Source organism: Geotrypetes seraphini, chromosome 2 (assembly GCF_902459505.1).
Source record: "Geotrypetes seraphini chromosome 2, aGeoSer1.1, whole genome shotgun sequence".
In the NCBI taxonomy this organism is placed as follows: domain Eukaryota; kingdom Metazoa; phylum Chordata; class Amphibia; order Gymnophiona; family Dermophiidae; genus Geotrypetes; species Geotrypetes seraphini.
The window spans coordinates 78,225,150-78,369,328 of NC_047085.1; the positions used below are offsets into that span (position 1 = coordinate 78,225,150).

At 42.5% G+C, this 144,179-nt stretch overlaps 1 pseudogene; it reads left to right on the forward strand.

Moving 5' to 3' along the window:
* Positions 1-1,469: 1,469 nt before the first annotated feature.
* On the forward strand, positions 1,470-81,109 carry LOC117354808 (annotated as a pseudogene).
* Positions 81,110-144,179: the final 63,070 nt, after the last annotated feature.

Sequence of the window (144,179 nt, forward strand, 5' to 3'; positions counted from 1 at the left end):
TCCCCCCCACAAGAACCGGCATTGCTCCCCCAGAAGGCCCCCCCATGTGACCGGCATCCTCCCCCCCCCACGATTCGGCCTTGAGCATCTGCTTATGCTCAAGGCCTGCGAGTTCACATTCTCTCCATGAACTCGCAGGCCTTGAGCATGCGCAGATGCTCAAGGTCCAGCAAGAAGAGGAGGCCGATCTTCGGGCACCGGCACCAACGCACAAGACATGCCGGTGCCGGTGCCCAGATGACAGTAAGCAGAGGCAGGGGGGGAGTGCCCTATCGCGGTGGGGGGGTGCCGGATCACAGGGGGTAGGGTGCAGGATTGCGGGGGGAGGGTGCCGGATAGCGGGGGGAGGGTGCCAGATCGCGGGGGGGGAAGGGCGCTCGTAAATCAAGCCATGCTCGATTTCCGAGGCGCCGATTTTGCGAATGTTTTGCTCATCTTGCAAACCACTCACAAACCAGTGCACTCGTAAACCGAAGTACCACTGTACTTAAAAAAGATTTTACTGTGTTTTTGCTTCCAGCACAATCTTCTTTTCAAGATCTCTCTTTGTATACCTACAAGGACTTGTTGTCTGGTGCTCATACGTGTTCTAATCTTGGATGTCAGGGCACTGAGTAGTGTTTAAGTGCTATAGTGTTTTCTGAACCCTGATTATGTGGTATCTAATAGTTTATGCTGTTCCAGGTATTTTGTGATTTGATTTGTTACCACACTTTCTAATATCATGATATGAAGTGGGATTGAAGCTACTGGTCTGCAAATCTTGACATCAATCATTTTTCCATTTTGACCTTTTGGGATGCGTGTTAGAATGATTTTTCCTAGGGTTTGGGGAATATTCCATTTTCTAGTGAGTCATTCAGCCAGTCCAATAGATAATTATTGTATATTTTTGAAGGATATTTTTGTAGGAAAATTGGGCAGACATGAGCACTGAGATTTGGTTTACAAGCAGCCTTGGGGCTTTCACTAGGCTGTGCCCTACTTCTTTGATGCAACTTTCTGTTTTCTTGGGGGTGGAGTGTGGCCTTGCGAAGGCCTTGTGTCTGCTTGTATGGATCACTGGACTACTGCTACCAGTAGTGATTCAGGTAAATAAGGACTGAGGGAGAACATAGAAGGGGATAAGGGAGCAAGGTGAAGGAAGAATGATGGAAGAGGTGCAGCAATACATTCCGTTGTTTTGCCGGCTACTGCATACCCCCCACAAACAGTTTACCTATCCCCTGAGTTACACGTACCGCATCTTGGGACCCTCTAGTATAGATGGCATCATTAATCCGCTGTATTATTTCTGTATGAAGTAATGAAAAATTCTCAAGTGCTGTGCTGACCCCTCTCTTGAGTAAAGCTGGTATATAAAGTATTAATAAACAAAAATTTAGGCCTGGCCCTCCTTTACTGAGCTGTGGTAGCGGTTTCTACCGCAGCCTGGGGTGCTAAATGATCCGATGTGCATAGGCAACGAAATGGTCATGATTGAAGAGGGAAAGCAAACCCTGCTTCAACCCACTGAATGTCCTGAGGGATTAGAAGCAATGGACACTTCTGAATTGACTGTTGGGCCAGGTGAGCCTGAAGAAACCATGGAGGTAGACTCCATAGTGATATTGGAGATTGAGCCTAGTTTCTTTTTGTCCTACACTGAAGAGAAAGTTTGCTAAAGCCAGTGTGGCAGTTTTCTTGTTGCTAATTGAAAGACTTATAAACTGCTGTTTGGAGCAGCCTGGAACTTTATGAAAAAGAAAGAAAAGAACTCTGTGTGTATGTGTGTGTGTGTGTTGTCTGTGTTTGCTCCATGCTCATTTTGACTGAGGTTTGGTTTTTGCCAGCAAAGCAAATATATTTCTGGCAAATGTCTGTTGGAACTTTAAATGCTATAAAAGTTTAGTGAAACTGCTTATTTATATTGTGGGGAAAGAAGCCTGTATGTTTGATAACCAGGGTGGGATTGTTATTCAGAGGGACTTTGCTATCCAAGCAAGAAATGCACAAGTTCCACAGTTTCCCTAACTCAGAGCTTTAAAGAGCTCAGTGGCACCTGCATTGCAGGCAGCAGGCACCACGTGTGGCTAGAATTATGGATTTCTGTTTTGGTTTCTTTGAGAAGTTTGTGGACTTTAAAACCAAAGTTTCTATTTGTTGCACTGCCCTGGTGAAGATGACTTAAACCGTAGGGCCTGAAAGCCCAAGTGTGGTGAGAGATGTATGGACTTTAAACAAATATTGAGAAGACTGTTTTTTTCTTTCATGTGATTTAATATTCTGAACTGTGGCCAGATAGTCTCATAACCATAACATAACATAACATAATATCAGATTTCTAGACCGCATAGAGATGAGTTCAATGTGGTTAACAAAAGATTATGCTATGAAAAAATACAGGAATAATAAGATATACGGAAATCTAATTGATCAGAAAGTTAGAAAAAAGAAAAGTTTTCAACAGTTTTCAAAAATGTTCATAAGATGTGAATCTAATTAATAATGAATGTAAATCTTTGTCATAGTAAGCTGCTTGGTAGGAAAGACAATGCCCATGATGTTTCTTACTTTTACAGTCCTTGGCTGAAGGGAACGTAAATGGGGCATGAGATTTTCTACTATTCTTATGCACCACAATAACAAATCTATCGGCAAGAATCATGGGCCAACACCAAAAGCAACTTTATAATATAAACATCCTAATTTAAAGATCACCCGGGCCTCGACCAGAAGCCAATGCAACTCACAGTAATAGAGGGTTACATGGTCATACTTCCTTAGACCATAAATCATTCTTACTGCTGTATTCTGAACCAGGGTCAATCTAGCCAAATTTTTCTTAGTACTTGTCAAATATACAATATTGCAATAGTCCAGTATATTCAGAAGTAGTGTCTGAACTAGAATTGTGAAAGCTGCGGCATCAAATTAGTATCTGATAGTACATAGTTTCCATAAGGTATAGTATCCCTCTTGAACCACTGCGTCAATCTGATTTTTCATGGTCAAGCACTGATCAAGAACAACTCCCAAGATTTTAATTGTATGGCTTGAAGTTGCACTGGTGGATCACACTTGAGACAATTGAACTTAAAAAGTGGACTAGTGAGCTAGGCGCTTGCCTAGATGGAGATTTCCTGAAGAGTTGCCCCTTTCCCGGTGAACACGCCCAGATCGAGGAAGTCTGTCACTGCTAGTGCTAACTATCGACTTGTGCAGACACCTAGCGTGTGACAACGTATACATGTAAATTAAAGAATTCTCAAAATTGCAGAGGTAACTGCTGCACTTAAATGCTTTCATTTACATCAATTTATGGCTGCCATTAGTGATTGTGCATAAATGCTAGGTTACACTAGTATTCTATTCAAAAAAGCGAGGGATCAAAAATAGAGGAACTCTAATTAAAAAACGAAGGATGTAAATTAAAGAACTAAGGCCGGTATTGGACAGACTTGTATCCCATGATTTGGTGTAGGATGGGCTGGGGTGGGAATTCCACTAACTTGGAACATGAGGATGTTACTGGCCAGACTTTACGGTAGATATCCTGTAAACAACGGGATGGTTGGATAGGTAGGAGTGAGCTTGGATGGCAACTTCAGCATTTGGAACCTAGGACAATACCAGACTTTACAGTCTATGGCCCGGAAATATCAAAGCAGAGACAAGTTAATTTAATCATGTTTTTTTAATGGGTATAACTTATGGGCAGACTGGGTGGACCGTTCAGGTCTTTATCTGCCATCATTTACTATGTTACTATAAAGGAGCATAAGCATCTAAGTTCCTTTTCGTAAGTAGGCTCCTCTTGCCCCATTAGATTTTATGTCTTTGGGGCTCATTTTCAAGAGAAAAAAAAAAAATCCCAAAATGGCATAACCTGGCATTTTAACATTTTGTTTGATAAAATGTTCAAATTGTCATTTTCAAAACATATTTTTTAGATGTGTTTCCTTGCTGTTTGTCTGCAGTGTGTCTAAATCTCAACAGGGCATGTTGGTGATGGGATTAGGGCAAACTTATGATTTTAGACATTTTTCTACAATAATAGAACACTGCAGAAAATGTCCAGTGCAAAACTTGGACGACTGAGACTAGACCTGTTTCAATAACAAATAAATGCCCAAAAGAAACATAGCAACATGAAGGCAGATAAAGGCCAAATGGCCCATCCAGTCTGCCCTTCCGCAGTAACCATTATCTCTTCCTCTTTCTAAGAGATCCCATGTGCCTATCCCATGCTTTCTTGAATTCAGACACAGTCTCTGTCTCCACCACTTCTTCTGGGAGACTTTTCCATGCATCTACCACCCTTTCTGTCACCTCTTAACTTCATCCTATGCCCTCTCATTCCAGAGCTTCCTTTCAAATGATTCGTCAACACTATTCAGACTCTTGAGATAGGCCCTTCTAGGCTGAAACACGATCGTGTCGAGTCATATTTAACAATAAAGGAAATTGAACACTGACTAGTCACCTTCGTTGTTTGTTCTCTGATGAACTACAAACTACATAGAAAACCGCCTAGATGGTAGGTTTTGATAATACTGAATTGGAAGTGTTTGAGGAGAAAAATGTTCATCTGCCCCTTTTTGCCATGTTTTAGATGTTTTTCTCTTTTGAACATGATCCCCAGAGTCTAGCTCAGGGGTAGGGAACTCCAGTCCTTGAGAGCCGTATTCCAGTCGGGTTTTCAGGATTTCCCCAATGAATATGCATGAGATCTATTTGCATGCACTGCTTTCAATGCATATTCATTGGGGAAATCCTGAAAACCCGACTGGAATACGGCTCTCGAGGACCGGAGTTCCCTACCCCTGGTCTAGCTAAAGTTTGGCACCTACTGTGCATCAGCATGTAACCAATGTAGCACCTAACTTAATTGTTTAATAGACTTAATTGGTGCTGATAATTGACTATTAGCGCCCTGTAATCGACGTAAATTGCATTTAATTGGATGCTAGGCACCTACCTTGGTAGGCTCCTACCACTTTGAGGTAGATGTCAGCTCCAAGAAACCTACCAGAAAATAGGCATGGTTAGGGATAGATTGTGGGTGGGCTTTGGGTATGTTTTGACTTAGGTACCAGTAGGCACCTAACTTAGGAACACTCTTTTAGGCCAAGAAAACCCTGGCATAAAATGAGGGTGCCTAAGGTTTCAGTGCCTACTGGTGCCTAAGACTGCTTTATGTGCCGCTAGGGGTGGTTCTATTAACAGTGTTTAGCTTATGATTGACACTTGCACTCATCAGCGCTTACCTGAGTTTGCACATTATAGACCGGTGAGTCTCACATCAATAGTGTGCAAACACTAATTAAAAGCAAATTGGACACGATCTTGAATGAAGGGAATCTTCGGGATCCCAGTCAGCATGGATTCACCAAGGGTAGGTCCTGCCAATCCAATATCATCAGCTTCTTTGACTGGGTAACAAGAAAGTTGGACTTGGGAGAGTCTTTGGACGTCGTGTTCCTGGACTTCAGTAAAGCTTTTGACAGTGTCCCACACCGCAGGCTGCTAAGCAAAATGGAATCGATGGGGTTAGGAGAGACACTAACTGCATGGATCAATGATTGGCTGAGTGGCAGACTTCAGAGGGTGGTGGTTAATGGTACCCTCTCTAAAACATCGGAGGTGACCAGTGGAGTGCCGCAGGGCTCGGCCCTGGGTCCACTCCTTTTCAACATATTCATAGGGGATCTGACTCAAGGGCTTCAAGGTAAAATAACACTATTCGCCGATGACACCAAACTATATAATATAGTAAGTGAATGCAGTTTACAGAATTATATGGCGCAGGACCTGCTTACATTGGAAAGTTGGTCCTCAACCTGGCAGCTAGGCTTCAATGCTAAGAAATGTAAGGTCATGCACCTTGGAAGCGGAAATCCATGTAGGACGTACTTCTTGAATGGAGAAACTTTAACTAGGACTTCAGCAGAACGAGATTTAGGAGTAATCATAAGTGCAGATCTGAAAACTGCCAATCAAGTGGAGAAGGCTTCATCTAAGGCAAGGCAGATATTGGGTTGTATCAATAGAAGTTTCGTCAGCCGAAAGCCTGAAGTCATAATGCCGTTGTACAGGGCCATGGTGAGACCTCATCTGGAGTACTGTGTGCAATTCTGGAGGCCACATTACAGTAAAGATGTGCGCAAAATTGAATTGGTTCAGCGGACGGCCACCAGGATGATCTCGGGGCTCAAGGGTCTCTCGTACAAAGAAAGACTGAACAAATTGCAGCTCTACACTCTTGAGGAACGTAGGGAGAGGGGAGACATGATCGAAACATTTAAGTACCTCACGGGACGTGTCGAAGTGGAAGATGATATTTTCTTTCACAAGGGACCCTCGGTCACAAGAGGGCACCCGCTCAAACTCAGGGGCGGAAAATTTCATGGCGACACCAGAAAGTATTTCTTCACAGAGAGAGTGGTTGATCATTGGAACAAGCTTCCAGTGCAGGTGATCGAGGCAGACAGCATGCCAGACTTTAAGAATAAATGGGATACCCATGTGGGATCCCTACGAGGGTCAAGATAAGGAAATTGGGTCATTAGGGCATAGACAGGGGGTGGGTAAGCAGAGTGGGCAGACTTGATGGGCTGTAGCCCTTTTCTGCTGTCATCTTCTATGTTTCTATTACCTGTTAGGCACCGTTTATAGAATCAGGACCATAGTTCATAAACATTGGCATAAGAACATAAGAAGTGCCTCTGCTGGGTCAGACCAGAGGTCCATCGTGCCCAGCAGTCCAGGACCTATGTAGTAGTCTTCTATCTATACCCCTCTATCCCCTTTTCCTTCAGAAAATTATCCAATTCCTTCTTAAATCCTAATACCGTACTCTGTCCTATCACACCCTCTGGAAGCTCATTCCAGGTGTCCACCACCCGCTTGGTGAAGAAAAACTTCCCAGCATTGGTTTTGAATCTGTCCCCTTTCAGCTTTTCTGAATGCCCTCTCGTTCTTATAGTTTTCGAAAGTTTGAAGAATCTGTCCCTCTCCACTTTCTCTATACCGTTCATGATCTTGTAAGTCTCTATCTATCTTATAAGAAGTGTTACAGTCAGAATATGGGAGTGTGTTCTCATCACAAATGAGTAACTAACTGGCTTCTTTATTGTAATCTGCAAAGAATCAGAAGTTTGGAAATCATGGAATAAGAAGTGCACTGTAATGTATTTTTAGAATAGCACCTAAGCATAGGCATCTACCTCTAGGCACCTAAATATAAACATACAACCATATGTGAATTTAGCCATCTTACAATGGCAATACATGTGAAGGATAATTCTGTAATCTGGCTCTTGAAATGATGTAGCACTTATGAGTGCAAATATACAGTACAGATCTCCAGCACTTTAATGGATGAGAGTACACTTGGCAATGTTGTTTCAATCTATGAATTTATAGTGACTACTATTGGGCAGACTGGATGGATCATGCAAGTCTTTGTCTGCAGTCATTTATATGCTAATATCCCATCACTCATGGCATTAGCTTACTTCCTCTATAAGCAGTGTCTTTATACATAAAAGTCAATATTCCTTTGGTGTCTGCTTGCACCTTTCTTGGTGCACTGGATCTTCATTTCATTGTTGCCAGGCTGCTTTGCTCTTTTTGTTCCAATTTTGTGCACATAAGATTTAAAAGACCTTCTGTGTTGATGCCTTGGAGTCTTCTAACATTGTTTTTTTATTTACTGATTTTAAATGTTGCTTCCTATTTCCAGAAACTGTATTTGGGACACAATGCTGGAGAATAGTACAGATAATGGTTGGATGTGTTTCATTCTTCTATTCAAAGATGGGGCTCTAAGTCTTTTCATGTGATCTGTCTGGCAGTGTGATACAAATTATGATTTTACAGTAAAATTCTCCTAGGCACTCAGATTTGGAGGCACTCAGATTTATCTTCATGCACACCTTAATTGAGCTCATTTTCCTACTCTGACCCCATTGTAAATTTCTTTATACTTCTTTGCTGCAGAACCAGAGAATTTGGAGTACAGTACTCCCCCAATATTTGCAGGGGTTCCGTTCCAGGAACCCCCCAAATCTTGAAAAACTACGGATACAGTTTTTAGCGGGGGAGACAGGAGAAGGCAGCCGGAGAGGCAAGAGAGAGCAGCCAGAGCGCCAGCGAGTGAAGGAAATCACTCGCGGTATGCCCCGACCGCCTCTTCCTGCACTAAAGTCGGGCCTCACCAATCAGTTGCTTTGACACTCAGCTCCTGATTGGTGAGGCCCAACTTTAGTGCAGGAAGAGGTGGTCGGAGCATACCGCGAGTGATTTCCTTCACTCGCTGGCGCTCCAGCTGCTCTCTCCTGCCTCTCCGGCTGCCTTCTCCTGCCTGGTCATTCGTAGTAGGAAAATACCGCGAATGACTGGTACCGTGAATCGCCGACTGTGAATGAGCGGGGGAGCACTGTATTGATTCCAATATTAATGTCACTTAACCCCTTATCCCATACCTTTGCCTCTTCATTCCACAGTGTATGCCACTTTGCCCCTATCATGGTAGTTTGCAATCTTCGTGCCCCATTTGATTCCTTTGAATTCCATTGCTTCTGTGCAGATTCCTGTGCAAGTTTGATAAATGGATGGAAAATCCCACTTTTAGAAAGCACTTTTATGAACCCTTTTCTTGCTTTAACATAAAGGTACTCTTGTAAAATTAGCTTGCCTAAAGATGTTCATGGTGCAAACCAGCATGTAATTGCACAGAAGGCATGTTCAGGGGCCAGAGACTGTCAAAGCATGGCTAAGTCATAATTTACCCAATTATTTTATAAAATATGCAGGACCACACAAATTATACATATGCACATTTATCCCTTCTCTTCAGCAAGCAGAATGTGCAGGTTATCAATCTCTGTGCACAATTGGTGCAGGATTTGTGCTAGTATTTTATGGTGCATTGCTGCAGGATTTGATTTAGTATTTTATGTCTTTACAAAACAGGTAAAATAGGCACCTTATTAACCTAATGGCCTTGTTATAAAATTACCCCTTAGAGTGCAAAATTGCTTACTCCATTTATTTTAATGGAGTTGAATGATCTGAATAATTTGGAATTTGAAAATCAAATAAATGGGAGATTGAACCAAACATGAACCATACTAAAGATTGTTGCAGTGAATATACCTATTGCCTATGGCAGTCATTTTAGAAGGACTATTCATGTCTGAGATACGCATATACACATATATAGAGAGATATGTTTGAGATATGAATATACCAAGACAGGGAGCCAACTCGGAAGTAACTGAAATGGTAATTATGAAAGCCCATTTCTAAACTATCCAATGCAATTCATGGGACATAATGATGAGCCAACAATGACTTACTTGAATTTGTAATTATATATTTGTAACTATGACCTAACTGTATTAGTACTTGTACTGATCTACCTGTACTAACAAATCTATTGAATGTCTGCGTCGAATTGTCCATTGTATCTTTCTGGGTAACTGACAAAATATTTTGTAATATAATCTGACTTTGAACTGAATAGGTAAAGGTGGAATAGAAAACCTGATTAATATAACATAACATAACCTGGCAATTAAATATTTATTTTGTATAAATGTCTAAGGGAGAAGTTATTAATGTTGGGTTATTTTATTTGAGTGGATATTTTTCAGTTGTCTATTGCTATTAAAAAAATTAGGGGGGATGCAATTTAAGAGAGGTGATGAATGGATGAGGAAGATGCTGCTGAGGTTGGGGGTGAGTTAAAAAGAAAAGGTGTTTCTGGAGCTGAGGAGAAAGAGAGCAGTTTTCTTGGCATGATGGGTTAGAACAGGGGTAGGGCACTCCGGTCCTCGAGAGCCGTATTCCAGTCGGGTTTTCAGGATTTCCCCAATGAATATGCATGAGATCTATTTGCATGCACTGCTTTCAATGCATATTCATTGAGGAAATCCTGAAAACCCGACTGGAATACGGCTTTCGAGGACCGGAGTTCCATACCCCTGGGTTAGAAAGAGAGGTCAGCACAGATTATATTCAAATACAAAACAGAAAAGAATGGAAATGTAAACAATTATACCCAGAGGCATGCACTTATTTATGTAAATGCTAGTATTTGCTAAACATTGATGTGTGTAAATGTTAGCATATGTGGCTTTTTAAAATAGCACTTAAATAGGTGACTACTTGTGATCTTAAACTAGGCGCCCCATTATAAAATTATCCTTATTAACCACATGTCCTAAAAATTGGTTCACTGATAAGTAGTAGCAGTAGTACACAATAAAACATAAAATGTGATTGTTCATAAAATATAAAAACATACACATAAACCTTTATAAAACCCCTTTTAAACATATGCTTGTTTAAGTAATAGCCTTGAGCCCCTTTTTAGAGGTTATAGTCCATCTCCTGCTAAAATCTTTTAGAAAAAAATGACTAGCATTCAGTTCTTTTCCATTACTTGGTCTCCAATGCCAAAAAAGAACCTGCATAAATTGGCACTATTTATATGAAATTGTGTGATATTTTATTCAAGCACAATGATTTATAACTCAAATATACTATATAAAAACAGAGGAATAGACTTAATATAAGCAGAAGTTTGGTAGAAATGAGCAGAGGGCATTAATTGCTTCAAATTAATCAGTGTCAGCAGCCAGGAGTACAAGATCATTCATTTGGAACAGTCCCTTCATCAATATGTGGCAGTACGGATTTTACATACATATTTAGTAGTGGAGAAATAACTACTGTTAATAAATAAGGTTTAGATTATCCTTTTGTACGGCAACAGTTCTCAAACCTAGTCAATCAGGATTTCATGACATTTATGATAAATATGTATCAGCTAGATTTGCATAGAATGCAGGCATATATGTTGTGCATAACATCAGAACCAAACTAATTGGACGAAGAACTCGTGGTGTAGAGTCCTGGAAAGTGCTTGCCACCAGAAACAAGTTGCTTGTAGGTTAATCCCCTTCCTATTTCATGAAAATGACTAACTTAACAGTGAGGTACTGTGGACAAATCCCATTTGCAATTTAAGTGAATAATAAACCAATTGGCACCCATAATTGGGTGCTCATAATCAATTATTGGCATTAATTGGCAACAATTAGAATTCCTGGGTGCATCTTGCTAGGTATATTCTATAAAGATGAGCGTGTTAATTCAAGTGCTTGCATCTGAAAATGGGGCGTGGCCTTGAGAGAGGCATGGATCGGTCATGTGCATTCCAACAATGTGTGTACACTGGTATAGAATATACCTGATCCATACCTAATTTAGGCATGAGGATTTATACCAGGTCTAAGGTGATGTAAATGCACACACCTAAAAGTTAAGCACAGATTCTAGCGCTAGATGAGAGTGAGAGGTGCCCGTGGCAGCGACGCCCCTCCCCTGCTGTCTTCTCTGCCCACCTCCATGTTCTCCTTCCCTGCCCCCTCCTGCCACATACACCACTTCCTTCCCCCATACCTCTGTAATGTTCCTGCCACAAGCACCAACCCCCAAGCTGCTGTCCCGCTAGCATCGGCTCTTCCTCTGATGTCATTTCTTAAGCGAGGGTCCAGGAAGTGACATCAGAGGAAGCATCTATGCTAGTGTGACAGCAGGTTGGGGGGTGCTGCTCGCACCAGGAATGGCACAGAGGTACAGGGGAAAGAAAGTGGCTCGCACACGTGGCAGTAAGGGGGGGGGCAGGAAAGGAGAGGGGGCAGAGAGGAGGACAGATATCTGCTCCCTCATCAAGATGGCACCCGGGGCAAACCATCCCCCTGCCCCCCCTTACCATGCTACTGCTCCCCAGCATGGTCTCATCTCTTCCACTTCCAGGGCTGCATACAGGTTCTTCATAAGAATATATGAACATAAGAACATAAGAAGTCGCCTCCACTGGGTCAGACCAGAGGTCCATCGTGCCCAGCGGTCCGCTCCCGCGACGGCCTATCAGGCCCATGACCTGTGAAGTGGTTTCTGACTATTTCTATAACCTACCTCTACTTCTATCTGTACCCCTCAATCCCCTTATCCTTTAGGAACCTATCTAGACCCTCCTTGAACCCCTGTAGTATGCTCTGGCCTATCACAACCTCCTGGAGCGCGTTCCATGTGTCCACCACCCTCTGAGTAAAAAAGAACTTCTTGGCATTTGTTCTAAACCTGTCTTTTTTCAATTTCTCCGAGTGCCCCCTTGTACTTGTGGTTCCCCACAGTCTGAAGAATCTGTCCCTGTCTACTTTCTCTATGCCCTTCAGGATTTTGAAGGTTTCTATCATGTCTCCTCTAAGTCTCCGCTTTTCCAGGGAGAATAGCCCCAGCATTTCCAACCTGTCAGTGTATGAGAAGTTTTCCATACCTTTTATCAGTTTTGTCGCTCTTCTCTGGACTCCCTCAAGTACTGCCATGTCCTTCTTGAGGTATGGCGACCAGTATTGGACACAGTACTCCAGATGTGGGCGCACCATTGCCCGATACAGCGGCAAGATGACTTCCTTCGTCCTGGTCGTGATACCCTTTTTAATGATGCCCAACATTCTGTTCGCTTTCTTGGCGGCTGTCGCACACTGTGCTGTTGCTTTCAATGTTGTGTCCACCAAGACCCCCGGGTCTCTTTCAAGGTTGCTCACTCCTAGCAATGATCCCCCCATTTTATAGTTGAACATCGGGTTCTTTTTCCCTACATGCATGACCTTGCATTTCTCAATGTTAAAACTCATTTGCCATTTTCTTGCCCACTCTTCCAATCTCGTTAGGTCCCTTTGCAGATCTTCACAGTCTTCCGTGGTTCTAACCCTGCTGCAGAGTTTGGTGTCGTCTGCAAATTTAATAACCTCACAGTTCGTCCCCATCTCCAAGTCGTTAATAAATATATTGAACAGGAGTGGTCCCTGCACCGACCCCTGTGGAACTCCGCTCGTTACCCATTGCCATTCTTTTAAACTTGATGGTGAATATTTTAAACAAACACATGGGGCCCATTACTCAGCCAGGGGCAATCAACATTTTGCTGATTGCTGCTAGTATTATCTCCAGAAATTCAATGCCAGACCATGCCCAGAAGCCAGCATTGAATTTTCAGGTTTACAGGGCCAGTGAAAACATAGCCGGTTATATGTGATATTCAGCACATAAACTGCTATGGTAAACTGCTAAAAGACAGAACTGACTTTTATGTGGCTTTATTTATGTGGTTACCATGGCCAGTTAAGTACTTAATATTGGCACTTAGTTGGTCAAGTACCATAGTAAATGACAGCAGATAAAGATCTGAACAGTCCATCCAGTCTGCCCAATAATTGCACTCATAAATTCATGATTAAATTAAGCAACCTTTTTTCTTTGATATTTCTGGGCCATAAACCATAGAAGTTCACCCGGTACTATCTTTAGGTTCAGTGGCATACCTAGCCTATGTGAAATCCGGGGCCCATCATTTTTTTGACCCCACCCCCATCTGTATGAAAAACATGATTTTTAGTAACAATCCACACATCACACAAGAGTGTACCTAGGAAAAGGCAGCATCTTACATACTGCAGTGAGCAGTACAACATCAATACACCATTGTAAAACTAAACAAGCCAGACTAGTACAGATCAATCCTTCACAGTCAAACCTTACAGAAAACTGTGTCTTTTGAACACACAGTACATAAAAAACACCTTTGCCTAGTATGGAATATGTAATCACAAATTAACCTCTCCCCCTTTTACAAAACTGTAGTATGGTTTTTAGCCATGGTGGTAACAGCTCAGACTTTCATAGAATTCTGAGCATCAGAGCTGTTACCACCATGGCCAGTGCTAAAAAACGCTCTACAGTTTTATAAAAGGGGGGATAAAATAAAAATACGTAGACAAAAGTTAAATTGAACCATCAAGAAGCTGGACTCTGCATACAATGCAACACCATAGAAACAGCGATGCATCTCCCCTATAGCAAAAAAAATAAAAATAAATAAATATAATTTTTTTCTATCTTGTCTTCTCTGGTTTCTGCTTTCCTCATTTTCTTCTCACTCTCTTCCTTTCATCCACTGTCTATCCTCTCTCTGCCCCTTCTATATGGCTTCTTCTCTCCTTCTTTTCCCCTTCCAGAAACTTTATGTCTCCCCCTTCCATCTCTCCCTTTACCCCCATTAGTCTGGCATCCATCGTCTTCCCTTCCCTCCTCCAATGGCCTGGCATCTCTCTCCTCTTTTTCCCTTCCTTTTCCCACACCCCATGATCTGGCATTTCACTCTCTCCTCTCCCTTCCCTCCACTTCCATCAGCATTTGCCCCCTTAGTCTCCATACCACCCTGACCCCCTTTCTCTCCCTCTACCATCCTTCTATGTTCCTCTCTCCCTCCAAACCAGCAAGGTTCCATGATGACTACTTATGCTGCCTCTGCTCCGGAAGAGGTAAGTGGCACCGGAGGGGGTGGGCCAGCAGATGCAGGGAGTTGTGTGCCGGTCCACCCCCTCTGACATCACTTACCTCTTATGGAGTAGAGGAGGCAGACGGCAGTCATCGCAGGACCTTCCTGCACTTCAGTGCGGCTGCCGACTCTGCTTCGGAATAAGTATGACAGCCGCGCTGAGGTGCAGGTGTCATTTAGGAGCAGCGGGGGAGGTTCAGGACCCGGCCGGTTGGCTGTGCACCCCCCTAGGGCTGGCACCCGGGGCGGTCCGCACTCCCGGCCCCATCCTTGGTACACCACTGCTTAGGTTCCAACTGTTGGAACTGCCGTCGAAGCTCACTCCAGCCTATCTGAATTATCTCATCATTTGCTGGATACAAACCGTAAAAGTCTGCCCAGTACCATCCTCATGTTCCAAATTATTGGAGTTCCTTGCAAAGCACTTCCAAGCCCACCCTAAACTAAACTGCCATATACACAACAGACTGTGCAAGTGAAAACAGATTTAAAAACTTACCTGTTCAGGGGGAATGGTGGACTATCTTGAGCCTGTTGTTTTTAAATTTTTATTTTGTGTGTTGGTTTGCGCATGTGAGAAGCAGCAGAGGGGGAAGTCCGAATGGCACACCAATAATGTATGCCAATAATGAGGCATGCCGGCGTGCTGAAGACTAGGCCGCAGGCCTGAAAACGAGCTGGGAAGAGCAGAATTAGACCAAAGCCAGCACTGGAGAGCCATTGGGGACCTGGTTCAGATTAAGGTGGGCTAGTTAGGGCCTTAGCCAGTCAGGAGGGGCATTCTACAGGCACAAGAGTGCGCCAGGTGGCATGGGAGTACGTCGGGGGATGCAGCGGTGCCCGAGTTAGCTGGGGTGTCCCTGTTAAGGGGTAGTGTTGTTTTTGAGGTTGCAATGGTGGCGGGAATTGATTGGGATCCTGACTGTCAGAGGCCAGGAGTCCCAGAAAAGATTTTATGGCTTAAATAAAATATAAATGATGTGCATGACTAGCGTGCACGTTGTGACCAGCCAGGTATTCTCCCTGCTCAGGTCCCAGTTAGGACAGAGGAAAAAGCAGAAAGAAAGAAATCCCGGGGAGGAATCGGGAAGGTACAGGCAGTTCCTGACAATGATAATAACTCTGTCCACCGGGGGAGCCCAAGAGGTCCTTGGAACACTGCCAGGGCTGACACAGCAGGGCGTTGCCCCAAGGTACTTAAACCTGTAACTGAGAACAGGAAGGGAAGCCAACTAGGGAGGAGATTTAAGTCCTTTCTCCCTAGAGAGTCTCTGGAGCCAAACAGGTGCAACAAGCCTATTCCAATGGAGCTGGTTGAGGCTGGTCAGGCAGAGGAGCCACAGTTGCCAGAAGATCAGTCCATGGAAGTTGAGGAAAGCCTGGCAGAATATGACCCTGAGTTGGTGGAAACTATGCAGGTAGATTTGGCTTCTACCCACAAGCAGTGAGTGAAATTTGTTTGTTTTGTACTGCTTGAGGAACTATTTTTGATTGCAAGCTAGAGAGTGATTTTTCTTGGAGAGAGGTTTTGTGTACATCCTGGGAGGGAATTGGCAAGTCACGTTAAAGACTTCATTTTGCAAAACCTATCACTCTCCTGACCTGGCAGTGAGTGGAACTGGCCAGAGGCTTGTGTGGACTTTGGGCACCAGTGTGGAGTGAGTGCTATGAACTGTATTATGTTTGTATTTTGAAACTGCCTGCGTGGGAGCAGACAGGGCTGCGACTGAGGGGAAACTCTCTGCCACAGCTGAAGTTGAAGCACTGCTGAGAGCAAGTTAAAGACTTTATTTTGTGCTGTTATTTGCTTTCCTTGTTTGCTACTTTTTGTGTTGCTTTCATTAAGAACATTCTGACAAGTTTGGCGATTATTTTGAAAGACTACTCTCCTTGAGACAATAAGGAAATAAATTTAATATTATTTCTCTACGAAAGGAAAATTGTAGTGACTTTTGTTGATTGATTTTCTTTTCCTTTTTATTCCTGTGTGGAGTTCGGTCCTGCAGGGTGGCTCCAGTCCGGGCCACACGACTGGGTGTTATTTTGGGTGGCTTACCACTGAGAGTACTATTGAAGCCCTGACCTGGGCTACAGTGGGCCACAACTTGCATGGTGTAAGCATGGAGGAGGAAATTCCCCAGATGTCAGGAGTGCAAATTTGGCGTCTCCTGATTGGTGGCCTCACACAGCACAGGTGGGTGGAAGGAGCAGAGAGTGAGCTTGAGCTGCTTATTATACTGGCATTAGAGCGGAGAGAGAAGAAGCAGAATACTAAACTAAACTAAACCTTAAGTTTATATACCGCATCCTCTCCACGGAAGTGGAGCTCGGCACGGTTTACAAGAACTTAAAATATAAAAAGAGAAAGAATAGCTGTATGCACAACCATCTTTAAGGTATTGCAGCTAAGATTTATGCTTTAAATTTAAAGAAACTCTAGGCTTAGAACAGAGTTACCCATTGGAGCAGATAAGCTATTATGGAAGTGCATAAGTGTTGTATGAGTGTTGGTATGCATGAGAGTGTGCATGTGATAGTTCTAAATGGTTTTCAGTGATAGGATTTCAGGGAGTCAGGACCTGTTTTGGTTGAGTGAGTCAAAAGGAGGTTCTTTTGGCTAAATTTGAGTTTTAAGAGTAACTAAATCTAGTGAATCTGACAGTTGAAAAGTGTAAGAATACATTTCCAGTTGATTGAAGAGATTGTAAAGCAATTTCTGGATATTTAGCAAAACGTTTTGAGAAGGGTCATTTTAAGAAGACTAAAAAGGTACATAGAAAGTTTAAGGAAAATTCCTTATATTGGAAAACTTCTCTGAGTTAAGTTCAGCAGGAGTTTGAGCACTTTGAACAGAATTTATTTTAAAATTCCTGTTTAAATAGGGAGATAAGTAGCCCCAGTGAGTAATTTAAACTTGAACTGGAAATTTTGTGGTTTAAAAGTCAAATAAGCTATGGTAAGAGTCAGAATTAAAGTAATCTGAATTTTCTGTGGCTGATGACTGAAGGGTCAGCTATTGAATGTGAAAGAATGCAGTACATTGATTTCAGCTGCTACAGAATTCTGACTAGTGCTGCTGCACTGTTTTGATTTTGCGCTGCACTGCTTCATGAGAGAGTTTTGTTTGGCTAGACATTGTGAGGAAGGGACAAGTCTTGAAAAGTAAATAGAGAATAGATTTTCTGAACATAATTTTATTTTACACAAGCAGTCTAGTAATACAATAGGAACCAGAGGGAGACGAAAATATTTTTATTTGATTAAACGCAATTGCAAAAAAACCACAAACAACTTCCTGCATTGGTCCTGGTTCCAGATTATCCTGGTTTCTTGGTGGCGTCTGGAGTTCAAGTCTGCAGTTTAGTTCCAGTTGTTTCAAGAGTCCAGTTTCATGATGGTGTTCATCCTCATCTAATGCTAGTCACCGCAAGAAAGTCTGAAAGCAAAGGAGAGGTTTTCTTTTCTTTTTATTTTCCTGTGTGCACACAAAGGTATTACATTTGTTTAGTAGTTCACTTACCTGAAAAGTTTTCAGTATGTTCCTGCAAAGTAAATAAGCAGTAATTAAAATATGGCTGAGCCTCAAGGAGAGACACACTAGACTTACAGGGGTGTCCAACCTGCGGCCTGAGGGCCGCATGCGGCCCCGTGAAGTATTTTGTGTGGCCCCGGTCGAGGGCGATGCAGTGTTTTCCTCTGTTGCCTCCGAGTGTTTACCATCTTGCCAGCTCCCTCCTCTGTCTTGCTGCCAATGAGGCCCAGGGAAGTCAAAAGGTTGGACACCCCTAGAGAAAAGAGTGAAGATAACTCAAAGGTGTATAAGAAGGGAAGAAAGGGGTTCTTACCTGCAACACTTCTTAATGATTACCTGTGGGAGTAAAAATAAAGTTTCATTTGGGAGATAAGTTAATTAAAAGGGTAGAAAACGTTTTGTAAAAGCATACTTACCTGGAAAGTTCCTGGGTTTGCTTAAGTTAAAACTGCAGGAGACAAAAACAAGATATTTAAGAGAGTTGTTATTGAGAATTTCAAAGGAAATTATTTTAATTAGAATATTTAACATTGCACTTTAAATAAGGAAGTTTTTAATGCTGTTCTTACCTGATATTTTAATCTGATAAAGCACTTTAGTGTTTTGCAATGCATTTTTATCTTCTTTCTGCGCAATAAAATCTAATTCATTCTGAGATGGTGTTTGTGAAGTTGTAATCCTTTACCAGGTGAACATTAAGACTTACGTTAAACAGGCCATTGCAATGTTTTATTGTTGCAATGTGTTTAGGAGGAAATGTGCTTTGACCTGGGGGAAATTCCACTTGCTACCCGGTGCTGTGACCTCAACTAACAAGATGTTGTATTGGGTCGAGGTAGTGCTGAACCCAAGAGGGAGCTGCAGGGGTTTTCACAATTCTGCCCAGCACTGGCCCTAGGTTTTCAATTTATACCATTCATTTTCTAATTAAACATCCTCTTTGTTTATCCCATGCTTTTTATGAATTCTGTCAACATTTTCATCTCCACCACCTCTCCTGGCATTCCTTACATCAACCACTTTCTCTGTGAAAAATAATTTCCTAACATTACTCCTAAGTCTACCACCCTGCAACCTCAATGTATGCCCTCTGGTTTTACCATTTTCCCATCTCTGGAAAAGATTTGGTTCTATATTAATACCTTTCAAGTATTTAAACGTCTTTATCATATCACCCCTATCCTTCTTCTCCTCTAGAATACACATTAGAGAATGACACGGTGGCAGCTACCTGCGGCTATCCATCCGTGGAGCGGTGAATGGCCTTGTTCCTGCAGTTAAGGGAGGGAAGGCGTGCAGTCACCAATCGTGCGCGGCCCCCCTCCCTCCCTCCTTCCCTACCTACGGCCATATATATCTCCCTCCCTCCCCCTTACCTTCACAGCGCTTTAGTAAAGAAACTTACTGAAGCCGATGAAGCCTGCCTGCCTGCAGTCACGTGTGTGTGGTTGGAAGCTTCTCCTCTGATGCAACTTCCGGTTGCGTCAGAGGAGAAGCTTCCACCCACAGACACGCGACTGCAGGCACAGGCAGACAGTCTCCGCCGGCTTCAGTAAGTTTCTTTACTAATGCGCTGCAAAGGTAAGGGGGAGGGAGGGAGATTCTCAGGCCGCTGAAGCGCGGTGAAGTGGCAAGAGGGAAGGGTGGATGCTTTGGGGATGGGGACGGGGCGGTGAAGGGAACGGCAGGGACGGGAATGGGCGGTAAAGGGGATAGAGGGGATGGGGCAGTGAAGGAGACGGTGGGGAAGGGGCAGTGAAGGGGACGGTGGTCTGGTGACGGGGTAGTGACGGGAACAGATTTTTTTTCCCATGTCATTCTATAGTACACATATTCAGGTCTTCAAGTCTCTTCTCATATGTCTTTTGGTGCAAACCCCCTACCATTTTTATCACCTTCTTCTAGACTGCTTCAAGTCTTCTTATATCCATAGCCAGACACGGCTTCCAAAACTGAACACAGTACTCTTTCTTAGACTATCCAGTGCAGACATGGGACGGAAACATGGAATGCTGCTACTATTTGTGTTTTTGCCAGGTACTTATGACTGGGATTGGCCTCTGTGAAGACAGGATACTGGGCTAAATGGATCATTGGTCTGACCCAGTAAGGTTATTCTTATGTTCTTAAATACATGTAAATGTAAAATGTAGTCCAAGTGAGGCCTAATCAATGACTTCTATAGGGACATTAATACCACCTTTCTTCTACTGTTTACGCATATCTCTACATAGCCTAATGTCCTTCTGGCTACAGTCACCACCTTGTCACACTGTTTTGTCACCCTCAGATCCTCAGCCACTATCACCCCAAGGTCCCTTTCCCCATCTGTAGATATCAGCCTCTTATCTCCCAGCACATATGGCTTCCTCGGATTTCTACTCCTCAAATGCATTACTCTGCACTTCTTTGCATTGAATTTTAGTTGCCAAACATTAGCCTCCACTCCCAGAATACCCCCCCCCCCAAAAAAAAAAAAAAAAAAAGCCAGTTTCATGTCAGGCACTAACCAGATATTTATTTATTCATTCATTCATTCATTCAATTTTTAGCCAGTCCTCCCAAAGGAGCTCAGAATGGGTTACAAATTAGGTATTCCAGCATTTTCCCTATAGGCTATCCAGTTAAATGCTGCTGAATATGACTGGTTAGCCCCAAACGAGCAGTTTAACCAGCCCGGAGTCATTTCTGGTCAATTAAATCATTTTGAATATTGACCTAATAGTATTTAAAACATTTTTGTATGTCTCTAAGTGGACTAATATGGTAATCACACTACTTCAAACTAAATATCACATTTTCAACCTGTTCTACTATTACAGGACATCTGAAATATTTGACATTTCATATAGTTGCCTATTATTTCAGTTAAATAATGCTAAACTCCTTTCTATAAAGTCTTTCCTGCTATTTTTTTTAAGCTTTCTACTATTCTAGAGTCCATTATCAGATTATTCCTGCACTGAACTATGCTGTTGAAGGATTAATGCCTTGTGGATCTGGAAAGAGTTGGATTATGTCGTACTGGAAGAGAGCAGGTGTTGTGGTGGAATGTGCAAAATGATAAAACAGACAGGGCTATTTTATTCATTCCTGTGTCCTATTGGGAATAGCTGATCTTTTTCTCCTTTCTAGTTCAACTCATTTTCATTCTTCAGTCTCTTTGTGCCTATTTTCAAAAGTGTTTTTCTTATTCTGTGCCTACAGCAATGTCTTTTGAAACCAGGGCTCTTTAAACTTTGTCTAGATTTTTTTTCTTCATTTTCTTTGTATTTCTTATTTAACACTACATATTACTGCCTTTATACCATATTTTGATGAAATAGTTAGGGCTCCTTTTACAAAGGTGCGCTAGCGTTTTTAGCGCATGCACCAAATTAGCACACGCTAATTAGCGTGCACTAGCTGAAAAACTACCGCCTGTTCAAGAGGAGGCGGTAGCAGCTAGCGCACGTGGCATTTTAGTGGGCGCTATTCCGCGAGTTAAGGCCCTAACGCACCTTTGTAAAAGGAGCCCTAAGAGTTTTGGTATGCAGAGTATAAAATGATTTTTCCATGCTTTGTATATTTATATCAACATTGAAAGTATATATTTCATTTCATTTATTAAAAATTTATAAACTGTGAATAGAGAAATGATAAAGACTTGTTATAAATGGAATATTGGAATTTGAATTAACAAGATTGGTAAAGGTCAGGCACATGATCCTGATAGATGTGAGCCATAGCTTGGAGTGATGTTTGAAAAGGAAATTAGAAAGGAAAAGGCTGCAGTGCAGATGGATCAAAATATTAAAGTTTGAAAACAAATCTGACTTGAAAAGCTGTTTGAGTTGAAGCGAAGTTTGAATCAAATTTACTGAAAAGAATATGGAATGCGAAAGTGCTGTGAAGTCGTTGGTTTGATATATTGTATTTTGAAGAAGATTTGTATGAAAACAGACATCATATATGGGAAAATATATCTACAAAGAAGAAGGATTGAATTATATGGCTTACATGGAGTTTGTTTAATCCAAAAGATGGTTTGGCAATCTTTATTATACAAATGGTTCATTAAATATTATATGATGATAGTTAATATGCTGAGAAATATTAATTTGATATTTATTTATTCTATGGTAGATTGAATAATATTAATTAAAACATTTCTTATTGTATTTTACATTCTATTATAGAAGTCTTATATATTGATCATTAATTGTTTGGATAAGACTTAATATAGATTGATATAATGAAAAGGATTATTAGTTAATAAGAATCTTAGTAGATTAATTCATTATAATATTTGTAAGAAAAAGAATGATTCTTTACAAATTTAAAGGTCTAATTAGTTCAATATATGTATTTGATTTTGGGCTGTTATGAAATGTATGGTTTTATTATAAGGATATGTATTATATTAATTTATTAAAGTTATTTCATTAGCTTAATTTTGGATTTATAAGATAACAATGATGAAATATAATTGAAATATTTTTAGTCTTTAAGATAAATTAGATTTTTGGAGTAAATAAATGAGTGATTATATTTTGATTAAACTATTTAATTAAGGACAATTTTTTGATTAAAGAGATGTTCTAAAAGGTTTTAAAGTTATTATATGGGGTATATATTATAGTTGTGCCTACTTAATTCAGTTTTATTATAGACAGGCAGATTAATAGTTTTATTCGGGATCTTTTTTGAAAGTAAATGTTATTTTATATGAAATGTATAGTGAATGATCTTTAAAATGAAAATTATTTTAATGGGTTAATCAAACATGGGTATAATTTAAGTTGTTATTATGGAAGTTTTTGGTTTGGGTGTTTCATCAACTATTAAGGCCCTCATATAATATACTTGATTGATTAATTTAACTTATGTAAGCATCCAAACTAGACAACCAAATCGCCAATCTACTGACGGAATCCCTCGACTACAAGACTTTTAGAAAAGAAATAAAGACCATACTCTTCAAGAAAACTCTGAAAAAAGAAATAATACTGCAAGTCTCAAACTTCACCTCTCACTAAAGCCAACTACCCCAAACAAATAACCTTACCCATTTCTTACTCTTTCTGAAAATGACCAATTTTTTTTTTTTTTTTTAAATAAGTTCTTGTTGTAATATATCTTGGATAATTCTTTTGTAATCCGCCTTGAACTGCAAGGTAATGGCGGAATAGAAATCCCTAATGTAATGTAATGTATAGTTGTTATGAGATTCTATTAAGATTAGGGTATAACTTTATCTCAGTCAATATGAATTGAGAGTGTATTTAGATTAAGGCATATCTTCCAAAATTGAGCTAGTATAAAAGTATTAGTATTATTATTAGAATGTATATTGTATAGTATAAAATAGATTAATTGTATTGATATATTTCAGTTGGTTAATTATACAAGTTGATATACAAATAGAATCTCTTCCTTATGAATGATGAATTGTATGCTAATATGTATTTATTATATTTTATAAATTTAAGTAAATCAATTGGAATTAGTATGCTTAATGATAGATTTTATTTATAAAAAAATAATAATAATAAGACATCAGGCTGCCCAATGGTATTGATATTGTTTATTAGAAGAAATTAATAGGGTGTTAATAAGATAAATTATTTGGGAGAGCTTGAATAGATGTGATATAATATCTCTTATTGATTCAGGATGATTTATTGTTTATTTATAAACATATTAAAGATTTCATATGCTTAATGATAATATTATAAAACAAAGGATGATTGTGTTGATATTAGTATTATGATTATTTTAACACTATTAAGGGAAATTAAAAGATAATATGATTAAATTCCTGAGAGAGCTTCTGATTGCAGGTCATAATATGCATTTTCAAGCAATTGCATTGCATAGGGGATGGGGGATGGGTGGGGGTTGGGATTTATAAATGGGTGAAAATGGATGTGTATTAGGTATATTAATTTGGGGTGTATATGGTTTAATTTAAGTTTCTTATGTTGATACCTTATAACTAACATATTGTAATGTCTTTCAAAATATATTCATTAAATGTCAATGGGCTCAATCACCCTATAAAGAGAAAGAAAACATTATCTTTCCTGAAACGGCAAGAGACCCATTTATCTGCGATAGAATCCAGAAAATTAGAAGGTGATTGGGTTGGGAAAAAAGGTGGGTGGCTGTAGGGAAAAAAGCTGGAGTTGCAATTTTGGTACATAAAAAGTGTTTAGCGACATTCAACATGCTATCTATGGATCCTCTGGGAAGGTGGATTCAAGTGGAAATGAGCTCAGGGAAAGATACCTTGTTAGTGAGGCACATGGGCCCAACCCGACCACGTGCCCAAGGCCCCGCCCCCAGGAGGGACCTAAGGCTCCCGGGCCTATTCTGATTGGCCCAGGCGCCTTAGGCCCCACCAGTAGGCGGAGCTTTGGGACGGATGGGCCAATCCGGCCTCATTCCGTCGTTGGCTGCCTGCCGGACAGGCGGGTTTGGCTCCCGTCTGTCCGGCCAACTACACAAAGGTACGGGGAAGGGGGGTGGGGGTGTCGTGGGGGTCGCGGGTCGGCTGGGGAGGCGGTCGGAGGTTCTTGGGGGGCGGTCGTTGGGAGGGGGGTTTGCGTCGAGGGCAGGAGGGCCTGGGATCCCTCCTGCCCGTAATGTAGTGCGGGGTGGGGGTAGGGGGTCACGTGGCCAGGAGGGTTTGGGCTCCCTCCTGGCCCGAACAACTAGCGGGGGGGGGGGGTCGCCAGGTCCAGGAGGACTTGGGCTCCCTCCTGGCCCGATATTGTCGGGGAGTTGGGGAGTCGGCGGGGCAAGAGGGCTTGGGCTCCCTTTTGCCCTGATCGTGTCGGGGAGTCGGGGGGGCAAGAGGGCTTGAGCTCCCTCTTGCCCCGATCGTGTCGGGGGTGCCGCGGTTGGCTGGGGCAAGAGGGCTTGAGCTTCCTCTTGCCCCGATCGTGTCGGGTGTGCCGCGGTTGGCTGGGGCAAGAGGGCTTGAGCTCCCTCTTGCCCCGATCGTGTCGGGGAGTTGGGGGGGCAAGAGGGCTTGAGCTCCCTCTTGCCCCGATTGTGTCGGGGGTGCCGCGGTTGGCTGGGGCAAGAGGGCTTGAGCTCCCTCTTGCCCCGATCGTGTCGGGGAGTCGGGACCGCCAAGAGGAAGCAGCAGGACACTGGTAGGAGCTTCTACATGATGGGGGGGGTCGGGAGCCTGTGGGGGTGCGAGCGGTCCTTCAGGGTGGGGGTGCAGGTGGGAGTGCAGGTGGGAGTGCATGCGAGCAGTCCTTCGGGGTGCGGGTGCGTGCGAGCGGTCCTTCGTGGTGGGGGTGCGAGCGGTCCTGCAGGGGGGGTGAATCGGACGTCGGGGGGGCATCAGGCTTTCAGGGTGGGGACAGGACTTCAAGGGGGAGAGGAGAGTCGGGAGGGGCGAAAGGAGAGTCGGGGTGGCCAGAGGAGAGTCGGGGCAGGCGAAAGGAGAGTCGGGCAGCGACGGGAGAGTCGGGCAGCATGCGCGGTATACGGGTGTGCGCGGTATATAAAAATTTCTGTACATAGATTTGTGTTTTTCACGCGCTATACCCGTGTACGCGTTTTACACGGGTGCGCGTTATCTACGTGAAAATACGGTAGTTGAAGCAGGCTATTCAGAGTGGGTTCCTTGAATGGAAAAATTTTAAAAATTATTTAAGCTTGCAGATCCTTTGCTACCAAACTGATCTAGTAGGACATCAGGCTTCTCAGTGGTACAAATTGATTTCTGGATTTTTGAATAAGAAGCCAAAAAATAGTCTTAGAGATATTTGGAGCATCGAAATAAAACAGTATATTTCTGTGTCTCGTTAGCCACAAATTTGGACTTGGAGATTGAAATGTACAATGTCAGCATCTATGAGACAAACATGGTTATTTCTGTTGCATAGGATTTTTTGGACCCCAGTTTGATTAAATAAAATAGATAGTTCTAAGTCTAATAGATGCTGGCATTGTCATATTGATATAGGGACTTTGGATCATCTGCTATATTTTTGTCCTTTTATATTTATACTAGTCGTTAAGCCCATTACATTAATGGATGCTAGAATATATGTGTGTCTGTCTGTCTGTGTTTCTTTATCTCTCTCTTCTTGGCTGCTGTCTGTGTCCTTCTGTCTTCCCCCCAAGAGCAAAGCTGTTTGCTCTAAGCACACCCCTACCCCCAAAAGCAGCTGCCTTTCCCTCTCCCTAACTGTCTCTCCATGGCCCCTTCTGTCTTCCCCCAGTGCAAAACTGTCTGTCCAGAGCACACCTCCCCCCCCAAAGCAGCCCCCTTTCCCTCTCCCTATCTCTCCATGGCCCCTTCTTTCTTCCCCCAGCACACCCCTCCCCCAAAGCAGCCCCCTTTCCCTCTCCCTGTCTCTCCATGGCCCCTTCTGTCTCCACTCAGCACACCCCTCCCCCCAAAGCAGCCTCCTTTCCCTCTCCCTCAGGCCCCCCTGTATTGATTCCCCTGCTTACCCTCCCTGCATCCCGGCATCTTCTGGCCTGCTCCAGGCCGCGATCATGGTGGCCGGCCCCAGCGAACCTCACAGGCCGCTCTCCAACCCGGAAGCACGTTCCCTCCTGATGCGATCCCGTGCGTCAGAGGGAACGTGCCACCAAGGCCGGAAAGTGGCCCGCGAGGCCCGCCAAAGCCAGCCACGATCGCAGGCTGCCCTGAAGAGAAGGATCAGCGGTGAGCGAGGGCGGGAGGTGAGGTGCTTGCTTCTGGTTGGTGAGGAGCTTGCTTCGGATTGGTGAGTGAGGAGGGGAGTGGCCAGAGTGATCCCTGGCCGCGTTCTAAAATGGAACGCGGCCACGGATCAAAAAACACGGCGCAAGGGATCACGATTTTTCAAGAGCACATGCGCGCTCTAGGGTTTTATTATATAGGATTTTGGAAGTCAATATGGGGACAAATAAATCTTGTTCTGGACTCAAATGTTCCATTGTCATATGAAGCTTTAATATGTGGAACGATACTATATGTGAAACCCACTTTAGATAAATATAAGAGCTGTCTTTTTATGATCATGATGGGCATAGCCATGCAATTGATCATGAGTAATTGGAAAAACCATGACAGATTAACTTACACTTTTTGGTGGGTGAATGTATGCACTACATACAAATATGAAAGAATTAACGCAGAATGTAGGGGATTTAGTGGTGAAATTAATAAAATTTGGAGCCCATTGACTAAATTTATGGAGATATGATAATATTTCTTTTATTCATTACCTATACACATCCATGGGGGAGGGGGGGAAGGGAGGGAAATAAATAAATACTGATGGTGACATTTAGGTAACTTTAAGAATTATTTAAATTATATTAAATTGTATTATTATTTAATATATAAAATTGAAAATCTCAAATGATTTATAAGTTGCCTTTACAGATAATGGTGCATTGTATGTAATACCTACTGTTATTTATTTGTTTGGCACTGTTTTTAGTTTAAAAATCAATAAAGATTTTTTTAAAAAATTATAAACTGCTTTATTCCAAGACAGTGAATATACATACATACATACATAATTTTAAAACAGAACCCTCCCTCCAATAAACAGTGGAGAGTTCAGATCCCAAGATCTCTACATCATATATGCAAGCTTCTCACTGAATAAACTACGTAATATATGGAGGCAGGTTTGCAACCAATATTGTTTATTGAAAACAGTGACTTCATATTTTTCTTGAAGCATCTTTCATTCTGCACTGCTGTTTTTAAAAATTGCATCATTTGAATGAAGTCAGTGGTCAATGGTAGGAAAACCCATAACAATGTACTGCTTGATCTTAACCATTATTTGGCATGAAAATGTGAGTTGGGGCTTATTTTGCTTGATCTTTCCTTGACTTTTTGATTTGGTCAGTCATGTGTTACTCTTGAGTTTTAGGGTAAGGTAATTGACTGGATCTCTTTTTCTTTTTTTCTTTTTTGTAAGATAAACAGTTTCAGGTATGGATGAACAGGGAGCTTTATGGAACCCAGAAGACAGGGACTGGAATACTGCAGGCTGAACCCTGTCTCCTTTGACATTTTCCTTTAGCATTTGGTGGCTCTGATTAGGAGCTTTGGTCATCTTTATACAGATGATATGTAAGTGGTGGTCCTTTTGGTAGGGGACAGAGGACAGGTTATATAGAAACTGGATCAATATTTGGGATCAGTATCTGATTGGTTTTATAAGAATGGGTTGAAATTCAATGGTAATAGGATAGAAATACTACAGGTGAGAGGGTAGGGATAGAAGTTTCAGAACCTGTCACTAAATACAGCAGGCTCAAATTTTTCTCTCAAAAGCAAGATTAAGATCTCTTGAAGTGGAGTTTGTTGGGGACTTTAACTTGAAAGACCATATTTTGGGGGTAATGCTTAAACTGATATTGGTACAGGGTATGATAAGCAGTTAGGATATGCTCCTTATGTAGGAACATAAGAATAGCCTTGCTGGGTCAGACCAAAGGTCCATCTAGCCCATTAGACCAGTGTTTCCCAACCCTGTCCTGGAGGAACACCAGGCCAAACGGGTTTTTAGGCTAGCCCTAATGAATATGCATGAGAGAGATTTGCATATAATGGAAGTGAGAGGCATGCAAATCTGCTCCATACATATTCATTAGGGCTAGCCTGAAAACCCGTTTGGCCTGGTGTTTCTCCAGGACAGGGTTGGGAACCACTGCATTAGACCATTCTCACTGTGGCCAATCCAGGTCACTAGTACCTGGTCAAAACCCAAAGAGTAGCAACATTTCATGCTACCGATCCAGGGCAAGCAGTGTCCTCCAGGAAATTGTCCAAACCTTTCTTAAAACCAGCTGCTATCCGCTCTTACCACAACCTCTGGCAACCTTGGTTAAGATTTTACACTAGGGTTATTCAAGTAAGTGCCTGAGATATTTAGGAGGTAAAAATCCTATGTAATTTTCTTTAAAAATTGCCTTGTAATGTAGTAACATCCTTCTCTCATATTTGTGGGCTAGAAGGAATGTATTTTTCTTGACATATGACTATTTGTTGTTTTTCCTTTATCTTTTGTAAAATTATTTATCTTTAATCTTTGAATTTAAAAAGTGTGGAAAATTTTCAAAGGTGCATTCAAGTCATTGGCCCTGATGCAGCTTTTCAGCGAAACGCCAGCTAGCCTTTATCTGCAGTGGACTGGAGGCACAGCAAAGATCGAGCAACAAGGAACAATTTAAGCAAGATAAGTTCATGCTTCAATTCTATGCATGTAAAATTGCCATATTCATTACTATCTGGCAGATTTGAGTTTGGGTGCAAAGCTATTGCTCAAGCAGGTGGTATTTTGAGGCCGATGAAGTGGTTTCTCTTTCCAGTAGAACCTGCAAAGTTAAACACTGGTGGCATATGGGGATCTGAGGCTTTTTCCTCCTTCATTGGGCCACTGTGACTTCAAACTTGCAAGTGGCCTTTCAACCGATTTTGAAACTTCACAACTGAAACTTTTTAAGTGATGTCAGTGGAGAGAAGGGCTTATTTGCAACATTTTTATTTGTTAACATTTTTAAGAAATATTATCTAATGAGAGGTATTTATTGAAAGATTAAATAGTGGGGTTCCCCAGGGGTTTATGCTGGGACCTTTGCTTTTTAACGTATTTATCAATGATCTAGAGATGAGAATAACTAGTGAGCTAATTAAATTTACTGATGACACAAAGTTGTTCAAAGTTGTTAAATTGCAAGAGGATTGTGAAAAATTGCAAGAGGACCTTGTGAGACTGGAAGACTGGGTATCAAAATGGCAGATGACATTTAATGTGAGCAAGTGGGAAAGAGGATGTGTGATAGCTGTGTGATGCTGGGCTCTATGATAGGAGTCACTGCCCAGGAAAAGAATCTAGGTGTCATTGTTGAGGATACGTTGAAGCCCATTGGTCATTATTGAGATGGCTTGGGGAAATTCACTGCTTATTCTTAGGATAAACAGCATAAAATCAGTTTTACTACTTGGGATCTATACTTGGGACCTGGGTTGAATCAGGATATTGGCTTGATGGACCTTAAGTCTGTCCCAGTATGGCAATTCTTATGTTCATTTTCTGGATTACATATAATTAGTGGCTCTTTCTCTTTATTCAAATTTACCAATGTGTGAGAGTGGCCAAAAAAGCAAACAAGATGCTAGGAATTATTTTAAAAGGGATGGTTAACAAGACTAAATATATTATAATGGCCTCTGTATCGCTCCATGGGGCAACTTCCTCTGGAGTATTGCATTTAATTCTGGTCCCTTATCTCAAGAAGGATAAAGTGGCACTAGAAAAGATTCAAAGAAGTTTCTACCACAATCCAGAGCTCTAAATGCTCCAGCACTGCTCCAACGCTCAAAGAATTCCTATGAGCGTCGAAGCAGTATTGGAGCATTTAGCGCACTAGGACACGCTAGAGACTTCTACCACAGCTTAGTAAAAGAGGGCCTACGTTTGTTTGTTTTTATTAGAAGATTTTTATACTAGTCAGCTTCTTGATATTATATTGTTACCAATACCAAAAGCAAACTAATGTAGATCTTAGTAAAGTTGAATATTATCGTCCAGTGGCAAGTATTCCATGGCAAGCTAAATTGTTGGAGTTTGTAGTTACCAACAATTTTCTGATGATATATTTTCCAAGAGCTGTCTGTTTACTTACAACTCAGCATGGTTTCTGTCCACTTCACAGCATGAAAAGGCTATTATTAATTTTGGTTTCTGAAATTAGAAAGACTGAGTTCTGGAAAATGTACACTGCTGCTTCAGTTTGATATAAATGCAGCTTTTGATTCAATGGATCACAATGTAATGTTGAATAGACTAAGGGACAGTTTCTGTAACTGGGTGCCTAAAAAGATAGGTGCCTAATGTCAATCACAATTAGGTACCCATTATAGAACTGTGCCTAACTGAAACTGCCATGCTTTAAAAAGCCTACATTATAGGTGCCTAGGTACTTTAGAGAATCACGCCTAATGGTGCATGTCTTTCTCTACCCCTAAACACGCCTACTTTGGAGTTAGGTGCCTATCACCCAATTAATTATTATTTTTTTCCAATTATGAACTTATTAAAGCTCATAATTGAAGCTAATATACTAATAGGTGCCTAACTTAGGTGCTTATTTGGTACCTATCTTTAGATTTTTTTCTCTCTAAGGCAGGGGTGTCAAAGTCCCTCCTCGAGGGCCGCAATCCAGTCGGGTTTTCAGGATTTCCCCAATGAATATGAAGGAGATCTATTAGCATACAATGAAAGCAGCGCATGCAAACAGATCTCATGCCTATTCATTGGGGAAATCCTGAAAACCCGACTGGATTGCGGCCCTCGAGGAGGGACTTTGACACCCCTGCTCTAAGGGCTCCTTTTACTAAGGTGTGCTAGTGGTTTTAGCGCACGCTTAGCGTGCGCTACAATGCCGTGCATGCTAAATGCTAACGCCTCCATAGAGCTTGTGTTAGTATTTTTCATTTAGCGTGTGGCTAGCGCGCGCTAAAAATGCTAGCGCACCTTAGTAAAAGGAGCCCTAAATGCTGTGGGAATGGGGGGAGGGTAAGTGCTGAGTTGGTTTACTGATTTTTTGACTAAAAGAAAATATTGTGCAAGTGGTGTTAATTTAAATTCTTTTTTTTGGAAGGCAAACTGTGGGGTTCCACAAAATTCACCATTATCACCTTTACTTTTTAATTTGCCTATGGGTGAATGGTTGACTATTTTAGGAATATTTGTATTATCGTATGATGATGCCATTTTTATCTTAAGTCCGGCACTGGAAAATTTTGAAGAGACATGTGGCTTTGTACAAAAGACAATTACTTTTGTTGTTAATTGGACACTCAATAATTTTCTGAAATTGAATAAGCAAAAAACACCCTTCCTCCTCCTTTTATGAAGCTAATTTAGACGTTTTTTATCGCTGTTTGCAGCAATATTAGCGCCGACGCTCATAGGAATTCTATGAGCATTGGAACTAATACCACTACAACCGGTAATAAAAAAGCCTAATGCAGCTTCTTAAAAGGGGGAGGGGTAACATTAATTTGCTTTGGTAATCTGGGTGGGTTTATTGGAAAAAGGATATTATTGTATGAAGGAATATTACTTATAGCAGAAGAGAGATCCAGGGTTTTAGGTATTATATTAGATTGTGGTTTAACTTTTGAGAAAAAAGTAAAAAAATTGGTCAAAAGAATTTTATTTTCAGATTACATTAGTTGCGAGCAGTTTGTTCTGTATTTACATTAAATAGCTTTAGAGTAGTAGTGAAAGCAATTATTTTACCGCAGTTGGATTATTGCAACTCATTATACTGTAGTGTTACACCGAATTTGAGAAATAAGTTGCAGATGCTTCATAATACAGTTACCTGTTTGATATTTAAAGCAAAGAAATAAGAGGGTTCTTCAAAAAATTTCTGCACTTTCATATTTTTGCACTCAACCAAAATACTCTTTTCTGATAGAATTAAGAAGTTAGTAGGATGCTGGGAAAAATGTATTAGAAAACAGGTGATTATATGGAAAAGAGATGTAATTTGCTTTTGACATCATTTAGGGCAGTATTTCTTAACTCGGTCCTGGAGTACCCCTTGCCAATCAGGTTTTCAGGATATCCAGCTTGAATTTGCATAAAATTGATTTGCATACACTGCCTCCATTGTATGCAAATGTCTTTCATACCTATTCATTGTGAATATCTTGAAAACCTGACTGGCAAGGGGGCACTCCATGACCGAGTTGAGAACCACTGATTTAGGTCTCCTTTTACTAAAAGGCGGTAGAGGTTTTTGTCGGCGAGTTAAATGCTCTGATGCTCATAGGAATTCTATGAGCATCAGAGCATTTAACTTGCTGGCCCGAGGTAGAAACCTTCACTGCTGTGTAGTAAAATGCATCAATAATAAGTGGAGGGGAATAATCAAAACAAGTCTGATTTGGATATAGGGCGCTAGTTGCCCAAAGTCAGCAGCGTGAAAATGTCTATTCTTGAAAAGTATGTCTAAAAATTATTTTTTAAAAAAATGTCTATCTGGATGTCCAGGCATTTGAACGTTCAGACTGCCACTACATCTATCTTTATACAACATTCTCCAAGTCCCAAATGCCCAGAACAAGACCTTTGGAACCTGGGAGGGGCCAGCATTATGATGGACTGGTCACACAGACATGACAACAGAGAAGTGGGGCACCTTACAAGGGCATTGCTATGAACTTCACAAAAGGGAGCCACATAAACAACTCACCAGAACTTCCTTATAGGTTATGATGAGCCTCCCCTCCCCCAAACCTGCTATACCTGCCTGTCTTCAACCCCAATAGTCCTTATAGCTTCAGGTGGCACCTATATGGCAGTAGAGTAGGGTTTGGGTGGGCACACATGTTCCACCATAAATGTAAAGGTTAGAGTGGGCCTGGGTCCTCCTTTCTATGGTTCACTAGCCCCCCCCCCAGGCTATTTAAGATAACTGTGTACAGCTCTACTAGGCTTTCCTATACTAGATGCCAATGTTCTAGAGACAGGTATATATGTTTTTATTCTGATCTGTGTGAGGGTGTGAGGGAGTCAGTGAACACTGGAGGAGTGTGTGGGGTCTTTGCTTAGGGCCCCTTTTACAAAGCCGCACTAGCGGGTTTAGCGTGCGTGACTTTTAATCATCCGCTAACCCCCGCACTGGCTGAAAAACTACTGCCTGCTCAAGAGGAGGCGGTAGCGGCTAGTGTGGCTGCCGGTTTAGCATGCGCTATTACGCGCATTAAACCGCTAGTGCGGCTTTGTAAAAGGAGCCCTTAGTTTCTGCAGTGGTTTTCTGCTCACTTTGGATACTTTTTGGGCACTTATACCTGTTTTTACATCGTCTAAGTCACTGTTCTTCAACTGCCGGTCCGCAGGAAATTTTTGCCGGTCTGCACAGGGCCTACGATATTGACTCAATTCAATTTCCTGCCGGTCCACGCAGGACCGGCAAGATCAACAGCTGAAGTCTGCGCTGGGCCGGAGAGATCTTGGGGAGCCTCCGACAGTGGCTTTCTCCCCTCTCTGCAGCTCTCCTTTACTTCCCAGCGCAGCAAGTCATGAAGGCAGCCTCGTGGCTTTTGCTGAGTCGTGGCTGCCTCTGATGATGCAACTTCCTCTTGCCTCAGAGGCGGCGCGACCCAACAAAGGACCCGAGGCTGCCTTCCTGAATCGCTGCGCTGGGAAGTAAAGGAGAGCTGCAGAGGGGAGAAAGCCACTATTGGAGTCTGGGAAGTTGCTGGGCAAGAGAAAAAAAGGGACAGCTGCTACTGAAGAGGGAGAAGAGGAGATGCTGCTGGGAGGGGAGGAGGAAAAGGAGTCTGGGAAGCTGCTGGGCAAGGGAAAAAAAGGGACAGCTGCTACTGGACCTGAAGGAAAGCTGCTGGGCAAGGGAAAAAAAGGGACAGCTGCTACTGGACCTGAAGGGAAGCTGCTGGGCAAGGGAAAATGGGACAGCTGCTACTCCAGAGGGAGAAGGAGAGATGCTGCTGGGAGGGGAGGAAGGGAAGAGAGTTACTGCTGGACAGGAGGAGGAGGGAAGGGAGAATGAAAAAAGGAGGGAAACAGCTGGCAGGGAGATTAGAGGAGGGGAAGGGGAGAGACAGGCATGAGAAAGTAGAGAGATTGATGATAGGAAGGGGTCAGCAAAAAAATAAGCAGAGGGACAACGATGGTAGATCTGATGTAGGAGAGATAAAAATGAAGAGAGCACTGAAGCTGGAATGAATCATGTAAAAAGGAGAGAGGGAGCACAGGCTGGATGGAAGGGGGAGAGAGCAGACAGTGGTTGGAAGGGGCAGACGCTGGAAGGAAGAGAGTGAAAAGAAGATGAAAGCAGAAACCAGAGACGACAAAAGCTAGAAAAAAATAATTTTATTTCTATTATGTGATTAGAATATATCTGATTTGAAATATATATCCTGCTAGAGCTGGTATTAGACATAACTGGGGACTGCAAAGCCCAGGCAGTGCTTCTTTAGCTTCCAGCTGGCTTAGGGCGCTCTCTGACCAGGGGGCAGTAGCCCTAGTTGCACTCCCCTAAAACTATTCCTGTTATGTGTGACTGCAGTATTCTGTTAACATGATATTTCTGTGTAGCATTCTGTAATAATTTGGCTTGTTCCATTTTCTTGATAGTAGAGGGGATATATGTGAAGGGGAGGGGAGACGAGGTTTTGTTTATCATTGCTCTGTATTATTTGTATTTATAAAATGACAATTGTACAGAATATTGTTTCTTTTTATACTTTAATAAAATACATTCAATATAAAATCATAACTGAGGCTTGTGCGGATGGGATCAGATGGTTTGCGGGGACCGAGCTCGCGGAGATGGGGTGAATATGGGGTTTTTAAATTTTAGTTCTAGTAGTTTGCCGGTCCACAAAATAATTATTTTATTTCTGCCGGTACACAGTCTAAGTCACACTGGTCTAAGTCTGGTCTAACACCGGTCTAACACTGGTCTAAGTCACAACGTATAAGTTTCGTCCAGGAAGTCTCGTAAAACCTTTGATTATCCCTGCAGGTCGAATAAGTCTAGGCTGACCCATACCCTACTCTAACCACTCCTTCAGATATGCCCCTTTTAGCTCTGGGCGCGCAGCAGCATTCAGAGGTCTAAAAAGTCCAAAAAATAGGTTTGATATCGGCTCTTGGATGACCTGACCTGTTTTTTAGGTCGTCTTAAGTGCCGACTTGGGCAGGTTTTTAGATGTGTTTATGTTTCGATTATGAGCCCCATAGTGTTTAAAAAAATAAAAGTGTAGAAACTTTTTGAAGATCCCTTTAATGATCAGGTCACTCTATTGTTGGTTCAATTACATCAGCTGACAACTAAGAAAAGAATAAAAAATAAATTTTAAACTGGTTATACTGATATATAAATTATTACATGGTATGAATTTTGGTGGGAAAGTTTGTGGACCCAATTATTATTTTTTTAATTCTGGAGAGAGAGTCAAACACATTCCTGCCAAAATTCAAATTCATGACCAACAAACTTCCCTATTCTCAATCAGGTCAGCCCACCAAACTTTCTTGCCAAAAATTCAAATTTCTTGACTCATAGACTGTCCTATTCTCAATCAAGTCCATGGACCCACTATATATAAAGACACACTGCAGACCTCACAGCATACCCTGTAGAAAGCCATAGCATGATGGCTGAAATGTAGATGGGGCAAGACCTACAATCAAGCCCTAAGGGGAAAGAATTGGTTCTTTTCCAGGTTTTTTAAATAAATCTTTTCCTATATTCTGAGTGTCATAATGCATTTATTTCACACTTTCATGTTAATAATATAAGTACCCAGAGCTGTTAAAGGCATTCCAATTGTTTGCATGTGTTTTTGGTTATTTATTTATTTTTTAATATAGTTGACATTCTCAGTTGGAGTTCAAGGCAAGTTACAGTCAGGTGCAGTTTTCCTGTCCCCAAATGACTTACAATCATGTGTCAAATTAATTTTCCATGTATAATATTTTTAAGGCAGGCTATCAAATGTGCAACTCCATACCTCAGAATGAAGTGTATTTAAGAACCTTATTGCTAAAGGGGCGAATCATTAGTTAGGTGACTGAGAAACATTTTATACCCAGATGCTGTTTGTGCTGTCCCTCTGTCATAAGCGTTTGTTTTTGGAGACAACGCAAAATAAAAGATGTGAGCTTGTCAACAGAAGCCTAAGAGCAGAGTGCCTGCTTTAATGTGAGTCACAGCACGCAGCCGGTGGAAAAAGCTGCAGGTTGGATTGTGCACCGAGTCTGATGACATTTGGAGTGACTGTGACTGCTATGGGCCCACAATGCAGTTAACTTATGACAGTGATGCGCCACTGAAATTGGAGATATGACAGTGAGTAGAAAGTAGGCAAGGTGATTTTATTTTTTCTTGTGTGGTTGAGTGACTGTCATTGTGATTACAATGTCCAAAGTAACCTATTGTGTACTAAGAGCAGCCCTATTGAAGGCAACTGCAGTGCATGCTGCCTGAAATTTTAGCAGAACTAATTATAATTAGTTGAAGTAGCTTTTGCACTCTTACCACAAATCACAGTACTTCATATCTTTTTTACTGCATGCCAGAATTTATATTTGCTACAATATATTCAGTATGTTAAAGGTTTAACTAGATTGTAAGCTCCAAGGTGTAGGGATTGTTCATCATGGCCTTTATTTTAGAACCCCTATTTACAATTTACATATGTAAATATTGTATTTTACATGAGCATGTCGAATAAATGATGACACCCCAGTTTTCGAAAGTTGGGATTTATATTTGTAAATCTGCAATACATGCTCATCAATTGTCCTTACTTTCAGTCCATTTAGTTAGGTTAATGTCGACCCGCAATTCTGCCTTTTTTGCTTCAATTCCCACTTTATGGAATTCACTTCCAATTGAGATACGATGTGAGCTTTCTTAGCCCAGATTTAGGACTCTGTTGAAGACCTATCTTTTTGGTTTGACTTTTCTATCATTAGTTTAGGGTGGATAATGTTCTCACAGTAACTATTGGACTTGTATTTTAATTTTAATTTTTATCTGTTTTTACGAAAATGGTGTTTATTTCTCTATTAATTTTTTGTAAACCGCATTGATGTTAAAGCAAAGAGCTGTCTATAAATACTAATAAATGGTCTCCTATTAAATGTCCATTAACCTAGAGCAGGGGTAGGCAATTCCAGTCCTCGAGAGCCGGAGCAAGGTCAGGTTTTCAGGCTACCCACAATAAATAAGTATGAGATGGATTTGCATGCACTGCCTCCTTGAGATACAAATCTATCTCATGCATATTTATTGTGGATATCCTGAAAACCTGACCTGGCTCCAGCTCTCGAGGACCGGAATTCCTACCCTGACCTAGAGGTTAAATTTAGCTTTAAATTATCATCTCATACACTCAGAATTGTGTAATTCAGCCTAGGATCAAAGTCCCAACAGCCGAATCCAAGTGGATTTGACTGTTGGGACTTCGGTCCTAGGCCTGTAATCAGTGCATAAGAACATAAGAATAGCCTTACTGGGCCAGACCAATGGTCCATCAAGCCCAGTAGCCCGTTCTCACGGTGGCCAATCCAGGTCTCTAGTACCTTTCCAAAACCCAAGGAGTAGCAACATTCCATGCTACCGATCCAGGGCTTCCCCCATGTCTTTCTCAATAACAGACTATGGACTTTTCGTCCAGGAAATTGTCCAAACCTTTCTTAAAACCAGTTATGCTATTCGCTCTTACCACAACCTTAATTATTCTCTGAGTGAAAAAAAATGTCCTCGTTTTGGTTTTAAAAATATTTTCCTGTAACTTCATCGAGTATTCCCTAGTCTTTGTAATTTTTGACATGCATGCCTTCTTGTATTTATGTACTGATTGGGTGCATGTGTATTTTATAAAATATATATCTCTAGCTCTGCCTCTACTCCATCTCAGCTACTGCCCCAGCAAAGTCTATTCATTATCCACATAAAAATATGTGTGTCCTTGTTGGCACTAGTACTTATACCTATGCAATTTGATAACAGCTTAGAAAATGCTTTAAGATATGCTAATGCTGCCTTATATACTGCTATATCTCCTACTGGATTAAAAGTGGTTTACTAAAGATTACAAAAATTTACAAAGGGTGATTAAGAACAAAAATACTGAAAATGATAAATAATATTGCTAAACATCATGGAAAATGCTTAATGAAATTATCCCCATAGTCATATAAAATTATCCCTAATGTAGCTCACAAAGGTTTGAATCCAAGGTAATTGATTCCTTGGTTAGTTTACACTAAGTGACAGTCATGCATGAAACTGAATCAGCTTCCTTAGCTAGAGATTATACATTATCCATTGGCAGCTTTCCTCCCATTCATGTTGACAATTGGAAGTCCTCTACATGAGATCTAGGCAAATGTTCTACTAATTCTATGGCATTCAAACCTTTTGGTGAATATTTTACAGGGCTTTGTCTAGGTCAGATGGGTGGTTTATGAATCAATGCCATTCATACTGGTTTCCTTTCTAAAATGGGGTGTGCTATTAAAATATTACCAATTGGTTATTAAGAATTTCTATGGCAGCAACTTAAAAATAATTTGGATATCAGTTTTTGCTTACTGTTGTGTTGTGATTCTTTGCACTGTTGCCACAAGAAGGAATACCAGGTAATGGGTACCATTAGTTTTTGTAGTTAGTAGTTTTCCTGGGGTGTCGGTGACAGGAGAAATGTATGCATTAAAACAAGCATGATGAAAAGCAGCTCTGTTTATAATTTCAGCCCAGCTGCTGTATTGATGGATACAATCTCTACCACATGCTCCAGGTGGCTTCTAATGCCTGACTCCCTGCAGAAACCTCTATTTGCACATCTTAAACCACTTATTGGATTTGAACGGGATTTTTCAGCCTGAATGCAGTAACAGCGTTCATTTGTGTGATGTTGTAAATCCCGACCTTACATTTAACTCACAAAACTATGCTCAGAAGGCCTTTCTTTTTTCCCTCTCTGATACTTGTCTTTTTGTTAGATCATGTCAACTCTGGGCTCAAAGTGTACCAATAAATGTACTTTGCATCATTGTTGTAATGTGGAATGAAGAGCAATTCAGTTATTCAGCTCTGAGTGAATGGTGCTTTTCTTTGTCACCAGAATTCAGAGAAGATGTATTTAAGAATTTTTTGTATTCAAAAGTTTGTAACGGTTAACCTTTATTCAGGACATTTATTTCAAAAGGTCCTAATCAACTTGTGTGCTGTTTAAAATTTCACTTACCGCTTGCTTTTGAATTGTTTCTTAGATCTTTATTCAGCATCAAAAAGACCTCTGTTTGACATTCTGTAGGCTGTACAATGCTGGGCTTTGAAAAATGATGGACATAGAAGATGACTTGAGCGCAAGCATTCTTTCTTTCCAAATATAATGCACACATCTAGAATCTAGACAATAATGGTCCACTCCGTAGAGAAAAATTGCAATGGCATTTCAAACAATGCTCATTCCTTTGCTGTTCTGTAGCTCACTCAGATATCACACTGTGCAGGTGTTTAATAAGTTAACATGCTAATTAGAGAAGGACTATAACAGCCCATGATTTATTGCAAATTTTCACCTTGTCTGTTATAAAGAAAATCTATTTAGCAGTGAGTCATTATGATTCTTTACATTGTTCCTTATATCAATAATATACAGGATTTTTTCTTTACAAGCTTCCTTATCCATATTTATCTGCTATAAAAAAAGCTATCACTGCAGAATTAGACTCTTGTCAAATATGCCATTTCAGATTTCTTTAAGAGAAATGATTTCTGTTCAAGGTAATCAAGGTCTGATAGACAGACGGTCTGGGTCTCTTTATAGGATCTAGCTCAGTGTTCTTCAGCTGCCGGTCCGCAGAAAATTCCTGCCAGTCCGCGCAGGGTCGGCGAGATCATGGGGATCCTCCGACAGTGGCTTTCTCCCCTCCCAGCAGCTCTCCGTACTTGCCAGTGTAGCGATTCACTAAGACAGCCTTGGGGCTTTTGCTGAGTCGCGGCCACCTCTGATGATGCCTAGCCTATTCTCTGCTCCTAACCATGCCTACTTTTCAGGTAGGAATCATTAGGCATTGCTAGGCACATTGACCTAGGCATTACGTGGCATTCCATGTGCAGCTTTAATTGTTTTTAATTGTTTTAATCTGTTTTTAACGTCATGATCAATTACCATACCAATTAAACCAATTAAAAACAAGTTGTGCATGGAATTCAGTTAGCATTGCACAATCAGGATAGAAACATAGAAAAATGACGGCAGATAAGGGCTATAGCCCATCAAGTCTGCCCACTCCACAGACCCACCCCCTAAGTCTGCTCTAGAGCCCCTGCTCCAAATGACCCATCCTTACATTCACCCTCTTAGGGATCCCACTGGGCATCCCATTTACCCTTAAAATCTGGCACGCTGTTGGCCTCGATCACCTGTATCGGAAGCTTGTTCCAATGTTCAACTACTCTTTCAGTGAAGAAATACTTTCTGGTGTCACCATGAAATTTCCCTGAGTTTAAGTGGATGCCCTCTTGTGGCTGAGGGTCCTTGGAGAAGGAAAATATCTTCTTCCACTTCGAAACGTCCAGTGATATATTTGAACGTCTCAATCTTGTCTCCCCTCTCTCTGCGTTCCTCGAGAGAGTAGAGCCACAATTTGTTCAGCCTCTCTTCGTATGAGAGATCCTTGAGCCCCGAGACCATCCTGGTGGCCATCCGCTGAACCGACTCTGCTCTTAGCACATCTTTTCGGTAATGTGGCCTCCAGAATTGCACACAGTATTCCAGATGTGGTCTCACCATGGTTCTGTACAATGGCATGATGACCTCAGACCTGAACCCTAATGAAATAATGTAAATCCTGGACATGGCCAGGCTCTTCTAAATTGTAAATCACATTGAGCTGTGGTGTATTGGCAATCCATAAATACTAACTTAGGCACCATTCATAGAATTTTTCCCTTATTGCCTACTTCAGTGTGCAATTCTATATGCCCAAGTAATTTATAAAATTACCCTTATTTTGTATGTTCATTTTTTAAAATTCATTGAAATTTCAAATTACATTTCAAACAAACTTAGGGCTCCTTTTGCTAAGGTGCGCTAGCTTTTTAGCGCACGCACAAGATTAGCGCACGCTGTAGCGCATGCTAGCTGAAAAATTACCGCCTTCTTAAAAGGAGGCGGTAGTGGCTAGCGCGCGCTATTCCGCGCGTTAAGGCCCTAACACACCTTTGTAAAAGGAGCCCTTAATTTAGCTTGAGCAGAAAACAGAAAATGAGAAATAGGTAATAGGTAATTCAGATTCTGAAAACATATTTCTGCCATTCAGAAGTGGCGTGCGCCCACACAGCAGCGCGCTTGTGCGTCGCTGGCCCTGATCTACTGGTAATCAGCAGGCAGCCGTCCAGCGAAGCACAAGTGACCAGCACAATTAGAACATAAGAATTGCCGCTGCTGGGTCAGACCAGTGGTCCATTGTGCCCAGCAGTCTGCTCCCACGGTGGCCCCCAGGTCAAAGACCAGTGCCCTAACTGAGTCTAGTCTTACCTGTGTACATTCTGGTTCAGCAGGAACTTGTCTAATTTTGTCTTGAATCCTTGGAGGGTGTTTTCCCCTATAACAGCCTCCAGGAGAGCGTTAGGAAGTGTTGCAGGCCTGGGCATTAGCGCACTTGTGCACTGCGGGCCCCAACATAATCAGCAGGCAGTTGTCCACATATCACCACAATTTAAAGTTACCGCCAGGGGGCTGGGACAGAATTTAAAGGTCCCAGGTGGGGGGGGGGGGGGATATGTAAAAGTGATGATTGATTGGGGGGGGGGGTGCTGAGATGGAATTTAAAGATGCTGGGGGGTATGTAAAAGTGATGATTGATTGAGGGGGCTGGGATAGAATTTAAACGTGCCAGGTATATATCAGTATACAATTTGGTTCAGAATGGTCTTTTTTCTTGTTTTTCTCCTCTAAATCTGGGGTGCATCTTATAGTGAGGTGCGTCTTATGGTGTGAAAAATACGGTAATGCATTAAACATAATTCAGATAATGATAACTGGACATGCATCCATGAAACCAGCACCACTTTTATCAGTGATTCACTTTGACTTGGTGAACAATCTCCTATAAGGGTGGAAATTTTAAATCTAAGAGGGACTGCAAATGCTTAGGGTCATAGAAATATGTTTTATATTTTCAAATCACACAAAACATATACCCCTTCCCCCTTTTACTAAACCATGGTAGAGGTTTCTACTGTGGCCCAGAATGCTAAATGATCTTTCACTCATAGAATTCTATGCGCATCGGAACGGTGTCAGAGCATTTAGTGCCCTGGGTCACTGTAGAAACCTCTACTGTGTCTTAGTAAAAGTGGGTTTTAATTGGAAATCATAAAGAGAAAATTCTGCCATTCTGTAACATCTGGGAAACACCGAACATTTTGCCCATATAAGAGTTCAGTCCTGTGTTGAAAAATAAAAGTGCCAAAAAGTTGTAAGTGTCCACAAATTCCTGTGATGTTTCCAGCAATTTTGTTACATTTAAACTCTCTGAGGAAACAGACAGCTGATTTCCTCTCAATTGATGTTTCTTATGAACCTGCTTCCTAGTTAGTAAATAATAGGCTTTACTGACCGGTGGAATAGTTTCCTTTATCTAGTATCTTAATAATGTCAGTCAAGTATTTTTCCACAATTAAATAGGTGACCAAGCTATGACACCTAAGTCTGCTTAGGCTTCATAAGAACATAAGAATTGCTGCTGCTGGGTCAGACCAGTGGTCCATCGTGCCCAGCAGTCCAATCATGCGGCGGCTCTCTGGTCAAAGACCAGCGCCCTAACTGAGACTACCCCTATCTGCGTACGTTCCGGTTCAGCAGGAACTTGTCTAACTTTGTCTTGAATCCCTGGAAAGTGTTTTCCCCTATGACAGACTCCGGAAGAGCGTTCCAGTTTTCCACCACTCTCTGGGTGAAGAAGAACTTCCTTACATTCGTACGGAATCTATCCCCTTTCAACTTTAGAGAGTGCCCCCTCGTTCTCCCCACCTTGGAGAGGGTGAAAAACCTGTCCTTATCTACTAAGTCTATACCCTTTAGTACCTTGAATGTTTCGATCATGTCCCCTCTCAATCTCCTCTGCTCAAGGGAGAAGAGGCCCAGTTTCTCTAATCTTTCACTGTACGGCAGCTCCTCCAGCCCCTTAATCATCTTATTTGCTCTTTTCTGGACCCTTTCGAGTAGTACTGTGTCCTTCTTCATATACGATGACCAGTGCTGGATGTCCAGGTGAGGACACATCATGGCCCAGTATAACGGCATGATGACCTTCTCCGATCTGTTCCTGATCCCTTACTTTATCATTCCTAGCATTCTGTTCGCCCTTTTCGCTGCCGCCACACATTGCATGATTCTATAAATGGTGCTATGCGGTTGATTGCCAACTGTGCTATAAGCGGCACTTATAGAATCGGGCCCCCTCATGTCTCTTTTAGGCTCTTTTTAACACTATGTGAGCTCTGCTTCCCTATTTTTTGAGTCTTTTTTCAATGGGATGACAGATCTGCCTCTGCTTTCCTCAGATTCTTGCTTATATTTGCATCCAGCCAAAATATTGCTTGTCATATTGATTCTAGCATTACTGGCACCACTGGTAAGGCTAAACAAAAAGAAACCAACAGGAACTGCAGTGAAAGTACAGTGCAAAAACAAAACAAAACTGCAGGAAATGTACAAGGTGCAGGAGTTTTTATGAAAAAAAATATATGTCAAAATCATAAAATCAACATTGATAACAATCAACATTAAAAATAATAAAATTAATCCAAAGATAGGTTCTTGATGTAAAACATATTGGACCCGACATGGTCCGTGTTTCAAAAAACACTTTTTGCTCAGGGATCCCGGATATGCATTACATAAATATGCAAGAACCATATGGATCAAAACAAATAGCGAAAAGCCTATGGGACTCATAAACAAAACAGAAAAACGTCTAAAATCCGGCCTAAATCGGCACTTGGACAATCTAAAAGACAAGTCGTCCAAGTGCCGATTATCGAACCGGGTTTTAGATGTATTTAAAAATGACTTAGGCCTTCACAGTGCTGCTGAACGATCAGAACTAAAAGGGGTGTGTCAGGAGGAGCATCTCAGGCGGGATTTGGGAGGAACGTGGGCCATCCTAGACTTAGTCGTACTGCATGTATAACCGAATGTTTTACAACACTGCCTAGACAGAACGTTGATGTTGTGACTTAGGCCATCTAAAACCAGGTCTAAGTCATAAGAAGGTATCCAAAGTGACAAGGTAAGCACTGCAGACACAAAGTACAGACCCCCACACACTGCCCGTGATCAATGACCCCCTCATAAAAATCATAATTACAACTTTACATATCTGCCTCCAGAACATCAGCACCTGGCAGCCTGGCATAGGAAAGCCTAGTAGAGCTGCACAGAGGTGGCTTAAGTGGTCTTGGGGCTGGGTTAGTGAACCATGGAGAGGAGGACCCAGGCCCATAAGCCACTCTAATCACTGCATTCATGGTGAAAAATGTGAACCCTCCAAAACCCCCCTAACCCTTTTGTACTGCCATATAAGTGGTTCCTGCAGCCATAAGGGCTATTTGGGTGGTAGATAGGTGGGCCTAGTATATTCTGGGGGTGTTTTTTTTGGGGGGCTCACCATGACCTATAAGGGAGCTGTAGTGAGATGTTTATGTGGGACCCTTTTTGTGAAGTTTACAGCAGTGCCCTGTAAGATACCTCAATACTCTGGTGTCATGTGTGGGTGTCCAGCCCATCACTTTTCTGGCCCCTCCTGCGCCCAAAAGGTATTTTTATAGGCATTTGTGACTTGGATGAATTTTTGGTTGAAAATGGGGTATAAAGATGGATGACTTAGCGGTCTGGGCGATCAGACGGCTGGACATACAGTTGGATGATTTCGGAAAAAAAAAAAAGAAATGTTGGACGTATTTTTTGAAAATGAGCCTTTTCCCGTGTCCGACTTTGGGCGACTTGTGACTTAGGCCCAAGACAGACTTAGACGTTCCTTTTGATTATACCCCTCTAAGGGCATTGGCAAAATATCTCCTTGAGATAATGCTGCTCAGAGAAATGCTGGTAAGGCTTGTACTTCTTCCATACCAAGAAAGCCAGTGGTAACAATTTTGCCACCCACACTCCTGGCTTGATGTCAGCTCTGTTGTTTGAGATTACAAGCAGCTTGCACTACTATTTTAAATTGGGTAAAATTATTGAAAGATTCTATGTATTTGTTTTTCTTGATTATTTATTAGGTGGGTGGGAGGGTTAAAATGATTGCTCATATATATCTGTAAGTTCAATGTGCTTTTATTGTACTATTATATGTATATATATATATATATATATATATATATATATATTTGTTTTGCATAGTTGTTTGAAAATCAATAAAGATTATAAAAAAAAGAGAAAATATAGAACATGATTTTATATTCTAACATAAAACATAATAGGGAAGGGAATTGGACTTATATACTGCCTTTTTGTGGTTACACATTCAAAGCAGTAGGCAATAGTGGCTTAAGTGACTTGCCCATGGTCACAGGGAGCAGCGCTGGGATTTGATCATACAACCTCTGGGTGCAGAAGCAGCAGTTCTACCACTAGGCCACTCCTCACCAACTAGTATGAAATATTTATCAAGAAATAAAGAAAAATTAACCCCATCATCCAAAAGCTTGCTGAAGCATAAACTTTCTATTATTTCCTAAAAGAAAACAGGGATGTCATCTACCTTTATTCCAAAGGAAGATTATTCCAAAGAGTGGACCATGCAATAAAATGCATGAGACCAGTCTTCTTCAAAATGGACTTGATGAATAAATGGAACATAAAGCAAACACTTCTCCAGAGATCTCAAAGCCTGTGTTGAGCAATACACTTTCAAACTTATCACCCCTTTTACTAAGCCACGGTAGAGGTTTCTATCACAGCCCAGAGTACTAAATGATCTGACGCTCATAGAATTCCTTTGAGCATCAGAACAGCATTGGAGTATATAGTGCTCTGGGCTGTGGTAGAAACCTGTACCACGGCTTAGTAAAATAGGGCCTTAATGCAATACTTAATGGTGCAGAGCCTGAAGAACCAAAACCAAAGTTTTAAACTGAATATATAAAATAGCCAGCAACCAGTGATGTTCTTGCAGACTAGGAGTAATGTGACTTGATCTAGAAACACTTAAGGGGCCTGCAATAATGCTTGAGGTAAACCGTAATATATAACGCATTGTAATAATCTAGACATTAAAAAAAAAAGAGATGGACAGCATAGTTATAAGATCGCAATCATGTATTGTAAGCTAGATCTTTACATTTTGATTAATTCAATAAGCAACAGTGTTCAAGTGAGTAGAACTGTCTAGTAAATCTAGATCAGGGGTGCCCAACGCGTCGATCGCGATCGACCAGTAGCTCAGGAAGGCAACTCGAGTCGATCGCACTCGTGTTGCCGTCCTGATCTACGATTTCAGCCCCTAGCGAACTTATGCTCCGGGCTCTAACGTGTGCGTGCAGGCTTCTCTTCTCTTCCCTCCGAAACCGGAAGTTATGCCCGGGGAGGGGGAGGGGGGGAGAAGGGAAGCCTGCACGCACATGTTGAGAGCCCTGAAGCAAGCGTTCGCTACGGGCTAAGGCGGGAGACATGTTAGTGAAGCATTTCCTCTTCTTGCTGCCGGGTCCTGCCTACTTTCTGTTTCCGCGAAGGCAGGACCCGGCAGCATTTCCCCCAACAGTTCCTCGCGATGCTGGTCGGCCGAAGCAGGGAGAGGTTGGGGCGGCGTCGGCTTTTGGGCGTGTTATTGGCGTCGGCTTTCGGGCCTGTTATTGGTGGCGGTTTGGGTCCTGGTCCCCGATGGCAGTTTGGGTCCCCGATGGCAGTGGCAGTGTCTTGGGGGAGGGCAGGGAGAAAGAAAGAAAGAAAGAAAAAGGGCAGGCAGGGAGACAGAAGGAAAGAAGAGAAACAGAAAAAAAGGAAAGGGAGGCAGAGAGAAAGAAAGGGCAGGGAGAGAGGAAGGAAAAGTTGGGGGAGGGAATGAGGTGTGGAGGAGAGGAAGCATACAGGCTGAAAGAAGGGAAGAAAGACTGGATGCACAGTCAGAAGAAGAAAGTGCAACCAGAGACTCATGAAATCACCAGACAAGGTAGGAAAAATGATTTTATTTTAAATTTAGTGATCGAAATGTGTCTCAATTTATATCTGCTGTCTATATTTTACACTAAGGTCCCCTTTTACTAAACCGCAATAGAGTTTTTTAGCGCAGGGAGCCTATGAGTGTCGAGAGCAGCGCTGGGCATTCAGCGAAGCTCCCTGCGCTCTAAAAACTGCTATCGTGGTTTAGTAAAAAGGGAAGGGGGTATATTTGTCTATTTTTGTATGGTTGTTACTGAGGTGATAGTGCATAGAGTCATCTGCTTTGACCTCTTTGAAAAACCCTGGAATAGGAATGATAATTAACATTTTCTATGCGTACAGTGTGCGTTGTGTTTTTTTAAAATTTTATTGTTGGTAGATCATTTTGACTTGGTCATTTTAAAAGTAGCTCGCAAGCCCAAAAAGTGTGGGCACCCCTGATCTAGATCATATATGTAACAATGAAGAGAAGGGCCTCAGGCACTCAAACAAGGGAACACACCCCAAGTCTTACTGGGGTCTTGAATATTATCACTGATCCATAAACTCTTCATATTATTTTATGTGCATTTTACCGTATTTTCGCGGATATAACGCGCGCGTTATACGCGTTTTTACCTACCGCGCATACCCCTCGCGCGTTATATGCCTGAGCGCGGTATACAAAAGTTTTTAAACATAGTTCCCACCCCGCCCGACGCCCGATTCACGCCCCCAGCAGGACCGCTCGCACCCCCACCCCGAACGACCGCTCGCACGCGCTCCCACCCGCACCCGCATCCACGATCGGAGCAAGAGGGAGCCCAAGCCCTCTTGCCCGGCCGACTCCCCGACGTCCGATACATCCCCCCCCCGGCAGGACCACTCGCACCCCCACCCCGAAGGACCGCCGACTTCCCGACAATATCGGGCCAGAAGGGAGCCCAAACCCTCCTGGCCACGGCGACCCCCTAACTCCACCCCGCACTACATTACGGGCAGGAGGGATCCCAGGCCCTCCTGCCCTCGACGCAAACCCCCCTCCCCCCCCAACGACCGCCCCCCCCCCAAGAACCTCCGACCGCCCCCCCAGCCGACCCGCGACCCCCCTGGCCGACCCCCACGACCCCCCCTTCCCTGTACCTTTGGTAGTTGGCCGGACAGACGGGAGCCAAACCCGCCTGTCCGGCAGGCAGCCAACGAAGGAATGAGGCCGGATTGGCCCATCCGTCCTAAAGCTCCGCCTACTGGTGGGGCCTAAGGCGCGTGGGCCAATCAGAATAGGCCCTGGAGCCTTAGGTCCCACTGGGGGCGCGGCCTGAGGCACATGGGCCCAACCCGACCATGGGCCTCAGGCCGCGCCCCCAGGTGGGACCTAAGGCTCCAGGGCCTATTCTGATTGGCCCACGCGCCTTAGGCCCCACCAATAGGCGGAGCTTTAGGACGGATGGGCCAATCCGGCCTCATTCCTTCGTTGGCTGCCTGCCGGACAGGCGGGTTTGGCTCCCGTCTGTCCGGCCAACTACCAAAGGTACGGGGAAGGGGGGTGGGGGGTCGTGGGGGTCGCGGGTCGGCTGGGGGGGCGGTCGGAGGTTCTTGGGGGGGGCGGTCGTTGGGGGGGAGGGGGGTTTGCGTCGAGGGCAGGAGGGCCTGGGATCCCTCCTGCCCGTAATGTAGTGCGGGGTGGGGTTAGGGGGTCGCCGTGGCCAGGAGGGTTTGGGCTCCCTTCTGGCCCAACTACACAAAGGTACGGGGAAGGGGGTGGGGGTGTCGTGGGGGTCGGCCAGGGGGGTCGCGGGTCGGCTGGGGGACGGGCGGAGGTTCTTGGGGGGGGACGGTCGTTGGGGGGAGGGGGTTTGCGTCGAGGGCAGGAGGGCCTGGGATCCCTCCTGCCCGTAATGTAGTGCGGGGTGGGGTTAGGGGGTAGCCGTGGCCAGGAGGGTTTGGGCTCCCTCCTGGCCCGATATTGTTGGGGAGTCGGCGGTCCTTCGGGGTGGGGGTGCGAGTGGTCCTGCCGGGGGGGGGGAGGTATCGGACGTCGGGGGGGGGGGCATCAGGCTTTCAGGATGGGGACAGACCTTCAAGGGGGGACAGGACTTCAAGGGGGGACAGTGCACGGAAAGTCAGGGGGGGTGAACGGAGAGTCGGGACAGCGCACGGAAAGTCAGGGCAATGCACGGAAGTCAGGGGGGGTGAACGGAGAGTCGGGACAGCGCACGGAAAGTCAGGGCAGTGCACGGAAGTCAGGGGGGGTGAACGGAGAGTCGGGACAGCGCACGGAAAGTCAGGGCGGGCGAAAGGAGCGTCGGGCATCATGCGCGGTATACCCGTGTGCGCGGTATACAAAAGGTTTTGTACATATCATCGTGATTTCTGCGCGCTATACCCGTGTGCGCGTTTTACACGGGTGCGCGTTATATCCGCGAAAATACGGTAATTTATATATATTTTTTAACTTTTCTAGGATGGTGTAAATTGGATAGTACCTGTGTATTCAGGATTAAGAAACACCAACCCCTGAACAAGCCACGAGTGAAACGGCAGATTCTCCACTGGGAGTCTAAAGCTAAAGGCCCCTTCTTTCAAACTGCGCTAGCAGTTTTTAGCGCAGAGAGCCACGCTGAATGGCCCACGCTGCTCCCGACGCTCATAGGAACTCTATGAATGTCAGGAGCATCGCGGGCCATTCAACGTGGCTCACCGCGCTACAAACTGCTAGCGCAGTTTGATAGAAGAGGCCTTAAGTGTTTCTTTTAATAGCTTCATTGTTGCACTACCTAGCCACTATTTTTGGTGTAGATTAAACACAAAAATACACTTCTCCCTCCGTATTCACTGTGGATGCAGGTGGAACATAGCCGTGAATATGGAAAAACTGCAAATAACTTTTTATATGTTATTCGTGGGTTTTTTTTAAAAGTCAGTGTTTTTACTATTGAAACCGCGAATAACGTTTCAACAGTTATTCACGGTTTTGGGAAACTTATAGCAGGCAAGCAGCGATTCCCAGTGATTTTCAGGGTAATAGTGATTTTCTCCATGCATTCTGGGAAGCAGCGTTTCTCTCTATGGATGCTGGTAAGCAGCATTTTTCTCTTTGCACACTGGGAAACTGGGAAGCAGCGATTTTCAAGGTGAAAGATTTGAAGCAGCGATTTTGTGGGAGAAAGCATGGAAGCAGCGATTTTCAGAGTGAATGTTGGTAAGTGCTAAACTTTTATATCGGTACAGTAAAATAAAAGGAACTTTTCTCATGACATAATTTTTGGGGGCGGAGTCAGCATGTGAAAAATTGTGAATAAGCGAAACAACGAGTGCTGAAACTGCAAATATGGAGGGAGAAGTGTATTAAAAATATAAATAAAAATGCACATAAAATAACATGAAGAGTTTATGGACCAGTGATAATATTCAGGACCCCAGTAAGACTTGGGGTGTGTTGCCTTGTTTGGGTGTTTGAGGTCCTTCTCTTTATTGTTACATATATGATCTAAATTTACTAGACAGTTCTATTCACATGAACACTGCTGGTTATCTCTGTTGTGTTGTGTTATTCCACACTTTTCTTGACCCTTTTCATTCCAGTGATATGAAATGAAATGAAAAGGGTCAAGAAAAGTGTGGAATAACTTGTAAGTTTCATGGCTCCACATCATTCTCTACTTGGTTGGGCTGAGAACTTTTCAGCAGCCCCTCGTATATGAGCACTGATGCTGACTGAATGTTGTAGAGTCCTTAGCAGATTTAACACTTCCAAAGGGCCTCGCTCATTTACTAGAAAGGGGGAAGGTTTTTTCTTCCTAGAGTTTTAATACTCTGATTTCTAAAGCATTACTTGAAGGAGGGAATATACTGTTTTTATGCTATCTGCAAATCTTTCTCAATCATCTAAAAACTAGAGGGCTAAATTCACTAACCTCACGGATCCAATCCAATCTGCTAGCGATCCAATCCGTGAGGTTGCCATAGTGATTCAACAGCTTGCCATGCTGAGCCTGCTTCTCACAAGAGATTGTAGTTTGGATTTCTGCAACTATTAATCAGGACAAAAATCAGATTAGATAAGATCAACATCACTCATAGAAATAAGAAGAGAGCTTCTAGAGCATGGAATGCCACCAAATTAAGAATATCTTTGAACAATAATAATCCTGCTGTGATGTTGCTTTTAAAGCAACCTATAATAGGGATTAAGAAACGATTCAGAATGAGATGTGGAGAGAAAATAAATGGATGAAATTCATACTAATTCATTTAAACTCCTTCGATGGGAAAATCCCTTTTTGCAAGAATGCCTTTTCAAAGTCTCAACATGATCCTTCTTACAAAAGTAATACCTGCCTTAATTTGATCTTAACTCTGAAGGTGTTGGCAGAAAAAAAAATGTTCATTAGAATTACATTATAAATGCAGATATATTTAGAATAAACTCTTGTTTTGAATCCAGTGTGATTTATTATGGAGATGTTTAGTTCACCATCACATTTTTACATTGATGACTCATCCTTTTTTCAGAAGCCCATAGTGCTTTTGCAATATTGACTTCCATATATTCAGAGAATGTTCTCCTCATGTTTCTAGCCATGACCAATGTACAGGGCCGGCATCAGAAATTTCTGGGCCCCTTACTGAGCAATCCTATTGGGCCCCCCACGCAACCCTTCCCCCCCCCACAACCCCCCCTTCTTCCATGGTCCGAATACACACATACTTTTCTCTGTCATCGCACTCTTTGACCAAAAGATTTGTAAGCCTGCAACGACGTCAAGGTAGACTCTTTCAGCAGGGCCCTAACCTAACCTAAACGAAACTAATCTATACCTATCTATTCTAAACTAACATATGTCTAGCGCGCACAAACCCCTGCTCTACGTGGGAAAAATAACACCAGCTCAATGCTGGCGTTAGCATCTAGCGCGTGTGGCGTACACTAAAGCCACTATCGTAACTTAATAAAAGGAGCCCTATTTTTATTAGTTAATTATTATTATTATTTTCCAATGCTCAATATGACTTCCTTTTTTAAGGTTTGACACTTGTGCCAGAATATTTTTACTAAATTTAAGAAGTATTTGCCCTCTTTCAAATGGTATAGAAGTTAAAAAAAGGGACAGGTGTTAATGAAGTCATTAGGTTCAATCTAGCCATTTATTTCTGCATGAATTTAAACAACTAAAAAAAAAGATAAATATAGCCCATCCAGTCATACAAGAAATGGCTCTACAGCAGGGGTGCCCACACTTTTTGGGCTTGCGAGCTACTTTTAAAATGACCAAGTCAAAATGATCTACCAACAATAAAATTAAAAAAAAAAACACAAAACACACTGTATGCAGAGAAAATGTTAATTATCATTTATATTCCACGGGTTTTCAAAGAGATCAAGTCAAACGATTCTATGCAATGTCACCTCAGGAACAATTATACAAAAATAGACAAATATACCCCTCCCTTTTTACTAAATCGCAATAGCGGTTTTTGGAGCAGGGAGATGCACTGAATGCCCTGTGCTGCTCTCGATGCTCATAGGCTCCCTGCGCTAAAAACCGCTATTGCAGATATAAATTCTCTAAACAGACACATTTTGATCACTAAACTGAAAATAAAATCATTTTTCCTACCTTTTTTGTCTGGTGATTTCATAAGTCTCTGTTTGCACTTCCTTCTTCTGACTATAAATCCAATATTTTTTCCTTTCTGCCCCTCCCCTTTTCTTTCTGTCTCTCTTTCTTTCTCTCTCCCCCTGCCCCCCCAAGCCATCGCGCCAATTTCTCCACTTCCCCGATTCTTTCCCTGCCCCCTAAGCCACCATGCCGATTTCTCCCTGCTTCCACGAGCCAGGCCAGGAATGTACAAGCGCCGGACTCATAAGACTTCACCTCTGATGTCAATTCTAACGACGGAGAGGAAGTTTCAGGCCAGCCAGGCAGTGATTGGCTGGCCCAGAACTTCCTCTCTGACGTCGGAAGTGAAGTCTTGCAAGTCCGGCGCTTCTACACATCTGGCCTGGCTCAGGGAGGCAGGAAGAAAAAGATTGCCAAGGCAACGCGATCAACTCACGCTCGACCATTTGGGCACCCCTGCTGTTATAGTATCCAGTCCTGACCTGAGGAAAGGGGTTTAGTCCCCAAAACACTGCCTTATTTCCATTTCCTATTTATAAACTTTAATCAATAGATACAATACTACTTGATTCTACGTAAAGCAACAAAACAATTTTTTCTACCTTTTGTCGTTTTTGCTTTAATCATCTTGTCTTCACTCTTCTTTCTAGCCAACATCTGTCCGCTCTGTCTTCCATACAGCATCAGCCCCTTCCATCCACTGTCCGCCCTCTCCCCGTTCCATATGGCATCTTCCCTCTTTTTATGCTCCTTCAATAAACTGTTTATCCTGTGCCCCTTCTCTTCTCCTTTGTACATGATTGATTTCAGCTCTGCCACCTCTCCATTTTTCTCTCTCTGTCACCACCCCGTCCCTATGCTCTGGCATCTCTCTCTTCTCCTTTCTTTCCTTCGCACCCCTTTCTTTCCTTCGCACCCCACTTCCCTTCCCTGATTCTCTAGCATCTCACTCCTTTCCTTTTCTTCCATCTCTCCCTCCCCCTCCATGCTCTGACATCTCCTCCTTCCTTTCCCCCTTCCTTTTCCCTTGGTCTGGCATACTTTCCTCCTTCCCTCCATGCCCTGGCATCTCTTCCTCCCTCCCTTCCCTCCAATTCCTGGCATCTCGTTTCATTCCCTCCCTCATCTTCTTTCTCCCTCCAGTTGGGTGCAGCAAGTCTCTCCCCCTCTGCTCTCTTTCCTCCTTCTTCAGGCAGCAGCATTCACAATTCGCTGCTGTTGCCAGCTTTGGGCCTTCTTCTCTGTCAGAAGTAGGCAGGACCCGGCAGAGAGGAAAGTCTGAAGCTGGCAACAGCAGTGAATTGTAAATGCTGATGCTAGCCGAAGTAGTTCATGACGCCAGGTCGAACACCCGGGGCAGATTGCTACTCTCCCTCCCCCACGACCCTCCTATCTCTCCCTCCCTCCCATCACGAAACTCTAAACAGCACTGCTCTACTCTAAGCAGGCTGCTTAAGGGCTTTCTCCTGCCATGATTCCCTCTGGCACGTCACTGATGAGGGAAGGAGGGAGAGATAGGAGGGTCGGATCGGGTTGGGGGTCGCCCGGGATGATGATGAGGCTGCTGCTGCTGCCAGTGAATCCAGCAAGGGTGAGGCCCCAAAGCACAGCACTGGCAGGCCCCCCCTGACTATTTCGGGCCCTAGGCCTGTGCCTACTGGGCCTATCCTTTAATCTGGCCCTGCTTCCCCCCCATATGCCCTGACATCTCTCTCTTCCACTCCATGGTATGGTATCTCCTTTCCCTCCCTCCCATGGTCTTTGCATCTCTTTCCTCCTTTTCCTGATCTTCCTTCTCCCTCCTTCCCTCTCTCTCCCCAATTGGGTGCAGCAGTATTTCTCTTCCCCCTCCCCCCACTGGGTACAGCAGTATCATCAGCATTTCTCTCCCCCCCCAATTGGGTACAGCAGAAGCAGCATTTCTCTTCCCCCTCCTCCCTAATTGGGTGCAGCAGCATTATTCCTCCCATTCCACCCCCCCCCCTGTCTCACACACCCGGCAGATTCGCTACAGACAAAGGCAAGTTGCAAGTTTCCCTTGGTCGCTGACCTATCCCCCAAAGGGCAGCCACAGAGGGAAGTTTACAACTTGCTGCTCTTGCTTACTTCGGGCCTTTCTCCACGGAAACAGAAAGTAGGCAGGACCCGGCAGCGAGAAAGGCCCGAAGTAAGCAAGAACAAGTAAGCTTCCCTCCGTGGCTGGCCTATCTCCCGTATGCTCCGGGGCTCTAATGGTCCGTGCCGGCTTCTCTTCTCTACCCCCCTCCCCCCCCGACGTAACTTCCGGTTTCGGAGGGAAGCCGGGTTTGAGTCGCTTGCTGGGGTTTTTTTTGTTTAAAGTCCGGCGGGTTTTTCGGCGGCTCTTCAGGCTGCGCATTAAGCAGTGGCGGCAGCAGGATTCGGCAGATGACAGCCGGGCGGGCATCTAAATTTGCTGGGCGTTATGCCCGGCTGAAAAGCGCTGGGGAGAACACTGGGGAGCCCGGGCCCCCTGTCAGCTCCGGGCCCCTGAATGCAGGACTGGTAGTACTGCCCTGATGGCGGCCCTGCCAATGTAGTCCTCTTGCTTGAGCCTCATGACGTCCAGTTATCTTGCTCCAGTAAAGTCAGTGAACCAGTGTTCCTGGGTACTTGCTTAAAGAAGACAGAATGGGCAAGAGTGGAAAAAAAAATACCTCTCAGTGTAAACAATCCCTGCTATCAGTTGCCATTCCTCCCATCATATCGGATTATTGTATTCGTAAAACTTATTTCAACCTGTGCATGAGAATCTGTCCATACTGTGTATGTACAATTGTAACTCATTCTGGGCTCTTTTGGGTTGAATGGGCTAGAAAACTGAATAAATAAAAACATACATGCATACATAAATTCCTTCCCACTGAGGTACTTTATAACACAAAGCATATACCCTTAACTGGTGCCCCACAGCCTACCTTATATATTTTTTTTGGGGGGGGAGGGTGGGGAGGACACTGTATGTCAGAATATAATACTAGCAGTCAAGCTGCCTCATTTCAGCAGGTACCGTAGATAAGTAAATGTCATGGTAATTTGCACATTAACCCCTGGATTTTATATATGGTGCTGAAAATTGTACGCCTGTATTTGGGCAGGTTCCTAAGTTGTATATGCATCTTCATTGAGTAACACACTGCTAACTAGCAATAACTGGGTGCTAATAACCAATTATTGCAGTTAATTGGCACCAATCATGATTCACATACATCTTTCTAAGTGCTGTTCTATAAAGATGCATGCACAGATCGATTAGCATACAGCTCAAAAGAGGGCAAGGCCATGGTAGGGGCATGGGGGGGTCAGGAGTGTTGGGGGATCCACACCTAACTTATAGTCCAGGATCTATACCAGGTTTCATTCAGTGCAAACACTGTTGGATTTCCTTGTTGATTGCCTTTGTGGTCTTCAGGGTCAACATACTTGGTTATCTTTAACTGGATATTTGAAGCCTTACCTCAAAATGCCTACTCAGGATGGCCAGGCCATAGGCTTACAGGTGCAATATTCAGCACTTAACTGGCTATGGGTTACTGCATAAAGATAGGACTGAGTATCACCACTTCACTGGCCATGTGCAGTCTCTGCTTCTGGAAAGCCCCCCAAAATAGCCAGTTTTCTATTATATAGTTTATAGTTTATTAGGATTTTATATACCGCCTATCAAGGTTTTTACAATCAGGTACTCAAGCATTTTTCCCTCTCTGTCCTGGTGGGCTCACAATCTATCTAACGTACCTGGGGCTATGGAGGATTAAGTGACTTGCCCAGGGTCACAAGGAGCAGCGCGGGGTTTGAACCCACAACCCCAGGGTGCTGAGGCTGCAGATCCAACCACTGCACCACACACTCCTCACTGATGCTCACTGGTGATTTTCAGTGATACTTAGGGCCAGATTCTGTATATTAGGCACCACTAGGTGCCCTAATTGAGGAGACCTAGCAACACCTAACTTCAGAATCCACACTCAACTTTTTTAATTGGCGTGGTAATTGACCGCGCCAGTTTTCAGCCAATCCCAAAAATAAAATAAAATGAGTAAGAGTTCAGCACTGAACTTATAGGATGCCTAGTAGAGAATGACACGGTGACAAAATTCATCACCGTTCCCGTCCCCGCGGATAACCGCGGGAAATAATTCCATGTCATTTTCTAGTGTCTATTTCAACCTCAATCCTTCTACACCAGCATTCTTCAAAGCAAAGCTTGTGGGCCAGTGGTTGTGGCCATTCATACTCTGATTCTTCCCTCTCCTTAAAGAATGACATGAAGATGGTTTCCCGTGGTTATTCGCGGGGACGGGAACGGTGATGAATTTTGTCACCGTGTCATTCTCTAATGCCTAGCGATACCTAGTTGGAGGCAACCTCTGATGCCGAATGACACCTACCTGAAAAGTAGGCACGCTTAGGAGCGAGGAATAGGCGTGGTTGACCTAGGTGTTGCTAGCATCTGAGTTAGGCTCTGGTAAATTAGACCAAGTAAAACCTGGCCTAATATACTTACACCTACCTCCAGGATGCAGAGCGATGGGATTGTATAAAGGTGCCTAGCAGCTGATTGACAACCAAGCTGCTAGACGCTGTTTATAGAATCTGGCCCTAACTGGTTAAGTACCACTGATCATGAGTGGTTAGCTCTAAACTGGTCAGGAGCCATTTCTGAAAGGTTAAATCACTTTGAATATTGACTCCTATATTTTTAATTTCTCTTTTGTTGCCTTCTTTGTGTTCTGCCATTGCTGCTATTGAATTCCAATGCATTTTCTGAACAACAGAGATTTCTAAAACAGTTCTTATTGTATACTGACAATTCATGCAACACCTGGCCCATGCAAATGTGAGAAGCAAAGGTTATGATCCTAGGAAATCTCCTGATTTTGTTTAAAGCTTTTCCAGTCATACAGATCTATGAATTCTAAGCTTTCCTGTTTATTGAGCTGCATTCAGCTGTGACCAGGACCTGTCAAGTTCTTGGGATTGGGCACATCTTTTATCGGTGACTGAGAATTTCCACTTTTCTCTTTCACTCATAATGCAAAAATTAATTTTACTCCTAAATGTTCCTGTCATGTTCCATCTTGTTCCACCCGACTTCTTTGTATGTTATTTATAGCTGTCAGCTCTGCAATACAGACAGCTACCGTGGTGAGTGCAAGTTTGAGATCAAAATAAGACATTTTTCTTAAAAATAAACAATTGTAAGGAAAATGTTCTTACACTCTGCAATTTTCAAGGTTTTTAAATGCTTTTTTTTTTAAAAAAAAAAAAAAAAAGAAAAGAAAGAATACCTTAATTTTTTAACAAAAATATTATTTATAAAAATACCACAGTTCATATTACTCCTTTATAAATCATTAATTGCTGTAATCCATGTACTGCTCAAATGGCTAGATTCTTAGAAGTAACAGAACTGCAGATTGTTTTCTGTAGAGAGCATGCTATCATTTTTAGCATGTATAAAAGTTGTCTTGCCCTGATAAAGCTATTAAAAGATTAGAGTTTCTCCCATCTGCTGTTACAGTCATGCATTTTGGCCTGAAGTAGAAGATGAATGATGAATTTCATCTGCAGGGAGTCACAGAGGATTCATGGAACAATGTCGGCATCAACACTGGTTTTTTCAACAATTCCAAATACCTTCAACTAGGGTAACCATATTTGCTAAATCAAAAAAAGAGGACACCTGACCCTAGCCCACGCCTGCCTTGCCTATGCCCCATGCACACTCCACCCATTCCCTACCCTACCCCCTATCCCACTCACAGTGCCCTGCCCTGCCCCATCCCACTGCCTGCTAATCTAACCCTAAACTGCCCATCCTCTCCAGCATAGTCCCTCTCTCTCCAGTCCCCCATCCGGGCCATCCCAGAGTTGGGTGTGGCTTTTGTGAGTCTCCCCTGTCCCCAGTACCTTCTCTGGTGCTACAATTGAAAAACTTCGGGCAGCTGGTAGCCATCAGCATTAACGACATGATCCTTCTGCTGTCGGCCTGCCCCATAAGCTTTCACTCTGCAGCGTACCACCTACGCGCAGACAGGAAGTATTGCATAGTGAAGGCTTCCGGGGCAGACCAACAGCAGAAGGATCACTTCACTAGCACTGCTGGCTGCCTGAAGTTTTTAAATTGCAGTGCCAGAGAAGATAAAGGGATAGAGGAGACTCACAAAAGTCATACCCGACTCCGGGGTGGGGACTGGGCTAGAGACTGTGGGCTCCTTTTACTAAGGTGCGCTAGCGGTTTTAGCGTGCGCTTAGCGCACACTGCATTGCCGTGCATGCTAGATACTAACGCCAGCATTGAGCTGGCATTAGTTTATGGTGCATAGCGCGGGGTTGGCACGCACGGCAATGCAGCGCGCGCTAATAACACTAGCGCACCTTAGTAAAAGGAGCCCTGTGTGCCCAAAACCCGGATAAACTCCCTCCAGTCCAGGAAACTGTCCGGATGCCCGAACAGTCCTCTAAAAAAAGGACATGGCCAGGTAAATCCAGACATCCGGGAACCCTAACTGTGAGGCACAGAAAGAAGGAAAAGAAAGAAAGAAAGGAGAAAGGAAGAAGGAGAAGAAAGGAAAGGGAGAAGGAGACTTAGCATACTTTCTAAATAAATGGTTTAAAAATTGTAGTCTATCTGCTACAAAACCAAGGTACTATAAACAGTTATTGAAATGCCTCTTTCAGGTGCAATATTTTGTTTAGGTTTGTTAATATTTTGAACATTGCAAATCTGATCTTTGAGAAAACAAGAAACATATGTGGGACACTTTTTATTTTTTTTCCTCTTGTTTTAGTAAAATAAAATTTAGAGTATGCTAAAACTTTTTTTAATGAGTGCTGATCACCATGTATTAATTAATCCCTTTTTATTAAACTGATTTAGCAAGCACTAAGAACATAAGAGTTGTCATACTGGGACAGACCAAAGGTATTTAGATTGTAAGCTCTTTTGAGCAGGGACTGTCTCATTTGTGATTCTGTACAGCACTGTGTACATGTGGTAGTGCTCTAGAAATAATTAATAGTAGTAGTAGTGGTAGTCCAGCAAGCCTAGTATCCTGTTTCCAACAGTGGCCAATCCAGATCACAAGAACCTGGCAAGATCCGAAAAGAGTAAAAACAGATTTTCTGTTGAATATCCTAGAAATAAGCAATGGATTTTCCTAAGTCCATTTTAATAATGTATTAAGGACTCTTCTTTTAGGAAATTATCCAAACATTTTTTTAAAACCTTGCTAAGCTAACTCCTTTCCCTTGCAACAAATTCCAGATTTTAATTACACATTGAGTGAAGAAATATTTTCTCTGTTTTAAATTTACTACTTAGTAGCTTCATTTTGTGCCCCCTAGTCTTACCCCCTCTTATACTAAGGTGCGCTAACCGATTAGCGCGCACTAATTGAATTTGTGCGCGCTAAACGCTAACCTGTCCATACACTAACATTCATGCGTTAGCATTTAGCACGTGCTAATCGGTTAGCGCACCTTAGTAAAAGAGGGCCCTAGTGTTTTTGGAAAGAGTAAACAAGCATTTACGTTTACCCATTCCACTCCATTCAGTATTTTATGGACTTCTATCATATCTCTTCTTTGCTGTAGCCTTTCCTTATAAGGAAGTTATTCTATCCCCTTTATCATTTTCATCATCCTTTTCTGTACTTTTTCTTATTCCTTTTATTTTTTAGATGTGGTGTTCAGATTTGCATACAGTATTTGATGTGCAGTCATGCCTTTGAGCGATACAAAGGCATTATAACATTCTCATTTTTGTGATAATTCCTAACATTCTATTTGCTTTCTTAGCTATCACAGCACACTGGGCAGAGGGTTTCAATTTATCATCAATGATGAATATCTAGATCCTTTTCTTCAGTGGTGATTCATAATATGGAACCTTGTATCACGTAGCTATAGTTCAGGTTCCTCTTGCCCACTTTGCATTTGCTCACATTAAACATCATCTGCCTTCTAAAATTTTTCTGACATCAATGTATGATTTAAAGCTTGTTTATACTTCCAAACTGATTGGATTTGTGCTCTATCATTATTATAATAGGGATGATTAACGATGTTGTCTTGACATGTCTATGTTATATGTGATAATTGGAGGGAAACAAAATTTTATGTATGTGATATGAAAAACCACATAGTTGAATGCAGTATATAAATTTTTTAATAAATAATAAATAAATTTTGATGCCCAGTCTCCCAGTTTTGCAAGGTCCTCTTGCAATTTTTAACAATCTACTTAACAACTTTGAACAAATTTGTGTCATCAGCAAAAGTAATTGACTCACTAGTTATTTCCATCTCTAGATTATTTATAAATATGATAAAAAACTGCAGACCTGATACAGACCCTTGGGTAACCCCACTATCTGCCCCTTTTCCACTGAGAATACTAACCATTAAACCTTATTCACTGTTTTCTATCTTTTAACCAGTTCTTTATTCACAATAGAACATTACTTCCTATCCCAGATAGACAAGGGTGACCCGGTCGACATCGTACATCTAGATTTTCAGAAGGTGTTCGACAAGGTCCCGCATAAACATCTATTTTGAAAAATTGCGAGCCATGGAATAGAGGGTGATATACTCACATGGATTAAAAACTGGTTGGCGGATAGCAAACAGAGTGGGGATAAATGGACAATACTTGGACTGGAAAAGTGTTATGAGTGGAGTGCCACAGGGTTTGGTGCTCGGGCCTGTGCTCTTCAACATATTTATAAATAACCTAGAAATTAGCACGACAAGTGAGGTGATTAAATTTATGGACGATACAAAGTTATTAAGAGTAGTGAGGACACAGAAGGATTGTGAAGACTTACAATGAGACATAAACACACTAAAGGAATGGGCCACAAAATGGCAAATGAGGTTCAACATGGATAAGTGCAAGGTGATGCATGTCGATAACAAAAATCATATGCACGAATACAGGATGTCCAGTGCTGTACTCAGAGAGAGCCTCCAGGAAAGAGACTTGGGAGTACTTGTAGACAATTCAATGAAACCATCCGCGCAATGCGTGGCAGCGGCGAAAAGGGCAAACAGAATGCTAGGAATGATTAGGAAGGGGATCACAAACAGATCTGAAAAGGATATCATGCCGTTGTACTGGGCCATGGTACGCCCCCACCTGGAATACTGCGTCCAGTAATGATTGCCGTACAGGAAAAAGGACATAATACTATTTGAAAGGATCCAGAGAAGAGTGACAAAAATGGTTAAGGGGCTGGAGGAATTGCTGTACTATGAGAGGCTAGAGAAACTGGGCCTCTTCTCCCTTGAAAAGAGGAGACTGAGAAGGGATCATGATTGAAGCATTCAAGATATTAAAGGGAATTGACTTATTAGAGAAAGAGAGATTGTTCACCCTCTCCGAGGTGAAGAGAACCAGAGGGCATTCGCTAAAGTTAAAAGGGAATAGATTCCGTACAAACGTAAGGAAGTTCTTCTTCACCCAAAGAGTGGTAGAAATCTGGAATGCTCTTCCAGCGGCTATTATAGGGGAAAGCACCCTTTAGGGATTCAAGAAACGGTTGGATAAGTTCCTACTGGAACAGAACATACACAGGTAAGGCTAGACTCAAATAGGGCACTGGTCTTTGAACTAGGGGCTGCTGCGTGAGCGGACTGCTGGGCACAATGGACCACTGGTCTGACCCAGCAGCGGCAAATCTTATGTTCTTTTGTTCTAATTTCTTTTTAAAGATGTACTAACTAGATGCATTCTACATCCCATCTTATTTTTTACATTACTACTACTACTACTACTACTTATAGTGCAGGGGTGTCAAAGTCCCTTCTTGAGGGCCACAATCCAGTCGGGTTTTCAGGATTTCCCCAATGAATATGCATGAGATCTATTTGCATGCACTGCTTTCATGGTATGCTAATAGATCTCCTCCATATCCATTGGGGATATCCTGACAACCCGACTGGATTGCGGCCCTCGAGGAGGAACTTTGATACCCCTGTTCTAGATAGAGGGGCCATTCTAAGGCTGTCCACTGGTGCCAAGTAACTTGAGAAAAAGCACACCAGGTTCTGAGAGAACTGTGTTATCTTTCATCTCTCCCAACTGCTGCTCTTCCTGGGGATTCTATCAGCTGGTTCAACACAGCTGCAAATTTCAAAGCGGTCACATGGCTGCTTAACGTAAGCCTCTGATTGGTAGCATTTAAAAGGAGGTCATGCTCCTTATGTGTAATGGATTAACTTCAGATATTGATCATTGTTATAGGAAAAAAAGAAAAAGATACGTGTAATTCATTGAACAATCTTATTTGATTATTAGGTGCTATTGGTATGATGTGTTCAATACCGATAATAATAGGGAATAGTCCGGGGAGGAACTGAGGTAAGGTGGATGTAAGAATTAGCCAGAAGCAGGGTGTAATCTCAATAAATGTTAATCAAAAGCTCGATGGCCAAAGGATTAGAAAGGCAACAGATAGGAAGGTAAAATTTCTATTAGTAAACTGTAGGTCAGTATAAACTAAAACGGCTGCCATTCTGGATTTAGTAGAGAATAAGGATGTGGAGATTGTATGCTTTACAGAGACATGGCTACAAACTGAGGAATAACCCTATTTATTTCAAGCACTTCCTTCAGACTTTGAACTTTTTTCTCATTCATGAACTGATAAGAGAGGACCTCTTTACAGTTGTTTAAACTTAAATCAGTGTCTTTCTTATATAAGGATCTGTTATTGGTTCAGATCGGGAGGAAGTGCCCAACCTATTTGCCCCAAGATTACCAGTGAAAACTTGGAATAATATATATCAAAGAGTATCTGGAGGCCTCATTACCGCAAGGATGCACTGAGGCTTGAGTCAGTCCAGCGAATGGCCACCCGGATGGTCTCGGGACTCAAGGATCTCCCGTACGAGGAACGGCTGGATAAATTACGGCTATACTCACTCGAGGAACGCAGAGAGAGGGGAGACATGATCGAGACGTTCAAATACCTCACGGGCCGTATCGAGGTAGAAGAAGATATCTTCTTTTTCAAAGGTCCGACGGCGACAAGAGGACACCCATGGAAAATCAGGGGCGGGAAATTGCACGGCGACACCAGGAAATACTTTTTCACTGAAAGAGTGGTTGATCGCTGGAATAGACTTCCACTTCAGGTGATCGAGGCAAGCAGCGTGCCTGATTTTAAGAAGAAATGGGATCGTCAGTGGGATCTCTGCACAGAGATAAATAGGGGAGGGTCATTGGGGTGGGCAGACTAGATGGGCCGCGGCCCTTATCTGCCGTCTTTTTCTATGTTTCTATCAGACTATAGCAGATTTAATAGTATGGTATTCTAGGTTATTAATAGTAGGAGACTTTAATGTTCAGATTGACATGGTAAATGAATATAGAACTAGATTGTTTTTATCTTTATTAGCCGATTTAAAATTGAAACAATGGGTTAATGTGACAACTCATCAAAAGGGACATACATTAGATTTAGTGTTAACTTCTAACAATATTGGTAATGATAATTTGGTGAGGATAGAGATTGAATCTCTTTTGTGGAGTGATCATTATGCAGTCAGTTGGAATATAATGTTGGGTAATCAATTTGATAAGAATAGTGGGTCAGCAAAGATAAGATATTGTAGGTCATTGCATTCTATTCACTTAAATGAGGTATCCCTTTTTTTCCTTAAGTTTCCCTCAGATTTTCTGGAAGCTATATTAGAGGATCAGGTAGATATTTGGAATAAGGTTTTACAGGAAGTATTAGATGAACTAGCACCACCGAGAGAGAGAAAACCAAAGACTCAAAATAAATGGTTTCATAAGGGATTGTGGTTACTTAGGAGACAGTTAAGAAGGGCAGAAAGAATTTGGAAAAAGAGAAATAGTTCAGCTTTAGGTCAGTGTAAGAATATCCAAAGCATTTTTAATACGGAGGTAAAGAAAGCAAAAAAAGATTATTTTCTACAGAAAATAAAAGATGCAAGAATTCCAACTAAACAACTATTTTCTATAGTATCAGCTTTAAAAGGGGGGGGGAGGAGTCTAATAATAGAACTAGAATAATGCCAGAGGCAGATGTGCTAGTTAATTTTTTCTCTCAAAAATTTTACTTTTACGGCCAAGGGGAAAAAATGGAACATCAAATAGTGTTGAGTTAGATAGGGATGAATCAAAAGAGGATAGTATAAAAATAGGAAAATCAAACTGGTCAACTTTTCAACTGCCTACATCGACAAAACTAGAGAAACTTTTGAGTAAAATGCAGGTTACTTTTTGTGAGTTTGATCCCATCTCATCACAATGGCTATCGTGCTCTAGTCATGGACTATCGGCTTTGAACATAAGAACATAAGAAGTTGCCTCCGCTGAGGCAGACCAGAGGTCCATCTTGCCCAGCGGTCCGCTCCCGCGGCGGCCCATCAGGCCTAATTGCCTGAACAGTGTCCCTGACTAATTTTGTAACTGCCTCTAATCCTCTAATCCTATCCCTATAACCTACCTCTACTCCTATCTGTACTACTCAATCCCTTTGTCTTCCAGGTACCTATCCAAACCTTCTTTGAAGCCCTATAGCGTGCTCCTGCTTATCACATCCTCCGGTAGCGCGTTCCATGTATCCACCACCCTCTGGGTGAAAAAGAACTTCCTGGCGTTTGTTCTAAACCTTCCCCCTTTCAATTTCTCTGAGTGCCCCCTTGTACTTGTGGTTCCCCATAATTTGAAAAATCTGTCCCTGTCTACTCTTTCTATGCCCTTCATGATCTTGAAGGTTTCTATCATGTCTCCTCTAAGTCTCCGCTTTTCCAGGGAGAAAAGCCCCAGCTTTTTCAGTCTGTCAGTATATGAGAGGTCCTCCATACCTTTTATTAGCTTAGTTGCTCTTCTCTGGACTCTCTTAAGTACCGCCATGTCCTTCTTGAGGTACGGCGACCAGTACTGGACACAGTACTCCAGGTGCGGGCGCACCATTGCACGATACAGTGGCAGGATGACTTCCTTCGTCTTGGTCGTGATACCCTTCTTAATGATGCCCAACATTTTGTTTGCCTTCCTTGAGGCTGTGGCGCACTGCGCTGACACCTTCAATGATGTGTCTACCATCACTCCCAGGTCTCTTTCAAGGTTACTCACCCCTAGCGGTGATCCCCCCATTTTGTAAGTGAACATCGGGTTCTTTTTCCCTACATGCATGACCTTGCATTTCCCTATGTTGAAGCTCATTTGCCACTTTTTGGCCCACTCTTCCAGCGCTGTCAGATCTTTTTGGAGATCTTTGCAGTCCTCCGTGTTTTCAACCCTGCTGTATAGTTTGGTGTCATCCGCAAATTTAATAACCTCACATTTTATTCCTGCTTTGGCTTTAAATATGATACATAACAGTTTAAATAAGGGTGAGGTCCCAGTATGCTAGAAAAAGACAGTTATTACATAGTAACATAGTAGATGATGGCAGATAAAGACCCGAATGGTCCATCCAGTCTGCCCAACCTGATACAATTTAATATTGTTTTTTATTTTATTTTATTTTTTTAATTTTTCTTCTTAGCTATTTCTGGGCAAGAATCCAAAGCTTTACCCGGTACTGTGCTTGGGTTCCAACTGCCAAAATCTCTGTTAAGACTTACTCCAGCCCATCTACACCCTCCCAGCCATTGAAGCCCTCCCCTGCCCATCCTTCACCAAACGGCCATACACCGACACAGACCGTGCAAGTCTGCCCTTAAACTTATTTTGAAGAACAAAGATCTAGATATATTTAATCCAGTTAGTTATAGGCCAGTTTCAAATCTTTGCTTTTTAGCAAAACTGACAAAGCGGATAGTTTTAATAATAATAATAATAATAACTTTATTTTTCTATACCGCCATAGTCAGGTGACTTCTAGGCGGTTCACACTGTAAGAAGGCTGGACATTCAGCGAATAACAAGGTCACAATACAATACAATAAGTCAACATACAATACAAGACAAAACAATACAATACAGTACGATACAATACAATGAGTGTATACAACACAGTACAATATAATACAACGAGTCTAAATATACTACAATACAATAAGTCTAAAGACAACACCATACATAAGTCTAATACAGTATCGTACAATGAGTCTAAATATAATACAATAGTGAAGAGGGGAAAGTTAACAGATTGGGGTTCAATGGGTAATGAGTAACTGAGTATTTCTTTAGAACTTCCATTTGAATTGGAGTACTATGGATAGCGAATATCTGAGTACATGAGGGGCATCTTGAGAAAGAAAGAAAGACGTTTAGAGGGAGGGGAGTCCTAGTGCGGGAGGGGACAATTTTAGTCCGTGAATTTTTCGAATAGGGCGGTTTTGATCGATTTGCGGAATGCACTGTAAGACAGGTTGGGTTCGTTTATGTAGTTTTTCAGCCAAACTTGCTGTCTGTTCGCTTGGAACTTAAAGGTTCTATCCAGGAATGATTTGTATCTGCAGCCCGTAATCTTTGGGTATGCAAATATGTTTTTGTTTCTGGTCGCTCGTGTGGGGTTGTGTAGGATGAAGTGAGTTTGTAGGTATGAGCAATTGGTCTCTTATATTGAATCAACAAAAGTTCTAAATCCAAGACAGGCAGGATTTTGAACTATACACAGTACTGAGACAGTTTTAGCAGGTTTCTTTAGTGAAGTTCTCTCTATGTTGGATCACGGGAACTTCGCAATGGTAAAATCTTTAGATCTGAGCTCAGCATTTGATCTAGTTGACCATGAACTTCTATTGAGATTGCTCCATGAGATAGGTTTAATAGGAGTGGTTTGGGATTGGTTTGCAGCCTTTCTCCGGGATCATACTTTTAGCGTAGTTACGGATGGGTCAACATCCAGTGATAGATTATTGGACTGGGGTACCACAAGGCTCAGCCCTTTCACCTATTCTGTTTAATATATTTTTGAGTCCTCTTGCAAGATGAATTCAGGAATTAGGAATCAGTACATATATCTATGCAGATGATATTTTGTTGGTATATGATTTACCCCCTTCAACATTGGATCTGAGCCCTCTTTTGGATGGTTTGGCTAGGATAGGATAGATGGGGGAACATGGACTAGTATTGAATATGTCAAAAACAGTAGCATGTTGTATTTCCAGTGACAAGGTAACACCACAACTAGATCTTTCACTACACCATCAGCATATAGAGATAGTAGATAGTTTTAAGTATGTGGGAATTATAATTGTCATTTGAATTTTGAGAAGCAGATTTCATCTACAGTTGCAAAAGGATTTGGGGCATTAAGACAACTTAGAGCTATTCAAGATTTCCTGGATGAGAAATCGTTACATACTTTAATCCATGCTTTTGTTCTATCTAAATTGGATTATGGCAACTTGGTATATGCGGGAATAACAGTTGGGCAACTGAAACTTTTACAAACAGTACAAAATGTGGCAATTTGGCTGTTAGGTCGCGCACACATCTATGATCATGAAACTCCATTATATTTGAAATTCCATTGGTTACCAATGGAATTTAGAATTAAATTTAAAATCCTGATGCTGGCACATAAGGCATTATTTCAGTTACAACTATTATATCTCTCTAATCTAGTGTAATTTTACACACCTGGTCACTCGTTGAGCTATTTAAATGACAGTAGAGTAGCTGTTTCCCATATCTCAAAGGCTCACTTTGCCTCAACCAGAAATGGTGCATTTTTCTACTTAGTTCCAATATTGTGGCACAATTTACCAGTAGAGTTAAGGAAGGAAGAATCATTTCCAAATTTTAAGAGACATCTAAAAGCACATTTTTTTCAAATGGCTCTCCCGAATTGAATAATGAAATGGGGACCACAATCTGCCTTAATTTGTATTAATTTATACTGATTCGTGTTGATTTTGATTTATTTATTTCATATAACAGTTATAGTGGATATGTTAGAAATGTTAATTTCTTTGATGCTCTCAAGCTCTGCCATTGACGGATCTGTGAAGTGTGCTATGCCGGGAGTTGTATTAAGACCTGCACTAAAATATGACTTTTTGCTATCAAGCCACTTCAGAGACTTTTCTATCTCTTAAATTTGTTTTATTTTTAATTTTGTATCTTCTTTCATTATTTCTGTTTTCTAATTCATTGATTTTTGATCTTGGAAATGTATTACATATTTTTATTTTAATCAGGTACTTTAGCTAGATTGTGAGTTTTCGGGACAGATAGGGTAGTTTTTCTCAACTACCTAATTTCATTTTAGTTCCATACATTGTAAACCGCATAGGTCAGTGCAGGAGCGGTATAACAAATCTTAAATAAACATACTTATCACTGATATAGCACTGAAAGGTGTACACAGCGCTGTACATTTTGACCTTTATAGACGGTCCCTGCTTGGAAGAGCTTGCAATCTAACTTGGACAGACAGACATGACATATATGGTTGGGGATGCAGAACCCAAGGTGAAAGGAGTTAGGAGTCGAAAGCATTTTCAAAGCACATTATCAGTGTGAAAATAGGATGACCTAAAGGTGGCTACACCTAAATAACTTTTTAGTATAAACTTTCAAATTACTGGCATATGTGATCAATGAGCTGTCCTAAAATGCAATATTGTGTTACAGAACTAGTAAAATACCGATGCTTCACGTTAGCGTTGATGAAAATGATATAAACACAAACTCTCACATAACTTAATAACAGAATATGATAGACAAAAACTGTTTTCAGATTTAGAGTCTGCATGTGGCACAGGTGACAGAACTCCAGTAGCAAAATGCTTGTTGCCCAGTGTTATAAGCAAAAACGTCAAAGTGGCTTTCCAAATTAGTGCCAAATATTTTGAATTGGAATTATCAACTGGTCGTGTCTGCCGGTGAGCAAATAGAAGAGGCCAGAGCATCAAAAACACTCCTTGAACAGAACATTTTTGTCAGTATAGATGCACATAATCACAGATTTACATACAAATACAAGTGTGTCCCTCAAAGCTGTCTTAGAAGTCCCTGAAGGCATAATTGTTTTCTGTTTCAGTGCTCGATCAATCCATAAATGCATCTGATATTATGTACTCTACTTTCTGCTTACCTATGTGGAAAAAGTGCAGAACAAACTTGTTCCAAGTCATGTGTGCTCTATTGGCTTTTTATTGAACTCCTTGCATTGAGACTCTCTTCCCACAATTATTGATTGGCCAAGGTGTGTGAGCTGCAATAAGTGCAAAGACTGCACAAAAAGAAATACACCTTTCTCCAAACAGCAAGTTGTTGAAAATAATCTTAAACCAATAAATTGAGGCCTGAAAAAAAACCTGGTAAACTGAATAAGCCAACCTGGCCTGAATACCCCTGATTTTCCTTTTGAGAGTCTTGATAGAGTCATTTCTGCTATATTGTACGAATACTACACAGTAGAATGCAGAAAATGTGATATATTAAATACATCTCATTAGAGACAAAAATATAGTAGTCCTTTTACTAAGGTGTGGTAGCTATTTTAGCACATGCTAAATGCTAACGCGCGCCAATGCATCCATAGGATATAATCGATGCGTTAGCACAGGTTAGCGTTTAGCACTCACTAATTTTTAGCGTGCGTTAAAACGGCTAGCGCACCTTAGTAAAAGGACCCCATAGTTTTTCAAATGGAATCATCAGCATTAAAACATTAAACAAATATAACAAACCAAATAATGTCATTCTGAAATATGACAGTGTATTATTAATAATGCCATCATATAGGAACACACAAGAGTATACATAAATGATAATGAACTGATAATCAAACTATTTTGGTGTAAGTAGTTTCCTTAAAGCCTGCTTACTAAGGGGTTAAGAACATAAGAACATAAGAACATAAGCGTTGCCTCTGCCGGGTCAGACCAGGGGTCCATCGTGCCCGGCAGTCCGCTCCCGCGGCGGCCCCCCAGGTCCATGACCTGAAAGTGTTCCCTACCTAACCTGAAATATCCATACCCTATTCGCTCAATGTCCTGTACGGTAAACCTCTATCTGTACACTGTTATCCCCTTCGCTTCCAGGAAGTCATCCAGTCCCTTTTTGAACCCCAGAATTGTACTCTGTCTTATTACCTCTCCGGGAAGCGCGTTCCAGGTGTCCACCACCCTCTGAGTGAAGAAGAACCTCCTTGCATTCGTTATGAATCTGTCTCCTCTCAGTTTTTCTGAATGACCTCTTGTTTTCGTTGTCCCTGCTAGTCTAAAGAATCTGTCCCTCTCCACCTTCTCTATGCCTTTCATGATTTTATAAGTTTCTATCATGTCCCCTCTCAGTCTCCGCTTCTCCAGGGTAAAGAGCCCCAGCCTGTCTAACCGTTCGGCATATGAAAGGTTCTCCATACCCTTTATCATCCTCGTTGCCCTCCTCTGGACCCTTTCGAGTACTGCCATGTCCTTCTTGAGGTATGGCGACCAGTATTGGACGCAGTATTCCAGATGTGGGCGCACCATTACTCGATACAGTGGCAGGATAACTTCTTTTGTTCTGGTAGTGATACCTTTTTTGATAATGCCCAACATTCTGTTCGCTTTTTTTGAGGCCGCTGCACATTGTGCCGCCGGCTTCATTGTGTTATCCACCAATACCCCCAGATCTTTTTCCTGGCTGCCTTTCCCGAGTACCCTCCCTCCCATTGTATAGCTGTACATGGAGTTCCCCTTCCCTATGTGCAAGACCTTACATTTCTCCACATTGAAGCTCATCTGCCATTTTTTTGCCCACTCACTCAGCTTGTTCAGGTCGCTTTGCAATTCTTTGCATTCCTCAACAGTTCTGGCCCTGCTGGAGAGTTTTGTGTCATCCGCGAACTTGATAACTTCGCACTTTGTCCCCGTTTCTAGATCATTAATAAATATATTGAACAGCAATGGTCCCAGCACCGACCCTTGCGGAACACCACTTGTGACCCCTATCCAGTCAGAGTAGTGCCCCTTTACTCCTACCCTCTGTTTCCTGTCCGCCAGCCAATTTTTGATCCATCTGTACACGTCCCCTTCCACCCCGTGACTCCACAGTTTCTTCAGTAATCGTTCATGGGGCACCTTGTCAAAGGCTTTTTGGAAATCTAGATATATAATGTCTACTGGGTCACCTTGGTCCAATTGCTTACTTATCCCCTCAAAGAAATGCAGTAGATTTGTCTGGCATGATCGGCCTTTACAGAAACCATGCTGGCTCGATCTCATCAGATTATTTTTTTCTATATGCTCATTGATACCTTCCCTGATCATTGATTCGACCATCTTCCCTGGAACGGAGGTTAAGCTCACCGGTCTGTAGTTTCCCGGGTCGCCTCTCGATCCCTTCTTGAAGATCGGTGTAACATTCGCTATCTTCCAGTCCTCCGGGATTACCCCTGTTTTCAAGGACAGGTTGCAAATATGCTGCAGTAACTCTGCTGTTTCATCTCTGAGCTCTTTCAGTATTCTCGGGTGGATCCCGTCTGGGCCCGGAGCCTTGTCCGTTCTTAATCTATCTACCTGCCTAAGAACGTCTTCGAGGCTTACCTCCATGCATGATAATTTCCCCTCTTGATCTCCCCTGAAGATTTTTTCCGGTTCTGGCACACTGGATGTGTCCTCTATTGTAAAGACCGACGAGAAGAACTTGTTTAGCCTACCAGCCACCTCCTTTTCCTCTTTCACCACTCCCTTCCGGTCACCCTCATCCAGGGGCCCCACCTCCTCCCTCGCTGGCTGTTTCCCTTTCACATATCTGAAAAATGGTTTGAAATTTCTTGCTTCCTTGGCCAGTCTCTCCTCATACTCTTTCTTGGCTTTCCTGACTACTCGGTGACATTCTTTTTGTTGCTTCCTGTGCTCTCTCCAGTTTCCTTCAGTTTTGTCCTTTTTCCACTTCCGAAATGATTTTTTCTTGTCTCCTATCACTTTCTTTACTTCACTGGTTATCCATGCAGGGTCCTTTGTCTGATTTTTCTTGGAACCTTTCCTAAATCTTGGTATATATAGGTTTTGCGCCTTGTTTACTGTGTCCTTGAATAGGGACCAGGCTTGCTCCACAGTCCGAGTTTCCTTGGAGCTGTTTCTGAGCTTCTTTCTCACCATTTGTCTCATGGCATCATAGTTCCCTTTCTTGAAGTTAAATGTTATTGCCTTGGTTCTTTTACTAAGGCACGCTAGCCATTTTAGCGCATGCTAAAATTAGCATGCTAAATGCTAATGCATCCATTTTATCTTATGGACGCATTGTCGTATGTTAGCATTTAGTGCGCACTAATTTTTAGCATGCGCTAAATTGGACTACTCACCCCCCTATTTTACAAAGGTGCACTAAGCGTTTTATTGCGCATTAACTGATTTAGTGCATGCTAATCAATTTAGCGTGTGCTAAATTCTAACGCGCCTATTATAGTCTATGGAAGCGTTAGTGTTTAGCATGCACTAAATCGATTAGCACACTCTAAATCAGTTAGCGCGTGCTAAATCGGCTACCACACCTTAGTAAAAGGACCTATAAGTTTCCAAGTTTATTTAAAAATTTGATAAAATCGTTTTTTTCAGAATTTCAAAGCAATGTACAATAAAATGGGGGAGACAAACAATTTTTTAGGGAAACACTGACATACTTCAAATGAGGTAGATAATAAGACAAGAGGAAAATAATGGAGGAACTACAATCAATATAGGAAAGAGAATGACAAAGGAGTAAAACATAGGGGAATTACATTGCAAAGATAAGGCCTTGCCTGCATTGAGTGCCGAAGTCAAACTAAATATGGAAGGGTAATTATTCAAAGGTGCTAAATGTTGTGCGGTCAAAGTTGGATATGCTCCCAATATGCATGTGCAATAGCATCAGGCAGTGCTATAGAAATTAGTAGTAGTAGTAGTATGTAGTTGAATAATGAGTCAATTAGCACCAATAATTGGGATCTTAAGCAATTATTGGTGCTAATTAGAATCAATTACAATTTATGTATGTATTTTTAGGTGAGGGATCCTCACATAAATACATCAGTTTTATGTGCAGTTCAAAAAAGGGATCATGGCAATTGGGGGGGGGGGGTCATGGGTAAATCAGGGCCTTCCTGCAGATCCAAAAGATTGCCAGTTAACACCAATAATTCATTATTAGCACCCAATTATTGACACTAATTGACTCAGTAGCCAATGTAGTGGCATGAGCATCTTAGGATCATGCACACAATGTGTAGAGTCTGGGGATAATTGTTTAATACCTTTATGAGAATGGCTCCTAAAATTTGAATCCTAGGTCTAGGAAAATGAATAGTAGGCTTAAATTTAGGAGCATGCAAGGAGAAACAAAAAAAAAACAACTAACCCATCCTTTTGCAAAAGCGTGGAAGAGGTTTTTAGTGCTGGCCAGCGTGCTGAATGTTCTGCGCTGCTCTGACTGTCATAGAGTTCCTATGAGCATTGGAGCAGTGCAGAGCATTCAGCGCACTGGCCGGTGCTGAAAACCTCTTCTGTGCTTTTGTAAAATGGGGTGGGGGTGGGGGTGGGGGTAAGCATCTAAAAAAAACTGCTTAAGACGTCACTAATCGCTGGGATGTCCAAATACTGATAATCGAAACAATTTTCCTGGACATCTATCGAGATGTTTCGTTCACTATGCATCCAGAGTTTAAGGAGGCATGTTAAGAGGCATGTTATGGGTATGCCAGACTTGGACATCTTGTGGGGATAATCAAACCTTTCCCAAGATGTTCTGGATGGAATTTAATAAAGACTTCTCAATATATGACGAGTCAATAGATTGATACGTAAATTTGAAATAAGTAAGTAAAGTTTTCACATACACTCAGAATTGTGTAATCCGACCAAGAGCCGTGGCTCCTATAGCCGAACCCACCATCCCATCACTGTGAAAGAGAAACTTTCCAGCGTATTTCATATATGAGCACAAGATTTCGTCCGAATCACACTGTAATTACTCCTTTGGCACTGAAGTTGTTCATATCTCCTTTCGGGTTCTTTGAAAAAGACCCTCGAAACATGGTCTAGGTCGGGTCCTGCAAAAACATCTTTAAGTTAAGTGGGAACAGTTTTTCCTTTTGCTGCCATTGAGAAACACACCTATCATTTGAATAGTACATTAAATTTATTATCTTCTCATTAAAGTCATACACAGTGATGGGACGGTGGGTTTGGCTATAGGAGGCACGGCTCTTGGTCGGATTACACAATTCTGAGTGTATGTGAAAACTTTACTTACTTATTTTAAATTTACGTATCAATCTATTGACTCGTCATATATTGAAAAGTCTTTATTGAGTATCTTAGTCAATTATTTTGACCTCCCAACTTTGTACACTTCGAGAGTATAAACCTCCCTATTACTTACCTGGATGGAATTTAGACATTTTGGGCTAGACCTCTTTCAGAAGCATCAAAGTGACCATATAACCACTAGAAGAAATTAGTAATGACTCCTACATTCCCCCAGTGGTCACTGACCCCCTCTCATCTGCAAAAACTCTAATTTTTTTTTTAAATTCATTCAGCTTTCTATACTGTTCTCTTAGGGGAGTTCAGAATGGTTTACATGAATTTATTCAGGTACTCAAGCATTTTTCCCTGTCTGTCCTGGTGGGCTCATAATCTATCTAATGTACCTGGGCAATGGGAGGATTAAGTGACTTGCCCAGGATTACAAGGAACAGCATAGGTTTGAACCCACAACCTCAGGGTACTGGGGCTGTAGCTTTGACCACTGTGCCTTCCTCTCCCACTGTACTGAAGTAAAATCTGTTGAGCTGCATCATAAAGCACTAAACAAGGCTCTTCCAGGTTACAATGTGAGTTTCAATGTTAAGAATGTCTTATTTACAAATGTGGCGGCATCAATAACAGAACCATGTAGGAAGCAAAAACCCAAGGTACAGCTATACGATGGGATGGATGTTATTGAGTGAAAATACCCAGGAAAGGAACTTGGGGGTAGTAGTGGATAAGACAATGAAGCCGACGGCACAGTGCGCAGTGGCCGCTAAGAGAGTGAAAAGAATGCTAGGTATAATCAAGAACGTTATTACAACCAGATCGAAAGAAGTTTTCCTGCCGTTGTATCGGGCAATGGTGCGTCCGCATATGGAATACTGCGTACAATATTGGTCGCCGTACCTTAAGAAGGATATGGCGATACTCAAGAGGGTTCAGAGGAGAGCGACACGTTTGATAAAGGGTATGGAAAACCTTTCATACACTGAAAGACTGGAGAAACTGGGGCTCTTTTCCCTGGAGAAGAGGAAAATTAGAGGGGATATGATAGATACTTACAAGATCATGAAGGGCATAGAGAAAGTAGAGGGGGACAGGTTCTTCAAACTTTCGAAAACTACAAGAACGAGAGGGCATTCGGAAAAATTAAGAGGGGACAGATTCAGAACCAATGCTAGGAAGTTTTTCTTCACCCAACGGGTGGTGGACACCTGGAATGAGCTTCCAGAGGGCGTGATAGGACAGAGTACGGTATTAGGGTTCAAGAAGGGATTGGACAATTTTCTGAAGGAAAAGGGGATAAAGGGGTACAGATAGAGGACTACTACACAGGTCCCTGGACCTGTTGGGCCACCGCGCGAGCAGACTGCTGGGCGTGATGGACTTCTGGTCTGACCCAGCAGAGGTACTTCTTAGGTTCTTATGTTCTTAACCAGTGAGAGTTTCGGAAAAGAAGCTGCTGAGATGGGAAAAGGATTCAGGGCATTAGACAAACTGAAGACAGAATGTGAGCATGATATCACTATTGACATTTCCCTTTGGAAGTTTGAGACTAGTAAATACTATGTCACCATCATTGATGCTCCTGACCACAGAGATTTTATTTAGAACATGATCACTGTCACATCTCAGGCTGATTGTGCTGTAATTGTTGCTGCTGGTGCTGGTGAATTTGAAGCTGGTATTTCCAAGAATGGACAGACTCTTGAGCATGGATTGGAAACGAAGATCTGCATCTACTACCGACCCCCAGGGCTGTCCGAAGAAATTGATGGAGATGATGGATGAGATTAAACGCAACTGCAAGGGAGGCAACGTAGTTATCATGGGTGACTTCTACTATCCGGGGATATACTGGAACCTTGGCACTTCCGGCTATGGCAGGGAGACCAAATTCCTGGATGCTGTAAGTGATTGCTTCCTGGAACAAGTTGTCAAGGAAAATACGAGAGGAAATGCAATTCAGGACTTAATTCTAAATGGACTTAGAAGACCAGCACAAAGTGTAGAAGTAGAGGGGAAGCTGGGAACCAGTGATCACAATATGATCCGCTTCAATCTAGATGCAGGGGAGAAACAATGATCCAGAATGACAGCCATGGCACTGAACTTCCGAAAAGGGAATTATGAAGGGATTAGACTCATGATGGGGAAGAAGATTAAGAAGAGGATAAGCACTGTAAAAACGTTAGAGCACACATGGTCCCTTTTTAAGGACACAGTCACTGAGGCGCAAAATCTATATATACCATGAATCAACAAGGGATCCAAGAGGAAAAAGAACAAAGAACCGGCGTGGCTCACTGTAGCGGTGAAGGAAGCGATCAGAGACAAGAAGACTTCGTTTAAGGAATGGAAAAAGTCAAAAATGGATGAAAATTGGAAAAAGCACAAACATCAGCAATGCAGGTGCCATAAGGTGGTAAAAGGGGCCAAAAGAGACTACGAGGAAAAAATAGCCAAGGAGGTGAAAAACTTCAAGCCATTCTTTCGATATGTTAAGGGGAAACGACCCGTGAAGGAATCGGTGGGACCGTTAGATGACCATGGAATAAAGGGAGTGCTAAAAGAGGAGAAAGCCATCGCTGACAAACTGAACACATTTTTTGCGTCTGCATTTACCAAAGAGAATATACACAACATATCAGAACCCAACAGTCTATATGCTGGAAACGAAGACGGGAAACTGACAGGGTTGATGGTCAGTCTAGAAGACATTTGCAGGCAGATTGATAGGCCTAAGAGTGATAAATCCCCGGGATCAGATGGCATCCATCCGAGGGTCATCAAGGAACTGAAAGGGACTATAGCTGAACTGCTTCATCTAATAGCCAATCTGTCGATCAAATCAGGAAAGATTCCAGAAGACTGGAAGGTGGCGAATGTTACGCTGATCTTCAGAAAAGGTTTGAGGGGAGATCCAGGAAACTACAGACCAGTGAATCTGACCTCAGGACTGGGAAAGATGGTAGAGGCGCTGATAAAGGACCACATCATTGATCACGAACACGATCTGATAAGGACCAACCAGCATTGCTTCAGCAAAGGAAGATCTTGCTTGATGAACTTGCTGCACTTCTTCGAGGAGTAAACAGGTGGATAGACAAGGATGACCCAGTTGACATTATATATCTCGATTTTCAGAAAGCATTCGACAAGGTTACACATGCACGACTACTTTGGAAAATTGCAAGCCATGGAATCAAGGGTGAAATATTCACGTGAATTAAAAACTGGCTAATGGATAGGAAACAAAGAGTTGGGGGTAAATGGACAATACTCGGACTGGAAGAGCGTCATCAGTGGGGTACCATAGGGCTCGGTGCTTGGACCCGTGCTCTTCAACATATTTATAAACGATCTGGAAATTGGTACGATGAGTAAGGTGATTAAATTTGCAGATGATACGAAGTTATTCAGAGTAGTGAAGACACATGGGTTTGCAAAGATCTGTAACGTGACATAACCATGCTTGAGAAATGGGCAGTGACATGGCAAATGAGGTTCAACGTGGATAAGTGTAATGTGATGCATGTCGGTAACAAAAATCTCATACATGAATGCAGGATGTCAGGGGCAGAACTTGGAGAGACCCCCCAGGAAAGAGACTTGGGAGTACTGGTCGACAAGTCGATGAAGCCGTCCATGCAATGTGTGGCGACAGCGAAAATGGCGAACAAAATGCTAGGAATGATTAAGAAGGGGATCAGGAACAGATCAGAGAAGGTTATCATGCTGTTGTACTGGGCCATGATGTGCCCTCACCTGGAGTACTGCATCCAGAACTGGTCACTGTATATGAAGAAGGACATGGTACTACTCGAAAGGGTCCAGAGAAGAGCAACTAAAATGGTTAAGGGACTGGAGGAGTTGCCGTATAGTGAGAGATTAGAGAAATTGGGCCTCTTCTCCCTTGAAACTCGAACTATGAAAAGATATTTTGATTTTGTTTCTTTCAGAATTTTGGTATAGTCTCTAATTCTATCTATCCTTGACTATTGTAATATCATCTATCTTGCATCATTTAAGAAAAATTTACAACGTATTTGATTAGTACAAAATACAGCAGTACACTTAATTTTTGGCCTGAAGAAATATGGTCACATTAGCCCATTTTATCAGCAATTACATTGGTTGCCTTTTGAGGCACGTATTCTTTTTAAATTTGGTTGTCTTTGTTTTAAATCTCTTTTTGGTTTGGTTCCGGGATATCTAGCCTCCCAAATTAACTTTTATACCTCATTAAAAACACTCATAATAAGTTAATGTTTATGTATCCTTCGGTTAAGAACTGTCGTTACAAGAAATTTTTGAATAGGACATTTGCCTTTTGACTAGGCAAACTGAACTCTTGGTTAAGTCCACTTATTTGTCAAGCAGATTCTTATGTTTTTAGAAAACTTTTAAAAACACACTTGTTTGATAACTATGTAATTTTCTTCTTGTTACTCATTTTTATTAACTTGATGTACCTTTCACTGATTGTACAGTTCTTCTTTGTTGTTAACTACCTGGAACTTTGTGGTTGGGCTGAGTACAAGAATAAATTTATTATTATTATTATTATTGAAAAGAAGAGAAGGAGAGGGGACATGATCGAAACATTCAAGATACTGAGGGGAATAGACTTAGTAGATAAAGACAGGTTATTCACCCTCTCCAGGGTAGGGAGAACGAGAGGACACTCTCTAAGGTTGAAGGGGGATAAATTCCGTACAAATGTAAGGAAGTTCTTCTTCACCCAGAGAGTGGTGGAAAACTGGAACGCTCTTTCGGAGTCTGTTACACGGGAAAACACCCTCCAAGGATTCAAGACAAAGTTAGACAAGTTTCTGCTGAACCAGAATGTATGCAGGTGAGGCTGAACTCATTTAGAGCACTGGTCATTGACCTAAGGGCCACCGTGTGAACAGACTGCTGGGCATGATGGACCACTGGTCTGACCCAGCAGCGGCAATTCTTATGTTCTTATGTCCTCCTGGCCTATACTCTAGGTCATGGGTAGGCAATTCCGGTACTCGAGAGCCGGAACCAGGTCAGGTTTTCAGGATATCCACAATGAATATGCATGAGATGGATTTGCATGCACTGCCTCCTTGAGATGCAAATCTATCTCATGCATATTTATTTTGGATATCCTGAAAACCTGACCTGGCTCCGGCTCTCGAGGACCGGAATTGGCTATCCCTGCTCTAGGTGCAAAGCAGCTGATTGATTTTCAGAGGGTTGATTGTTGGTGTTAATAAAATGCATTCTACTGAGCCACCATACAGCCAGAAAAGATATGAAGAAATTATCAAGGAAGGCAGCACTTGTTGGTTACAACCCAGGTACTGTAGCTTTTGTATCAGTTTCTGGTTGGAATGGTGACAGCATGCTGGAACCTACTTCTAATATGCCTTGGTTTAAGGGATGAAAAGTCACCCGTAAAGAAAAGTCATCCGTAAAAATGGCAATGCTAGTGGCACAACTCTGCTTGAATTCCTGGATTCAATTCTGCCCCTAAGCCTCCCAACTGACAAGCCTCTGTGTCTATAAGCCCAACTGACAAGCCTCAGGATGTCTATAAGATTGGTGGTACTGTACCAGTTGGTCTTGTGAAAATTGGTGTTCTGAAACCAGGCATGGTGGTAACTCTTGCCCCTGTTAATGTCACAACTGAAGTAAAATCTGTTGAGATGCACCATGAATGAATGAAACAGTACATATCCGTCTCTGCAACAGCAACATCTGGTATGGGACATCTTAGAAGAGCATCACACAGGTGTCTTAAGTAGCCAGGTGAGTTGGCTAGTGAACCAGAGAGGAGGAACCAGACCCATAAGGCACTCTAACCACACAATCTATGGTGTTAAGTACTAGCCCATCAAAACCAACCAAAACTCTATTATACTGCCATATACAGTAGATGCTACCTACAGCCATAAGGGCCACTGGGGTGGTAGACAGATGGGTACAGTAGGTTTTGGAGGAGTTTGGGAATGTTCACCATAAATTATGAAGGGCATATGGTGAGATGTACATCTGACACTCTTTGTGTGAAGTTCACAGCAGTGCTCACTAAGATACTCATATGCTCTGTTGGCATGTCTATGTGGCCGGTCCATTAGAATAGTGGCCTCTCCAATATCTAAATGGTGCAAATTTGAATGTTTCTAACTTGGACATTTTTGTGGTCAAAAATTGTGAATAAAGTTAGACGTCCTGGAGGTCTAGACATTTTGGCGGCCAAGATGTCTAAGTAGGTGATTTTCAAAAACACCAAAAAACAAATTGGATGTCCTGTTCAAAAATGGATTTTTCCTTGCTTCTGAATTTGGATGTTTAGTGGGAAACTTCCAAGTCAGACTTAGATGACCTTTTTGAAAATGTCCCTCATAATTTTTAAGCTCATTGATTTAAGTAAATTTTTTAGCAGACAGTATACTTAGTGGTATAGAAATTTGGAGGTACTGTATATTACTTGGGAATATTAAAGTGTGATTGTAAAGCCTGTGTAACTGTAAGAAGCATGCAGGTAACTGTAAGAAACATGCAGTAAAAAAAAATTACCACACATTATACACATTGCAGTTAAGGTAGATGAACCCAACACCACCTAATCTGCAATGGTAACAGTGTGTGGTAAATTCCTGAGTGCTAATTACAAGGTGCAGTCCATGCCCTTTCTTTACCCCCTTTCCATGCTGTTTAGAGAGAAGGCAATTTTCAAACCTTCAAACTTCTGTGAATTGTCTGAAAATTGCCTACCTATGAATCAGCAATGATTGACAATGCAGAAAAATTAGGCTCAGATGTAGGTTTAGGCTGGAGGCGGCAATAGCATACATACTATATAGCATTTTTCAAAAAAGATATTAACAAATGCTTCACACATTTAATTTAAATCTGTTTTTAAGTTTCATGTGCAGGTGTCTGTAGCAGATGCCAAGTATCATACTGTAAAAATACGACATAAGGCCAAAAACATGTTAATTTATAACCTAGAAATCGAAAACACTCACATAAACCCTGCTTACATAGGAATAACATATTGAATACCTTATCCTATTGCAAAAGGAAAACATTTTATTGTGTCTTTCTTTTATTGTGTTAGTAGATTTTCATATAAATCAACAATTCAGTGACTTTCCTACTGAATCATGCTGTTATTCGAAAGCACATGAGGAGGTTTGTGTATATAACGATTGTATCAGTGTGAATCTGCTGAAATAATGTGAGCCCCTGAAGAGTTACTGTACAGTGAAACCTTTCTTTCTTCTCTGAAGATAACAGTGCTTAGAGCAAAACACAGCGAGAACAAGCTGTGAAAACATCCCTGTACAGTGCTGCCAATGCACATTAGTGTTGACCTGAAACATGCCATTCTTCTGGGGTATATGGCCTTTCCTCAAGAACACTATACATTACTGTGTGGTGACTTTGTGATGTAGCCCATTGTTTGCAAGGGACTGACTTGTAATACTGAATTCATTTCCACTAGTACCCTTGTTTTCTTTATGTCTGCATCTGGACATCATGTGAAAGGAGAACACAAAATTTAGCTGTTTTTGCATTCTGCTGGCATAATATCCAGATCACATGAAAAATCAGTTCATTATGTTCATTGAATTCATAGAATAGGAGTTGTATCTTTTCCTCCCTTTCCAATATAAGTGTGTGGTGGAATCTGCACGCCCCATGAAGAGAATAGAAAGGGCCAACATAGAAACAAAAGTACAGTAGTCAGCAGAGTTGCAAAGCAAGCCCAGGGTCAAAAGTTAGAATTTTAGAGAAAGAAATAAAATAGAAAAGGCAAAATGGGATGTCTCTGGGAAGGAACCCCAGTAGATTTTGTTGCAGGGTTCCATCCTACTGGCCACATTCCAGAGAAAGTCAATATATGATGGCTGAAACATGGATTCTACCTACTAAGACCCACTGAGACCCAGTCAACTGCAACAATCATTCATTTTTTCATGTTACATTTATGAACTGATTTTTCTGTTTAAACAATCTATAACAGATTTAAAAGTACTACAAATGCAAGCATGACATAACTCCATAATAAAGATATGGGACATATGGAAGGAAAACACTGGATAAGGAGCATCAGACAATCATTGAGACATAGGCCTGTAAGAGGAGAGAAAGAGATTGACAAAACCAAAATTTTGAATTGAAGTGAATAGTTTCTAGAAGTAAGTAGGAGTGCTGACAGTGAATTAAAACAATAGGCATTTTAACGTGATTATTCATGACAGTGGAAACATACTAACCCTAGTCTATGGACTCCTTTTACTAAACGGTGGTAGAGATTTCTAATGTGGGCCATGAGCGTTGGATAATTTACCTCGCCAGCCCGCAGTAAAAACCTCTGTCGCCATTTAATAAAACCCAGCTTATCTCTTTAAAATATATTTTAACACTTTAAATACTGTATATAATGTGGCCTTAAAGGAACCATTATCCAAAGTTTTATAAAATGTACGTGATCTTCAAATTCTTAGTCTCAAAAATGCATTGTACACAGCAAATGAACTTACCCCCACATTCTATATATGGCGCCTAGTGCCTAACCTTCAGTAAGCCTGGTTCTAAGAAAGAGGTTATAGAGGCTCAGCATATATAATTTGCATATATTTGCTTGAGGAGAGAGCTTTTGACTAAAATGCTTCTTTGGATCTGTTTAGGACTTTTTTGAGACTTTGGGGAGTAGTAAATAGGAGAGACACCTGGAAAACTCTTAAAGTCAGGCCAAGTGTGCTATATTTCATGGGGTGTGTGAATCCTCTCACCCTAACTGAAAAGCGTTACTTGAGGTGAGATCTCTGGCTGCTTTCAGCCTCTTAGTTGGAGACTGAACTCTGAGGACTTTCTTAGAGATTAGACTCCACAGGTAACCCTTGAGTTTAATTCCCTCCAGCCTACTCCAAGGCAGAGCTTTTTTGGCTATTCAGCCAATCACATGGCTTTGGTAGGATTTATCTGTTCTTTCTTTTTTTCTTCCAGGTGTAAGTACTTCTGCAACCACAGTAAGGTTGGGAAATATTGTGTCACCAAACCTTCTGCTCAGGTTACAGCTTCTGTCATAGGAAATTTTACCCAGACAGAGGGAGTGGTTCCATGTGCAATCCATGAGGGATTCAGCTTGAATCCCTCATGAAGGAAGTAAAGAAACAGAGAGTGGGTGATCATCTGACATCCAGTGATCACTGCATGGTACAGTTTAATATTAAGACGGGTATAGAGAGGGCTCATTCAAAAGTAAAGTTCTAGACTTTATAAAAACTAACTTTGTATGGATGGGGGATTACGTCAAGGAATTGTTTGGATGGGATCATCTGGAAGGAGTAGAAATGCAGTGGGCAAAATTGAAAGGTGACAAACCTTTTTGTAAGACAAGTAAGTAAAAGTAAGAGGAAAATAAGACCACTTTTGTTCTCAAAAATAATAGCTGAGAAGGTAAGGAATAAGAGGTTAGCTTTCATAAACAACAAAAGATCACAGAAAGAGGAAGACAGCAAAAATATCTGGAAAAGTTAAGAGAGGCTGGTTGAGTAGGCAGGAAAGCAAAGATACAAATGGCTGCCACAGTAAAACGGGAAGACAATACATATTTTAGATATATCATTGATAGGAAGAAGTGCAAGAGTGGCATTGTGAGATTCAAAAGTAAAGGCTGAATTGCTGAATTGCTTATCAAATATTTCTGTTCTGTGTTAATGGCTGAAGCACTGGGAGTGGGACCGCAGAAGACAAATGCAAATAGGGATGGAGAAGTGATCAGTTTTTGTCCATGCTAAAAAACTGGTTTGTATCCTAACCTTTTGCATAGTAGTTCCGCTATATCCTCCTTTAATTCCTTCAGAACCCTGGCATACATTCAAGGGTTCTGAAGGAATTAAAGGAGGAGATAGCGGAACTACTGCAGCAAATTTGCAACTTATCCCTGAAAACAGGTGAGATCCCGGAGGATTGGAAGATAGCCAACATTACGCCCATCTTTAAAAAGGGATCAAGAGGTGAGCCTGACTTTGGTTCTGGGGAAAATGGCAGAAGCACTGATAAAAGAAAACATTGATCAACATTTTGAAAAACACGAACTTCTGATAGCTAGCCAGCATGGTTTCTGCAAGGGAAGATCGTGCCAAACAAACTTATTACACTTCTTCGAAGGGATTAACAAACAGATGGACAAAGGAGACCCCATTAACATCATATATCTAGATTTCCAAAAAGCTTTTGACAAGGTGCCCCATGAACATCTACTCCGGAAACTGAAGAACCATGGGGTGGAAGGAGACATACATAGATGGATCAGAAACTGGTTGGAGGGTAGAAAACAAAGGGTAGGAGTGAAGGGCTACTACTCTGACTGGAGGAGGGTCACGAGTGGTGTCCTGCAGGGCTCGGTACTCGGGCCGCTGCTATTTAATATCTTCATAAATGATCTAGAAACAGGGACGAAGTGCGAGATAATAAAATTTGCGGACAACACCAAACTATTTAATGGAGCTCGGATTACAGAGGAATGCGAAGAATTACAAAGGGACTTGAACAAACTAGAAGAATGGGCGACGAGATGGCAGATGAAGTTCAACGTTGAGAAATGTAAGGTATTACATGTGGGGAGCAGAAACTCGAGGTACAACTATACAATGGGAGGGATATTATTGAATAAGAATACCCAGGAAAGGGACTTGGGGGTATTGGAGGACATGACAATGAAGCCGACGGCATAGTGTGCAGCAGCCGCTAAGAGAGCGAATAGAATGCTTGGTATAATCAAAAAGGGTATTACAGCCAGAACGAAAGAGGTTATCCTGCCGTTGTATCGGGCAATGGTGCGCCCGCATTTGGAGTACTGCGTCCAATATTGGTCGCCGTATCTTAAGAAGGATATGGCGTTAGTTGAGAGGGTTCAGAGGAGAGCGACACGTCTGATAAAAGGTATGGAAAACCTGTCATATGCTGAGAGATTGGAGAAGCTGGGTCTCTTTTCCCTGGAGAAGAGGAGACTTAGAGGGGATATGATAGAGACTTATAAGATCATGAAGGGCATAGAGAGAGTAGAGAGGGACAGATTCTTCAAAATTTCGAATAATAAAAGAACAAGAGGGCACTCGGAAAAGTTGATAGGAGACAGATTCAAAACAAATACTAGGAAGTTCTTTTTTACCCAATGTGTGGTGGACACCTGGAATGCGCTTCCAGAGGACGTAATTGGGCAGAGTACGGTACTGGGGTTCAAGAAAGGATTGGACAAATTCCTACTGGAAAAGGGGATAGAGGGGTATAGATAGAAGATTACTGCACAGGTCCTGGACCTGTTGGGCCACCGCGTGAGCGGACTGCTGGGTATGATGGACCTCGGGTCTGACCCAGCAGAGGCATTTCTTATGTTCTTATTTGTATATCACATAAGTCTTTCTGTTCTATGCGGTGTGCAAAAGAGGTAAAACTGACCAAAGTCAGCGACCTACAACATAAAAGGTTTATAGAAGAGGTAAAGTTGGTGGTAGAAAGCTAGAATTTAGATGCACCTCTTTTTAGAATATGCCTAAAACAATGCACACATAAATTCTCATTATTGGCAATCAGTGTTGATAATTGTTACTGCCCAATATTGACACTGATTGGCTTGTTATTCCATTATGTTGCATGCATAAATTGGCTGCATGCCCAAACATGCATGGGTAACAAAAAGCTCCATACATACATAGAACTGGTGGCACTGTGGATTAATCCGTCTCAAATTTGAGTTATGAAAATCATGACTTGGAGGTTTTCCCATGTAAAATGTCCATCTGACACTTTGTGCCACTTTTGAGACCTTTTTTTTTTTTTTAAATGAACGCCATTATCTTTTGTCTCAAAAAATCAATTCCTTCAAGGTTCTTATCCAGACTATGGGGGGCATAATCAAAACTTAGAAACATCCAAAAACCAGCCCAAGTCAGCACTTTGACGTCCTAATAGCAAGGACATCCAAGTGCTGATAATCAAAACCAACTTTCTGGACGTTCAGCAGCACTTCTAAGCTGCTGTGTGTCCAGAGCTCAAAGGGGTGTGTTGGGAGGTATGTTATGGGCAGGCATCAGGTCCTGAAGCAATAATCAAAACTTTTCCAGAATGTCCTAGGCGGAACTTACACGCCAGGACTTATACGAATGTAAAGCAGGTCTAAGTTCCCCAAAGTTGCCCAAACTGACAAGAAGACCACGGGAGGGTTTAACCATGACTCTCCCTTACTCCCCCAGTGGTCATGGCCCCCTCCCACCACCCAAATAGGACATCCTCTGACATCTCACTACATCTCCCTATATCCCCTGACATCTCCCCACATCCAATGACAAAACCCATACTTTCGGATGACATATTGGCAGGAGGGAAGGCCACTCTTTCCTGCCTACAGGGCCACATGCTCATAATGATGGGCCTTACCCCTCCCAATGCATCTTGGGATATGGGGAGATGGGTGGATTTGGGAGATGTCGGGTGATGTAAGGAGATGGGTGTATGTGGAGAGATGTCAGGGGATGAGGGAAGGTGTCAGCTGGAGGTGGGGGATGTGGGGAGATGTTGGGGGAAGGGCGTAGGGGATCGGTGGGTGTGTGAGAGAGAGAGGGAAAGACAATTTTTTCTCCCTGACGATTCAGCTGATCCTGACAAGGAAATCCACCATCAGCTGAGCCAGCAGGACTGCACTGAAACCGACCGAGCTGATAGGGATTCCCCTGCCATGACCAGACAAGGTAGTTGTTTACAAAACTTGCTTTTGTTCATTTTTCATGTGGACATTTTTATTTCTGAAAATGGCTACAAAAGATAGACATACTAAGGACCAAAACATCTACATAGGTCATTTTCAAAAATAAATGATAGACGTCTGGCTTTTTTGAAAATTGACATTATCTCTACTGGATTTTTGGATGTTTGTTTTTTTTTTCAAAATGTCCAAATTAGACTTAGACATCCTATTGAAAATGCCCCCTTATGTGCACAATAATCCTTTGCTGGTTAGTTGCATATTATTATTTTGTATAAACTATTGACATGCTTTTAAACAAACAACAAAATACTGATAGCAGTACAGTAATAAATGCTATTATTTGAAGCATAGTCATATCTTGAGGAGAAAGTACATATCCTAGAGATCATGCTCACTTATTATTGAAAAACTTATATTCAGTGAACTTACCAATGAAAACACCATTTGCTTTGCACAATTTAGTAGACCAGAATTCTCAAGCTGCTCCTGGAGTACTTCTTACTAGTCTGGTTTTTATGATAGTCACAATGAATATGCATGAAAAATTTCCCGTGGATGAATATATTTCACACATGTTCATTATAGATGTGCTTAAAACCAGACTGGATAGGGAGTACTCCAGGAATGGCTTGGAAAACTAGCCAAATTCTCAGCTTTCCTGACTGCCTCTGTTATGGATTGAGACAGACTATAGCCAAACTCTCAGCTTCATTAACTACTCTCTTGAATATCTCTTGTTAACCTATTGTAATGTGGTATGAGTTCATACATATTCCAGAAATCTTGATGGCTTCAAAACTCTGAACCCCACAGCATGTTGATTGCATCATTGGGGAGGGGGGGGCAATTCATCAAGGGACATTAATCAATTTAATGTGTGTCAACAATTAGTGTGCACTAGGGTCCGGATTCTCTAACCGGTGCTGATATTTTAGGCACCCAAGCTCAGTAAAGAAAAACACTATATAAACAACATTTTTAGCTGAGTTCTAAGGCGCCTACCAGCGCCTACAAAATCAGCTCCGTAATCGTGCCTCTGTAGGTGCTTTAGGCCACCTAACACCCCATGGCTAATGCCGGAAGTGGCATTAGGCGGCCTAAAGCGCCTACGGAGGAGTGATACACATCAAAGGTAGGCACTGGAAATGTAGGCCTGGAAAACCCTGGTCTACATTTCTAGTGCCTATCTTTGCCGGAGGAGTGATTCCGTACCCAGCACCATTGCGTGATTGATATATGATCGGCGGTGGCTTTTAAGGTACAACGGTGTCAGTTACAGAATCCGGTGCTAACGTGTGCTAAATTTGTTAGTGCCTCTTGATGAATACTCCCTTATATGCATTTTTAATTTTCCTTTTGACATGTAGCATTTTTTTTTCCCAAGTGGCCATTTGTTTTTCAAATTATGCTTGCCAAGCTAACTCTTGTACACTAGGCAGCATGTAAAGGCATGTTAAAGGTAGATAAAAGCAATCTATCCTGTTCTTTTATTGGTTGTGTCTCATGTCTGCCACTTGCAATATTTGCTGCTGTGGCTTAAGGACAATAATAGAAAGGCAGTGCAGAGAAATTAGAGATAGGTTATCTTGTACTGGCTGAGGCAGTGTCACTTCTTGGTCACAGAGCTAGCATGAGTTGAAAGACAATAAAACCGTTACCACTTCCTAGGGCTTCTAGAGGTTTAAGTAAGCTAATTCTAATGGAAAGGACTGAGAAATATAGTACCAATGAGATGGCCACACATCTAATAAAGACACAAAGGATCGACAATTTCCTACTATTGGTAGGAGAACTCAAAAGAATGCAGCTAAATCTTAAAAGCATGAGAAGTATTTGAAATCAGGTAAAGTCAGTCAATGTGTCTATTGAATCTTAGCCAGTGTTAAAATAGCCTCTGAATCTAAATGGGTCAATATTCAGTGGCATCTATGTGGGTAGGAGAGGTTCCTATCCGGACAAGTTTTGCTCTCCAGGCCAGCCATGAATTTCCAGTGGAATTAGCTAAATAATGTTGCTGAAAATTGTCACTTACTATTCTGGCAGTATACAGATAGTCCGTGGGTTCAGCTAAAGTAGAGTCTCCCAGTTAGCAGTAATATTCAGACTGTCAGGTATAAATATTCCCTCTTTATACCCAACTATTCAGTATCCGGGTATGGCCTGGTGCGGAATATCTGTATATAAGAAATCCATGGTAGCTGGCTTTAAAAAATAAAACACTGTCTGCTTTAAGCTCTCCTGCCAGCATTGGAGCTTCGTGGCCTTCTGACATGGTGTCAGCATTCTTGGAACCCATATTACACCAACTTTGGACATGCCCAGATTTTCATGAATTATTTTCCAAACCATACCTGCTGAGATACCTAATTGTTCAGCTATTCGGGAAACCTTAATTTGTCTGTCTGACAAAGTTAAATCCTCAACTTTCATGCACATTTCTGTGGAAGTCGCTTCCACAGGCCGTCCACTTAAACTTCTTGCTTCAAAATTTTACTTTGTAGGATGATGGGGGAGACTCACCATAAACTGCAGTCATGTGTAGATCTACTTTGGCTTTTTCCCTTCCTTTGTGAAAAATTTTATCACTGAATGCTGCTCCAAATCTATCAGTTTCTTACTTGATTCACAAGAAGACTCTCCTGATATCCTCTCTTGGAATGTTAGACGTGCACTGAGCCGCAACTGTGCATGAGTAACCTTGAGACATGCCACAGCATGCACAGACTTGTTTCAACACAATTGCTGCTTTCTTTCAAATTCAGGTAGATAAATTATTGAACACCCCTCATATTTATAGTTTGCTAGCCAAGCTGGAACAGTTTAAACCGTAGTATTTCCATAACAAAGGAATCTCAGAAAAAAAAAGCCTTTTTGCAAAACTGGCAGCTTCTTGTCTCGCTCTACGGAATTGCTGTGTTTCGATAAATGCTTCATCTGGAGCCTGAACTCGCCAGCTGTAAAAACTCTCCCTCTCTCAAATGCACCGTTCCTTCCTTATTCTATCTACTACTACTACTACTACTTATCATTTCTATAGCACTAGTAGACATACACAGTGCTGTACATCAAAACATAAAAGAGATAGTTGCAGTCTGTTTTTCTGCCAGTCTGCAGTCATTCAGTTGCTGCCCTGTAAAAAAAAATTATTATGTAAGAAGGGGCTAGCCAAAAACTGTTCCCACTAACTTAGTCTACAGTTCTATTCTGTTGCATTCTGTCATTAAACTCAATAAAGATGGTGACAAAGTTTATATAAGATACTAGGCAATGTCAAACAGCTGAATAGTGTCTGTGTCTGAGCAGGATAATGATATTCTAGACTTGAATACCATCAAAATAAGACCATGTGCTTGGCTAGCATGGAGGTTTAATATGTAATTCACACTGAAAAGCGTTACTGAGATCTTTTCATTCCATTATAGTGTGTGTTCCTGTGAAGTAATATTTGAGTGGTATATACTTATTATTTTTTGGGTTGTCCTAGAACTCTCGTGCCTGAAGGAGATAAGGATTTGGAGTTATAAGAAGCTATGGAGAGCTGATAGTTTCCTTTGAAGGAACATTAAGTGATATGGAGGTTCTTTATCTCAGCTTTGAGAAATGGTCAGTGGGAAGGTTCTAAAGTCAATGAAAGTAAAGGACAGAAACATTCCTCCTCTGCCTTCTTTAGTCCTGGAAAGCAGAGGCCAGTGTAAAGGACTGAAGTAGTGCTTGATGGCAGAGAAGTGAAAACCACCTGCTGGGCTTAAAAGGGTAAAGCCCTATGAAGAAGCCTGAAGGCTTCAAGGGATATTCGAAGGATACTACTGAGTACAGCTGCTTAAAGGAAGGCAGGTGGTGAAGCTATCAAGGAAGCTGTAAGGGGAGAGTGTTGAGAACCAGAGCATGAGTACTGTCGTGTTAACTGGTCTGCCTGTATGGTCTTTGTACTCTGGTTAAAGAACCACAATACAAACAATAAACTCTAGTCATGAAACAACATAACTGGTACAGCAGAAGAATAGAGCAGAGTTGTGAACAAATCTGCTGTACCAGTTATGTTGTTTCATGACTAGAGTTTATTGTTTGTATTGACTGCTTTTTCAGTAAAAATTATTTGCAAAAAAAAGAACCACAATAAAGAACTGTGTCAAGTTATCAAGTACTGTATTTGCTTGGACTACTCTTTTGAGAAGCATGAATGTTGGGGAAGAGCCTTCAAGAATGAGCAAAACTGTGCCAGGAATGTCCTGCCTGTGACACATTTTATTTACTATCTTAGCCACCATTGCACACTGAGCTGAGGGTTTCAACAAATCCTCAACAATGACTTCTAGATGCTTTTCCTGGGCAGTGACTCCTAACATGGAATCCACATAGCATATAGTTCAGGATCCTCTTTCCCACATGCATCATATTGCACTTGCTCACATTAAACATTATCTGCCATTTTGATGTTCAGTCACGAGTCTCACAAGGTCCTCTTGCGAATTTTCACAAACTCTTGCGATTTAATAACTTTGAACAACTTTGTGTCATCAGCTAATTTAATTGTCTCAATGAAAACCTTTCCCATTAACCCCAACCATGCCAGGCTTACCTCAAGCATACATGGCCACATTCTTGAAGCCATACAGCCTATATTGTTACTGGAATCATTGCTCAAGGGCAGAGCAGGCAAGTTTCTGAATTACAAGTAAAGGAAATGGGAAGAGAGAGAGAGACAGAGTAGAGATTTAAGTGTATGACTGAGATAATGGGAAGAACTCAGGTCATATTCTCTGATTTTAAAAAATCCTTATATTCTGAGTCTTCAAGGAGACCTAGATTAGACCTTCAAATTACTTCTATTTCTAATGTACCTTGAACATTCTTCTCTGGATTCTATAAATGTCACTCAAATTTGGATAAAGATCCCAGATCAGCACCCAAAATGATTAGTTAATGAGCTCCAATAATTTAATTATTTCATCTTACAAGTACTTAATTGGCACTAATTATGATTTGGGTGCCAATCTAGCTATGCACTATTATGTAACAATAGGCACCTAAATCGGATTGTATAATCCTTTTGTGGCTGTGACCCCTTGATTCTGCCCAAATAAAATGATGTGACTCTCTAAAAGTGTAGAATAATACTGATTCCAAATGTGTGTTTTGTGACCCCATTTATGGTCCTGAATCACAGTTTGGGAAGCTTTGAGTTAAAGTTTCAAGTTTATTTTTATTTTGATATACCGCCTATCAAACCATCTAGGCAATGTACATACTTATTTAAAAACAGAGCATAAGTGTTCAGGGTACTTAAAAATACAAATGATAGACAAAGATATAATACAGGAGGAGGGGAGAGAAATACTAATTACAATATATGCCTAATAATCGACAGACAACAGAGGGAATGATATGATAGGAGTGAGACAAATGACTGCACAGAAGAGAAATTGGAAAGAAGGAAGAAAAAAGGAGAACAGAAAAAAAATTGAGGAGGATAAATTAAATAGCAAAAGCATCCTTAAACAAAAAAGTCTTAAGATTAGATTTAAAGTTGCTCAGGTTATCTTCTTTTCTAAGATAATTCTGAAGGGCGTTCCATAAGCTGGGGTCGAAACAGAAATGATTGTTTTCTAGGAAGAATCGTAAAAAATATTGTGAACTGACGGTACCATGAGAAGATTTTGGTCTGCCAAGCGGAGCGATCTGGCTGGAGACTATGGTATCAATAGACAATCGAATGAATGCTGGTTTGTGTTGAGATCATGTTTTAAATGTTAACAATAGAATTTTGTATGTTATCCAATGGATAATGGGGAGCCAGTGAGCATTTTGAAATAGAGGTGTCACGTGGTCATATTTTCTTTTCTTATGAATAATTTTAATGGCGGTATTTTGAATAATTTGAAATCTTCTAATTTCCTTTTGAGTAATCCCTTGATATAGGGAGTTACAATAATCTAGATGGGAGATCACTAAGCAACAGATTAAAATATTCAGCGATTGGGGGTTCATTTTTAGTTTGAAAAAGCATTTTTTGACAACTGTGAAAAGAGTAACCCTAAGGTAACCCTGAGAAGTTTAATGGTGTTATACATTTCAATTGGCATTGATTTTATACTTATAGGAAGCAAAAGGGTTTTGTGGTCATTGGTAGGGAAGAGAAGTGGCTTGGTTTTAGTAATGTTGAGTGATAGCATGTTTTCTGTAAGCCCCACCATAGAAGTGCTTATGGGTGGCAATACGAAAAATCTGTATATGTGGAAATGAAAGTCTGAGTTGTAGAATGAGGAACTTTGCTTACATGGTAGAAAGAGTGGATAACAGAGCATATGTATAAGAATGAGTATCTTCTTGAAAATATGAGTTTATTGGTGCAATTCCCTGTATTCTGGCATTTGCATACAGTCCTGATTGTGTTCACAATGAAAAACAGTGGCTTATCCCATTCAAATTGTCATTATGTAGTGCCAAAATAAGTAAATTAGTCCAACTGCATCTTAAATATTTAACTTTGGCACTTATCTGCTACATTGGCAGACAAAACTCTCAGGTTTATGTATTTTGACATGTTGGGCAGCATTTCACAGGATGTACAACAATTTGTTCAAGAGAACATATGAAACCTGTAAGAGGAAGTGAGCTCATGAACATGATAGGACAGTCTTGAATTGATAGTAAGTAAGCTTTTATTGGAGAAAGGTAGTCTGGGATATGTATAAAGGCAGCATTAAGGGTTCAGATGAAGACAGTTATATACTAAACTAATCTGGAAAATGTTAGAAATCTTAGACTGTTTTGAAGAAAGGCAGAAGGCGTTCTAGGAAAGACAGACGAAACACTAAGAAGTAGAATGCTTGTGCTAAGCTCTCAGGCCTAAGGTTTAAACTTCTAATACTGAGATTATGACATCTTCACCAGCTATTTGGAGCCTACAAGGAGGTAGGAGCCTGTTGGAAAGAATATTGCTACATATTTTATTAAAGAATCTAGAAAATGTGAAAGGTTTGGAAGCTAACAGCAGGGAAGTATGTTTACTATGAATGAATTTCAGTAAAAGCCATAGGGATGCGTTTATCTTGCAGTTTGAAATACCTGAGCAAGACAATCTAAGCTGAAAGAGGTAACCTAATTACCATAAGACGTATGCCAAATTAAAATTATGCCAGAGGGTTGTGTGTTGGCTAGAAATGTTACTGATTAAGGGCCCATGGTTAATTGTGAAATAATCTGATAAATTAACATGAAAAATTAAGGACTGTGATATGTAGAGGTGGGCAAACTAAAAGCTACACGCAGTAACTGAGAAGTTAATAGTAGAAATTTGAGGGTACATTAAAGGCTAAAGAAAAAAGGTTTAGATAATTTGCAATAGAGTAAATGCACCGGACGGTGTGAATAAAATGAAGAAAGACCTGGTGAAGCCTGAAGAATGGTCTAAAATTTGGCAGCTAAAATTTAATGCCAAGAAATGCAAGGTCAAGTATTTGGGCTGCAAAAACCTGAGGGAACGGTACAGATTAGGGAGTGAAGAGCTTATGTGCACGATAGAAGAGTGAGACTTGGGTTGATTGTATGTGATGATCTTAAGGTGACCAAACAGGGATGCTAGGTTGCATAAGGAGAGCTATAGCTAGTAGGAAAAAGGAGGTATTGATACCCCTGTATAAGACTTTGGTGAGACCTCATTTAGAATATTGTGTACAATTCTGGAGGCCGCACCTTCAAAAAGATATAAAAAGGATGGAGACGGTCCAGAGGAAAGCTACTAAAATGGAATGTGGTCTTCATCATAAGGCGCATGGGGACAGACTTAAAGATCTCAATCTGTATACTTTGGAGGATAGAGGAGATATGATAGACATGTTTAAATACCTACGTAATATAAATGCGCATGAGTCAAGTCTCTTTAATTTGAGAGGGCAAAGGATGAAGTTAAGAGGTGACAGGCTCCAGAGTAATCTAAGGAAATACTTTTTTTACAGAAAGAGTGGTAGATGCATGGAACAGTCTCCCAGAAGAGGTGGTAGAGAATTCAAAAGGACCTGGGATAGGTGCATGGGATCTCTCGGAGAGAGAAAGAAATAATGGTTACTGCGGATGGACAGACTAGATGGGTCATTTGGCCTTTATCTACCATCATGTTTCTATGTTTCTCTGTTTCCATTTCCTAAAAGAAAAGTCCTTAAGTCATTATGAAGATGGACTTGGGAAAACTACTGCTTTTTTCTAGGATAAGCAGTATAAAATCTTTTATTCTTTTGTGATAACGTCAAGTACTTGGGACCAGTGTTCCCTCTAAGCGGGCGGGTGTTGTGAGCAAACTTTTTTCACCGTGAGCCAAAAATATCGGGCGCCAGCAAGTTATGAGCCAACTCGCCCGATTCTCCTCTCGCCGCCCTGCCATCTGCCGTACGCCTCTTCCGATCGTGCGCTGTGACGAGAAACGTGTGCGCTGCGATGTAATATTTTGTGCGCCAGCGCACGCCAGCGCAGCTTAGCGGGAACACTGGTTCAAATGGTTTTATTTATTTCCCCAAATTTATTTTTGTTATACGCATTGAAAATATTTGATATTGCGTTTAAATCAAAATCTCAATAAACTTGAAACGAGTGCCCGTGAGATTGTGGGAGGGTTAAATACTCAAAACTTAGAAGTTTTTGCTACGCCAGCTTTCTGGTATCTTTACATACAGTGGCGTACCTAGCATATGTAACATCCGGGGCCCATCATTTTTTGGCACCCCCCCCCATCTGTAAGAAAAACATGATTTTTAGTAACAAACCACACGTCACACATGAGTACCTAGGAAAAGGCAGCATCTTACATATTGCAGTGAGCAGTACATCAATACACCCATTGTAAAACTAAACAAGCCAGACCAGCACAGATCAATCCTACACCGTCAATCCTAACAGAAAACCATGTCTTTCGAACACACAGAACACAGAAAACACCTTCGCCTAGTAAGGAATATGTAATCACAAACTAACCCCTCCCTCTTTTACAAAACTGTAGTGTGGATTTTAGCTACGGAGGTAACAGCTCTGATGCTCATAAAATTCTGAGCATCAGAGCTGCTACCACCAAGGCTGGTGCTAAAAACGCTTCACAGTTTTGTAAAAGGGGGGATAAAATAAAAATACATAGACAAAGGTTAAATTGAACCAGCAAGAAGCTGGACTCTGCATACAATGCTTCACAGAAACAGTGACACATGTCTCCTAAAGCAATAAATAAATAGAAATTTTTTTCTACCTTTGTCTTCTGTGGTTTCTCCTTTCCTCATCTTCTTGTAACTCTCTTCCTTCCATTCACTGTCTGCCGTCTCTCTTCCCCTATATGGCATCTTCTCTCCTTCTATGCCCCTTCCAGAAACTGTATGCCTCCCCCTTCCATCTCTCCTTTCACCCCATTGGTCTGGCATCTCTCTCCTCGCCTTCCCTCTCCCACACCTCTCCTCATAGTCTGGTATCTCCCCTTCCCTGATTCTCTGGCATCTCTCTCCTTTCCTTTTCTTCCATCTTTCGCTCCCCCTCCATGCTCTCACATCTCCCCCTTCCTTTTCCCTTAGACTGGCATACCTTCCTCCTATGCTCCAAGCCCTGGCATCTCCTTTAATTCCCTCCCTCATCTTCCTTCTCCCTCCAGCTGGGTACCGCAACACTCTTCCCTGCAGCTCTGCACTTCCCCACAATTGCCATGCTTCGGTTCCTCTTCTTCCTTCCTTCCTCTCCCCCCCCCCCCCGCGGGACCCTGCGGCACCATCAACTCTTACTCCCTCTAATGTCGGCCCTGCAGCTCCAGACTTCCTCGCACCTTCTCCCCTCCCCCTTTGGATCGCTATTATTTTAAATGTTATAGCCGCGGAGCTGTATCCATCAGTGGAGATGTCTAACCTCGGCCTGCCCCGGAACTCTTACTGCAGCAGCCGCCCGTCTAGGCAGGAACAGGAAGTCACTGTTGCAGTAAGAGTTCCGGGGCAGGCCGAGGTTAGACATCTCCACTGATGGATACAGCTCCGCGGCTATAACATTTAAAATAATAGCGATCCAAAGGGGGAGGGGAGAAGGTGCGAGGAAGTCTGGAGCTGCAGGGCCGACATTAGAGGGAGTAAGAGTTGATGGTGCCGCAGGGTCCCGCGGGGGGGGGGGGGGGGGGAGGAAGGAAGGAAGAAGAGGAACCGAAGCATGGCAATTGTGGGGAAGTGCAATCCCCCCAATGCGTCCCCTTACCTTACCGACGCGTGTGTGCGCTGTGAAGAGAAACTTTGCGCTGCGATGTAATATTTTGTGCGCGAGCGCAGGCCAACGCAGCTTAGCGGGAACACTGCTTGGGACCTGGATTGGCCACTGTTGGAAACAGAATACTGTCCTTGATGGACCTTCAGCCTGTCCCAGTATGGCAAGTCTTATGTGCATGGGGACAGTATGTTATTTATGTAAGTTGTTATTTAAAAGCCCATAGTGATAATCAGTGGTACATTAGAAGGATTGTGAGCCTGCCAGGATAGAAAGGGTAAAATGCTTGAGCACCTGAATAAATTCATGTAAACCATTCTAAGCTCCCCTGGGAGAATGGTATAGAAAATTGAATATATAAATAAATATAAACATAAATAAAACTGTAAATAAAGCATGCAAATAGTATACCAGTACCTTGCGTCCTCTATGAAAAAGAGAAGATATTGCTAAGTTGAGAGCTGAAACAGGGGTACAGGAGCCAGTTCAGTGGGTAAGCAAACTGTTTGAGTATGTCCAGGAAGGGGTAATTTCTGTTGGGTTTAGTACTTCAATCATTTTGAAAAGTTGGTTGCTATACCCAGAGAGACAGTACAGTATTGAATAAATGATTACATATTTCATTAGGCTCTAGAGCAGCGGTGTCAAACTCAATCACATAAGGGGCCGAAATTTGAAACACAGGCTAAGTCGTGGGCCAAATTTTTTATTAAGATACTTAGGGGTCCTTTTATTAAGGTACGCTAACCGATTTAGCGCAAGCTAAATGTGCACCTTAATAAAAGGACCCCTTAGTCTTTGTAGAAGTATAGAGTTACAACCTCTCCAACCGCACGCCGGCTCTGTGATATAAACAAAATAAATAAAAAACACTTTTCCTCTCTCTTTTAGGTCCTAGTTCATGCCTGCTGTCTAACACCAGGTCTGGCAAGATACACATTTCAAATCTCACATATTGTAATCACAAAACAGAAAATAAAATTATTTTTTTTACCTTTTGTTGTCTAGTCATTATTCAAATCATGTTGTGGTCCAAGGCTCTGGTTGTCTTCTGATAACTCGCTTGCCAGCGTCTCCTTCTTTCTTCTTCTCTTCTGTTTCCCTTCCCTCCCCTGGAGGTCTGGCATCTCTCTTTTTGGCTTGACATTTGGCCCTCTTTTCCTTCCCTCCCTCCATCCCGGATTCCCGTTCTCATATTAAAGCAACCTGCAGAGGATCGCTGGTCAGCTGTAACAATCATAGCAGGCTGCAACAAGTTCCCTCTGCCACGCTCCCGCCCCTCCTCTGACATACGGGACTGCGGCAGAGGGAATGTGCTGCTGAGGCTATGGCAGCCTGCTAGGATCGTTACAGCTGACCAGCGATCCTCTGCAGGCTGCTTTAATGTGAGACCGGGAAGCCACGTGAACCTACAGCTGATGTGGCACTTATACCGGCGGGCCAGCTTAAGTGCAAATTTGAAATTGTCTGGCGGGCCAAATTTTATTACACCGCAGGCTACAGTTTGACATGTCTGATCTAGAGAAACAAAGGAACAGTCATCTAAGAGAAACTATTTCAGCAATATGCATATTATGCAATTGTGAAAATATCTGACTGAGGCTCCTTTGCTCAAAACAAACCAGATATGATGTCTCATTTATACTGCTTTTAGCCCAATGCACAAAGTGTTTCGGCATTACTTTTGTTGTTCGTAGAAGCAGCGACCCAAAATGCTATTCCAATGTATGAAAACAAGCTCATTTACATGAAAACAAGCATTCTGTGTGATACACAGACATTTCCGAGCAATGCACAGAAAGGAGCACCTACCTGTAACTTTCAGAATTTTCTGGCAGGTCTGAGAGTGTTGTTGCATAAGGACAACTTTTCAGTGGAGCAGTTTGCTAGCATTTTTTAATATTATCTGCACTTGTGTGTGAAAGTACCGTATATATGGGAAATATGCCATGCATGTGTATTTATATGCATGTATGTGTTCTGTCTGTAGATAAAGGAAAACAGTCTGCTAGCATTTTTTAATAGTACCTGCACATGTGACGCAGTTGTTGCCATTCTGCTTTTTTATTCCTTGGACATACACAGAACATCGAAGCTTTCCACAAAACCATTCTTCGCCTATGCTAGGTGTTTTCTCTACTGAGCTGCATGGAAACTTTACTCATTTCTCATTTGCATGCAGTTTCATTTGAGCATTGTTCTCTGTTCCATATTCTTTAAGTTCAGCAGTGGCTAAATGTTAGGGTTACCTGGACATGTCCTCTTTTTAGAAGGCATGTCCGGGCGTCCAGAAGGCCTTTCAAAACCCAACACTTTGTCTGGATTTTGAAAGGCTTCTTCTTTGGGACCGCATCGGGAGGTCATCTGCGCATGGGTGGATGCCCTCTCGACTGATGAGAACCAGTTGAGGGGTGAGGTTTGGGAGTGAGGCTGGGGTGTGATATGGGTGTGAGGGTGGGGCTGGGGCGGGGCTATTGGTCCAGATTTTATTTAACTAAAATCTGGTAACCCTACTAAATGTTAACAGTGACTTTTGAGCATTGACTCCTCAGAGTCATGAACAATTTATCCTTTTTTTTAATCAGTGTTAAGGCAGCACTATAATAGATGGTACTAGTATATTACATCTCAGAGCAAAATGACTTTTTCTCTACAATGTTGGGTTCAAATGGTTTTAGGGGTTCTCCAAAGTAATGTTGTTTTGCATTGTCGATATTTTTATGATGTAAATGGATTTTATGTGTGTTATTTGTAACGCACCTGGATATCAGGTGGGAGATAAATTTTAAAATAAATAAATAATGTGGGCTTCTTTAAATTGAACTAGTTCTGCAAGTTTTTGAAAAGGCTGTGAATTCTGAATTTATTTTGTGGACTGCTCCTAAAAGACCTGCTATAGGAAATTAACATGTGAACATCTTTGGAAAAAGGTAAAGTTTTAAATCCAAAATGCTGAGAATGGCCAATTTTTCATGTCATAGGTCCATAAGCAATCTGCAAGTTACGTTTGAACTTCTTTTTCTTTTTATATTTTTTCACATAAAAGGATGGGATTTGTATTGTCGTAGCAAAAATTGTTTGCGCTAGTATAATTAATTAAAACCTCAATTTTTGTTTCTGATAACTTTAATCATCTTTTCCTAGAGATGATCACATGTTCTTTCAATTTTTGCAACATAAACAAAACATACATAAGCTATAGGAGTCTGTCTATCCATTCCATGTAACCCTGCATTATATTACAAAGAAATATAATTCCTGTGTTACATGTAAGACCACACATTTGCAACCAATTGAAAACAGCTGTAGTCAGCCTGTCACTTTGCAAATAATGTGTGTGTGGTCTGTTTGAGTTCTGATACATGAAATTGTGACCTATATTCTACCTCTAATAAAGATGTGTAGAAATTGCTAAATGGGATGAAAATAAATTGGACAACAGGAAACATGTTGTACCTGGGATTTCCCACTGTAACAGTGTGAGTGGGAAGGGTCTGGCCTGCTACACAAATAGCAAGACACAAGCCAAGGAAGTAAAGGAAAATTCTTTATTAACTCTCTGTATGCAGTTCACAAGAGATGGCGGTTTTGTAACATGAATCATGTGATGCCCAATTGATTATTGGATGTTCTTTTGATTCATACACAGATTTGTGAGACTCCTGAAGCAGGCCATTTGGGCTGAAATATACCCATGTCAAGTCGATGTATGTTGAATTAAGGATTAAAGGATTTTGTGGAATATTTAGAGTTCACCAGTCTCTTCTTTGGACTTATCCACTCCATTGTGTCTGAGTGTTGATATTGTAGATTTGACTCTCCTGTGTTTTCCTGACTCCTGTGTTTTCCTGACCAAATGAACAATCTTTTGGTTCCAAAGTCTTGAGGCGGGCCTGTGGCTGACAGGACCCAATATATAGATTGTACCATGCCCCAAACTCAGATTTTCAGCACCTTTCCTCAGGCAATAGGGTCTGGCTCCAGCCAGACCTCAAAGCAACTCACAGGTGTTCAGCAACAAAAGGAATATTGGCTTACCTTAGACAGAGTATCAAAGAGTTGTAGTCAAGATGCATATGGGAATCACCTCTTCCTTCTTCTTTCCCCTGGGCCTCCTCTAGCTAGTTCTTGCCTGGCCTCTTATACATCCTGGTTCCTGTCTCCCTGACTCCTCCTTCCCATGTCATTTAGAAACATAGAAACATGACAGCAGATAAAAGCCAAATGGCCCATCCAGTCCGCCCATCCATAACATCTGCTATCACCTCCTCTCCCTAAGAGATCCCACATGCCTAATGTGACCATTTATTTTTTCCTCAAAATGGGACATCTATTAATTTTCAGTTCTGAACCATCCCCGCCCTACCCTGCCCCCAATTTCTTCCATTCATTTTTCATGTACTATACACTTGGAGGGGCATAATAAAAAAAAAAACGTCAAAGTCCCCTTTTGGCCTAAGGCCTTAAACATTGAAAGTAGAAGCAGGGAAAATGTCCATTATCCAAAAAAAATCCAAAAGGCCTGCCTCTACGTTCAGCTGTTTAAATGCCCAGACCACCACTACGTCTAAACTTACACCATATAATCAACGTAAAAAAAGCCTAAGCCCCTACAATCAATAAATGCATGGATGAGGAGATGGTGTGAGGAAGAAGGGTTCCACTTCGTGAGGAACTGGACAACGTTCTGGGGCAAGAGCAAGCTCTACAGGAGAGATGGACTGCACCTGAGCGTGGCGGGAACAAGACTTCTAGCAAACAACGTCAAGAGAGGAATAGAACAGGCTTTAAACTAAGAGAAAGGGGAAAGCCGACAGTCGACCTAGCGTCGATGATTCGGAAGAAGGTATCCCGTGAAGATACTAAGGGGAAAAAAGGCAGGGAAGAAACAAGAGACAAATTACAGGAGTCAACTAACCCAGAAGAGGAGGTTAGAAAGATTGTAGCAAAAGAGAAGACACCAAAGACTGAAGCACAGGGAAAAGAAATGAAGACGACAAAATGCCAGGATCTAAACTGCATATATACTAATGCAAGGAGTTTAAGAAACAAAATGGGGGAGCTAGAAGCCATGGCCAATGCAGAGGACATAGACATCATTGGAATCTCTGAAACGTGGTGGAATGAGGAAAACAAATGGGATACAGCACTGCCGGGGTACAAGCTCTATCGCCGGGATAGGTCAGGTCAGAAAGGAGGAGGAATAGCCCTATACGTAAAAGAAAGCATACAATCGACAAGAATGGACACAGCGGAGATGATCAACAAACTGGAATCGCTATGGGTTAAAATACCGGGTAGGAAAGGGCATGAAATAAAGATGGGCCTATACTATCGTCCACCCGGGCAAACCGGAGATAGCGATAAAGAAATGGATGCCGAGATGAAGCGAGAATGCAAAAGTGGTTACACAGTTGTTATGGGAGACTTCAACTATCCTGGGATAGACTGGAGTCTTGGAAGCTCAAGATGCGCTAGGGAGACAGAATTCCTGGAGGCTATACAAGATTGCTTCATGGAGCAGCTTGTTAGAGAACCGACGAGAGGAAATGCCACTCTGGATTTAATCCTAAATGGACTAAGGGGACCTGCAAAGGAAGTGGAAGTAGTGGGACCGTTGGGAAACAGTGATCATAATATGATCAAGTTCAAGGTTGAAGTAGGCATACCGAACGGAAAGAGAACCATAGCGACATCTTTCAACTTCAGGAAAGGAAACTATGAAGCAATGAGGGAAATGGTAAGGAAGAAACTTAGGAACACTTCCAAAAAATGGCAAACAGTAGAACATGCCTGGTCTTTTTTCAAAGACACAGTGAGCGAGGCACAAAATCTGCACATCCCCAGATTCAGAAAGGGGTGCAAAAAGGGTCGAACAAAAGACCCAGTATGGATGACTAAAATAGTGAAGGAAGCGATAGGCAATAAGAAAAATTCATTCAGGGAATGGAAAAAGGACAAAACTGAAGGGAACCAGAAGGAGCACAGGAAGTATCAAAAAGAATGTCACCGTGTGGTTCGAAAAGCCAAAAGAGAGTATGAAGAGAGGCTAGCCAGGGAGGCACGAAATTTCAAACCGTTCTTCAGATATGTTAAAGGGAAACAGCCAGCTAGGGAGGAGGTAGGACCGCTGGACGAAGGAGACAGGAAGGGAGCGGTGAAGGAGGAGAAAGAAGTCGCAGAAAGACTCAACATGTTCTTCTCGTCTGTATTTACAAACGAAGACACAACCAACATACCGGAACCTGAACAAATATTCAATGGAAATCAAGCAGAAAAATTAACATCCATGGAAGTGAGCCTTGATGATGTACACAGGCAGATAGAAAAACTTAAAACTGACAAATCCCCGGGTCCGGACGGAATCCATCCCAGGGTTCTGAAGGAATTAAAGGAGGAGATAGCGGAACTACTGCAGCAAATTTGCAACCTATCCTTGAAAACAGGCATGATCCCGGAGGATTGGAAGATAGCCAATGTCACGCCCATCTTTAAAAAGGGATCAAGAGGTGACCCGGGAAACTACAGACCAGTGAGTTTGACTTCGGTTCCGGGGAAACTGACGGAAGCACTGATTAAAGAACACATCGATGAACATCTGGAAAGAAACGAACTTTTGAAAACAACCCAACATGGTTTCTGCAGGGGGAGATCGTGCCTAACGAACTTATTGCACTTCTTCGAAGGAATTAACAAACGGATGGACAGAGGAGACCCCATAGACATCATATACCTTGATTTCCAAAAAGCCTTTGACAAGGTGCCTCACGAACGTCTACTCCGGAAACTGAAGAACCATGGAGTGGACGGAGACGTACATAGATGGATCAGAAACTGGTTGGCGGGTAGGAAACAGAGGGTAGGGGTGAAGGGCCACTACTCGGACTGGATGGGGGTCACGAGTGGTGTTCCGCAGGGCTCAGTGCTCGGGCCGCTGCTATTTAATATATTCATAAATGATCTAGAAACAGGCACGAAGTGTGAGATAATAAAATTTGCGGACGATACAAAACTATTTAGTGGAGCTGGGACTAAAGAGGAATGCGAAGAATTGCAAAGGGACTTGAACAAATTGGGGGAATGGGCGGTGAGATGGCAGATGAAGTTCAACGTTGAGAAATGTAAAGTATTGCATGTTGGAAACAGAAACCCGAGGTACAACTATACGATGGGAGGGATATTATTGAATGAGAGCAACCAAGAAAGGGACTTGGGGGTAATGGTGGACATGACAATGAAGCCGACGGCACAGTGCGCAACAGCCGCTAAGAAAGCAAATAGAATGCTAGGCATAATCAAGAAGGGTATTACAACAAGGACAAAAGAAGTTATCCTGCCATTGTATCGGGCGATGGTGCGCCCGCATCTGGAATACTGCGTCCAATATTGGTCTCCGTACCTTAGGAAGGATATGGCGTTACTCGAGAGGGTTCAGAGGAGAGCGACACGCTTGATAAAAGGGATGGAAAACCTCTCATACGCTGAGAGATTGGAGAAACTGGGTCTCTTTTCCCTGGAGAAGAGGAGACTTAGAGGGGATATGATAGAGACTTATAAGATCATGAAGGGCATAGAGAGAGTAGAGAAGGACAGATTCTTCAAACTTTCGAAAAATAAAAGAACAAGAGGACACTTGGAAAAGTTGAAAGGGGACAGATTTAAAACGAATGCTAGGAAGTTCTTCTTTACCCAACGAGTGGTGGACACCTGGAATGCGCTTCCAGAGGGAGTAATAGGGCAGAGTACAGTACAGGGGTTTAAGAAAGGATTGGACAATTTCCTGCTGGAAAAGGGGATAGAGGGGTATAAATAGAGGATTACTGCACAGGTCCTGGACCTGTTGGGCCGCCGCATGAGCGGACTGCTGGGCATGATGGACCTCAGGTCTGACCCAGCAGAGGCATTGCTTATGTTCTTATGTTCTTATGTTATGTCCAAAACAAGAGCTTTTAGGTGAAGGAGGAGCTAGTCTTTTGCCTAAAAGCTGAATTCTGTAACCGGTGTCTGTCAAAAACAACACCGGTTACAGAATCCCTCCCTACAACAATCCGGGCAGAAGGGAGCCCAAGCCCTCCTGCCCTGGTGAACCGCGTCCACACCGCTGACATCGGGGCAAGAGGGAGCCCAAGCCCTCCTGCCCCGGGGCATCCCCGAACCCCCGAGTTGATCAGGGGAGGGATCCCAAGTCCTCTTGCCCCGCTATCCCCAACTCCCCCGCCGAGTCCGATGGGGCCAGGAGGAAGCCCAAACCCTCCTGGCCCGGCAATCTCCAACCCCCTCCCCCATCACACAATCCGGCCAGGAGGGAGCCCAAGCCCTCCTGGCCCGGCGACACCCTCTAACCCCCACCCCCCACTAAAATACAGGCAGGAGGGATCCCAGGCCCTCCTGCCCTCAACACAACCCCCCTACGACCGCCCCCCTGAACCACCAATTGGCCTCCCACCAACTCGTGATCCTCCTGGCTTTGACTGTCACCTTTTCTACCTGTTTTGCTACTCTGAGATCATCGGACACAATCACCCTCAAGTTCCACTCTTCTTACACTACACTTCCCCCCCCTATTTGCAGCTTCGATGTTCGTGGTTTTGATTATTCACAATTTTTTCCCCAGGCCCCCCCCCCCACCCGACAATCACTCATTGACAGCCCGCATCAAAAAAAAAAAAAAGTCCTCGGGACTTGGATTGAGGTGAGGAGGGAGGCGATCGGAGGAGGTGAGCAGCCACTCCAGGAGCACAGACCTTACCTGGTGGTTTAGCGGTGACACGGGGTAGGAGCAATCTTCCTACACTCCTGCCCCGTGCAGAGCTGTGCTGTGAGTTCCTGTTGTCTCATGAGACTACAATGGGAGTAACTGTTGTAGTCTCGTGAGACCATGGGAACTCACAGCATGGCTCTGCATGGGGCAGGAGTGTAGGAAGATCACTCCTGCCCCACGTCACCGCTAGACCACCAGGTGAGGTCTGGGGGTTGGTCAGAGCCGGCCCAAAAGTTATTTGTGAATTTTCCCAATTCGCGGGCTGGCTCTGCCCCTAACCCCCGCGAATAGAGAGGGAGAAGTGTATACTGTTCTTCTGGATTTTTGTAGCCCAAGTGCATGACCCTGCATTTTATAGCATTAAATTTTAGTTGCCAATTACCAGACCATTTTTTCAAGCTTCGCCAGATCCCACCTCATGTTATCCACACCTTCCGGAGTGTCTACCCTTTTACAGAACTTGGTATCATCTGCAAAAAGACAAGCTTTGCCAGACAGTCCTTTTGCAATATCACTCAGAAAGATGTTAAATAGAGGTGGCCCAAGGACAGATCCCTGCAGCACTTCATTAACAACATCCTTATCCTCCGAGCAAACTCCATTTATGACTACCTTTTGTCTCCTTCCACTTAACCAACTTTTAATCCAGTTCATCACTTTGGAGCCAATACCTCATGCATTCAATTTATTTATTAGTCACCTATGTCAAAAGCTTTGCTAAAGTACAAGTACACTACATTTACATCTATTTCCCCTTAAGGAGGAGCTACCTATATTAAGGTGGCTCTGGCATTGTGAGGGAGCATCCAGCAGGAGGAGTGGTAGTTTCCTATAGACTCCCTCACACTCACATAATCTATTTGGTCAGCGTAGGCTAAGAAGAAGCTATTTTGGTACACTGGATCAATGATGATATAATGATTTGCATATTGCTGAAGTTGCAGATGATGAAGGACAATTTTATTTGAAAACAAGGTAGAAACTAGACAGGAATTGGCCATGCTCATTGCACACTGCCTATAACGAGGCACTGTACTCCCCAGACTCATCTCTCTCTTGTTGCCCTGTATATTGTACAAACCAAACTCCCAGTGGAAACACAAATCCCAGAAAGACTCAGTCCATGTAAAATAAGATTTCTCAATATAAGTGGGCTATACTAAAAGAATTATAATGAGGATAGCAGGTAAGCTGCTGCACATTTTCACTTTTCTACTTGTGCAGACACCCTTCTTTTCACCCAACTTTAATTGTAAAAGCTAAGAACATAAGATCTACATTAGATGCCAATAGTTTGCATAACCCTGGTATTCAGCGATATAGCACTGTAACTACATTTTTGAAATATCCCTGACCCACCCATGCCCCTCCCGTGACCATGTCCCTCTTTGAGTTGCATGCAAAACAATTTAGGCATACAGGGGCTGATTCTACAAAGGGTACTTAAAGTTAGGCGCCTAACTTACGCTCCACCCTTTTACTAAGCCACAGTAGCGGTTTCTACCGCAGCCCAGAGCACTAAATGATCTGACGCTCATAGAATTATTATGAGCATCAGAGCAGTGTCAGAGCATTTAGCTCTCCAGGCCATGGTAGAAACCTGTACCGCGGCTTAGTAAAAGGGCCTTAATTGGCAAAATACCCTTAATAGCTTCAGTAATTGATAAAATAAATGTAATTAGGCAATATGCGCCTATCCTAGCCACCCAGGTATTTTTAGGCGGGGTATAAATTTTTATATAAATAAATATATCTGTTTCTATAAAAGACAGGCGCCTATCACATGGCGTTCAGTGGCACCTAACACCTAAGTGGAGTTTGGAGGAAAGGCGGGAGAGGAGAGGTATGATAGAGATGTTTAAATACCTACATAATATAAATGTGCATGAGTCAAGTCTCTTTCGTTTGAAAGGAAACTCTGCAATGAGAGGGCATAGGATGATGTTAAGAGGTGACAGGCTCCGAAGTACGGTAATCTGAGGAACTACTTTTTTATGGAAAGGGTGGTAGATGCGTGGAACAGTCTCCCGGAAGAGGTGGTGGAGACAGAGACTGTGTCTGAATTCAAGAAGGTCTGGGATAGGCACGTGGGATTTCTCAGAGAGGGAAAGAGATAATGGTTACTACGGACGGGCAGACTAGATGGGCCATTTGGCCTCTATCTGCCGTCATGTTTCTATGTTTCTGTGGGCGGAGTGTGACTTAGGTGCAGTGGCGTACCTAGGGGGGGGCGGGGAGGGCGGGCCGCCCCGGGTACCAGCCCTAAGGGGGTGTTCCCGGCCTTGCCGTTCAGTCCCCCGCCACCCCCGAAGGACCGCTCGCCCCACTGACCTTCCTGCACCACCTGTGAAGCAGCCCGCAGCAGGATCGCAAAGTCAGCGTCAGCATCCCTGCGCTGCTTCCTGCGCCGCGATCCCGCCCCTCCTCTGACATCAGAGGAGGGGCGGGACCATGGCGCAGGAAGCAACGCAGGGATCGCTGACGCTGACTTCGCGATCCTGCTGCGGCTGTTCATAGGTGGTGCGGGGAGGCCAGGGGGGCGAGCGGTCCTTCGGGGTGGGTCGGGGCATCAGGCCTTCAGGGTGGGGCGGGCGGGCAGGCAAGCAGGCTTTCAAGGGGGAGGGGGTGACAGGCAGGCAGGCAGGCCTTCAAGGGGGGACAGGCCTTCGGGGGGGGGGTGCAGACCTTCAAGGGGTGCAGGCCTTCAAGGGGGGCAGGCAGGCCTTCGGGGGGGGTGTAGGCCTTTGGGGGGGTGCAGACCTTCAAGGGGGTGCAGGCCTTCAAGGGGGGGAACAGGCCTTCAAGGGGGGAAAGGCAGGCAGGCCTACAAGGGGGGGGACAGGCCTACAAGGGGGGGGGACAGGCCTACAAGGGGGGGGGACAGGCCTTCAAGGGGGGGTGCAGGCCTTCAAGGGGGGTGCAGGCCTTCAAGGGGGAGACAGGCCTTCAAGGGGGGGAAAGGCAGGCAGGCAGGCCTTAAAGGGGGGACAGGCCTACAAGGGGGGGACAGGCCTACAAGGGGGTGGGACAGGCCTTCAAGGGGGGGACAGGCCTTCGGGGGGGTGCAGACCTTCAAGGGAGTGCAGGCCTTCGGGGGGGGTGCAGTCCTTCAAGGGGGTGCAGGCCTTCAAGGGGGGGAAAGGCAGGCAGGCAGGCCTTCAAGGGGGGGGACAGGCCTACAAGGGGGGAGAAGCTACAAGGGGGTGGTACAAGCCTTCAAGTGGGGGACAGGCCTTCGGGGGGGGGGTGCAGACCTTCAAGGGAGTGCAGGCCTTCGAGGGGGGTGGTGCAGGCCTTCAAGGGGGTGCAGGCCTTCAAGGGGGGACAGGCCTTCAAGGGGGGAAAGGCAGGCAGGCAGGCCTTCAAGGGGGGGACAGGCCCACAAGGGGGGGGAGAAGCTACAAGGGGGTGGGACAGGCCTTCAAGTGGGGGACAGGCCTTCGGGGGGGTGCAGGCCTTCGGGGGGTGCAGACCTTCAAGGGGGGGGACAGGCAGGCAGGCCTTCAAGGGGGGGACAGGCCTACAAGGGGAAGGGACAGGCCTTCAAGGGGGGTGCAGGCCTTCAAGGTGGGACAGGCAGACCTTTAAGGGGGGGACAGGCCTTTGGGGGGGGGGACCATGATTTAGAAGTACACGGAGGGAAGGGGGTGTTCAAAGAGACATGCATATGCCAAACTTTGGGGGGGGGGGAAGAAATAATGGGTCTGAAAATAGAGGAGAGGGAGAGAGATGATGGACCATGGGATTTAGGGAGGGAAGGAACAGAAAGGGAGAGAAATTGGACACAAGGGATGGTGTGGAGGAGGGATAGAGATACTGGATAGGAGGGTAATTAGGAAAAGAAACGGAGAGATGGTGGACTCTGGGATGGTGGGGAAGGAGGGAGAGATGACGGATGAAAGGGTATTTAAGAAAAGGTGGATCTGTGGAGGGAGATGAAAAAAAGGAAAGATACCAGACTTCCTGGGAAGGGAAGGGAAATGGAAAGGGAGGACAGAGTTCGCAGATGGATGGTTAGCATGCAGAAAGAAGGAGACCCTGGCAAGCAAGTTATCAGAAGAAAACCAGAGCCTTGGACCAACAAGATTTGAAATATAACCAGACAACAAAAGGTAGAAAAATTAATTTTATTTTCTGTTTTGTGATTATAACATGTCAGATTTGAAATGTGTATCCTGCCAGAGCTGGTGTTGGACTGCAAACGTGAGCTAGGATTTAACAGAAAGAGGAAAAGTCCTTTTTGTTTCTTTATTTTATTTACACCACAGCGCCAGTGTGGTTAGGAGAAGCCAAAGGGGGTGAAAAAGCTATAAAACCCACCAGGAGTTTTGAAAAAAATCACCCAACTGGGCAGGAAAATCGAATTGAAAAACCAATTCAATAGGGCTGAATCGAATCAAAATTTTTTTTTCCTGTATCTGGCAGCATTAGTTTGCGCTACTGTCTTAGACTTTAGGACCTGGGATTGGGGAGAGATGGCATCCTCAGTACTTTATAATGCAAGTGAAACGAGGATTTGGTCAGACTTTTGAAGGGTCTGCAGAAAAAAAAATATTGTATAGGCCGGGGACATGAGACAGCAGGAAATGGGAACTTTTCTTCCTTCTATTTTTGTGAATGGAAAGGCTGAGGATGTCAGAGAGTTCAGTTAAAATATGTGCTTTATAAGAAAATATAATAATGTGTTTTATAAAGTTTATAGCATAGCTGGCCTACCCAGTGAGGTGTTCCTAGTGGTGATGGTGGCAGCGTGTCAATGTGTTGAGAGGAAGAGGTGGTCTGGGAAATTCTGCTGAGCAAACTCCGGGCCCATTTCCACCCCCCAGTTAGTCCACTCCACTCAACTGATTCACACACTGAGTGGGTCTTTGGGTGTTGTTTTGGGATCTCTTCCAGTGGTTTATCTCCTTCTGGTCCAAGGAAGGAAACTTTGTTATCCTTAGCATTGACCTACAGAATATGTTTGTAACAGCGCTGCTTGTGTGGCATTAGGCTATGTAGTGATCGAAAGAAAAAAACAGACCTTTGCACATTTTTGCACTATATGGTGGGTGTATGAGGAGATTCACATTTCCTGCACAGCTAAGTCCATGTGAAGTTACCTTGTGCTGTATTTGACATCTAGCAAGGTCTCTGTTTGAAAGGAAAGATCTAAACTTAAAAATGAAGTGGCCAGAAGTTATGGTAAAAGCAGATAGTGTAGCTGGTTTTAAGAAAGATTTGGACAAATTCCTGGAGGAAAAGTCCATAATCTGTTATTAAGACATGGGGGAAGTGTCTGCTTGCCCTGGATCGGTAGCATGGAATGTTGCTACTCTTTGGGTTTTGACCAGGTATTAGTGTCCTGGATTGGCTACCATGAGAATGGGCTACTGGGCATGATGGACCATTGGTCTGACCCAGTTAGGCTATTCTTAGGCCTTTGTTTTCACTTCTTATTTTAATGTATTTTTTTTCTGGGAACTTATCAGTGTTTTTTATAATGGGAACAAAAATGGAAGAGAATTAATGTGTGTGGAATGGGGGGTAACTAATTTCTTCAGCTAAATAATTCAATCCACTTCAAACAGACATAGGAGAACTTGTGCACCATTCACACACCCTCCAACCAAAAACGTCAAAAGAAAAAAACTGTTCGACAACCTCCTAGCCATTCGAGCTGCAACACTCGACCCCCAACTCTACAACCAGTTGATATCAACCACAGACTGCAAAACCTTCAAAAAGAAATAAAAACCCTTCTATTCAAAAAACCGAACTAACACAATCAGAACTGTCCCAAGCATCACCTGCAACTACTCCATATGTACTTCTAATGTCATGACAATTTAGACATAATTTATGTTATGTTATGTTTGGAATAATGGTTACATATATGAGGTTCAATAAAAGAAAATTTCACTGCCTGTTTCTATTCTGACCATTTATTCCATTTCATGGTTATTGCAAAAAAAAAAAAAAAAAAAATTTTTTTACATGGGGGGGGGGGGGGGGGGGGGGGGGGGGGTCAAAAAATGATGGGCCCCGGGTGCCACATACCCTAGGTACGCCACTGCTTAGGTGCCACTAAGTGCAATTCTCTAAAAACTTAGGCACCTGAAATGTAGGTCTTTAAAACCCTGACCTACATTTTAGGTACCTAAGTTTTTACACAGGCGTCGCTAGCCCTGATTCTGTAATCAGTACCTTAGTGACTGACACACGGCCGATGCCATTTTTCAAGGCGCCAGCTGATTTAGGCACTGTTTATAGAATCAGCCCCACAGTTTAATGGCAGATCGGTATACAAATCCTAATTAGTGACAATTAATGTCAATAATTGATTAATAGCTTGTTAACTAGAGAGATACATTTGGCGAAGAGAGAGATACGTTTGGCGAAGGCACAGGCGGAAGAACAAATGGCTAAAAATGTAAAAAAGGGAGATAAAAATTTTTTCAGATATATTAGTGAAAGGAGGAAGATAAAAAATGGAATTGCTAGGCTAAAAGATGCTGGGAACAAATATGTGGAGAGTGATGAGGAGAAAGCAAATGTGCTAAACAAATACTTCTGTTCTGTGTTCACAGAAGAAAGTCCTGGAGAAGGACCGAGATTGTCTGGCAAACTTACACGAGAAAATGGAGTAGATTCTGCGCCGTTCACGGAGGAGGGTGTGTATGAGCAACTTGAAAAACTGAAGGTGGACAAAGCGATGGGACCAGACAGGATCCATCCCAGGATACTAAGGGAGCTCAGAGAGGTTCTGGCGAGTCCTATTAAAGATTTGTTCAACAAATCTCTGGAGACGGGAGTGATTCCTGGGGATTGGAGGAGAGCGGATGTGGTCCCTATTCATAAAAGTGGTCACAGGGATGAAGTAGGAAACTACAGGCCGGTGAGCCTCACTTCAGTTGTTGGAAAAATAATGGAAGTGTTGCTGAAAGAAAGGATAGTGTACTTCCTTGAATCTAATGGGTTACAGGATCCGAGGCAACATGGCTTTACAAAAGGTAAATCGTGCCAAACAAACCTGATTGAATTTTTTGATTGGGTGACCAGAGAGCTGGATCGAGGACATATGCTAGATGTAATTTACTTGGATTTCAGCAAAGCCTTTGATACAGTTCCTCATAGGAGGCTGTTGAACAAACTTGAAGGGCTGAAGTTAGGACCCAAAGTGGTGAACTGGGTCAGAAACTGGCTGTCGGACAGACGCCAGAGGGTGATGGTTAATGGAAGTCGCTCGAAGGAAGGAAAGGTGACTAGTGGAGTCCCTCAGGGTTCGGTGCTGGGGCCAATCCTATTCAATATGTATGTGAGTGACATTGCTGAAGGGTTAGAAGGAAAAGTGTGCCTTTTTGCAGATGATACCAAGATTTGTAACAGAGTAGACATCGAAGAGGGAGTGGAAAATATGAAAAAGGATCTGCAAAAGTTAGAGGAATGGTCTAATGCCTGGCAACTAAAATTCAATGCAAAGAAATGCAGAGTAATGCATTTGGGGATTAATAATAGGAAGGAATCGTATATGCTGGGAGGAGAGAAGCTGATATGCATGGACGGGGAGAGGGACCTTGGGGTGATAGTGTCCGAAGATCTAAAGGCGAAAAAACAGTGTGACAAGGCAGTGGCTGCTGCCAGAAGGATACTGGGCTGTATAAAGAGAGGCGTAGTCAGTAGAAGGAAGAAGGTGTTGATGCCCCTGTACAGGTCATTGGTGAGGCCCCACTTGGAGTATTGTGTTCAGTTTTGGAGACCGTATCTGGCGAAAGACGTAAGAAGACTTGAGGCGGTCCAGAGGAGGGCAACGAAAATGATAGGAGGCTTGCGCCAGAAGACGTATGAGGAGAGACTGGAAGCCCTGAATATGTATACCCTAGAGGAAAGGAGAGACAGGGGAGATATGATTCAGACGTTCAAATACTTGAAGGGTATTAACGTAGAACAAAATATTTTCCAGAGAAAGGAAAATGGTAAAACCAGAGGACATAATTTGAGGTTGAGGGGTGGTAGATTCAGGGGCAATGTTAGGAAATTCTACTTTACGAAGAGGGTAGTGGATGCCTGGAATGCGCTCCCGAGAGAGGTGGTGGAGAGTAAAACTGTGACTGAGTTCAAAGAAGCGTGGGATGAACACAGAAGATTTAGAATCAGAAAATAATATTAAATATTGAACTAGGCCAGTTACTGGACAGACTTGCACGGTCTGTGTCGGTGTATGGCCGTTTGGTGAAGGATGGGCAGGGGAGGGCTTCAATGGCTGGGAGGGTGTAGAGGGGCTGGAGTAAGTCTTAACAGAGATTTTGGCAGTTGGAACCCAAGCACAGTACCGGGTAAAGCTTTGGATTCTTACCCAGAAATAGCTAAGAAGAAAAATTTAAAAAAATAAAATAAAAATGTTTTTTAAATTGAATCAGGTTGGGCAGACTGGATGGACCATTCGGGTCTTTATCTGCTGTCATCTACTATGTTACTATGTATAACTAGTTTTTCACATGGGTCTGAGATTTGTGCTCAAATATGGGCAACCTTTATATAATTCAGGGGTAAGTGCTATTCTGTAAAGTAGTATCTAAGTGCTGTGATGTGTAATTGCACGAAACATATGTGGGTGGAGCCAGGGCAGGATTAATTTGTCGAGGGCCCCTAGGCACACAAGTACATTGGGCCCCCCGCCCCACCCCACCATGAGCCCAGGCAGAAACAGGAAGCTGCGTCAGAGGGAAGCTTTGGGCAAGCAGCATCGCTTGCACAATTACAGTTCACGTTGCCTTTCTTACCTATGTTGCTTGCTTGTCTTACTTTCCGTCGATGGGAGGGGGGGAGGTGGTGGTGCGTTGCCGATCAATCCTGGAGGGGCCCATCACCATTTGGAAAAAACAATGTTGATATCCTTCTTCATTGGACCCCCCTGACCATTTCGGGCCCTAGGCACGTGCCTACTTGGCCTATTGGTTAATCCTGCCCTGGGTGGAGCATAGGAGAGCTAAGAGTACGTCTTTAACCTTTTATTTGGCATTGTTGTTCAGAAGCAACAAGTGTTTCTAGGACTCTTATGGGAGATCTACATCTCCAAATGCCTGTTACTCGGCACTATGGCTGACATTCAACATCAAGTTACATAAAGCAGCCAGTTTCACCTTCTGCCATTTAAAGGGTTAAATGACACACATAACTTAAAGAATGCTTACCAGTTACATACACACAGTTCACTATTTGGCTGAACTTCATCTTGGACTTTTCAAATATTCAGAAATCACTAAATCTTCCCAACATATCAAAACATATTCATAGTACTATCTTATAAACCACTGAATATTTGCTAAAGTTTGTAGAATCCTCAGACGGCTCACTTTCCTTTATTAAGAGTTCATAGAAGGATAATATGAGCCAATATCTGGAGCGTGATATGAGAACTGCCTGCTAATGTTGGGCTGGGAGCCTCGACCCTGATGAAAATTTTGAAACATGGCATGTCGGTGGAGGCGCTCCCATAATGCACTTTAGGAATAAGATAAGTTCTTATGCATCTTCTGTTTATTACTGCTAAATTTGCACAAAAATTGCTGCATTTGCACTTTATATATATAAAAAAAAAAAAAAAGTAAAAAAAATATACAAAAAAAAGGATCCATTGAAGATATTGGCTTATATTATCCTTCTATGAACTCTGAATAACGGAAACTGAGCCCTCTGAGGATTCTACACACTTTAGAAAAATATTCAGTGGTTTATAAGATAGTACTATGAATATGTTTTGATATGCTGGGAAGATTTGGTGATTTCTGAATACCAGTTACATGTATCATTTATCACATGTATAGAATCTATCCACTTCTATACGACATAGACATGGTGTAAATGGTCATGCCTAAACTTAGGCATGCCTATGCTTACTTATACTAGTATTCTTAATGGGGTCTTGGTGGAAGGATAAATTAAGCTGCACTAGAGGTTTTTAGCGTGAGTTGTTGCAATAAATGCCCTGACACTCATAGAATCCCTAAGAGTATCTTACCTCACCGGCCCAAACCTAGGATTACCATATGGCTCCAGAAAAAAGGAGGATGGATTGAGACATCCGGGTTTTACTTCCATTGGTTTCAACAGAAGTAAAACCCAGATGTCTCAATCCATCCTCCTTTTTCTGGAGCCATATGGTAACCCTACCCACACCAAAAACCTCTAGTGCAGTTTGATAAAGGTGGGGGGGTATATTTTTTCTGGGAGTCAGTGCCTCCAAATTGAGAATCAACATGTGCATCTCATGCAGGCTGGTAACTTATTGTTGAAACAATTCCCTTAGCAGCACTGAGCAGAGAATAGGAATGCCATTATGTTTACATCTGGGTTGGTATTCTCTGCCAACATTTGAATTTAGTGAAAGTTCAATGTAGAGAATGGAAAGGGGGTTTATTCTAGAACTCATATCTATTTAAAAAAGCCTAAGAAATGATATTTAAATGGATTTAACAGAACCCAGGTTCAAATCATTGATTAACTGAAAGACCTAGATCCAACAAGTTGAAAATACCTTTAAACTTTGATTTCAACATGAAGTAGACTTCACTTAATGTCATCTTGCTTTGCAAGAAACCAGATTTATAGCAGACAAGGGTTGTTCAAGATTGCTTCAAATTATAGTTCTGAATATTGTTAGACAAGGGAATTGCAACATCCCAACTATAGCAGAAATGGAAAATAAATTGAAAGGTTAAGTGGAAGGATGGTATCATTACTGTAATTTATAAAGTGATGTAATCACTTTTTGTTTAATATTTTATGAATTAGAAAGTGAAGGCTAGAAGAAGAAATGTCATATAGAGGTAAGGCAAATCATATGATAGGAATATGAATAAATGTTGCTGAGAATCAACTTATTTCTTCATTAATTGATGGGCCAGTAAATTTGGAAATCAAATTGATGGAAGTATCCTAGCAACCATATTTTCATAACAACTGTAGCTTGTAATGCTACAATGACTATCAACCACATTTTGTTAATTCAAGAGAACAAGCAGAGATAATTTTAATTAATAACTGAGCTGCAAATAATTGTTGAAAGCTGAATCTTGATTACCATATTATACTTGAATATAAACCCATCCAAATATAAACCAAGGTAACTTTTTTCCCATAAAAATAGGGAAGAAAAGATTGACTTGAATATAAACTGAACTCATGTCAGTCTTACAAAGTTACTGTGGAAGTGAGTAGCCTAGTGGTTAGAGCTACTGCCTCAGCACCCTGAGGTTGTGAGTTCAATTCCATCCTGCTCCTTATGACTCTGGGCAAGTCATTTAATAGTAACATACATAGTAAATGATGGCTAATAAAGATCCATCCAGTCTGCCCAATTGTACACTGTCTATAAATTAATGATTTAATTTAAATTGTCCTTTATCTTAGATATTTCTGGGCCAGAAACCCAGAGCTCTGCCTGGTACTGTGCTTAGGTTTCATCTACTAGAGTCTCCATCAAAGCTCACTCCAGCCCATTTAAACCATTCCAGCCATTGAAGCCCTCCCCAGCCCATCCTCAATTGAATGGTTATATATGGGGTGGAGGGGGGGGCAGACCTTGCCTCAAGTACCACAATTATATAGTGAGCCTGCAGGGACAGATAGGGAAAATACTTAAGAGTACCAGATTACTATTCATTGTAACCACTATGTGTTAATCTCTTCATGAAAAGGCGGTAAAAAAAAACCTAGCAACCACTATGAAAACTTGTGTCAGACATTTTAAGTAGTGATACTGCATGGGACAGGGCTTAAGAAAGGCCTGGGGAGGCAATGGATCCGAGAGGGGGAAGACTCAAATATAAATTGAGACCTCCATTTTTGGGCCCAAAAATCTAGGTTTATATATGAGTATAAACAGTAATTAACGCTTTATGAATAGAAAATGTGTATATGAATTATTACTTAATATCTTGAAGAATGTTCAAGCTCTGGGTCCTCGTACCTCTGATCAACCTAAGGATATTGTCCTCTGCCTCCTGAGCTTCACTCTTAAAGAACGGATCTTCCGCAGAGCCCGGGAGATGGGCACAGTTACCTGGGAAGGACACCGGCTGGAGTTTTATCAAGACCTGGCAGCGGGCACGCTCCAGAAATGTCGGGCGTTCAGAGAAGTGACTAAAGCAATGCAGCGTAGTAACTTGCGCTACCGATGGACTTACCCCTTTGGGGTGGTGATTACTATCAACGGAGTTCATACAAAAGTCACTACAGTGCGTGAGGCTTGTGGCTTGTTGCAACAGGCGGGTATTGAAATTCCGGAGGTGGCTGTTCCTGCTGGGGGAGTGGTATCTCATAGAGTGGCGCCTTCCACCCCCTCCCGATGGCAACGTGTGGAGAGAGGATCCCGGAGCGGGAGAGGCGGCCGAGGAGGTGGACCTCCTCTTCCGGTCGCCGCTTCTACATCTAGTGCCCCCCCTGAGGGCTACCTGACTGTGTTTGTGTGTATGGACCCCTCCTTGGAGTAGGGTGCCTGGACCTGAGTATCGGAATGGATCAGCGAGGGGGTTATCCGTGGACTGGCTCTGGGGGGGGATGGGAGGGGACAAGTTGACGGGTTGTATTGGTGCATGGGGGGGAATGTTGTCTTGTGGGGGAGGGGGTGGGAACTGAAGGGGAGAGTGATGTGGGGGACTGTGGGAGTAGGCGGGTTGGATGTTGGGGATTGTTGTGGGAATTGTATATTGACAGTTAGTGGTGTGTTGTGGGGTTTGTGTAAGGGGCTTTGGGGATGGATCACTTCCTTGACTGCTGGTGGGAGATCTGTGGACTCTCACTATGAGGGAGGGGGGGAGGGAGGGGGGGAGGTGGCGGGAGATTGTGGGGACAAGTTGGCAGGGGTTGGGTTTACATTGCTACTCTTTATACTGGATTATGGAGGGATTCCGGTTAGTCTCTTATAACATCAGGGGTCTCAATTCCCCCAATAAGAGACAAGCTTTTTATAGGGAACTGCAGCGATTGCGGGCTGATGTTTGTTTTGTCCAGGAAACACACCTACTCCAAACCCATGAATCCCTAGTTAGGGATTCTAGATTTCCTCAGGCCTATTGGGCTTCCAGGGTGGGCACTTCTAAAAGGGGTGGGGTGGGCATTCTTGTTCGTAAGGGGATTCAATGTGAAGTGCGGAGGGTGGTGAGGGACCCACAGGGTAGATATATAATGTTGGAGGCTTTGATAGAGGGGGTCTTGTACTCCCTGGTTAATGTCTATGCTCCCAATGAGGGGCAAGGGGTCTTCTTTCGTGAGTTGGTGCCTAGAATTCTCCGGTTTAAGGGGGGTGCCCTGGTTCTGGGGGGGGGGATTTTAATCTTACTGTGACCCCTCATTTGGATAATTCAGGGAGGGCGGATCAGTATGGGAGGTGGGATCGTAAACTGTTAAGGGAGGCCTTAGCTACTCTGAATGTGGTAGATTGCTGGCGGTGGCTCCATCCATCGGTTAGAGATTATACTCATTTTTCGGGTGTTCACTCCTCATATTCAAGAATTGATCTTATTTTTGTGGAGCGGGGACTGCTCCGGAGTGTGGAATCAGCGGGGATCGAGTCCCTAACATGGTCGGATCATGCCCCAGTTTGGTTGCGGGTACGGGGAGAGGGTAGTGGCTCGGGACGCAAATTCTGGCGATTTAATGATAGTCTCCTGGATGATCCTGAGGTGGGAGCACAGATTGAAGGGTGGATACAGGACTATTTGGATGTGAATGTGGAGTGTGGTGCTTCGTTAGAAGTGGTTTGGGAGGGATTAAAGGCTACCCTCAGGGGCAGATTGATAGCCCTGGCCTCTGCCCGGCAACGTAAACGACGGGAAGAGGCGGCGGCTTTGCTGATTTTGATTGGTCGGTTGGAGGGCTTGCATAAGCGTAGCCCTTGGGATGTTGCATTACGGGAACGTTTGTTTCAGGCACGCCGGGATCTTCAGGCTTTAGACCTGGAGCGTTTACACCACAACTTACAGCTTCTCAAGCAGCGTTATTTTGAATTTTCTAATAAAGCTAGTCGACTGGTTGCCCATCGTCTGAAAGTGAGGCAGACGCGCAATCAGATTCTCACGCTCCGTGCAGCCTCTGGTGAGTTGTTGCGGAAGGAGGATGCTATTCGGACACGTTTTGTGGAGTATTACTCCCATCTTTACGCATCGGACACTTCGGGGTCCTTACCAGACATGGACGCTTATTTGGCCTCAGCGGAGTTGCCCCGGATTGCGCAGGATGATGTGGCACGGTTGGACCGTCCTCTCACATTGGTTGAAGCTCGTGGAGCGTTGCGTTCTATGCCCCTTGGTAAATCGCCTGGATTGGATGGTTTTACTGTTCGATATTATAAACGCTTTCAGGATCTTTTGCTGCCTCCTTTGTTGCGTTTTCTTAATTCCTTGCAAGAGAATAGTGCCCTCCCCTACTTTATGAGATTAGCGTGTGTGACGGTGCTGGCCAAGGAGGGGAAGGATCCCCTGCAATGTGCTTCTTATAGACTGATCTCGTTATTGGGGGTAGACACTAAGCTTTTTACGCGGATCTTGGCTGACAGATTGATGAGTTGGATCCCTCGGCTGATCCATCCGGATCAGTCGGGTTTTGTAACGGGAAGACACGTGGGGGACAACACTCGTCGGGTTTACAATTTGTTTGAAAGGGCAAGGGGGGGGAGTGAGGGAAACGGTGTTTCTGTCGGTCGACGCTGAGAAGGCGTTTGACAGGGTCTCCTGGCCTTTCTTGTTCAGGGTTTTGGAATCTGTTGGTTTGGGTCCGCGTATGCGGGATTGGATCCAGATCCTTTATACTTGCCCCATTGGATGTATTAAGGTCAATGGGGGCTACTCGGAGACTTTTTCGCTAGCACGGGGAACGCGTCAGGGGTGTCCTCTTTCACCTCTTCTCTTCGCCTTAACGATAGAACCCCTGGCGCAGAGGGTGCGGCTGAATCGGGATATCAAGGGGGTTACGGTGCCGGGTGGGGATTATAAGTTAGCATTGTTTGCGGATGATCTCTTGTTTACGGTGGAGGATCCTGAGGGTTCCCTGCATGCTATCTTACGGGAGCTGGATGCGTATGGTAGGGTCTCGGGATTTCGTGTCAATGTTGGGAAGTCTGAGCTCCTTAACATCAACCTGGCTGATGACCGAGTGGCTTACCTCCGAGATCGGTTTTCGTTCCGGTGGGTTCAGCATTCTCTCCGGTACCTCGGGGTTTACTTTGGACCTCCGGGAGTGGATCTCTATGATCTTAATTTTCCCCCGCTATTTCGCCGTATTCATCAGGATTTGCTTAGTTGGAAAGATCAGTATTTCTCTTGGTTGGGTAGGGTGGCAGTTGTGAAAATGATGATTTTGCCGCGCCTTTTGTTTTTGTTTCAAGTACTGCCGCTCTGGGTGAGTAGGAACACGTTGGAGGGAGTTCAACGGCATATCTCCCAATTTATTTGGGCTGGAAGGAGACCTCGGGTGAGTAGGACGGTCTTATGTATGGGTAGGGGTGATGGCAGGTTGGGGGTTCCTAATGTAGTAAAATATTATCAGGCGGCTCAGCTGCGCACCCTTTTAGAGTGGCAGACGCAGACACCGAAACTGTGGGTGGAGATAGAGCAAAGTTTAAGTGGTGGGGTGCCTTTGTTACATCGGCCTTGGTTGCCGGGCAGGGTGCGGCTGGAGGGTAGCCTGTCCTCGGTGGGAACTTCATTGAGGGTTTGGAATCAGACCCGGGGTAGTCTATTGCTGGGTAGGCGCCACTCCTGGTTTACCCCATTAAGATACAATCCAGATTTTCTACCGGGAAGGGGTGGTGGGGTGTTTGCTGATTGGGAAACTAGGGGCTTAGTGTGTGTGGGTCAATTATGGGATCCGGTTCTGGGCCATATTCGACCCTTTACGGAGCTCCGGGGTAGGTTTGGATTTGGGGTGAGAGATTTGTTTCCCTACATGCAAGTGGTTCATTATATCAGGGCCTCGGGTCTTTTGAGGGATCTGAGGGGGGGGTAAGACTCCCTTTGAGCTGTTGTTAGGACCGGTGCTCAGGAAGGGAGCTCTCTCTGCTATATATAGATGCCTCAATTGTCGGGGGACCCCACATTCCTACATGAGGGCTTGGGAGGGTGATTGGGGCTCTGCTATATCCTGGGACACCTGGGGTGATATCTGGTCAGAGATTTCTTCGGCGGGAATAGCGGCCTTGTTGATCGAAAATGGATACAAGGTTCTCTTTCGTTGGTACTATACCCCTCAGGTGGTGGCTCGTTGGCAGGGAGGTGCGAGTGCTCTTTGTTGGAGGGGCTGTGGGGAGGTGGGTACCTATTTTCATATGTGGTGGCAGTGTGGGCGGGTGTCTGGGTTCTGGATTGAGATTTTTTCTCGGGTGTCCCGGATCCTGGATATCCCCATTCCGGTGGATTGGCGACATGCCTTGTTGTTCTGGCATCAATTGGATTTAGCTTGGGGTGATTCTATGTTCTGTAAACTGGCCTTCACTGCTGCTAGATTAGCTATTGCCTCCCTTTGGAATCAGGTGCTCCCTCCCACGTGGGCCATGGTGGAGCATCGTCTGCTTACTTGGCAACTTCTTTACCATTTAAGAGCTTTACGTCATGGCAAACTTCATGGCTATGCTCATATTTGGCACAGATTTCGGGCATCTGTGGGGATTAGGGGCAGAGGTGGACTGGGGCGCTGAGTCGACTATGCGGCTGGACTGGGATAGCGGAGATTGGGGGGAACCTTTATTTATATCCCTATTCCTTTCTTTGTTCTTTTTTTTTTTTTCTCTCTCTGATATTAGATGCTTCTCGACCTAATTGGGTGTTGTGGAACTGTGTTTTGTCCCTGGGGGGTGGGGGGAAGGGGGGATTTTGACTGTATTTTGGTGGGTTTTGTAGTTTGTTATTGTTGAATGGGGGGGATGATATTTGTATTTGTTCTTGGCTACACTTCGGGTGTTTTTCTTTTTTGGAGTGTGATTGATTGCACTTTATTTTCTTGCTGCTGTATGCTATATGTTTATGTTATGCTTGAGGTGTATTTCAATAAAAGCTGTTATTTAAAAAAAAAAAATATTATTATCTATAATTCTCCACCATAACTGGTCTATACTGTGTTTGTAGCCAATGTTGATACATGCACTGGACATGATGCATAACACTTTGTGCTATGTGCCTAACTTTCAATTAACCCCAAATAATGTCATTTATGAGTTATTTGCCAATTATCAGTGCCAATTAGGTTTATTAATCAAGTTGTGCATGTACATTGGCTATGTGCACCGATGTAAGCACACAACTTTAGGTGCCATATACAGAATTTGGGGATTTGCATATGATTAGAGAGAAAGGAATCAAGCCAGTATCCATGTCCAGGTAGCAAGTATACCTGAATGAGACACAGTATCAAAGGCCGGTGATAGACAATGCCTTAAAACACCACATAATGATCCACTCGTTTGCAGATGACGTACAACTGTACCTACCACTAGACTTGAGTCGAGACACTCAAATCTCCAAACTACATGACTGCCTCTTGGAATTAAAAAGTTGGGTAACCAGAAACAAGTTGCAACTAAACACGGTGAAAATCGAGCTCCTCTGGATATGGAGAGGAGACCCTGAACTCACCAGCCCGTCAATCTTTTGGGAATCAGCCACCCTTGATGGCAATCTTTCACTCTCTGACCATATCTCCCAAGTGGTATCTGCTTCATTCTACTACATTCGTCACTTTCCAGTCTTCCGGAATCCTTCCCGATGTGATAGATTTGCTATTAGTTAAAGCAGTTCAGCTATAGTGCCTTTCAATTCTTTGATTACCCTTGGATGGATACCATCTGGTCCTGGGAATTTATCGCTCTTAAGCCTATCAGTCTGCCTGCAAACCTCTTCTAGATTGACCGTCAACCCTGTCAGTTTCCCATCTTTGTTTCCAGCGTATAGCCTGTCGGCTTCCAGTATGTTGTGTATATCCTCTTCAGTAAATACAGACACAAAAAATGTGCTCAGTTTGTCGGCAATGGCTTTGTCCTCCTTTAGTACTCCCTTTATTCCATGGTCATCCAATGGCCCCACTGCTTCCTTCGCGGGTCGTTTCCCCTTAATATATCGAAAGAATGGCTTGAAATTTTTTGCCTCCTTGGCTATTTTTTCCTCGTAGTCTCTCTTGGCCTCTCTTACCGCCTTATGGCACCAGTTTTCATCCGTTTTTGACTTTTTCCATACCTTAAACGAAATCCTCTTGTCTCTGATCGCTTCCTTCACTGGTACAGTGAGCCACGCCAGTTCCTTGTTCTTTTTCCTCTTGGATCCCTTGTTGATACGTGGTATATATAGATTTTGTGCTTCAGTGTTCTAGCATTTTTACTGCACTTATCCTCTACTTAATCTTCTTCCCCAGCATGAATCTCATACCTTTGTAATTCCCTTTTTGGAAGTTCAGTGCCGTGGCCGTCGTTCTGGATCGGTGTTTCGCCCCTGTCTCCAGGTTGAAGCGGATCATATTGTGATCACTTTTTCCAAGCATCCCTTCTACTTCTACACCTTGTGTCGGTCTAGAATTGCTTTTCCTCTCATATTTTCCTTGACAAGTTGTTCAAGGAAGCAATCGCCTACATCATCCAAGAACTTGGTCTCCCTACTGCAGCCGGAGGTATCTAGGTTCCAGTCTATCTCTGGATACTTGAAGTCACCCAGGATAACTGCGTTGCCTCCCTTGAAGTTGTGTTTAATCTCGTCCGTCATTTCTCCATCAGTTTCTTCAAACTGCCCTGGGGGTCGGTAGTAGATACCGATCTTCTTTCCGTTCCATTTGTTCCCGGAATTTTGGCCCATAGAGACTCTACCTTATTCTTCATCTCCGGTGTGTTCTCTCTGATAGACTCAATTTCCTCTTTAACGTATAGGTCAATACCCCCACCCTTTTGACCTACTCTGTCTCTGCGGTATAGCTTGTATCCCATTAGCACAGTATCCCAGACAATTTCCTCTTTCCACCATGTTTCCGTGATGCCGATGATGTCAAGGTTATCTTTTTGTGCCATAGTTTCCAATTCCCCTATCTTATTCCTTAGGCTCCTTGCATTCGTGTACATTTACTTGAGTTTACGGCCTGTTATTTTCTTGCAATTCCTTCCCTCTTGTGTCCCTTTCGATCCGTCAGGATTTCTGTCTCACCTATGATCCAGTGAGTCTTCCCCGCTATTTTCTTACACGGTATCCTCTGGGTATACCGTTTCCCGAACCATCGATTCTTGGTCGACTGTCGGCTTTCCCCTTCTTCCTAGTTTAAAAACTTCTCAATTTCTCTCTTGATGTTGCTTGCAAGTCACCTTGTTCCATCTCCACTGAGGTGGAGTCCATCCTTCCTGAATAGCTTGCTCTTCCCCCAGAATGTCATCCAGTTGCTCATGAAGAACTTCCTGATGCCCAAGCTGGACTCTGTAAGAGCAGAGGAACCTGTGATCACATGCAAACTTAAGGTAGATCATAAAAAAGTTGAGGAAGTACTTCATTGATTATACCAAGGCTTTTGACTGTGTTGAGAATGATAAGCTTTGGAAAGCACTGAGTGAGGTTAATCATATCACTCTACTATGATCAAGAAACTACAGTGTGAACCAGGTGTGGAGATACAGAATGGTTCAACATCAAAAAGGGCATAAGACAAGGATGCATCCTGTTTCCTTTTCTTTTCAATCGTTATGCAGAAGTAATCATGAGGATGCTGGACTTAGGTGATTCGAATGTTGTGGTGAAAATAAGTGGACGAGTAATCTGAGATAAGCAGATGATACTACCCTGCTGGTAGAGAGTAAGAAGAACCTCAAGAAGTTGATCCTGAAGCTGAAATAAGAAAGCAAGAAGATGAGACTTTACCTGAATATCAAGAAGAATAAAATCATGAATAGCGCCAAGAAAGTCCACATAAAGATAAAAAAAAGAAGAAATAGAAGTGGTTGACAGCTTTGTTTTCCTTGGGTCCCTCATTGGTGGTTTGACAGAAGAGATCAAGCATCGATTAGCACTGGGGCATGCAGCCATGGTGAGCATGGACCAAATATGGAAATGCAAAGACATCTCAGTCACCATCAAAGACTGATCACTGCCATTGTGTTCCCAATCACAATATATGGGTGGGAGATATGGATACTCAGGAAAGCAGATAGAAGTGTGAACTGTGGTGAGTAAAATATTATTCTGGGCACTTTCAAGGCAGAGGGTGCATCCCGTGGGTGTATGTAGTCACTTTTCTTCTTGTGAGTGAAGTGGTCGATTCAGGGTAGAAGTTTGGAGGCCATATAGGCTGGTATCATGTCAAGGAAGAGTTTGTAGGCCATAAGTAGGCCTTTGAATATACCCACAAGGGATGGGGTCATACAGGACTTAGTGCTTACAAACAGGGAAAGTGTTTCTGATGTTACAGTGGGTGATCATCTAACATCCAGTGATAACTGCATGGTACGGTTTACTATTAAGATGGGTATAGAGAGGGCTTATTCAAAAGCAAAGATTCTAAACTTAAAAAAAACCTAATTTTGTACAGATGGGGGTTTACGTTAAGGAATTATTGTCTGGATGGGAACATCTGGTAGGAGTGGAAATGCGGTGAGCAAAACTGAAAGGAGCGATTGTAAGGGCATCAAACCTTTTTGTGAGGCAAGTAAGTAAAAGTAAGAGGAAAAGAAGGCCACTTTGGTTCTCAAAAGTAGTATCTGAGAAGGTAAGGAATAAGAGGTTAGCTTTCATAAACTACAAAAGATCGCAGAAAGAGGAAGACAGGCAAAAATATCTGAAAAAGTTAAAAGAGGCTGGTCTTGTAGTCAGGAAAGCAAAGATGCAAATGGAAGAAAAAATAGCTGACACGATAAAACGGGGAGACAAGATATTTTTTAGATATATTAGTGATAGGGGGAAGTGCAAAAGTGGCATTGTGAGACTCAAAGGTGAAGGGGAGGAATATGTAGAAGCTGAAAAGGAAAGGCTGAATTGCTTAACAGATATTTTTATTCTGTATTCATGGCTGAAGCTCCGGGAGTGGATCTGCAGAAGATAAACGTGAATAGGGATGGACCCTGATCGATTTTGAGAGGGTTGTGTTCGTGAGGAGCGAGATGAAATAAAGGTAGACAAAGCAATGGGGCCAGATAGCGGACATCCTAGGGTGCTGAACTTAGGGAAGTTCTAGTAGCTCTGCTGACTGACCTTTTCAGCGAGTCTCTAGAATCAGGAGTGGTACTAGAGGAGTGGTGAAGGGCTGATGTGATCCCTCTCCACAAAAGTGGAAGTAAGGAAGAAGTAGGGAATTACAAGCCGGTAAGTCTGACTTCTGTGATAAGCAAATTAATAGAAATGCTTTTAAAACAGAGAATGGCCAAGTTTCTGGAATCCTGTGGATTACAGGACTGGAGGCAACATGCATGGAACAGACTCCCAGAAGAGGTGGTGGAGACAGAGACTGTGTCTGAATTTAAAAGTGCCTGGGATAGGCACTTGTGATATCTCAGAGAGAGAGATAGAGATAATGGTTACTGCAAATGGGCAGACTAGATGGGCCATTTGGCCTTTATCTGCCATTATGTTTCTATGATTAGCAGCCAGTGGGCAGCATGCAACGCCGGGGTGATTGGGTCTCATATGTGGAGATTTTTTAGGTGTCGGATGACAGCATTTTGTACTCATTGTGGTTAACAAAGGTTTTTGCAGTGAGTCCAGTTAGTTCTCTCCTGCCTCTCCCACTGCCCTCTCCTTGTTGGCGGTTCGTGGTCAGAAAATACCGCAAATGACCGGGACCATGAACTGCCGACCGTGAACGACCGGGGGAACACTGTACTTTGTCTTTTGCCATCAGGGTGGCCGATTCCCATTAGACTGATGGGCAGGCAAGTTCAGGGTCTCCTCTCCATATCCAGAGCAGCTCAGATTTCACTGTGTTTAGTTGCAACTTGTTTCTGGTTACCAAACTTTTTATTTCTAAGAGGCAGTTATGAAACCCAAGGACAGGTAGGATCACCAGCAAAGATGTTCTTGATCATATAAACCCAGAGTTGTCCTTGGAAGGCAAGATTATGAGACCTATTTTGGACATGTGATGAGGGCAAATTCTTTAGGAGGTGCTACTGGGAATGGTCAGTGGTAAAATAAAGCAGGGGAGACCAAAGGCTTGTTGGCTGGATACCATCAAGAATGACACTGGAACATCAAGCTATTAAAAGAAGCTGTGGAAAACAAGGAAGCATGCGAGGACTGGCCTACAGAGAATGCAAGGGTCGGACACAGGACACAATTGAATGGATACTAGTAGTACCTGAACAAATTCATATAAACCATTCTGAGCTCCCCTGGGAGAATGTTATAGAAAACTGAATAAATAAATAAATAAATAGTTTTTGATATTAAGTGCAATAATAGCAATATCTTCCTGCAGTATAATGAAAGGGCACCATAGTTAAATTTGGAAATGAAATACCTATCTGTACAAAATAATTGTGTATACTGTTTATCCAGTCCAATTCTTGGTCTTGTATACCGAGTCATCTCAACTATGGGGCTTGATTTGAATTACACAAGAATTAACTAATAGGACAAGGAAAACAAATTATTAGAGTCATCAGTAGAAGTCATCAGTTGTAATCCCTTATTTATCAGTTAGAAATTTCTGAAATAGATAAGTTTTTAAGGTTTATATCCTTTATTGGGAGGAAAAAAAATTGAAGTCATGCTTTTGTATAGGGAAACTCAATCAGTACAATCATGGATGGAGTACATGATTATTTTCATTATAAGAGGACATTTCATCCAGATTTTAATATATCTCAGAATAAAAAAAAAAAAAAAAGGGACTGAGATGGCTGAAATTGCAGCCCAAAACAGGGTTCATGCTCACCATTTATCATTGCTAAAAAATGTATACCTATGCATTTCTTGTACACATTCCTTATTGTCATCTTTGAGTTAAGTGGTTAATAGAACTTTATCATGTTTTTAGCCCCACCCCCATCCAGGGTATGAGGTTGATGGAAGCCAAATCTTTCCTCTCTCCATTTCCTGCATCATTAGAAAGAAGTATTCTGGAATTTGAGCCTTCAACCTACTATCTGGCTATTGTTCATAGTGACAGATAAAAGCTGAGAGAAGACAGGTTTCTGTGTAGTATAGGACTGAGTGAATGAAAACAAAAGTAGATTTGATTGGTAAACTTAGATAAACTGGACTGATATCATCTAGACATAAATAGTGCCAAATATTGTGAAAGAAGGGAGGGGAAGAGCCAAAAGTGTTTTCACATTGAGAACATGAATTCACTCTGTCATCCTGGTGCCCTTTTTGTCTTCAACTTCTCTGGACGTACTGCAGGGTGTGATATGTTGTTTTTTATTCTATTACAAACACCAGTTTAGGGTTTAGAACAAATTACCATCTCTAAGGGCTAGATTCACAAAGCAAACTGATTATGTACCGATCGGTTTGCGACCCCTTAGCGACCAAATTTCCCTCTGGCCTGATTCACTTACCTCTCTGCCGGCCATCCTCCGATCCGTTCATGCAAATGAAGTGAAATGCATGCAAAGTAGGCAGGGACGCAATTCACAACACAAAATTTCACATCCGATTGGGCTGATCGATCAACTGAAGAAGTGACTGCTGGGGACCAGTCGAAAATGTCTTTCCGACCCTGCTTTCTGCCCTGCTCTGCAATGTCTCCTGCTCTGCTCAGATCTCTTGTCTCCTTCTTTGCCCCGAATGCCGCCCTGCTTTGCCCCATGTCTCCCGAATGCCGTCCTGCTCTTCCCCACACTGCTTCATTCAGCACAATCTTATGACTCCCTGTAGCTGTGAAAAGTCTTATCTTATGCAGTATAAACTCCTGTCTTTCCCCGAATCTCTCCTGCCCTTCCCCACCCTGCCAGCCCATGGTTTTAACGCGTGGGTTTAAAGCGAGTTAAAACCATGGGCTCGCAGGGCTAAAAACTAGTAAAAAAACAAAAAGGAAAGTTAAATTTTTTTTTAAAAAGGTTGCGGATTGGACGGGCATACGCAGACCATCTATAGATGGTCTGTGCATGCGCGGGGATCGCACAAAGGCGATCCGTGCCAGCAGATGGGGGTGTTCCTCCGATTGCCCCAATCTGCATATTTTAGCTTCCAGAATTCTTCGGATCTGCCCAGATCAGGCCCGATTGGGCAGGTTGATGAATCTAGCCCTAAGTTTGCATCTGATAACACAAAACTGTTAACAAAGACAGAGTGGGCTAGATTCACTAAGCAAACCAATCGTGTACCGATCGGTTTGCGACCCGATTTCCCTCTGACCTGATTCACTTACCTCTGTCCCGATCATCCTCCGATCCAAGCATGCAAATGAGGGGTAATGACATTCAAATGTAGGCAGGCAGCAATTCACTAACCAAAAACTGCAACACTGACTGGGCTGGCCAATCAGCAAACAAGTGACTGCTGGGGAACCAGTCGTTCACAGCTTTCCGACTGCATCTCCTGCTCTCTGCCCCGACTTTCCTGCTGTCTGCGCTGACTTTCCAGCTCTCTTCTCCTGCTCTCTCTGCCCCGAGCGCCGCCCTGCTTCTGCCCCGACTCTCCTGCTCTCTCTGCCCCGAGCGCTGCCCTGCTTCTGCCCTGACCTTTCCCCACCGTACAAGCCCATGGTTTTAACCTGTGGGTTTAAAGTGGGTCAAAACCACGGGCTCACTGGGCTCGCTAAAAAGTTTAAAAAGTTAACAGAGTACAAAAAAAGAAAAAGGTTGCTGCTCTTTAAGCATGCGCAGACCATCTACAGATGTTCTGCGCATGCATTGGGATCGCTATAGAGAGATCTGGGCGCTCGGTGGGGGCGAGATTCGATTGCTCTCATTTGCATGAAGGCAATTCATAAATCAGCCCCCCGGACATAGATTGGATCCCTCACGGATCGGATCCGATCCGTGCCCTTAGTGAATCTGGGCCAGTGAATCCAGTAGAACTTGTAATCTAAACATTACAATTTTATCTTTTTACTCTCCCCTCACCCCAAAAAGTGTATTTGTGTCGGAAAAGAGATGAAGTCTTGCTATGTTTACTCTATTTGTCTTCAACATTGTTCTAAAACTAAAAATATTTGCAATCATGTAATGAATTGTAAAAAGTCTTCACACATGCATTTTCTACATTCAGCTGTTAAAAAAAAATATGGCGGAATAGATATCACTAATGTAATGTAATTAAAGTAAATTTTTGTTTCAATGATCTACACCATATATTCTGCAGTTTCAGTATGAAAGAACTACAAAATACAGTAAACCCCCACGAATTTGCGGTTCGCGAATTGTGGACTCAGCAATTCGTGGTATTTTCCAACTGCTACTTCCTTATATTAAAATCATGGTTACACCAATCAGGAGCTGCTTTGACATGCTATAAAATGAATAATTTTCTGGCTACCCTTCTTTACTCCTCTTAGCAATAACCATGATGGCTTTATTCAGCATTAGCTGGTCTTTGGTTCCATATACCCCCTTCTTATTGCCCTTCTGCTCTATTGCCATATTATTGAATGTCTATTGCAAGTAGGTAGACAAGTAATGGATCAATAATTTTCTGGAATGCTACTTGGATCTTGCTCTAGAAAGAGAAATGTTCTTCTTGTTATTAGTCATTGTGGTGTTAACTCTCACTACCTATTTTTTATTTTTATTTTTTACATTCTGCCTTGTCTTGGTGGAATGATGCTTATTGTTTGAGCCAAAAATTAGTAACTCAATCTGTGCCAGGGATCTTCCAGTTTGGGACTCTTAGGTGAACATACTGTATACTGTATTTATGAGCCTCCTACCAGGGACCCCAGGGAGACAGTGGGCATGGTTTGTGGGGTGTGTGTTTTTCTTTGTTTTAATCCTTGCTGCATTGCTGACTTGTATTCAGTTTGTGATCTGCCATCACATCTGGTTCTTTCCTGCTATGCCATTCCCTATTTGATTTAACCTTCTTGAGTTTAATACCTTCTTGTTGTCCTTGTAATATTTCATTTTATTTACCTTTCATTGTTTCTCAGAAATGTCAAATGTTTTTTAATCTAATCATGTCCTCCAAAATGCTTGCTATTATCCACACATTGCATAAATCTATTTTCTATTTCATGATGCAAAACATGAATAAAACTATTGCATAAAACACTGAGCTTTTGACAATCATCTGCTAAATCCTACTTCATGTCATCTCAGGTTGACACTGAATTATTAAGAACTACTTGAGTCTATTTTTCCAGCAAGTTGTTGTTGTACATCCATTTTAATAGTAATGTGATCTAATAAATCATAATATCCTAGTTTGTTTGTTTTTTAATGAATCAGGTTAGACAAAGTCAAAATACTTACTGAGATTAAGATATACTGTATATTATTAGACCTACAGCTTTTTCTTATGTTGAAGGCCTGCTATTTTCTTAAAAAGCAATTGAGCTGCTTTGTATGGTTTGGGTTTGTTTGTTTTTTCAAAAACCCACATTGGCTTTTTCTTAGGAAACTCATACCATACACAATAACTTGCAAATTATTTGATAATGTTTTCCAGGGTTTTATTTAATCTTTTTACCCTTTTATTTAAAAATGCATGCTAGAAAGACAGTTCTTTAACAGTGAGTCTGTTAGGTGTCTAGAGGACAGGCCTAGTTTCCTAGTTTTTTCTCACTGACCGCTGCGGTAAAAGCTCCGATGCTCATAGGGATTCTATGAATGCTGGAACTTTTACCGCAGCGGCCAGCGATAAAAAAAACCCTTAACACAGCTTGATAAAAGAGTGCCCATATATTCACCTTCTCAAATTGTATGCTTAGATCAAGGTACAAAATAATGTTGTATATATGAGAATGATATTCCAAATCCCATATCTAGACTAGATGATCCAAATATCATGCATATAAAACTTAAATAACTTTTGGCTGGAAATTTTTTTGAGTGCCATATGGAGGTGAATCATACCGTTGGAGAGCTAAAGAGAGACTCTGTTGAGTAAGCATAGAGAATGAGTAAGAAGTCTGAGATAGTCTCTCACTTTGACATCATTTACTATCTCTATAAATCTCCTTCCTCCCTCTCTGCCTATCACTGCATTTGTTCCCCATATTAAGCCTTCTTTCTGCCCTTAATCCTTTTCCACCTTTTGTTTTCAACACTTCTGTTTCTCTCCTTAACTGTCTTCTGCTTTCACTCAATTTCATTTCCTCTATCTTTCTCTTCCCTACATTCCATTCAACATTTTTTTACCTTTCCTTTTTCCATTCATCTTTCACTTCAGTGCTTATCTATCTCATTGCTCTTTCAGTGCTGGTCTCTATCTCATTTTCACATCAGAGGATGGTTCTGTTTGCACTTTGCAGTGCCAGAGGGACACACCCGAAGCATCATTATCCCCTGTCAGCCCTGGAGTGAAAAGTGGTACCAGAAGAAGCTACAGAAGCACAGATTTATCAAAAATGAATTTGACTTATTCTCTGGTATTTTAGCCACTCAACAGCATTTGTTGACCATTTCAACAATGAGGCATCCTTTTCTGTGAAAAACCTTGTCTTTCTCCCCCCCTCCTGAAAATAGGTATAGATTGAGGTAACAAAAGTGATACATAACACATTTTCTTCTTATGAGTTTCCATCAATTCTATTTTATGAGTTATTTTGATTTAATCCATATAGTTATCAGTATTTTAAAGAGGTACAGGTAAGGGTGCATTAGTTTTTGGGTGTTTTTTTTCTCCCTACCATTAGTTTGTTAAGCTAGCAGACATATTATGGAAACCAAGGATTATACTTTATCAATGCTCTTTCTTCAACTCAAAATATTTATTTATATTTGCAATTTTTTTATTCCAATCATTGTGTAGTAGTCGACTTAAAATCCTGCTGGCCAATATTAATAAGTGTTTACCAGTAGCATAAAAGCTGCTATACAAATAAGTACCCTATTTGTGAATATTCAGTGGTACTATCTAGATCAGGGGTGGGCAACTCCGGTCCTCGAGAGCCGGAATCCAGGCATGTTTTCAGGATTTCCCCAATGAATATGCATGAGATCTATTTGCATGCACTGCTTTCAATGCATATTCATTGGGGAAATCCTGAAAACACGACTGGATTCCGGCCCTCGAGGACCGGAGTTGCCCACCCCTGATCTAGATAGTTCTGCTGATTATTCTTAAATGCTGCCTCAGCACTCTTTGCAGGATCAGCTAAATCACTGGACCAGGTGAGGGTCTGGCTCAGAGTGCACACTACCAAAACCCTTATCCACACTCATCCCTCTCACTTAGATTACTGCAATGTACTTCTCTCAGGTCTCCCACTCATCTGCCTCTTACCCCTTCAGTCTATTCAAAATGCTGCTGCACAACTCATCTTCCATGAGAGTCGCCATGATCACATTACTGTCCTCCTCAAATCACTTCCGAATACAGTTCAAACTCCTTTTACTGACATACAAGTGCATTCACTCTGTAGCCCCTGAATATCTCTCATCACTCATCTCCTCTTATGCTTCCCTCCCCCCCTGTGAACTCCGTTGATCGGGTAAGTCCCTCTTATCTGTTTCCTTTACCTCCACTGCCAACTCCAGACTCCATCCTTTCTTTCTTGCTACACCATAATCCTGGAACAGGCTGCCAGAGTCAATATGTCATGGTCCATCTAGTAGTATTCAAATCCAAACTAAAAGTCCACTTCTTTGAAGCTGTTTTCAACTCTTAATTCCCACTCACTGTCAGATACCTATACCCATTATATCATTCCTTTCCTTCTACCAGAAACTCCCCAATCCTGAGATACCCTGTCTGTCCAAATTAGATTGTAAGCTCTTCTGAGCAGGGACTGTCTATTGAACAGTGCTGCGTATGCCTTTCAACGCTATAGAAATGATAAATAGTTGTAGTAGTAGTAGTGCCGGAGATACAGGGTGCCAAAATCCCTGTCCCTGGAGCTCACCACCAGTGCTTCACCTGCTCCAGAGCTTTCTCGTAATATAGCCCTCGCATTTTTAAATAGGGTGCAAAAAGGTGGTACAACTCTGGTCATCTTTTTGGGAGACTGGAAGGACCATGCCATTCTTTATTTACCATCAGTTACTATGTTATGTTACTATTTGGCTGATATTCAGACTTCAGGCATGGCAAACCTGCATTGAATTTCTTTTTTTTTTTAAATTCTTTATTCATTTTTAAACTTTCAACAAATAATTCAAAATACAATCATATACACTTTAATATCACTTATTAATCTAGCATAGATTGATTCATAATAAAAACCCTCCCTCCCTTCATTATAAATAATAATAACATTTTAGCTCCAGATATCGTTAACATAAACCCCCTCCCCCCCTGTACTTTAATAAATAAAAGGGGAAAAAAATAAATTATTAGTTATAATCAATCCATACAATATTTTGTTAATGGCTCCCAAACATCATTAAACTTTTTAAGACGTCCCTGTTGAATAGCTAGTACTCTTTCCATTTTAAAGATATGGCACAATGAATTCCACCAAAAACTATAACTTAGTCTATCATAATTTTTTCAATTTCTCGTAATATGTTGAATGGCAACTCCTGTCATTATGAGTAAAAGTTTATTGTTTTTAGAGGATATTTGGCTCTTTGCCCTCATTGATGTACCAAATAATATCATATCATTTGAAAGCGCTACCGGATTCTCAAGTAAATTATTAACTTGACCCCAAACAGATTTCCAAAAGCTATGTATTAGAGGACAATAAAACAATAAATGATCCAATGTACCAGCTTCAAGATGACAGTGCCAACATCTATTAGACTTAGAGCAATCTAATTTTTGTAAACGCACCGGGGTCCAAAATGCTCTATGCAACAGTAAAAACCAAGTTTGTCTCATAGATGCAGACATTGTATATCTCATCCTCCAAGACCAAATTGTGGCCATTGAGACGCAGTATTTTGATGCTTAATCTCAATGCTCCAAATATCCTGAAGACCATTCTTTGTTTTTTTATTCATAAATCCAGATATCAATTTGTACAACTGAGCAGCCTGGTGTCCAAGGAAGTCCACCTGAAAACAAGAAAGGCAAACTATACTTATCACTAAGATTTTTCCATTCAGGGTACACTGCCTGAATGGTCTGCTTCAATTGCAACCACTTATAATTTTGTGATTTATTAAGATCATATTTGTGTTGCAATTGTGAAAAGTCAAGCAGCTTACCATTAGAAAGCTTACCAGCTTACCATTAGCTTACCATCATCTAAAGTACGTATACCTGCCTTCATCCAATATTTCCAGATGACCTTAAATCTGTCAATTTTAATCTTGGAGTTTAGCCATATGGTCTGATACGTTGATTTAGGTATTGAAATAGGTGTTAAATCATTAACATATCTTAACGTTTTCCATGTATCTACTAATATTCTATGATCTTTATATAATCTAGGCATTTTGATACTAAGGACATTACTTAATCTCAAAGGAAACATGAGTTGCCATTCCAACGTCAACCAATCTGGAAACTTCCATGAGCTCAGGGAGGATCCAGTACATACCTTGATGCATAATATAGGCTTGAAGGTACCTATAAAAATTGGGAAAATTTACCCTATCCTCTGCAATTGGCTTTTGTAAAGATACCATAGCAATTCTTGTTGATTTCCCAAGCCAAATAAATTTTATCAGAATACTATTTAATTTCTTATAAAAGGACCCCTGAAAATAGACTGGTAACATACTCATTTGATAGCAAACCACAGGCAAAATCATCATTTTAACAGTCTGAACTCTCCCCCACTAAGACACATGCATTGGGTTCCATTGCTCACACATCTCTGTAACCTTTGTCAATAAAGATTTTTCATTTACCTTCATCGTTTTTTCCAATGTGTTTTGAATCCAAGCTCCTAAATATTTAATGCCTTCATCTTTCCACATAAAGGAAAACAAATCAAATAATCCTTTTTGACAATGAATATTTAATGGAAGAATCTCTGATTTACCCCAATTTATTTTATACCCTGATATTTTTCCAAATTTATTTATCAACTCCAATAGGTGCGGAATGGTAGATTCCAGATTCCTCAAATGAAGCAAAATATCACCCGGGGACGTCTACTGCGAGCTGACAACACTCAAGGTGAATAAAGCCATGGGACCAGACAATCTACACCCCAGAGTACTCAGGGAATTGTGTGATGTCCTGGCGGAACCGCTATCCGTACTCTTCAATCTCTCCCTCAGTACGGGGAGAGTACCCATGGACTGGAAAACGGCTAACGTCGTTCCACTGCACAAAAAAGGTTGCAGAGAGGAGGCTGCGAATTACAGACCGGTGAATTTAACATCAATAGTGTGTAAACTCATGGAAACACTAATCAAACGAAAAATAGACACGATCCTGGATGAGGAGAATCTACGAGATCCCAATCAACATGGATTCACCAAGGGTAGGTCCTGCCAATCCAATCTCATCAGCTTCTTTGACTGGGTAACAAGGAAGCTGGACTTGGGAGAATCGCTAGACGTAGTGTACCTAGATTTCAGTAAAGCTTTCGATAGTGTCCCTCATCGTAGGCTGCTGAAAAAGATGAAATCGATGGGGTTAGGAGAAACGCTAACTGCATGGGTCAAGGATTGGCTAAGTGGTAGACTTCAGAGAGTGGTGGTTAACGGTACCTTCTCTAAAACATCAAAAGTGACGAGTGGAGTACCGCAGGGCTCAGTCTTGGGCCCGCTACTCTTCAACATATTCATAGGGGACCTGACTCAGGGGCTGCAAGGTAAAATAACACTATTCGCCGACGACGCTAAACTATGTAACATAGTGAGCGGCTCCAATTTACACGATAGTATGATGCAGGACCTGTTTTTGTTAGAATGTTGGTCATCGACATGGCAGCTGGGCTTCAACGCCAAGAAATGTAAGGTCATGCACCTCGGCAGTAGAAATCCGTGCAGAACTTACACCTTAAATGGTGAGACCTTAGCTAGGACTGTAACAGAATGGGATTTGGGAGTGACTATCAGTGCAGATATGAAAGCTGCCAATCAAGTGGAGAAGGCTTCATCTAAGGCAAGACAAATGTTAGGTTGCATCCGCAGAAGTTTCGTCAGCCGGAAGCCTGAGGTCATCATGCCGTTGTACAGAACCATGGTGAGACCGCATCTGGAATACTGCGTGCAATTCTGGAGGCCACATTACCGTAAAGATGTGCTAAGAGCAGAGTCGGTTCAGCGGATGGCCACCAAGATGATCTCGGGGCTCAAGGATCTCTCATACGAAGAGAGGCTGAAAAAATTGCGGCTCTACTCTCTCGAGGAACGTAGAGAGAGTGGAGTCATGATTGAGACATTCAAGTATATCACCAGACGTATCGAGGTGAAGAAGATATCTTCCTTCCCCAAGGACCCTCAGCCACAAGAGGGCATCCGCTAAAACTCAGAGGAGGGAAATTTCATGGCGAAACCAGAAAGTATTTCTTCACCGAAAGAGTGATTGATCATTGGAACAAGCTTCCGATATAGGTGATCGAGGCCAACAGCGTGCCAGATTTTAAGGGTAAATGGGATGCCCATGTGGGATCCCTGAGAGGGTAGAGTTAAGAATGGGTTATTTGGAGCGGAGTCTCTAGAGCAGACTTAGGGGGTGGGTCTGTGGAGTGGGCAGACTTGATGGGCTGTGGCCCTTATCTGCCGTCATTTTTCTATGTTTCTATGTTTCTATGCAGAAACTTTATATTCCTGATCTGAATAAGGAATACCCTGAATCTCCTTTGATTGCTGAATAGTCAATAACAGGGGTTCCAATACAATATCAAACAACAAAGGAGACAGCGGAACATTACATTACATTAGTGATTTCTATTCTGCCAATGCTTTGCGGTTCAAGGCGGATTACATCAAAGTAATCAACAGTACTGCACCTGCCTATCTAAACGATCGCCTAAATCGTAACCTTCCACCCAGAACAAGAAGAACACTGACACCATTCTCATACCCACCACTCAATGGCACTCATCGTAAAAAGCTTTATGATAACCTCATAGCAATGCATGCAGCAAAACTCGAACCCTCCATCACCAGATTGTTAACCTCAACATCAGACTTCAAAGCATTCCGTAAAGAAATCAAAACGCTACTATTCAAAAAGTATATACAATCTACCTAATCTCCCTCTCCTCTTCCCCTAGAAATCAAAACACTACAGTTCAATACCACTACAATCTTCCTAATCTCCCTCTCCTCTTCCACTTCCACCGACCAGGTTCTGCGCACTCCCTGGCACCATACCCTCAATCGACCAATAAAAAAAAAACAAAAAACTACCTGGAACCTAATTCACCCTACCAAAACCGATTACCTACCAACGTATGGAAACAGACAATTTGCTATGTAATGTAATGTAACCTGATTTATCTTCCAATGTTATTATGTCTACACACTCATTCTGTTATTAAGTCTATACCCTCAATCTGTATTCTCCAATGTCATGTACCCTCCTGGAAATGTCCAGCTCTCTTCTTATGTAATCCGCTTTGAACCGCAAGGTAAAAGCGGAATAAAAAAATCACTAATGTAATGTAATGTAATGTTTTCAAGAATTACATTAAAAGTTTGCAGGAACAGCATAAGCGATGTCATAATATTTACTTAATAAGTACCAAAGAGTTGTTGATAAATGTTGGGTAATAAGAATTACCAAAGAGAAGTCGAGATCTTAAGGTGATAAGGATTGGGTAAATTAGAAGCATTTTAGACTTTGTTGGGTAGTTAGAAGCACATTAGAGAGTATTGAAGGTATAGAGAGGGTTGGGGGGGGGGGTTTGGGTAGGGACTGGTCGTGCTAGATGGGTTTTATGTATTTTTTGAAGAGTAAGGTTTTAATATCTTTCTTGAAGGTTTTGTAGTTTGTGGTCGATGATGACAGAGTAGTGATTTGTCTGTCTAGTTTAGCTGCTTTGGAGGCTATTAGGTTATCATATAGTTTTTTTCATTTGACATTTTTGGATGATGGGTGTGTGAATAGTGAGTGGGTTCTCCTGTGCCTGGTTGAAGAGGACTGAGTTAGTCGGTTATTCCAGTAGGTTGGACTTTCTCCGTTGATAGCCTTGAAAAGTAGGCAGTAGAATTTGAAGTGTGCTCTTGCTTGTATTGGAAGTCAGTGTGAGTCATGGTATGCCTCTGTGTTATGGTCATATTTTTTCAGTTAGTAGATGAGTCTCAGGGCTGTATTTTATCTAACTCCCCTCCGCAAGCAAAAATGCTCCGAAAAATTATTATTAATATATAATTTAGCAGAAGGGGAACTATACAAGACTTGAATCATTTGTATAAATCTCGAACCAATACCAAACCACTCCATTGCCTGGTACATAAAGGTCCATTCCACACGATCAAAGGCCTTCTCTGCATCAAGGGACACAGAGAAGGCCGGATCCTTCAAGGCTTTTGATAAATTTAACATGTGAAAAGCCAGTCTGGTGTTATTTGAAGAATGCCTTTGAGCAACAAACCCTGTCTGGTGCATTCCAATGATATATGGAAGAGCTTTAGCCAATCTCAAAGCTAAAATCTTGGCCAACAATTTTCCATCCACATTAATCAATGAAATAGGCCTGTATTTTGAGACCAAAATAGGATCTTTATTTGGCTTAGGCAAAACAATACTTAAGGATTCCGCCATAGTACCTGCAATACAACCATTATTCAGTTGATCCTGACCTGCATTGAATTTCCAGTTCCAGTTTAGATTTGGCTGGCTGAGACATAGTCAGTTAAGACACTAATCATCCGCTGGCCAGCTAAGTCCTAGTGGCCAAAGATAAACCTGCTTTTTAGCAGGTCTATCTGGTCACTGAACTTAGACAGCTAGCTGGTAAATATTAACAGTGACTAGCTATGTTGCATGATTCATTCATCGACCCATTCTCGGCAGGCTAAATAGCACTGAATATCGACCCCTATATTATTTATTAGCATCTACAAATATACTGTATTATTTATTTTTTTAAAAATTATATACCACTTACAGTTCTAAGCAGTTTACAGTCAACATACAAAGTATTTAAAACAATACATCTTATCCTATATAATAAAACCCTAACCGTGCATGCACACTCTTACCTGCGTGCTTCCGTGATCTCTGATCTGTGATCAGTAGGTCTGTGGCAGCAGGAGTGTGCATGCACGCATTATTGCTCCCTCTTTCCGTGGACGCCAGGACTGGCCTGCAGCGCTGGACTCCCTGCTCTCCACCTCCTCAAGCAAAAATTAAATGCTGCGGTGTCAGCTCCTCTCAAGAGCTGCACCAGCGTCAGAGAATGCTTCCAACGCTGGCAGGGATCGTGAGATGAGCCGCCGCAGCACTTTTAAACTTTAAAAAAAAACCTTTGGCCACAGCAGGCCAGCCCATGGGAAGGGAAGGGGGGGCCGACAAAGAAGAGGACTCCAGCCACAGGAACGCAATAAGGGAAGGGAGGGGCATGGAGCAGGCTAGACCGCGGGAAGGGAAGGGGAGGGGCCGAATGGAGCAGGCCAGATCGAAGCAGGACAGAATGCAGTAAAAGAAGGGGGAGGGGCTGAACGGAGCAGGACAGATCACGGTAAGAGAAGGGATGGGAGGGTGATGGAAAATGCTGCTACTGCTACACAGGGACCTGGAAGGGAAGGGAAATACCTGCTGCTGCTTCAGCACAAGAAAGTGTGGGGGGGGGGGGAAGGAGGGAAATGCTGTTGTTGCTGCACAGGGAAGTGGGGTGGAAATGCTTCTGCACAGGGAAAAGGAGGGAAAGAATGACAGACAGGCAGCGGGAGGGAGGGAGACAGAAAGAAAGGAAGAAAGACATAGAGGCAGGGAGAGGGACAGAAAGACAGACAGAGAAAGGGAGCCAGGCAGAGAGAGAGACAGCGGGAGGGAGAGAGACAGAAAGACAGACAGACATATATTCTAGCACCTGTTAATGTAACGGGCTTAATGACTAGTACCTAATAAAAGCTTCTGCTGCTCACATTGCTGACCATATTCTTACTTATTCACAAACTCTCATAGATAACCATGAAAGCGTTTTTTAGCACAGGCCTGCACACTGAATGCCCTGCACTGCTCCTGACACTCATAGAGTTCCTATGAGAGTCAGGAGCAGTGCAGAGCATTTAGCACGCCGGTCTGTGCTAAAAACTACTTTCGTGGTTTTGTTAAAACCACCAATCCCATTCAACCATCAATCATATGGGTTTCAATGTTTTGAACTTGGACATTTCTGTGGTTGAAAATGCCTAAAAACATTAGACGTCATAAGGTTGGACGTCTTGGCAGCCAAGACATCCAAGCACTTGATTTTCACCCTGACTTATGGATGTCTTGTGGGAAACGTCCAAAGTCCAGACATCCAATCAAAAATGGCCTTCCACAGGTCTACTTACTTTCCTATCCCAAAAATTCAAGCCATGTACCACTGGCATATAGTACAGAGCCTTCTAAATAGAATGCCATTTAGGTATAACACAGTATGGCAATTAGAAAGGTCACCAAAAATATGACACACTGCATGTTCTACCTTTGTTTAAAAAGCATATCTAAGTTGCATACTTTTTCTCTGCCTCTCACCAATCTACCTCCTACCCTAGCTGTCAAACTGACCTTGAGAAAAATTCCTGCAACAGCCTGAAAACCAATACTTAATCTCAATTAATTGTACTCAGCTAATGGATTTATGAAAGAAAATCAGGCCTGATGCTTTATAAAAATAACAGATTTGTCTTTCACATTACCAATAAAAATGTGTACTGTATATTATGAACTCTATTGGAATGTTTAAAGGCAGATAAGGTTTTTAGGCCAGAATTGTGAACTGCAGGCTTTGTTTCTCCCAGATAGATTTTCTCATTTTTTTCATCCTGATCATTTCTGCACACAGCACTCGCTTATAAAGGAGCCTCGCCTATAGCGGATGAGGTCCGCTGGTCCCGGCTGTGCGCCTTTATAAACACACAGAAAATCATCGTATATAGCGGACTCGCATATAACATACTTTCGCATATAACGGACAACCAATTTGGTGCCCA